Source organism: Eulemur rufifrons, chromosome 8, assembly GCF_041146395.1.
Source record: "Eulemur rufifrons isolate Redbay chromosome 8, OSU_ERuf_1, whole genome shotgun sequence".
Classification (NCBI taxonomy): Eukaryota; Metazoa; Chordata; class Mammalia; order Primates; family Lemuridae; genus Eulemur; species Eulemur rufifrons.
Window position 1 is genome coordinate 66,531,665 of NC_090990.1, and position 143,490 is coordinate 66,675,154.

The 143,490-nt window shown below is 42.7% G+C and overlaps 1 protein-coding gene across 1 annotated transcript; it reads right to left on the reverse strand.

The window, feature by feature from the left end:
* Positions 1–62,254: 62,254 nt before the first annotated feature.
* LPAR3 (lysophosphatidic acid receptor 3) lies at positions 62,255–112,674 on the reverse strand. Its single transcript, XM_069478143.1, has 2 exons — positions 111,939–112,674; positions 62,255–62,583 (listed from the first exon to the last, which is right to left on the reverse strand). Exons 1-2 carry the CDS (start codon positions 112,672–112,674, stop codon positions 62,255–62,257), a joined length of 1,065 nt encoding a protein of 354 aa, XP_069334244.1.
* Positions 112,675–143,490: the final 30,816 nt, after the last annotated feature.

Consider the following 143,490-nt stretch of genomic DNA (forward strand, 5'->3'; position numbering starts at 1 on the left):
GGTTTAGGATCCTGGGGTTCCCTAAGCATGCTTTTCAATTGTCAGGGTATTGTTGCCCTGGGACATTGTTACAAGAACATTATAGTGACTTGTGCATTATTATGATACACAAGGTGATTTAAACAGTAAAAAGGCTTTGGTGAATTAGTAGTTCTTTTGTTTCCTACAGTTTCGCAGCTCTTCTTTTAAAAGTTTTCAGATTCATGGAAAAGCTGTGATTGCTCTTACCCAGATATTTTTCCCCGACTCCAAATCTGTATATCTTACTGCTTTCTAGACACTCTACCCACGAGTTCCACCCTCACCTCGAGTTCAACTTGTTCAAAGTGGAAACTCAACCCCTTTCACTCCCACCTTGCTCTTCCTCTTCCTATATTTTGCACCTGGGTGAAATGCCCTTTTACCCTTTTGGGGATAGAAGCCCCAAATTTGGGGAGTCACCTTCATTCTTTATCTTCTGTCCTGTCTCCTACCACCACTCTTCACATTCATATAACACCAATCACCATCATAACAATAAATTATAGTGGAAATCACTTTTTGAGTGCCTATTACACTGTAGACATTTTAGATATATTATTGCTAACCCTCACAAATCCTGAAAAATTTGTATGATTATCCTCACTTTATGGCCAAAGAGCCTGAGGTTCAGACGCATTACTTCCTCAAGGTTCACCTGCTAGTAGGTGGCAGTTGGGGTCAGGATTTGAACAGATTTGATACAATCTGTCTGATTCTAAAGCATATGCATTTTCTACCACACAGGGCTGCATCCAATAGATCATCAATAATTCTGCCAAATTTTCATCAGTGTTACTAAAATCTGCCCACTTCTCTCCATGCATAGGGGTGTTTGCTACTTTAGTATATGCTTCCATTAGTTCTCACCTGGACCAATGACACAGCCTCCTTGCTGGTCTCCCCACCCCTGGCCTTGCTGTATTCTCTAGTGGTATATTTTAAACTGACTTCCCATAAACACATTCCTGGGTGCCCACCTGAGCCTACTGAATCAGAACCTCCAAGCCTTCACGACAGTCTCAGTAACAAGGGCCCCACTGATTCTCATGATGGGCCAGTTTAGCCAAAGGCAGCTCTAAGAAGGAAATTCTGGCCTCAAAATCTTCAGAGGCTCTTGGCACCCACAGGATATATTGAATACTCCTTAGCCTGACATTGAAGGTCCTTTTATGATTCGGCTACAACTCATCATTTCTAATCATGCTGGCACATAGAAGTCACCCAGCAAATTGATGCATAATATGGTAAGCAGAATAATGAACCCCAGGATGTGCACATCCTCATCCCCAAAAGCTGTGACTATGTGATGTTACATGACAAAAGAGACTTTGCAGATGTGATTGAGGTTATGGACCTTGAGAAAGGGAGATTATCTTGGAGTATTCAGGAGGGCCCAATCTAATCACATGAGTCATTAAAAGCAGAGACCCTTTTCTGTTTGGGGTCAGAGAGACACCATAATGGGAGAAGGGTCAGAGAAAGATAGAATGCAAGAAAGACCTGACCTGTCATAGCTGGTTTTGAAAAAGCAGGAAGGGGCCATGAGCCAAGGAATGCAGTGGCCTCTAGGAGCTGGAAAAGGCAAAGAAACAGATTCTCCCCCAGAGTGTCCAGAAAATAATGGAAAATAACTGGCAGAGCATCCCTGCTAATATCTTGATTTTAGCTCACGTTGGACTTCTGACCCCTAGAACTATAAGATACTAAATTTGTGTTTTATGTGCTAAGTTTACGTAATTTTCTATAGTAGCAATAGAAAGTGAATGCACGGTTTTCTGATGGTGACCTGCCCATCCATATTTCCCACAAGTACCACTTTCTCTACCTGGAGTGCCCTGTCAGGCACTCCACTTGGAAAACTCCTACCCACTCTTCAAAACCCAGCCCAAACGGCTGATTCAGACAGGCATGCATGTAGGTTCCTACCACTCCAATAGTACACAATATTTATTCATGGTAAGTGCTAACATCATCTTGCTTTGTGTCTACTTGTATGTGTACTTACCTACATTCTCCATTCCCCTTAAGGCTAAGCTCTTTTCTTGTTCATTTTGTACTCCCATCCTGGTATAGTGCCTAGCATTTAGTCAGTGCTCAAGAATATTCTCTGGGTGACAACCATTGGACACACTGAAGGAATCGTATTATATAATCACCTCAGGTAAGCCAATCAATGTTGGATTCTACGAATTTTTTATTAGAATATCAGGGTTTTCAATATCAAAGGTAATGATTTCAAAGATGAGTCTCTTTGAGATGGACAGTTTATGTTTACCACTTACACTTAATTACTTTCTTTTGAAATCAGATTATTTTTATTTTCTTTATATGAAAAGTATTTATTTCTATATTTTACTCCAGGCAAAAAAGACAGAAGAAAAAAGTTACCTCAATTAAAATCAAGTCTGTAACCCAATGTCATTATCAAAGTTGAGTTTACACATCTTCCCAGAGTTTGGTTCTCACCGGTGCCCTCACTCCACAGGCACGTGAAGAAGTTGGGGACCTTGCCGGGGCTCCCTCACCACAGGTGAGGCACCCTTGTAGCCGGGAAAGCCCTACCCAGACCTGAGGTAAGAAGTCAGATGCTCCCAGAAGGAACCTGTCTTAGCCTGTCTTCTATTGCCCATAATAAAATACCTGAAACTGGGTAATTTATAAGGAAACAAACTTTACTTAGTCAACCAGATCCAGTCCTGGTTCCACTGCTTTCTAGTTACATGGTCATGAGCAAATTAGTCTCCCCAAGTCTTACATCTTCCTCTATGGAACGAGAGTAAAATCCATGCCCCGTTTTCTTCACAGGATTATTACAAAGACTAAGTGAGATCATGGAAATAAAAGTGCTTTAAGAGGCTGGGAGTGAGGAATATAATGATTCACTCCTGTTCTCCTACCTAATAGAAGAAGCTGTGGGGGTAGGGATTGGGTCAGCTGACCCCTGCTGGGTAGAACGTACAGAAAGTACGTCCTGGGGAAGGTGGCGGCGGCACCCGACCTGGGTAAAGTTTCTGTCGTCCTCATTCCTCATCCCCACCTGGCTTCCTCTGTTTTCTGTTGCTTAGAGCAGAATAACTGAAACTGGGTAATTTATTAAAAAAAAAAAAAAAACAAAAAAAAACCAATTTTTTTTCTTACAGTTCTGAAGGCTGAGAAGTCCGAGGTTGAGGGGCTGCCTCTGGTGAGGGTCTTCTTGCTGGCAGGGACCTTCTGCAGAGTCGCAGGCCTCGTGGGGCATCACGTGGCGAGGTGCTGAGTGTGCTGGCTCAGGTCTCTCTTCCTGTTCTTTGCAGTCCCCAGTGCCACTCTCATGGTAACCCGTTAATCCATTAATCCACCAGTGGATGAATCCATTCGTTAGGGCGGAGCGTGAGGCCCCTCCTCTCATACTGCCACCTGGGGGATTAAATTGCAGCATGAGCTTTGCAGGGGACAGATGTTCAAACCATAGCAGAATCCTATGGTTTTGTCCCACAATCCCTTGTTTGGTCCCACTTACTGTCGAAAGAAGCGCAGGGCCCTGTCCCACACCTGCCTCAGGGCACAGGACAGGCCATAAGGTGCCACAGGGACTTATTTTCTAAGTTACCTGGAGAACTGTTTTTGTTTGTTTCAACGAGTTGCTCGTTTGTCAACCCTGGCTACACATTAGAATCACCTGGAGGGCGATTACATTCTGATGTCACGGAAGAAATTCTTACCCACCGGTGTGATAGGTATTTTTCAAAGCTCCCCAATTGACTCTGATGTGCCGCCAGGGTTGCGGTTGGCACCAGGCCATGTTTTTCACATTTCTATTGGAACAAGAATCACCTGGAGTGAGCCTGAGGCAGGCAGCCTGCAGGAGCCACTGGCCCGCCCCAGACCGCCCCCCTCCCCCCGGATTCTCCTCAGCAGGTCTAGAGCGGAGCCTGGAAGTCTGCCAGGTTAATGTGCAACTCTCCCGAGTCTGGCACAGGTGGGCCCCTGCCTGCCTCCCCCCCTCCCCACCCCAGCCCCGCAGCCTGCCCCAGGGCGCCCTGACCGTACAGGCCAGTCAGTAGTGCCATCTGTAGGCACCTGGCCCCACCCACAGCTGAGAGGCCAGGACAGGGGGAGGAGACCTTGGCTAGGACCCCTAAAACAAAGGCTGAGGTTCCTCACAAGCACCTCTTTGTCTGTACAATGCTGACATGTGACGAGGAGAGGAAAAAGGGTGCGTGTGTGTTCACGGTGCTTACACAGGAAACACCCCTCCTTTGGCCCCAGGTGGCAAAAGTGAAGCAGGTCTTTATGACGTCCTCTGGTCACCACCAAGGCTTGAAATCCCAGTGCTGCTCCAGCCCCACCCTTGCTCCTAGCCACTGGGTCCTGCAATAACTTACCCTAAATTTCAACAGTAGATTTTAAAGGCTGAAACTCAAAGAAGAGTTAAAATGAACCCCCACCACACATTGCAAACATCCAGTTGTTTTAGATTCATCCAGCTTTTGTTCATTCAGTTTTTATTCAACCAGCTTAAATTTTTTAACAGAAATGAGATTTTTGTTTGTTTGTTTTTGTAGAGATGGGGGTCTCACAATGTGGCCCAGGCTGGTTTTAAACTCCTGGTCACGAGTGATCCACCCACCTGGGCCTCCCAAAACAGAAATATTTTGACTTTACTGATGTAAGAATAATGTAAATTTGTGAGTTGGTCACAGTCATGGACAAGGCTGCTGCCAGGCAGGTCAGCTCCGCTCGGTCATTTTCAGAATATTTACACAGGCAATTCTCCCCATTCAAGGACACACAAACATTTCCTTAGGTGAGGCAGGACACAGACCTCCTCGCCTCTCGCACTCACTTTTCCCAGCCACCTGGTTGGATGCAAGATGGTATAGAATGAGTGACTCAGGTCACCTTTCCTGCTGAGACCAGCTTCCGACACACCCAGATGATCCAAACGGAGACTGGAGGCAGTCACACAAGAGTAGGGCACCTCTAGGTTGACTCTGCTCCTGAGAACTCTGGGGATGGTGGACGGATAGCAGTTGGGACAGGCGTCCTCTGTGACCAAGCTCAGTGGCACCAGAGTTTGTTAAGATCCAAGGATTTGAATTAAACTGTTCTTCGACTCTCCTACAGAAAGACTCAGGAGTCTTGGAATAGAGGTGGCCGTGGCTCATGGTGGGGTCACGGTCTTCAAGACACGTTGATACGGCCAGGCATCTGTGGATTTCCCCAGCCCTCTAGCCCTGGACCTGACCCACAGTGAGTGCTTATAACACTGTCCTTGTGGGCCACTCTACCTATAGCTACATGAGGTCACGCCCTTCCCTTCTCCAGAGAAGGCTGCTGAATAGGAGCTACAGCATCAGAACATTATGGCTGGCGTATCAGGAATCAATAACATATCTAGGAAATCTGAAAGCGTAAAGAAGTGACTAATTGTTCATCTGAATACACTTCACCCACTTGTTGGTTGCCACTGCCTGACAACCGCCACCGACAGAGTACAGATGAACCCCGACTCCTTCCCTTCAGATTCTTACTGGCTGCAAGCCGCCTGCAACATGCGGGAGCAATGTCAGGATTACAGGGGGCGGAGGGGCTTGGAGCCATTTCTGCACACACGTGCCCGAGCCTCACCGCGTTCCAAGTTCCCCTGACGTGTTTCAGACAGCATGTAGGCGCTTGTGCTGGTTAATTCTTGACACTGGTTTGGATCTTACGTGAAGGAGGGGCAACTGCTTTGCAGTAGCCGCATATCACCTGCACTGCGGATGCTGTGATATTCAATCACTAAAATGTCTCCATTTGTTTAGGAAAGGTGGAGGCTCATGCTTTTTTCCCAAATGTATTATTCTTCATAATTCCATCCAGTAAAGGAAAAATGTCACGGTGACTTGCTGCATGCTCAGTATGACGTGACCTTACTGAGGCAGAGACCATGCTTTACGGTCACTGGATCCCCATCGCCTAACAAAGTCCTCTGCACTTACTGGGCCCTTGTAAATGTTAATTGAATAAAAGAACAAATCAACTCATGACAAGCTATGCATAACTTGGTTGTATCCAAATTTAATCGTGCTGCCATGGTTTCACAACCTACATCGGGAAGTGAGAATTTGAGGCACGCCCTAAATTCCTCCAATAACGCAAAGGCTTCTGCGAAACATCAGTGAAGAGGAAAATAGTCGTTTATGGAATCCCGCTGAAATCTGTTAGTGGCAAAAGTCACATATTTGCAAACAATTCTAACAAAATGACCTGGAGGCACTTTAAAAGGCTCCAGGGCTTTGTGAGGCTCTGGGTGACTCCTTGGCACAAACCTTTCATGGTACTTTGACTTGTATTTTCCTGCCTGACAGGGCACATTACTCAGAGCGTTGACATAAAGCTTCTGTGGTCAGCCCTGGGAGGACGTGTGCGCACATGTGGAAGATGGAGAATTGAGATTATTTTAGTGCCACTCCACAAAAGACATCTGTTTTTAAAAAATGTTTACGTTTGACACAAAAATATATTCCACTAAATTATGGCATGAATTGACATATTCGTGGGCCTTAGAGAAGATCTAAGTTTAATTTGGAGCTCTCTCCTGAATTTTATGAAAGCTTAGAATTGCCACGGGAGGAGGGTACCAATACTCTGGCAAGGGAGTTTGTCCCCTGGAGCCCCTCTGAGGAGGATGACCCAGCAGGGCTGTCACTGTTCACACATTATGCTTAACTTAAAAGCTTTCTCTGACATGCAATGCACCTTAATTATTTCTATTCTGTTCTATTCCATTTTTTAAAATGCTGGTCACATCTCCTATATTGATAACCTGACCCTCTAATGGACTGTGATCCGTAGCTGGAAGAACACAGCAGTAGAAAAAAGAAGACTGACCTCAGACTAAAGACTCTAACAGGAAGCCACAAAGACTGCTTGGAAGGTTTAGGAATGCTGTGGTCAGATCCACACCCTGAACGTACTCATCAACTGTGGCCCTGCAGTTCGCGGTCTGGGATGCTGGCCTGTCTGGATGCACTGGGGTGGCAAGACCCTGGGCTCGCAGAATGGGGAGTAGCGATAGGACAGGGCTTTGCATTCTTTCTCCTGTAGCACAGTGTACTCTGGGGCAAGCCGCCACTTCTAGCTCTGAGTGGAGGCTCATAGAGCTCTGTCATCCCAGGAGGAAACCTCCCATCCTTTGAGTTGAAACTCAACTGTCACTGTCGTAAAACTTTCCTTGACTCTTACAGTTGAAAGTCTTTCCTTCTTCTCAACCCTTACGGCAGTTAATTTACACCCTGCTTGGTGTACATAACTCTTCTTAAACTGTGAATTAATTATGCTTCAGGCCTATTTCCTTTATTGACTGTAAGTAGCATGAGGACTGTGAAGTCTTATTTTTGATCCCTGTGTCTGGCACGGTGCCTTGCACATATTAGGTGCTCAATCAATATTTGGGGACCAAGAGGCCAGAGAATGTTTTGTCTTATTCAGTCATTCCTTGGTATCCACGGTAAATTAGTTCCAGGACCTCCCTGCAGATACCAAAGTCCACAGTGGCTCAAGTCCCTTATCTAAAATGGCCTGGTATTTGCATATAACGTATGCACATCCTCCTGTACACTGTAAATAATCTCTAGATTACTTATAATACCAAATACAATGTAAATGCTATGTAAATAGTTGTTATACTGTGTTGTATTTTTATTTTTTGGAGACAGACTGTTGCTCTGTCACCATGGTTAGAGTGCAGTGGCACCATCATAGCTCATTGCAACCTCAAACTCCTAGGCTCAAGTGACCCTCCTGCCTCAGCCTCCCAAGATAGCTGGGACTACAGGTGTGCGCCACCATGCCCAGCTAATTTTTCTATTTTTTGTAGAGATGGGGTCTCGCTCTTTCTCAGGCTGGTCCCTAACTCCCAAGCTCAAGCCATCCTCCCGCCTTGGCCTCCCAGAGGGCTAAGATTACAGGCATGAGCCACTGCTCCCAGCCTGTGTTGTATTTTATTTGTATTATTTTTATCATTGTATTTTTTTAAAAAAACTTTTGATCCAAGATTGTTTGAATCCATGGATGTGAAACCCATGGAGGGCCTACTGTACCTGAAAGGTGAAAATTATTTATCTTTGAAAGTGTTACTAAAATTCTGTAGAAGACTCACTTATCCAGCATTGGAATTTCCACACCTTTTACCTTCTTCCTGCCCATCCATCCATCCATCCTTCCATCCATCCATCCTCCCATCCGTCCATCCAGCACTTATTGAGAGTCTACTGTGTTCCTATGCTATCACTGTGGTTACTCAGGTGGGTGAGACAGTCCCTCCTCTGATCCCAGAGGTGAGTGGGGCAAAAGGCAAGTGAGAGGGTAATGACCACATAGGGTGAGAGGTGCCATGAGGAGCGGCAGTGATCTCTCACCACGTATTTTTTGCCTGCTTCTCTCAAACTTTTTAAACTCTTCCCCACCTACAATGGTTTTGTTAAGCTTTATAGCCTACAGTCTGTATTATGAAAAACAATAGCTGCATAAAAATATAAAATTGTTATAATACTGAATGTGCATTTTCAAAATGTTTACATATATCTAAAGCAACAGATGATAAAGTGGGAACAACAATACAGTGTGAAAAACAAACCATTTAAGTTAAATAACCTCACTCTACTGCTTAAACTCTTCATAGGCTTCCCTTTGCTCTAAGAATAAAATCTGGACTGAAGTCTGACGATGGCCTAAAGGTTTCTGCATGATCTGGTCCCTACCAGCTCTGGTCATACCCCTCTTCTCCCACTGTGTGGCAGCCATGTGGGCTTTTTTGTCCCTCTGCTTAGTACACTCTTCCTCTATCCCTTCTGGGAGCACGCTCCTTTTTAATCCTTCACGTCTCAGCCCAAGAACTCATCAGAAGGGTCTACGCAGCCCACTTTGTATAAAGACAGTCACCCTGATCTTTTCCTTCATAGATCTAATCACAACGTGTAATTATTTGTCTACTTGTCTGTCTTGCTAGACTATGAGCTCCACAGACTGTCTGTTCACCAGCCTATCCCCAGAGACTCATATGGGTTCTGGCACATGGTAGACACTATAAATACATTTTTGAATAAATGCATGTGAGGGCGGCTCACAGAAAGAGCATCTCCTTGGGAAGGGAGGACATCTTTCACCAGCCGGGAAAGAGCCCTGCAGAATCCAGCAGCGGAACAACAGCGACACCAAATGGTCAGTCAGCGTCACACACAGCATCTGTTCCTTCCCAGAGATCTCAGGTATTGTGTGGCTGTTCCTGACATTTTAAGGTGGACACTAGTCCGCTAAGCTTGTTTCTTTACTCATCTTCTTAATATAAAAAAATCCAAATACTGCCCTCAAACATTTCCCACCACAGAGCGGGACATTTTAAAGCATGTGGCCGCTAGCTGGACAGCCTTTAGGAGTTGCTACTGTAATTTTCTCTTTTTTGCTAACCTTTTGGAAACCTTACATTTTCAATCTGTATGCTTTGAAAAGGCCTGCTTGCTTCTACTTTGTTTCTCAAGCTTTGCTTTGATTTACTGCATTTAATTTGCTTCACCTTCTAATTTGTTAAATGACATGTTATTAAAATTCCCCAGGGAGCCAGCAGGAATCTGTGCTGCTGAGAGAATACATTCTGGAAGAGTCGATGATTCACAGGCAAGCACCCCCTTGCTAGGTTTTGGAAACCCGTTATGTTATTACTGAGGAGCCGCTATGGAGAGAGTCAGCGTTGGCCTGGGAGCTGCATCAGACAACTCACGTCTTCGGCTAATGCTGAAAAAGCCTGCGCTGTCTTGTCGTTCCCGTCCGTCAGAGCATCATTCTCCGCTGCCGCTGGTCCTCGGTGCGAAGAAAGTGACCCTGATGGCTCATCGCACCTGCTTGTTTTCTTTCATTAGTCATCCCTACAAGACAGGAAAACAGAACGTTCTCGCTCAATTAGAACGACGCCAAAATGCATCCCCGAGGTCTGTCCATCGCTGACGGGAGAAAAATATAAGCTGCAGAAGGTGCCATTAGGCGCCGCCTGCGTCCCAGGACGGGGAAATGAGGGTGATTTAGTGGTGCTACCGACGCAGGCCGGCGTCGCCGCGGTAGGCAAATGGAAGTAAATGGAAGTAAGTGTTGAGTAAAGGAAATGCAGGCAAACAATGGCTACAGAAAGCCTCCTGATATTTATAGAGCTAACCCTGGAGGAAGGCTAGGGCAACATTTCTTTACACGGTGAGAAAAATAGATCCCAGTACTCCCCGAACGTTATTAGACAGCTTTAGGGGCCATCTTGTCCCTCAAATAAAAATGGAGGCAATTTCTCCCTGCAGAGGCCAAAGCCCTGGGGCCTCTTTGTTAATGGCATGTGCTTCTACTCCACACCTCCATTTTGTTTTTAAAAATAATAAATATGCGGCAGTTGTTTTATCTGATGCATGTTTCTTATACAAGAAAAAAAGTCATATAACACAGAACTATACATGAAAAAAAGAAGAGTTCCCTCACCTTACCCTCTTTCTACTCACTTCTCCGTAGGATTTTTTTTTTTTTTAGAGCAATTTGGTATATAGTCATGTGCGTGTGTACTCATACCCATATATAAATATATATGGATGTATTAATATATACATCTGTACACATACACACGTATTTGTGCTATTTCCCAAGTGTAGTTTTTATTGTTCCTTTGCTTTTGGTCCAGTTGGAATCTCAGGCACACACCTCCTTGGTCTGTGCCGTGTTGGCCTGTCCCTGGAATCTGACTGCCCCAACTCCCCTGGCACCCAGTGCTTGCCTCCCTACGCCCCATTCCCCTGCTCCTTGCATGCTGGATTTGTGCATCATGGACATGCACTCTGGATTTTGTGCATGCCTTCCTGCCACCCTCTGGCTTTCTTTAAAAGCACATTTCTTCCCCCCCGCCCCCAGAGTCTCGCTCTTGTGCCCCGCAGCTAGAGTGCAGTGGCATCATCATAGCTCACAGCAACCTCAAACTCCTGGGCTCAAGTGATCCTCCTGTCTCAGCCTCTGGAGTAGCTGGGATTATAGGTCTGTGCCACCGTACCTGGCTAATTTTTTTCTATTTTTAGTAAAGAAGGGGTCTTGCTCTTGCAGAGGTTAGTCTCAAACTCCTGACCTCAAGCAATCCTCCCGCCTCGGCCTCCCAGAGTGCTAGGATCACAGGCGTGAGCCCCCACGCATTTCTGACAGTGACCACACGCCCCCCAGAATCACTTAATCCCGGTAAAGTCCACCCCTTCCTTTATCTCGCCCACCTACCGTCAGTGTCACAGGAGTCCCTGGGGAACTTCAAGGATGTCTCCTTACCTTTAGGTGTGACACAGAATTCCACCTGTGTTTCCTGTATATCTCCCTGTCCCTCAATCAACCTGCGAACTCTTTTTGCCAAGCTTGTTGTTATCTTGCTGCCTGGACACTCACACTTGGCTCTCTCAGCACGAGGGGTTCCCAAATTTGGACAAGTGGGGGACACATCCATCCCCCCCACGCTCACACACACAAAATCTGCTTGGCATTTTGTACTTATTATATGACAATGGCCACTTTGCTTAAGAATAAAATAAGAAAGAAATGAGTCATTATTGGAAAGGTTGTCACAGTAGTTTCAAAATGAAATCATTTTGCTATTTGCTTCTAAGTGGGATTGCAATGTTGGCTTCTAGGTCTGTCTGCCTCCCCTCCCCCCCACGTATCTTTTCACATCCTTCATTTTTACCTATAATTTTTTTTTGCATCGATTGAGAAAGTATTTACTGAGGGCACAGCCCCGCAATAGGCACCGTGAGGGATGTGAAAAAGCCATGGGGCCAACTCTTTTAAAAAGGTGCTAATTGAATTTTTCCCACATAAAACCCCCCATAGCATTTTATTTCCTAACTCTGCTTCTCACAGTCAACTTCATTTGCCCATTTAATGCAATTTGCTCCTCTTGATAAGATTCTATTAAGTGATTATTAAGACATTCTGAGTTACTTCAGCCAAGTACGCCTGTAATCATTACCTGCCTCCTGGGGGTGGTGCGGGTATAATTAGTTAAAGCTCACTGTTACCTCCCAACATGCGGAGCTACAAGATGAGACCACTTCCACACACAGATGCAGGTTTGCTGGGAGTCAGTGTTGGGTCTGCAGGAACAGGCAGAACACTGGAAGTCACCTATCGCTTTGTACATCCATCACATTGTACCCCTGAGGGTTGATTTCCTTTGGTTTCTAAACCACATTATTTAACAATCCTCATCTTAGTGTTAATAAAGCAAACACTAAAAACTTCCACTAAGAGTTGAGATGTGCTGAAGCAAATCAACTTAGCACTACCCTCGAACCTCTTATTCTTTTATTCTTTCAGAAATATTTACGGAACTCTCACTGCACGTGAAGCGCTAGATTGGGATCCAAGGCACAAAGTTGAGAAAGACAGTCATCGCCCTCAAGGGATTTATAATCGATAAACGACACAAATGGTAGTTTACATTTACTCAAAAACCTACCTACCCTGGGTGGGGTGGAGAGCCTCCAAGTGGTTTAAATATTTCACTGATGAAAGTACTCAAATCAAATACCAAAGGCCCCAGGGCTCCTGGAGTCAGTTTTCTCTCTGCGAGCTAGTTTAAGTCCAGGGAAGATTAGAAGCATTTAATTAGGAGAGGGAGGCACACTGCTCCAGTGGGCACCCAGGCAACACTGAGAAGAGGCACAGATAACATCCCTATAATAAGGGATCAGGTAGAAAAACTGAAAAAAGAAATAAGAATTCATGGAGCATTGCAGTGTGGGAACACTTAGTATAAAAAGCAAATAGCTTTACAAACCCCAGTAGCTCCTGAGAGTTCCTTGCATTACGGTGCAGTACAATAATTTATTGTCATAATGACTCAAACACACTAAGAAAAGTTTACAACATGGCTACCAGGCTGGGGAATAGGTAACAGAGAATGATTTCCATCAAAAACTATTTCTAGGCCGGGCGAGGTGGCTCACGCCTGTAATCCTAGCACTCTGGGAGTCCGAGGCCGGTGGATCACTCGAGGTCAGGAGTTCGAGACCAGCCTGAGCAAGAGCAAGACCCTGTCTCTACTAAAAAATAGAAAGAAATGATCTGGACAGATAAAAATATATATATATATATAAAAATTAACCGGGCATGGTGGCGCATGCCTGTAGTCCCAGCTACTTGGGAGGCTGAGGCAGCAGGATTGCTTGAGCCCAGGAGTTTGAGGTTGCTGTGAGCTAGGCTGACGCCACGGCACTCACTCTAGCCCGGGCAATAGAGCGAGACTCTGCATCAAAAAAAAAAAAAAAAAAACCACAACTATTTCTAGAAATTTAAATCGGTTCTTAAGATGATTTAAACCAGTTCTTAAAGTAGTATCTCAGTAATAAGATGCAGTAGGCAAATTCTAGTTCAAATAAAGAAGTGCTTTCTAGCAATTTTAGCTTCCTTTAAATGGATTTGGTGACTTTGAGAGGTGGTGAGTTTCCTATGGCTTAGAGGAATCTAAGCAAAGTATGGACAGCCACCTGTGAGGATGCTGCAGAGGGACTTCAAATGTCCACCTATGGGTCCAATTCAGCCTTTGCACAGCCCGAAAGCCAAGAATGATTTTTATATTTTAAATGTAAATTGTAAAATGTAAAAAAAAGCTTTTCAGTAAGAACAGTTGCTCAATTTTGCCTCTACCCACAAAGCCCAAAATGTCAACTCTCTGGCCCTTTACATAAAGAGTTTGCCAACCTCTGCTGTAAAGAGTTGTTGTTTCCCAACTCTGAGGTTCTAGGATCCGAAGTGCACCTCATTTTCTGAGGAAGCCTTAATCAAAATGACTCCGTAACAAAACTCCTTCACTACCAGAGTAGAAGGTCCCTTGACAAGACACGGACAGTGTCTGGAAATCAACCTGGATCTAGTGTTAGGTGATGCTTGTTGGGATACACAAATACTGGATCTCCTACTTCTCATTCTTACAAATTAAATATTATACTTTCAGATTGTGCTTACTGGCCGGGGAGAAAGACAACTCCATGAGCTTCACTAGGCAAACAGAAGAAACGGCATATTTCAAAGCCACTCAGATCTCCCCTCACATCAGTGCCAAATGGGACATTTCCTGGGGCATCCCACACACAAAGGCCAACAATCTTGGGACCATTCTTAGGGGTTCCACCCAGGAAGGTGGCGGGGGTAAAGGCCACCTTCTCTTGATGGTGGATGCCAGGGCCCGGGACCACCGTGTTATTTTTACCCTGAAAGAGAAACGCCCTTAGGAAAACCTATATTCAAAATTTTCTAATTTTTTTCTCCAAGTCTGGGGGAAGAAAATCTCAGCTTAGAGAAAAGCCATCTCCACCTGTTCTGCCCTTGCTGGGATTAGCATCCCTTGGAAGGCGTCGGTCTCCAGGCATGCTGGGGCCAAGAAGGAAAAGGCTGGTCCTGTGGCCACCACAGGCGTGAGGCGGTGGTTTCAGCAGTGTCAGAGTGATCCCTGGGTCTCTGTGAGAAGGAGAAACAAAGCAGAAGGAAGCCCTGACATAGCCCAGTTAATCTTAGCTTAAGGTAATAAATTCCACTGCTCAAGCCAAGAGAGCAACACTCTTCAGAGGATTTCATAATCTCCAAAGACAAATTTGTGTTTTGAGTTGGTTTTAAAACTGTGTATCTATATGTATGTTTGTGTCCTTCCTAGCATCAGTGTGCCTAGACACAGGCAGGTCACTCTGGGGACAACAGCACGCAGTATGTGACATTAAGAACTACACATTGTAAGTATTTTTTAATTGCTTCAAGGAATTGCACACGCGCGTGCACACGCACACACACACCCCGTCCCAGCCCAGGGCTGTGTGACTTCTGCCCTGCCCCCCGCTCTGCTGTCTGTCACATCACAGGGGCACAGAGCACACTTTACTGCACAAAAAGAGCCAAACTCACGCCACGAGCCCTGCGTGGATTCTCCGTCTTCCATTTCAGAACCCCTGAGTAAAACAAGATGATGGCCATGTCACATTTTACTAAACATTCATTTTGTGACCCAAAGTCACTCCTGAAAACACCATTTTCACCCACTGTGGGTGCTTTCACTGGGACTGTTTTCATAAGCATCTGCGAGAGGCTGGAAATGTCCAAATATTATTTGGAGACACACCGTGGTCGGGAACCTGCAAATAGTTTCCCTTCTGCTTCTCCGCCTCCCTGTCCCCTGCTCTCCCCCGCCTTCTCCTTACACCTCTGCCCTTCACGGACAGTTCACACGCGCAGTATGACAATCTGGATGGGTACGTTTCCTCTGTCGCAGAACCGTGTCCTGTCCCCCAGCCTCTCTCCCCTCCCTCCTTCCGTGGCGCTGTTTCACAATTGGAATTCAGCGCAGAGTGGAAAGAGCTGGCAGTCAGCAGATGGCTGCGGGCAGTACCTTCGCACAGCCGGGTCGTGCACACCTCGGCGGAAAGAACCGGCGAGGCCATATGTCATTGCCGCTGCTGTTGCCAGCAGAAGGGAGGCTTTGTTCTTTTGATGGGTTTGTTTTGAAAGGGGAACATAAATAACACACACCCTCTACTCCTCCCCAGCAGTCTGGGCAGAGCTTGCTAGCAGTCCTCGGGGTGGCTCGGAGTGCCCCAGTTGTTCCCTGAACACGGTTGGGTGTGAGGGCTGGTCTTGGCCACCAGATGGGTTAAGTCTGATGAACTGCCAATAGTAAATAATACTCCTGTTGCTTTTCTCATATTTAATCAGCAAATGAGCTCTTCCCTGAAACAATCACGTTTCCCTATAAAAATTCAGATGTTTGTTTTCACACAACCCATAAAGCTTCATGCAAAGTGGTTTGGAGCAATGGACGCCCCAGCACCCTGAGCAGTGTGTGCTGGCGCAGAAGGGAGGGGAGCAGAGTCAGGACGTCCTCACCGCTCCGGGAAAAGAGGGTCAGAAGGAGGAGCCTCGAGGTGTGTGCTGCCAGCAGCCAGCCTGTTTGTTTCTCCTACAGAAAGCTGCATGCTTCTGCGTCACTCCTTTCCAGCTCTGAGGGGCACCCAAAAGCCTGAGAAGGCAGCACAACCTTGCTCACACCTGATTCGGTCCTACCAGTGTGGAGCACGTCATAAATTCTCAATAATTTCTGTTGGATAACTGAATGAGTGGTTAAATGAACAAGTGCTTCTTGGGTTAAATTCTTGATAGTTTAAAATGTGTTTGGGGAACACATTGTGTGTGTTCGCACACATGCATGCACATGCACACATATATATACCTATACACACACACACACACACACACACACACAGAGGATCTAAAATAATCTGTCCATAGAATGTGCAGCCCCAAGAGTGAACCCTAATGTAGACTATGGACTTTGGGTAATAGCGTCTCAATGTAGGTTCATTGATTATAACAAGGACACCACTCTGGTGGGGGCTGTTGATAATCGGAGAGGCTGCTCAGGGGGTAGGTGGGAAATCTCTGCACCTTCTGCTCAGCTTTGCTATGAACCTCAAACGGCTCTAAAAAATAAAGTATTAATTTAATAAAGTAACATTATCCAAGGTATTAACAGTGTTTAATATTATTCATTGCTGGTCTCTATTTTCTGTTTTTCATGTATTACTTTTATTATTAGAAACAAATTAGCCTCATTTGGAAAAGGAAGCAAAACATGTAACATTTGTCTTAGGAGTCTCAGGGCTGAGGAGTGTGTTAGCAGGAAGGAAAAATAAACCAAACAATATCAAGCATCATCATCATAGGAATTGCAATTTAAACAGAAACTAGAGCGGGTGCCCCGTATGAGGCACTGTTCCGAGTATTTTATGTGCATTAACTTGTGTATCCTTATGACCACACTATTAAATAGGAACTATTATTAACCTTTTTCACAGAAAGAAAACCCATTTATGCAAATGATTTATATTCTTAAACAGTGTGCATAATGTGAAGATGAATAAATGAATACAAAATACAATGTACAACAATTTCTGGTGTACCTCGACAACTGGGCTCTGAGGTACAGCAATGTAAGGAAGTCCACCTGAATGACAGCTCCTGCCTTATTGGGTTTGCAAGGAACAAATAAGCTAAGGAAGTTCCAGGCACTGTCCCTGGCTCTGAGATAAGACTTAATGAATGATAGTTATTCTCTTCAACCATCAGTCCGGTTCCTTCCTGGGATCCTTCTGGGGGTGAATGGTAACATCTCGGGCTACAGCTGCAGCATCTGGAAATACTAGCAACAATGACAAATGACCACTTGTGCGAGCTGAGTGTGGGCCAGCCCCGTGGTAGTTGTTTTATAGCTGTCAGTCTATCCACTAACTTTGCTGGTTGAGTAGTAGGAACCTGTTTCCATCCCATTTGCCGATACACTGATATCAGCTGGGGTCTGTGTAAACACCACGAGACTGCCAAATGCCTTCTAACGCACCACCACCCCCTAAAATTCACGTTCCACGCCACTGTCATGTAAAATGGATTTTAGTTGAAAAATGTTACTTCTTTCAAAGTCAGTAATCTATACAGAGTTGTCACCTCCATTAATTCCACTATTTGCTGAGAGTTCACAGATCGTGCACTCAATGAATAGGCGAGGCAGCTGTGAGTTTTTGTGGAGTATAGCGAGGACTCAGGTTCAGGAGACCGAGTATTAATCCTGATTCTGCCACTCACATAGGGCTTCAGTTTTCCCCACCCTCACACAAAAGAGTTGACTGTTTGTGGTTGCTTCTAGCTAGGACATTTTGTGAGTCTGAGCTAATAAAGCCTTTGGGCAAAAAAGAGGCAGCAAAACTTTCCCTGAGACAGGGGTGTTATATAATGAGTGCACAGTGGGCCCAAACCCCACAGGTTTAGAAGGCCGGTGCTCTGGCATGACAGACAGGCCAGTCTTCATTATCCCTCGGAACAGACTTCTTAGAAGAAGCAAGTGTGGATGGGTTTTGTGAGAATGGAGGAGCAGAGCCTTTCTGTTCTAGCGGAGGGGGTTAGAGAAAGGAGCCTGGGAAAGGTTTTCCTGCTTGGAAAATGTTGAGGTCAGCCCAGCTGGGGCAGAACATGCAGTAGGGGTGCATTTAATAAAAGGAGGAACACCTTACAATTGTTGAATTCAGCAAACTTCTGTGGGGCGCCTGCTGTATGCCAGGCATAGGCTGGTACCGGTGACAGGAGAGCTGGCCCTCGCCCTCAGGGAGTTTGCTGTCTGGTGTTTCGAGTCCCCTGACTTGGGAGAATGGAAGCAGTGGAGGGATCCTCACACTTCCAAAAGAGGCATCTAGAACAACTGAAAGATTACCAACCCAGAAATGAACTCTGAGTTGAATGGCTCTGCATCGTTGGCAGGGAGGAAGAGAGTGAAGGGATTACGTCTTTTCCTTTACGATATTTGATTCCCTTCTCCAGTCTCCCTGTGGTGTTCTCTCCTTTGCACCTGCATGCTGCTGACAGTCCCCGTTCTACAAAGTGGACAGCCTCCCGTCACCCCGCACTGACACATCATTGGCTCTTCATTTGCTGTGGGAAACTCCCAGCACAGCGTTTAAGGCCCCTCACAGAATGACTTCGGCCTATTTTGCAGTCTGATTTCCATCCAGCCGTTTGGAGAGCAAAATGCTTTTGCAAAAGACTGACTATACCTCTTCCCCCACTTGTTTGACTGGGTGCCCACAGTAGGGAAATTTGTTCCTGAAGCTCAAGCCAGGTCCCCCATCTCTGTACAGACAATTTCTAATGAGGTTTTGTTCGAATGCAAGTCAGGCGGCTGCACGGTGTCCAGTGATCAAAGTCAGCTCAGGTTAAACACAGAAACCTCCCGAGTTGAGACTGAAAGCAGGTTTTATTCACTCTGGGTATTTTTTTACTTTCTCCATAGGGTCTGAAAGTGATTATCTTCCCCATCAAGGAACAACCACTGCAAAGGAACGTGACCCGTGTAAAGCCCAAGGGCACACAGGTTTCTCTAACCAGAAACACTCCCTCCTCCTCTAGTGTGACGGGCCACCTGGGATGTCTGCACTGACAAGGGACAGGGGAGGAGACCAGAACAGAGCCTGGATGCCAAACACTCTGCTTTGAAATAATGCTTTTTAAAATCTCCTGCTGGGGAGGAGTCTTGGGGAAATGCTAATGGATGTAATGAACCAAGGCTCCCAGGAAGGGAGAGAGAGCTGTCCCATTGTCTGGATCATTAAAACTAGAGCAAGGAAAGCCCTTTGGAAGAGAAATACAGTGGAGCAAGAGTGTGGCCTAAGAAATGGGCAAGAGCCCTGAAACTGAGGGCCTGGAAGTCAGCCCTTTATCCCTGAAACAAGGGATTTTTTTCTATTTCTAGCACAGAGATGAGAGGTGGATGATTAAGTCCAAACCTGTGTCCCCCGTGTGCCTCAGGAAGGCCTCAGGGAGGTGAGGAAAGTTTGCGCTGTAGGCAGCAGCACAGGGGGAGCAGGGAGAGCCCAGGGCAGCGGGGCTATGTCCTCACCCAGATGCCCACTCTGCCTGTGTCCATGTCCCGGCTGTCTCAGCCTTGTCTGTGGACATTCAGCTGGGCCCCTGGATCCACCTTGGCCCCTGGATGAGTTTTCCATTGCCACTGAACTACCACAGACTGAGTGGCTTAAAACAAAACACATCTATTCTTTTATATTCTGGAGGCCAGAAGTCCAAAATGGGTCTTAGTTGGTTAAAATCAACGTGTGGGTAGGGTCTCATCCCTTCTGGAGGCTAAGGAAGAGTCCATTCCCTTGAGTTTCCCAGCTCCTAGCCGCCACCTGCATTCCCCGGCTCACGGCTCCTCCCATCTTCAAAGCCGATAGTGTAGCACCTTCAGATCTTTCTCGCCTTCCTGTCCCCCTTTTCCCCTTGTAAGAACCTTTATGATTATACTGGGTCCACTTGTATAATCCAGGGTAATCTCCCTATTTTGAAATCCTTAACTTAATCACAGCTGCAAGGCCCCATTTATCATGTAAAGTAACATATTCACAAATTCCAGGGGTTAGGACCTGGACATCTTTGGGGGCCATTATTCTTCCTGTCGCATGCCCCTCCAGTCTCACCTCAGCAGCTAGAGTGTCAGAGTGCCAGGCTGTCCCCGGGCTGAGGCTCAGGGTCAGGGTGAAGGCGAGTCCGACGGGACGGGGGACGGCGGTGCTGGGGTTTCTTTACTCTCCTTCCATCTACTGATCCCACCTGGTTTTTGAGTGCTAACTCCAGGAATAGCCTCCCACTTCTACCACCTTCTGGATGGACAATTCGTCTGGAGCTTGGACCGTCTCTGCCCGTGCCCATGAGTTTGCCTTCCCCGCCCTCCCCCCCCCCGCCCCCGTTATGCTTCAAGTTAGGGCTTGACAGATATGAGAGTTAATAAGCTATTTTCCCCACCCACTCTTCCTCACCCACTTGCTAGAAGCAGCCCTTGAATCACCATGACACAAAGGGCCATACCCTGTTGTAAATTAAAACGCATTTTCCAGTAAAAGCAGTGTTAATAATCATGGAGTGAAATCACTGAAATTGTACTATGTTCAAGGCACATTGTGTGTTAAACAAATTTGTTAGGTGGCTGAGGGCTGCCCTTCTCCTTCAACTGTTATTTCTATGGCAAAAACGCTGTTGAACAGCGGACATTCATCAGCCGGCTCTGTCTGAATGGTAGCTTCCCAGCTACTGTGCTGAATGTACTATTTCACTGCACTGCCTGGCCCACACTCGTGCCTCTGTGATTGCTCTACTAAACTGCTCCCTTCCTAGGGGTTTTATTGTTTCAGTGGTAGCTTCAGTTCCCTCACTATGCTGTAGAGACACTGCACGTGCCTCTTTGCCTTATAGAAAGAATTTACAACATTGGGACCTCAACGTAAGGTTAATGGGAAGAGCAGGGAAGTGCAATTAATGGTCAAGTTGTTAAACTTGATGTAGTCTCATACAGCAAATGAGAAAAGTATCTGGTGGTAAATGAATCTGGGCTCAAGATCAGACTTTCCTGAATTTTAATGATAATTTTTCCATTTCTAACTGTTTAAAACTTGAACAAATAGAAAGCATAACCTCCCCACGCCCCAGCTTCCTTGTCTGTGCAAGGGAGATACTAGTACTGTGGCAGAAACCAATGGCCGCCTACCCAGCAGCCATGCCCAGATCCATCTTCCTGCCTTGAACACAGCAGACACACACTCTTCCATGTGTCTTCTGCTTGGCAGCTGGGAATGGCCGCGCCACCCAGCTCTAGCCAAGGGGCTGGACGTGGAAATCTGCCGGGGAACTTGGGGAACTAGTTTCCTCCATAATAACAAGCACAGGAGGAGATCCCTCTTTCTCTTACCTTTCTCTCTTCCTGTTTTGGATGCTGTCATGTGAGAATGTGATATTTGGGGCCATCATAATCATGTCCCCATGCAGGGAAAGCCAAGAGAAGGTAGAGACACTTAACTCTGCCTAGCTACTCACCTCTTTGTTAGGTGAGAAGGCCAAATGACTCTATGGTTTGGGCCACTGTCAGCTGAGTGTTCCGGTTCTCCCGACTCAGCAGTTCTAAGCAATATAAATTCCTATATAGGGGGTCATCGTAAAGACGAACTGAGTTAGGGTGTGCGAAGCGCCTGGCACAAAGCTATCATTCCATAAATGGTAACCTCTAATTATTATTCTTAATACCTGGGGAAAATAAAGATGACTTGCTTTTTACCTTCCCACTTTTCATTATCACTAGCTCACCAATTTATGCTTGTGTTGGGAAATGAGTTGAAGTCTCATGGGCTCGACTGCATTTGTTAAGCAGTTTATATCCTTACTTGGGGTCCTCGAACATGAGTTCCTCAAGCCCAGAGGCTGTGTCTTGTCAGTGAGCTCCATGCCCGGCAGACACAGTGTCTTCAGTAGGTGTTCTTGGTGGGTGGCTGGGCGGGCAGATGGATGAATGGATGGGACAGACGGACAAGTGAACTAACCCCAGAGCCTTTGCAGAATCCCTTCCTCCCCGGCATCAGGCCTGGTGGTCTCTTGTTTTGTGTAACATACACAAAAAACGAGAAGCAAAATCAGACTTCTGTGGGAAACTGGCACTCCTGACCTTAAAACTCCAACCAATGATATTTTATAGTTCTACCCAGGGAGGTTTCTACCTGAGGAAAGAATACAGTTCAGTGTTCTCCCAGCCCGGCATGAGCCAGCCTGTCTATTGCTTTGATGAAAAGTCTAAATATGCTGTAAGGCTTTTATATAATGTGACTTTTTTTTTTCCCCCAAGAGGAAGGAGATGACTTGCACAAAGGAGTTTTTAGAAAATTGCTTACTGCAAAAAAAGATGATGTTTTTATTATACTATCAGGGCCAAAAAAATTGTTCCCAATGGCCAACTTTTGTTGGGGCTTCTGCTAGACAAGATAATCCAATTTCTGAGAGACTATAGTTGTTCTCTCATTTGCAGAAAAGACTGCTAAATTGGGGAATAGATGTTGAATCAAGGGTTAAGGATCAGTGCAAGATACTCATAGCATGCTTGTTCCTCTCCTGAATAGCCTGATAGTGCTCATCTATGCAAATGAGCCCCTAGATGAGCCCTGGGGTGTGTGTGGGGGGGGCGCAGTTTCAGTCCATTTTCACCGCCAAGGTTTCTTCCTCATGCATAGAAATTTTACAAGTCAAGACAAAGCGATTTCTTCTCATCACCCTTGATGACCAGCACCAATCATCAAAATTTACTCTCGCTCATGTCTTTCCATCCTCCTGCAGGAATTTCTATTGGCTGCTAATGATGGACTGAAAACAATGCGTATTAAGTGTACCACTTGGAGGTAAGTAGTCTAGGTCTGATCTGGTAGCTCTGCAGTGTCATCAGGAACCCAGGTTCCTCCATCTTTCTCTTTTAGCATGTGGTTTCCACTCTCAAGTCTGCCTCATGTTTCAAATATGGCTACAATAACTCCAGCCATGAAGCCTGCCTTCCCTATAGGGAAGGATAGGAAGGGAAAAAAAGAAAGCAAAGGAAGAGAAAAAGATCACATTCCAACTATTTTTCCCTCTTTAAACAGCCTTCCCAGAAGTTCCACTCAGCAACATATATTTATGCTTCATTGGCCAGAAGTTAGTCTATGGGAACTATCTGCAAAGGAAGCTGGGAAACATAATCTTTTTTTGCTGACTATTTTGCCACCATGCATAAAACTGTAGCCCATTATTAAGGAAGTAGGAGAGAATGGATATGGAATAGAAACAACCAGCATATGCCTTGTTCTTTTTTTTTTTCAAAAAGACAGGGCCTCACTCTGTCACCCAGGCTGGACCACAGCTTGGCCATTTGTGGCATTGGTAGTGATGTACTTTAGCCAGACAGACTGAGCAACTCCACCCAAGTAGGCTTTACTTGAACCTTAAACAGAAGCTTATGCCTCAAGGGTAGACTGCTATAAATTTGCCAACACCATCAAAGACACTAATGTAGAGAAAGGCAAAGAACTTGTTAACTGAGCCTTTGCTGTGCCTCATTTAATCCTTCTAACCTACATCTATATGAGGTAAGTGCCATTGTTAATTCCCATTTTATAGATGAGGAGACTAAGAATCAGAGCAGTTAAGAAAGTTGCCCAAAATCACACAGCTGTGAGTGAAATTTAAACTTCGGTGTGTTTTATTCCAAAGCTTTTCCTACTATTCTATATGTTTTAATAAGTTTTAGACTGTTTCTGGAAAATGAGGCTAGGCCCAAACTGGAGCCCACAAGGAGTGGGGTCTGCCCAGAACATACCAGCCCAAGTCCCGTGTGGGTCACTAATTTCAGGGGCTGCTCTTGGCCCTTTGCCAATCTGCAAGATGCAAGTGGGAGGGGTAGTGGAAAGGCCACCATTGGTCTGGTCCACAGCCTTGCTGCTGCCCAACTTCTTTCCCACAGTGGCACACGTAAAGAGTGATCATATTCGTATGGCAAGGGGGTAACAGAGAGGTCCACGTCTTGGCTGGCTCCATGGCCTTTTTTTCTTGCCATCCCCTCTGCCAGGAACACTGATGTCCTTTTTTTCTTTCCCAGAGACCAATCCAGGACCCCACACTGCATTTATTTGTCACATCTCTGAAGTCTCCTCTAATCTGGGACATGCTCAGTCTTTCCAGACCTTGACACTTTTGGAGAGCACTGCTCAGGGATTTTTGTAGAATGCCTCTCCTTTGGGTTTGTCTGATGTTTTCTCATGGTTTGACTGAGGTCACACAGTTTTGGCAGGAATGTAGTAAAAGTGATGTGCCATTCTCAGCCGATTATCGTATCAGAGTACATGATGCCAATACGTCTTATTCCTGGTGGTGTTGACCTCATTCATTTGCTTAAGGTGCTGTCTGCCAGGTTTTCCCACCATAAAGTCATTATTTTTCCCTTCATGGCCGGGCGCGGTGGCTCACGCCTGTAATCCTAGCACTCTGGGAGGCCGAGGCGGGTGGATTGCTCAAGGTCAGGAGTTCGAGACCAGCCTAAGCGAGACCCCGTCTCTACTAAAAATAGAAAGACATTATATGGACAACTAAAAATCTATATAGAAAAAATTAGCCGGGCATAGTGGCGCATGCCTGTAGTCCCAGCTACTCGGGAGGCTGAGGCAGTAGGATCGCTTGAGCCCAGGAGTTTGAGGTTGCTGTGAGCTAGGCTGACGCCACGGCACTCACTCTAGCCTGGGCAACAAAGTGAGACTCTGTCTCAACAAAAAAAATAAAAATAAATAAATAAATAAATAAATATTTTTCCCTTCATAATTAGTAAGTGTCTTAGGGAAGATACTTTGAAAATACATAAATATCCTGTTTCTCTTGAACCTCCTGCCCACTAATTTTTTTAGCACCCATTTGTGGATTTTGCCCATGGAATTCTAAAGGTGATTTTATATGTCCCGCATTCCTCCTTTATTCATTGTAATTCTTCTATAAGGAAGATTTTTCCCTTCTCTCCCATTTATTTATTTATTCAATTATTTATTTATATCAGTATTGACTCATGGATATTTACTTTATTCTATGAATTATAATCTAATACTATGGTTATTTACTTTGCCACTCAAATTGTTCCAGCTCTGGCCTTTGGAAGCTCTTTCAGGTAAGCTCCCATGCCCTTTTGACATGTCATCATCTTTTTGGGGCACTTTCTTACTTTTTGGTATCACCAAAGTCTTCACGCTCATCTTGAATTTTTCCTGTCCTCGTCCTATAATCCACTTTTCCAAAGGAGCCATGGTTCTTTTGTTAGAGAATGGTATTAATATTTAGAAAACAAGATCTGGGCACTGTGTGATATTAGTTATCACCATAAGATAATTTGGAATCAAAATATAATTCCAACTTTAGAATGGGAAGTGTAGAGATTAATAAGGTTACACGATTGCCCAACATTACACAGCTCAGGAGTGGCAGAAAAAATGCTCAAAACAGAGCAGGTTCTGCACTGCGCTCTTAACCTCTCCTCTAGTGTAAATGCCTCATTTACGGTAAATGTGAATTACTATTTGGCAGAAAATGTGCAGATGTACCAGACAAATGTGGTTTCTGGTTGGCAGAATGTCAGATAAAGTAGACTTATATATAAAAACAAACTTGGTATCCAATAACTATTTTTAGATGGATTTTGTCGAATGTATCCTTATTATCCTCAAATATTTCTTGGTCTCTGTGGAATTTTCCTACTGTTCAGTTGCACTTTAATTCCTTTCTGGAACATGGTAGGGCATATATAATAGAACATGGAAAAATGAAATAAAATAAAAATAATGGCAGGTTCACTTTCCCCTGGTCTTTGGATGGAAATTTGATGGTGGAGTCACCCTCCCTTTGTTGCTCTAGTAAACCAAAAATACCAACGCTTAGGGGCATGAGCAACGCGTGTGTGGCAAGCGGTGAGCCAAGGAGTTAGAACCGAGGCCTCCTGGCTGGATCCACCTTCGCGTTTGACCCTCGCGATCTGACCAATTAAAGCTCAGAGCAGGACACCTGCTCTGAGCTTTAATTGGTCAGAATCCAAGACAAACACTTAACACGGGAAAAATGTGGTGGCTTGATGGAATGAGATTGATCCAGAAGTAGGAGACCTGGTTTCTAGTCCTGGCTAGAGCACTAGAGTTTTGTACTTAATCCTTTGTTTACACCAGGCAAGATCTTTCATCGCTCTGAGCTCTGTTTTCCTGGCTTTCAAAGGATACGGTTGGACTAGGTGACCTCTAAGGCCCTATTCTGCTTTGAAACCCTTGGTAGCTTCAAATTCCTTCCCAGATTTCCCTAAGAGGCCCCTTAAGAGGGCCTCGGGCCGGCCGGTCTCATTGGTAGAGCTCTTGCGCCACCTAGCGGCTGACTCAGAGCCCCTTTTCTCCCTAAGACGCCCTCTGCTCACAGGTCCCGCCTCAACTGGAACGAGGGAACAAAGCCATTTCAGCTCTTCCTTTGCGGGACTGCGGCAAGCTGCCAGATCTGGGAGGAACACATGTTTAATTCATGTCCTAGAAATATATGCTGTGTGAACACACTGCCACTTCCTATGGCAAAGGCCTTAGCACGGTGGGCATGTGTTTACAAAGCCAGGCTCCTGATGTCAGGCACACCCAGCGAGGGCCCTGATTAATGCAACCCAGGGGAGATGTTTGGGTTACTCTCCTCGTGCTAATCTGTTACACGCTGGTCCCTAATGCTTTCAGCTGCTCCCCAGTTACCACTCATTAGCCGTGCACGCAGCGCTCCCATCCCCGGCCCCAGGCCCGCCGTCAGAACTCTCCTCCAGACACCAAGGCACAGAGGCAGAAGGGCCCCTCGGTTCTCCTGCCGATCTGGAGGAATCCTTCGCCATATGGAAGGTCGTTCTCGGTTTTTCCTTTCCCTGACATTCCCATCTTCAACAAAAAACACTTCTGACACCTGCCTGACCCTTAGAGTTTCGCATCCTGGTATTTGTCAAATGTCGCTACTGATCCCGGGATCACAGCTGACTACCTGATCCCTTCACTCCCCTCACGTGACTGCTGTTCATCTGGGCCCGGAAGCTCCACGTCTTTTGCCTTTGGTTTCTATGTCCTGGTGAGGCAAGTACAGACAGTATTATGGGTGCCCATTGTACAGGCAAGAAAACCAAGGTTTAAAAACAGGTTAAGTGACTCCCCAGATATCAAAACAGGGAGTGGAGGAATTACAATAAAGCAAACAAAGTCTGACTCCCTTGTTCAATCATGCAGTGTTTGAGAATGTGGTTTTTCTTTTATGGTTTCAATGAAGGTCCATTGGTTCATTAATTTTCACCAGGAACAATATTGAAAACCATTAATTGCCTGTGCTTTAAACAGCAGTGTGGGTTTTTTTCCTTGCTAAGCAAGACAATGGGTGTCAGCCGGTGGAGGGGGCATTGGGCTGGGAAGCAGAGAGCCTGGGCTCTTGTTTAACAAGGCCACCACCCAGCTGGGGCCTCATCTGGGAAGGGAAGAAACAGGACTGAGGTCCCTTCCCTCCCAGAGCTCCATATGTAAAAGGAAGGGGCATTTCTGATTTTGGGTGTGTTTCAGTATCGCTAACCTTGGATCTATCCAAATAAAACAATTAAATAGGGATATCTCTGCCTAGTAAAAAGTATCATTCACCTGGTCAGTCCAGATTGTTCAGGTGGGTTTATTGCTTTATTGCTTTTTAACCTTTTCTCTTTTTTTCTCAGATGACCTGGACTGTTCTTGGTGGAGAATTTCATTCCCAGATGATAAATTCCTTTAGGGCAGGGATGGCACATTGGTTTCATCTTGAGTGCCCTTCACATCAGTGGGCAGCCGCTTTGTGTTAAGGTCTGTGAGGCCACGTTCTAAGGCTCCATGGGAGAGTGATCGCTTAGCCCCGTCTGCTGTGGGCAGGGGCTGGGGAAACGTGGAGGGCTGGGGCTGTGCCTAGGATCACTCTGCAGAGCTGGAGAGGGGCAAGGAGCCCACGCCAGGCTCAAAGCCACAGAGCTGCTGAGTCGCAGAGCAGGGGTCAGAGCCCAGCTGCCTCCCACTCAAGTCTCCCTCATCATTCGGTGTGGTGGGCAAGTAGGTGCTCAGAAGACGGTGTCTGATGGTGGTGATGGTGATGATGATGGTGAAATTGACGGTGCCACGGCAGCAGGCTCTTTGCCTGCTCTCTCAGTAGGTGTATAACCCACAGATTTGTTTTTCCCTGTCCGAGGGACAGAAAGGCTTAACATTTGACAGCAGGTTGACCAGATAACATCAACAAATGCGCTGAATGCTCCTGTCCCTATTGAAATATGCCTTTCTCCTCATGGCCAGTCCCAAGAAGGACTTCTAAAAGGCATGCTGTGCACACCTGACAGGTAGCAAGAGGACAGGAGGGCCCCAGGCCGAAGGTGGGAGGATGGAGGGGATGGGGGCAGGAGGACAATGGGCCCAGCCTCCTTTACTTCACAGCGGGTGTCTGAATGAACAATGGTGGCTCCTGGCCTTTCAAATGGAAAAGGCACATCCCCAGAGAGGCTGGCTGAGGAGGGCTCCCAGATGGACTCGCTGTACTGTGAAGGAACATTCTGTGTCCCCTGGCTGGCAGCGAATGCCCAGCCCATCAGCTTCCCCTGACTGCACACCGAGGGCCCTGATGGCATTCTCACGGGGCACCCCGGAGCTTCTGCCCCAAGCAGATGCCTGCGCTCTGTGTTCCCACAGAGCAAGCTTGCCTGCGGCGGCCCATCCATCTTTCTCTCCTCCATCTGGGAGGCGGGGCGGCCGCCCTGAGCGCCTGCAGGGAGCTCTCTCACCAGGCCTGGGAGGATGCTGCCCAGGTAGAGAAGGCCCTGGAGCCTGAATGCCCCTTTTGTTTGCAATGAAATAAAATCTGCCCTTTTACAAAGCATCCAAGCTGCCAAAATCCCAGGTAGCAGGGGCGTGTTTGACTTGCTGCTAGGCAGGAATTCCTCAAGCTCTGTGGGCTGTAAACCTTCTAAAGGAAAGGCCTGGGCCTGCCTCTTGATGTTGATGGGATTCCTCCCCTAACACACAAACTTTCTTCCTGGGCAGCCAAGTCAGGAGTAGGGAGTCGCAGAGCTGTCAGAGGAGCTCAGGACTCACCTTCCAGCCAGTGCCGCAGGGCAAGGGCTTTCCCTCCTCTCCAGGGCCCCACTTCTCAGCAGGGAGGGAGGCTTGGTTCACACTGGGGCTCACCTGCTCCCACCTTGCTCTTTGAACTTTTGAACTAGCGCAGTAACATCTTCACAGGTCCTGATTCCGATGCACCCAGATGTCTGATAATAAGAGGAACCCAGTTGCTGCTCCTGCTCCAAGGTGTCTGGCCTTTCTCTTGTAAGGTTCTTTCTTTCTTTACCACCATCGCCACACATTCCTGTAGCAAGGAAACCCCAAGAGACAAGAAGTCTGCAGCACATAGGCTGTGTTTATGTCCTCACAAGGATTAGCACCAAGGGGTTATAAACCGAACATAATTTGGGTCCTGAGGGACTTTAAACCACTGTCAAAGGTGAACTTATTATAAACCAGCTGAGACCAGGGACTAAGTTTCTATCTATCTCCAAGGACTCCATGGAGGACCCTGCAAGAGAAGAGAACAGACTCCATGTTTAGGCTAAGCTGAACTCCCACTACTCAAGCCATCCTTGCCTTTGGGATTGGATAAGGTAAGTTTTGCCAGGATTCCTAACCCAAGATGTCATATCAAGTTTCTTTACACACCTGGCCACATTTCATCCATCATGCATTTCTCTGCACATTCTTGATAAGACAGAGGCTATTCCTGTGCATATATACACTCCCTGCCACCCTCAGGAGGAAGGTCCTCAGGTAAGTAAGTGAAGGCTCATGCATTCAACATGCATATATTTAGTGTCTACTAAATAGGACCCTGCCAGGCTCAGGGTCCCCCCTAGGTCCTTAAGGGCCTTCAGATATGAAAAAAGAGTATGAAATGATACAGGTGCTGTGTTAGAAGTACTGGGCTCAGTGGGAGCAGAGTTGGGAGTGGTTATTTGCTCCAGGCGGGGAGAGCTGAACTGGGGGTGCAGGTGGGAGGAGCAGGAAAGCCGCTCAACATCTGGAGTTGTTTTGGGAATGAAAGTTTAAACACAGAGGTCTTACATATACCCTAAGATCCACTTGCCAGGCTTCAGGTTGTCTGCCGGCCCCTTTGGTGGGGACCAGCATCTGGGGGATGGGCTGGGTTCTCCGAGCTCCCAAGGGAGTGGTAGGAGCAGAGATGGTCAGCATGGCTTTCCCACAGTGGGAGCTGTGCATGTGCCAATACAGCTGCCCAGTCGAGGCCATTCCTTCTGGGGCACAACCCTACCCAGGAAACCCCAAATAGAGGCTTTTCTCAATAAGAGCTATGTTTATCTAAGAAACACTCCAAGTTGGAGAGAAAAAAAGAAAAGAAAAGGCAAAGAAGAAACAACTCATACATAGCCAGAGCTCTGAACATCATCCAGGAAATCCTGCTAGGTCTGTGCAGGGAGGCCACAGACCTGTGCTTTTACATGGAATGGCTTAGAAAAGACAGCTCACCGCACACGCGCAGGCCTCCGCCGCCACAGCATCACGACAATTTCCCAAATCCATGATTCGGGTTTTATGGCTCCTAATGAGGCATCCTTTCATGTGCCTTATCCAGTACGGTCACTGGCATAGTTAACAGATATAGCACACATATTAACATGAAAATAATGTCTACATCAGGCAATAATTCATGGCTAAGGACCCAAGGCAGCTTCAACTTGTCTTGCTGATTTCACTGCTCGTACAGATACAGAGAAATGAGACACTAACATGTATTATCACAATTGCTGGGTCACAATAGAGGCCATGCTTTCCTTTCTGCTATTTGTTATTTTATCTTATTTATTTTTACCTTGTGCTCGATTTCTCTCCTCTATGCAGGCATTAGGAAGCCACACACCTGCTTATTGCAACCTCTGAAAGTGCTTGGAATTTCCAATCCTTACATTTTGGAGAAACTCCATGCCCTCTGGAATGGTCCCTAAATCAGTCTCCACTGGAGGCTCCGAGGTGCTTATGGTGCAGCTCCAATTACCCTGTGTCTGCCTCGCCCTCGACCTGGATCTTAATGGAGGGCGTGAGACCAGGAGCCTTGGCGAGGCAGCGCCAGAATGTGCAGCACTCACTGACCCTGGTCACTCTGGCCTTCGCCAGGCAGTAAAGCAGCAGCTGTTTGTCCACATGGCTGCCCCACTTCTATCCACCACGTGCCACCCATGGGGCTGTGACATGCGAAACACAGGCTGCTGCACCTCCACGGCAGCCAGGCAGGGCCAGGAGCAAAACTCACTTTTGCTCTTGCTTATGGAAAATCATGTGATAAGCTATGTGCTGCCACTAAAAAATAATTTCTGAGTTTAAAAGCAGTAAGCTCTCCATGGCTGTGGGTTCGTTTTAAGACATGCTTTTTGTCCTTGAGAAAGTTGCACTGCCTGATAATGCTCCCAGAGGGAGAGCGGGAGGCAGAGCCTGGGACACACACCGGGTGCGGCGCTCCCACATGCAGTCACTTCAGCCTGTAACTTTCCTAGCAAACAAAATTGCTGAGCCTTTTCGGATCCTCTCCAGCCTGGTGCAGTGACCAATTGCACTTTAGGTGCTGTAGGGCCCCCTGGAGCACAGCTCAGCGCCTCAGCGGGTCAGGCCTTCTCGGTCACTACGCTGATGGCTCTGAAAGCCAAGGCTTGTCCCAGATGTGCAATAGCTTCTGTAACCAATGAACTCACACCCTATACAGGGGAGATGCTGTATAGTCACTGTGTTCAGTAAGTCTTTGTCCTGTAGGACAGACACTGTGCTGGGCACCAAGAATCCAGGAGTGACACTTGCTGTCTTCATGGGGCTAAAGTTGTAGTGGAAGGAGGCAGACAATAAACAAACATAGGCATCTATAATACAACCTGTCTAGTGACAGGTGCCCAGAAAAGCACAAAGCAAGGTGGGGGGATGGGTGCTTTCTGAGCAGGTGGTCAGGGATGGTCTCTGAGGAGCTGGCCTCTAGTCGGGGGGGTCCCGACCGGAGAGAGAGAGCCCGGGGACTGCTGGGGTCGCACTTCAGAGGGAGCAGCAGGTGCTCAGGAGAAGGAAGAATCTGGCAAAGAGCTCTATGGACTCCAAAAAACAGCTACCATTTGTTAAGCGCACACTACACATCAAGCACTTTGCACACCTCTTATGCTCCTGACAAACACAGTCTCATGTAATTGTCACAACAGTCCTGTGGCAGATACAACTATCTCCCCATTTTCTAGGTGATAAAACAGAGACTAGAAGACTACCTGCTTTGTCTCAGATCAGAAGTCAGGAAATGGCAGAGCTGAGGCCCGAGCCTGGTCTAGTCTAGGTCCCAAACCCACGTGCCTAACCTCCTCCAGGGTGCGCAGCTGCTCTCTGGGAAAGTGCTCACAGGCCACCGGGCTTCCGTGGGGGAAAGGATTCTTTTGAGGCCCCGTGTTGCCTGAAGATGCTTTGCTCATCATTGTGATTGTTTTCTCTCTCTCTTACTTGGAAACATTGTCCAACCAAAGCTGCTTCTTGGGTGGCTTCCTGAGTCTTTGTGGCTTCACTGTTCTCTGTGGTGAGTGTGGTTGCCACCAGGAGGACCATGAGGACCACTCAAGTCCTCAGCTTTCTTTCAGGGCTTCCTGGAGCTCCCAGAAAGTTGCGCAGCTCCATCAAGAACCTGGCACCTGACACTCACACGTGTGAGGTTGCTTCACTCTTATGCTAGCGCTGAGATGAGAAATGCCATCAGGGTAGCCACCTTCACATATGCTTCATCCGGCAGAACTACAGGGACACGGTGTGCTCCTGTGAGCACAGCAGTTTGAGATCAGTCAGTTTGCAGATTTGCAGAGTTAGACAAAAAACAAAACAAAAACAATAAAACAAAGAAACCAAGCTGCATGATCCTGAGCAAATAAGTCATCAGTCCTCTCTGAGCTTTAGGCTCCTCATCCTAACAGTGGGAACAATCATGCCAACATCTGTCCACTGTTTTAAGCAGTGATGACACACCAGGAAGACGTGCTTCTTATGAGGGTACTCCTTCGTCCCTCCCCAGAGAAGAGGAAACATGAGGTCAAACGCCTGGTGCAGAGCCCAACTCCTGTCTCCTCCATGTGAAATGCTTGCATGCTATAAAACCACCCTGGGATTTATCCTTGCTCCAGCTGTGGTTTTGTGTGTTGACTGTCTGCTGTCCTCAGCCAGCCTACAGAAGGCAAAGTGAGGTCACTAAAGGATGTCTCTGCAGGCAGAAGCAGCACTAGAAGCGCCCTGACTCAGGATGAGTGGGAAACATCTCAGTAAACACACTTTGAACATTCCCATGTCCCTGGCAGCACTACTCACAATAGCTGAGGCATGGAAACCAGTGCCCATCAATGGACGAATGGATAAAGAAATTGTGTTTTTATATATACAATGGAAAGTTATTCAGCCTTAAAAAATGAGATACTGTCATTTGCCACAACATGGATGAAACTGAAGGACTTTGCGCTAAGTAACAGAAGCCAGATACAGAAAGAAACACACTGCATTTTTCTCACTTGATTCTTACTTGTATGTAGAATCTTTAAAAAAAGTCAAATACTTAGAAACAGAGTAGAACAGTGGTGACCAGATGTGGGGAAGGGAAAGAAATGGGGAGAGTTTGTCAAAGGGTACGAAGTTATTTAAGATGGTTAACTCTGGAAATCTAATATACAACAGGAGGACTGCAGTTAATAATATTGTGTTATATACCAAAAATTTGCAAAGGAAGTAGATTTTAGGTGCTCTTACTACAAAAAAAGGAAGTAAATAGAGAAAGTAGGGAAGGTGATGGATATGGTAGTTTGCTGACCTGTCATAATCATTTCACTATATGCATGTATATCAAGATATCTTGTTGTAAATCTTGAATATATTCAATAAAATAAAAAATAAACACATTTGGATTAAAAAAGCAAAACCCAAAGCAACCCAAGATACCAGTGTGTTTCTGGATGGCTGTAGCTGTAATTAAGTGGCTAAGGCCTGGATTCTGAGCCAACCCCTTGGAGTTCAGATTGTAGCTCTGTCACTTGCTGTGTGATCTCCAGTGACTTAACTGGCATCTCTGCAGTTTTATTTCACCCTTTGTAAACTGCGGATAATAATAGTACCTACCCTAGGGTTTTGGGGGGATTTAATAAGTAAACGTGCACACCCCCCCCACACACACACAGATGGAACAGTTCCCAACAAATTAGGCAACATTTAAGTGTTGGCTATTATTATAAGGTAAGGGCCAGGTAAATGCTGGTACATGATACTTGTTTACTAAAAGAAAAAAAGAAAAGAAAAAAGGAAACAAGACATAGCCAAGGATCTACCAGTTAAAACCACCTAATTTAGGGTAAAAAAAAAAAAAAAAAATTCCAGGCTATGAAAAAGACGCTGTCAATAATTATTCAGGCAATACAAAATGTGCCCTGAAATACCAGCACCTCGGCGGAAGACACACGGTGGCTCCTGGTTGGGTGCGGATTAAAGTGCAGCTCCCCCAGCTCTCCGGGCAGAGGAGGAGGAATGTTAAGTGTGTGTGCATTGTCGTTAATTAATTTCTCAAGGGCTGCCAGTAATCAGGAGGCTCATTAATGCGTTTTAGCCTGCCTTTCGTTCAGAGAAGGAGCAGTGAATGTAAATGCGGTGCTCTTAGAAACCTTAACAACCGTTCAGTGCTGTAGTGGGAGGGGAGAACCCGTGGTATGCCTCTAAGGAAAAGAAACAACCCACAAGGGCTTCTTTAATCACATGAAAGGGGAACAATTCTAACTCAACAGCAGCAGAGGCTCCCTGTGGCTTTTCAAAATATTATCATTTGGACCCGGTTGTTCCTCTGGCCCTTTACGATGCTTAAAGACGCCACGCTCCATCCATATTTATATTGCTCCCAGCAGGGAGCCTAATCCTGAAGGGCAAATTCCTGTGGCCAGGGCTTGGCAGGGCCGTTCCAGCGGGGGCTGCCCTGAGCCCGGGATGTGCGCGCAGAAAAGGCTGCGCAGAGAGGTCCCCGAAGGCACCCCCTGCCGGAGCTTGGCTGCAGGGCCAGGTTGGCGGCGTGGGGGGAGGAGGCAGTGGCTTCTCTATTTCTTCAAGGCCAACCTAGGGTTTCCAGAGCTCTCCCTCAGGCTACTCTTGACCTCCCCTGAGGAGGTGCTTGAGGTCACATGTTTCAGAGGACTCCTTTCATAGACAAGGATCAATTCCGCCCCCCACCCCCACCACTCCCGTTAAATGTACAGAAAGCCTTAGAACAGCGCCTCACATGCAGTAAGTGCTCTGTACCTGTTTATTATTTTCATGGTGATTGTGGCCGTTAACCACTGGCAGTGGCTTCAGGACTTGGCGGGTGGGGCTATCCCTCCAGTTCCCCACACTGGGCTTCCTGACAATAGTCACTCCGCAATCCATCACACGACGAGCCAGGGCATCTTGGACTGTGACTCAAATCTCCATCCTTCCTGTGTCCCCATCCTTGTCTTTGGTCCACGTGGGTCAGTAACACCAGCTCTCACTCTTACCCTCCCCCCAGGGCGGGAGGGAGGGGCCGGGCCCAGGTCCCCTCCCATCCCCCAGAGTGGGATATGCCGCCGCCCAGCAGGGAGACGAGCGCACAGAGAGCAGAGCTTCTCCTGGACAGAAAAGGGATGCCCAGTAATCCCTGCCATGCTCCTCCTCCCCAGGGAACAAACACTGAGTCATTCAACACATGTACGGCTCCACTTTGCCCCACCCCACCTCTCCCAGGGGCCCTCAGATACACAACCCTCTCCTGTGACCCCAACCAACCAAACTTTCCTCTTAAGTTTAGCTCAACAAACATCTATTGAACACCTACGTCTTAGTCTGTGTTACTGTAAAGGAATGCCTGAGGCGGGGAAATTTATAAAGCAAAGAGGTTTCTTTCGCTCACAGTTCTGCAGGCTGTACGAGAAGCCTGGCGCCGGCATCTGCTTCTGGCCAGGGCCTCTGGCTGCTTTCACACACCGCGGAAGGCGAGTGGAGCCATGAGCAGAGGTCACGTGGCAAGAGAGGGAGCAGGAGAGAGAGAGGAGGGAGGCTCTTTATAATAAGCAGTGCTTATGGGAAATAATAGAGTGAGAAATCACTTATTACACCGAGGACAGCACCAAGCCAAGCCATTCATGAGGCATCTGCCCCCATAATCCACACACTTTCCATTAGGCCCACCTCCAACATGGGGGATCAAATTTCAACATGCGATTTGGAAGGGGCAGACATCCGAACTATATCAACCTGCTATGTGCCAAGCCCTATGCCAGTATTGGAGATACAGAATAAGACGTGTCTCTACTCTTAAGGAGCAGTCTACGGAGTTAGTCACACCCAGAAATACAGTTCTAATAAAAGGGAGCACAGAGGAGGGCACCTGTGGCAACCTAGGCTTCCTGGAAAGGCTGGGACCTGAGGTTCGTCTTAAAGGACAGCCTGGCAGGTTCCCAGGTACTGGAGAGTGGGTGGGAAGGGGACAGGGTGGCACATGCCGCCAAGGAGAGCTCAGTGCTTGGCACCTCACAGATGCCCAGCACACCCACTGAGCCGACTGCTGGACAGGGTGGCAGGTGGTCAGGCTACCGGAGTGTGGATGCTGGGCCATGGTGGGAGAAGTGGCTGACGACAGGCTGAACCCACGAGGGCCCTGAGTGCCAGGCCCTTGTCTTATAAGACCTTTCCTACAAGAGTTAAAGCAAAGGGGTGACAGTGTCAGTTTTACATCTTCTTTGCTCATTTTTCCACTCCCTGGAGGAAGCCTCCTGAGAACTCTGAAGATTGGACTTCAAAAATCACAGTTTTATGTTACTAGTATCTCCTTGGAATACTGGGAATATACTACAGCTATATTATAACCAAGTTGCTCCTTTACTAAACAAATTTGATGACTAGATATCAAATCTTGAGATACTTGGTAGAATGTTTATAGGGTGAAATTTTCCAACTTTACCTTAGTTCCTAACCTGTAAATAGAGCTTTTGAATTCTACTGAAATGCTTTCTTCTCCATGAATCTTTCCTATAACAAGGGTTTGTTCCCATCTCCTGTCCTCAGTCATGAACACTCCTCTGCACATTGGAGTACACAGTCTTATTTGTGGGCCAATATCACAGTATTACAGCCTGGATTGACTTCCAAAATGCAATAGGCAACATGTTACAGCATAGAAAAGAATCTTATTTCCAGGCTTGGCCACAAATTGGGCCAAGGCTGAAATTCAAAGGAGTGGTGTTTATTGTATTGTCTAGTATTAAACTTGAATCATGCCTTACTCTTTAAGATTTTTTGCTACATTTTAATGATTTTCCTGAAGATTAAATGAAATAATGAGTAAAGTACTTAAACATGTTCTACCTATAGTAAGCTCCTAATAATGTTACCCATGTTCATTATGATTAACAGGATAGTTCTGCTGAAGATTCAAGTCATTTATACATCTGGAGACAGAAATTTATCTACTGTGAGAAATGAGTTTGGTGGTTTTTTGTGTCGACTGATTTGGTCTTATTACTTTGGTGTTCTCTCATGTTTTTGCGTTTATGTCCTGGCCCCGTAGTTAGACTCTTAGGATTTTGAGGCAGGGGTCTTGTTAGATTTGTGTTTTTATATGGTACACAGAATCTAGCACCATTCCTTGCAAGTAATAGGTGCTCAGTAAATATATCTAGATTGACTCGATGCTAGGGCTCTATAAATGGGTATTAAAATGTTAATCACCACAGTACTTGGCAAGTGATTATCTGCCCCACAGTTCTTTTCTTCACCACTCCTTTCCACTTCAGGAAAATGAGCAGGATGAGGGCTCGTGGGTGGGTAATGAGGCCAGAGGACTATAGACTCTGCCTGACCGGCTCGCACGCCTGCTATCACTGTGTCTCTCCTCCTCACACTGCGCACTGGCCCAGCAAAGCCATGACCTCCTCTGACCTCCAGGCTCAAGGGAGCCAGATGCAGCAGCAGTTACCCAGGCTGTTTATTGTGCTAAGGTGCACAGGACTCCTCCAAAGTTCAGGAGAAGCACTGGCGAGGCAGCCCCTTTCTGAGGTATCACCTGCAACAAGTTAGGGCAGACTAAGTTGGCTCCAGCCTCTCTTTCAAATAACAGGCCGTTCAGTCCTGGGGAGAGAAATGAATCAGCAACCCCAGGGCCATTCCAACGGCTCAGACAGCTGCCAGCTGGACAGCCCATTTCAAACAACCAATTAGTATGAGCATCACAAGCTGATTTGAGCAAATCCAGGCACCTCTCTCTGCAGGTACGAGACGGGCACGCATGTCTGCGAGGAAAATGAAGTTGTTTCACCTCTCGTGGCATTGTTCCACTCCACGGAACAAGCTTTATTTATCTCAAAACTTGGTTTCCTTTGACTCGCTGGATGAAATATGTGAAGTTATTGAAATCATCTGCTCAGGGAAATGAATCCGAGCACAGTGAAAGACGTTTTGCTGCTTTTTCAAAGCACATCAGTCAGCCTGTCATATAAGCAAAACAGAATTTTGCTACAAGGTAAAGACAGTAATTATTTCAATTAGCAATTGAATTAGATGTAGAAGGTAATGAGGAATAAAGATGCTGAACCAAGTCCAATGATTCACTACATATGCTTCTCCTCCCTGGTCTAGCTAAGATAGCAATAAACAGAGTGAATTCAGCTGTGGGATGTTAGCTTTTCCCCCAGATGGGCTGAGTCACAATTCATCATTCATTAACTGATGACCCCTCATCGGCACGACACAGACAAGAGATGCTAACAGTATTCAGTCCAACACCACCCTCCGTGTACAGTGACCCTGATGGAAAATGGAAAACTACCAAATTCTATGATAATTAGAGAAACAATAAAGATATTTTCAGCTCCATTGCTGAAATAAATAAGGAAATTTGAAGGACCTAGGGGATTTTTATTCAGCATCTTCTTAGACCATTCTTTTGATTTTACATGTATGTTTCTGGAACAGGAGGAAGGAAGAGATGGGGAGAGAGTGTGGGAGGAAGGGCCCCCTTGTTCTGAGAAGACTTTGACCAAATTGGGCTAATACGGTAGAAAAACTGACGCAGCTGATAGTCTCTTTTGCACATTTAGCACATCTGAAGTTTCTGCTTTGATTAGCGTCTCTCCATGTTATCTGAAAAGTCTATCACTAAAGCAAAAACTGACAGTACTTCAAGGAGTAATTGACAAATCCGTGATCAGAGTGGGAGCTTTAGCACAACTTTCTTAGTAATTGGTAGATCAAACAGCCAAAAAATTCAGTAAAGTTATGAAGATTTGAACAACATGATTAACAAATTTGATAGGACTTAGCTAGAGCACTGCACCCAACCATTGAAGAACATACATTCTTTTTAAAATTACATATTACCATTACAAAAACAAATAATGAATTAGGGCACAAAGCCAACATCAAATCTTGACAAGTTTCAAAGAATCAAGTTAGAAACCAGTGAAAATTATAATTTAGAATCCCCATACATTTTGAAATTTAAAAACACATTGCTTAAAAATCCACAGAAACAGCTGCTGGGTGGTGGCCAGGGGCTGGGAGGAGAAGGGAATGAGAAATGACCGTGTTTAATGGGTGCAGGGTTTTCTTTTAGGGTGACAAAAATGTGTTGGACCTAGATAGAGGTGGTTATGGCAGAACATTGTGAATGCACTAAATGTCACCAAATTGTACGTTTTAATATGGTTAGCTACATGCTATGTAAATTTCACCTCACAAGTGCTCATAGCTCTATTTAAATCCTAATGTGTGGATACATGGGTGTGTATAGTTTGTGAAACTTTCTCAAGCTATACACTCGTGTGCACTTTTCTGCATTTTTTATGTATATGTTTACATTTTCTATATTATATAATAAAGAGTTTAAAAAATTTTCAAAAACATATTACTTAACTCATGGATCCAAAAAAAATCATACTGTAAAATATAAAAAACTAAGAACTGCGTGACTACTCTCAAAATTTGCTGTCTGCCGTGCATTCATTCAGACCAAGGGATGTGCAGGTGGGAAATCAGTGGTGGCAGAAGATGGCAGTGGGGTCTCTGGAGTATAACGCAAAGATTTATAGCGTTAAATGTTTATGTGGAAAAAAACATGACTTAAAACAAATTAATAAACTAAGCATCAAACATAAGAAGGTAGAAAAACAACAGAATATTCCAAAAGAAGGTAAAAAGATGAAAGTAGCCTCAAATTAGAGAAAGAGATACAGGAAGGACAGTCAGCAAAGCTGAAAACTGACTCTTTGAAGAGACTAACTTCTGGAAAGATCGAATAAGGAAATTTAAAATATATAAAAAGAAAGAAGACACAAATAATATTAGGAATTAAAAAAAGGGAATACAAAATGATCAAAAAGATAATAGAAACAGAAGATGGAAAACCTTTATAAAAAAAACCTAATAAAGCCAAAAAAATTGAAAATGTGCATTAAATGGACAAATTTCGAGAAAAAATTACCAAAATTGACCAAAAAAGAAATAGAAAGCCTGCATCAGCAGCAGTAAAAATCTTCCCACAAAAGAAATCCTAGGCTTAGAGAGTTTTATCTGTGAGTTTTACAAGACATTTCAATTATAGCCTCAGATTATACCAGTGCATTAAATAACAAGATTCATGGGATGTGATTACAAAATTTATTGCCGTTTTGTCTCCTGTTTAAATCTTCTTGGTGAAGGCAATCCTCTTCTTGCCATTGGATGAAAATTCAGCCAAGCCCCTTCACTTTTATGGCTATCATTGAATAATAGAAATAACTGTATTTACTTTTAGATACAAACTCAGACTCAAATTAGTAATTTACAATGTCCAGTCCAGGCTTACAATTAAAAAATTAGGACTTCACTCTACCTTCTCTTCTCCCAACTGGGGGTTTGGCAGGCTAACCACCGTTTTGGGGGAAAGGAAATGGAATCAGAGTCTTCTCTTTTTCTCTCTCACCTTCTCAATCACCCCTCCCCTATACTAGTCCAGGGACAGAAAAACAAACCAGTTATTTGAGAAAGAATTTAACATAAAGAATTACTAACTAAAGGTAAAGCTCTTGGCCAGGTAACTGAAGAAAAGGTATCAAACAATTTCAGGAAGCAGCTACTATCCCCAGGGCTGAGGGAATAAAAGGAAGAGAGTGGAATTCTTAAAACCTAAAAGCTTAGACAAGAGCTCCTGCTGAGTCAACACTCTGACCCTGAGGAGGAGGCGACACTGGTGCTAGTGTCTCAGCTCACAGGAGCTGCCTGGGAGGCTGGGGCTCTGAAGAATAGTCACCTAGTTACTATGGCCAGCACATAGTAACGTCTCAGGATGAGGGAGCGGTGAGACGAGTCTGGTCCTGGAAGTTTTGTAGAAACTGCAAACTGGATCAGCTGCTGCTAGGGAAGGAACTACCACGACACAGTGAGGATGGTGAGGACGCAGTGCTGGGGTGACACCCACTGAAACCATGAGCAGACGGGAAGTCCACAGGGAGCAACTGGGGGGAGCATGTCCCTTCTGCTCCTCCAGCCTTCCAGCATCCCTCTAGCCCCCGACTGGCAGAGCCCAGCAGGGAACAGCTCTGGCCCTAGCATCACAAAGCAGAGAATGAAAGGGTGGACTTGGAGCTGAAAGACAATAAGTTAGTAACTGACACATCCCCCATCCACTCATTGCTGTTTGTGATCCTCTCCTGGTTTGGGAGATGGGGAGGGAAGCAGAGCAGAAAGTCCTTACTTAACTGGTACTGTTAGAAGAGTGCTTTGCTCTCTCTGGGACCCCCAGGTAATGGGGCTGATTCTCTCTCATGGAGTGCTTTCATGTGTACTTTGGAGAACCTATTTTCTTACCCCATCACTGTGGATTTCCTTTGATCTGAATGAATGCACTATATTCTGGAAGTTGTTTATTCATCACCCCTTAATGCCAAGGAAAGCAGTATCCACTGCCAGCTTCCCCTGTAATGAAACCTTTTCACCTCCCCAACTAACCTGACTCTAGTTGCGGTAATCTAGGATGACTCAATGCCCAGCTCTTTTGTGCATACCTAGCAGTGTATGAGCCAAGGGAACTACATGCATTCTTTGTCCAGGCAAATGTGGGGACTACAAGTTGATTCAAGCCCAGCAGCACCTTTCTTCCAATCCATCAGCAAACCAGCTGGCCAACGCCTTTCTTGCCTTCTGTGTTCTAGGTGGGAGCCAGACACAAGTCCACTGGACCTGCCTAGCTGCAGAGGACACACACAGAGCTCTCCAAGGGGAACTACTGAATCCCTTCTTGGCTGGCTCAATTCATACCAGAAATGTTTTCCGAAGAAATCCTCTTGAAAAATCTCCATTAAACTCCACTCTCTCTAGCCATTGACATGCTTGAGAGGGTGAGGAGTTGTTAGTGTCAAGGAACGGATTCCTGGATATTTCCTTTGACAAGGCGATCTTGGTCTAGCATCTCACTTTGAATCTTGGTGCTTTGATTGAAATTTAATCTAATATCCTTTTACACCAATCTTAAAGTCTGCCCATTCATCCTAAGAGTAGTATAACATTGATCCTAAAATCGAATAAAACAATACCAGAAAGGATAATTATAGGCCAAAGAAGCAGGGTATGAAAAAGATAATCCATCATACTAAGTTGGGTTTATCCCAGGAATGAAAAGTTAATACTATAAAATTAATTAATGCAATTCCTTACATTAACAGATTAGAAAAAGAAGACCATTCGATCATGTCAACAGATGGAGAAAAAGTATTTGAGATAAAGTAACCTAATTTATGATAGAAAATTATAATTAACAAGGCAACTTTTTTTTAACAGGATAAAGGCCAAAACCAAAAACTTATGGCACATATCATTCTTAATGGTAAAACTTACAAGTATCCCCTTTAAAATCAGAAACAAGTTGAAGATGCCCAATATTATCATTCTATTCAACATTATTTTAATGATTCTCATCAGTGAAATTCAAAAAGGAAAATAAAAGCGTATACAAATTGGAAAGAAGGGCATAAAATAGTCACCATTAGCAAATGATATGAAAATGATACGATTGCCTATGAAGAGTACTCAAAAGAATCTATAGTCAAATTATTAGAATTAACAAGCGAGTTTAGCAAGGTAGTTGAATATTCAAAAACCAACTCCATTTCCCTACAGCAGCCCCCCAAATTATAGTAGTATAATTTTTAAAAGATATCATTATAATAGGAATAAAACTATAATAAAATAAGGACAAGGCCTTTGTGGAGAAAAAATTTACCGAAAACCATTAAAGAAGATCTGAACTAATGGAGAGATATACCACGTTCATAGAGAGACTCAATTTCATAAATATGCCAACTCTCCCGAAATACAATGCAAGTCAATATCTCAGTAGTTTCTTGTGGACCTTTTTAATCTGTTTCTAAAATTTATATGGAAGAGGAAAAGTCCACCAATAATCAAGATACTCTTGAGGAATAAGAACAACGTAGGGGGGTGTGTGTGTGTGTGTGTGTGTGTGAAGGTAGGGGTTGCTCTGCAATTTGGGGTAAATCTATGTAAATCGTGATAAATCTTTGTAAATGTGACAATGTGGTATTGAAACAGGGATAGGCAAATAGACCAAAGGAAAGAATAGTGAGCCTAAAAATGGACCCATGAATACATGAAGACTGATCCACCAGCATTGCAGAGCAGTTGGGATGTGCGTGTGGGAAAATGGGGTAAAGGGCATGGCAGAGAATGAATTATTCAATAAATAGTGTGGGAACAAGAGTTTATTTTATTTTATTTTATTTTATTTTTTTTGAGACAGAGTCTCACTCTGTTGCCCGGGCTAGAGTGAGTGCCGTGGCATCAGCTTAGCTCACAGCAACCTCAAACTCCTGGGCTCCAGCAATCCTCCTGCCTCAGCCTCCCAAGTAGCTGGGATTACAGGCATGCGCCACCATGCCTGGCTAATTTTTTGTATATATATATTTTAGTTGTCCATATAATTTCTTTCTATTTTTAGTAGAGACAGGGTCTCACTCTTGCTCAGGCTGGAACAAGAGTTTATTGATACTGAAATAAAATGATATCGGATTCCTCCCTCACACCATGTGTAAAAAAATCACAGGTGAAATAAAGACTTAAATGTAAAAGGAAAGACTTTAAAAATTTTATATGTCAATATAGAAGAATATTTTTAGAACTTTGAGTAAGAAAGTATTTTCTGAACAAGACCCAGAACATAAAAACCACAAAGGAAAATATTGATAAATTAGAGAAATTCAAATTATAAATTTCTTTTTATCAAAAGATACCATATAGAAAGTGAAAAGACAGGTAAAAATTGGCAAGGCATATTTCTCTGCTTATAATTAACAAAATATCAGTATGCAGAATCCATGAAGAATTCCTAAAAATCAGCAAGAAAAATACAAACAGCCCAATAGTAATGGCCAACAGAAATGAAAAGGCTGTTCACAAAAGAGAAAACATAAACGGCCAACTGATATACAAAATGTAGCTTAATTTTATTAGTAATCAAGAAAAAACAAAATAAAATCACAATTAGAGGTACTTTTACACCCATCAGATTGTATACAAATTTAAAGTCTGACAATATTAAGTGTTGGCAAGGCTGCAGATACAATGGGATCTCCTAAATACTGATAATGGGTGATACATTCACTTTGGGAAACAGTTTGACATGATCTAGTATAGTTGAGACTGCATGTCTGCTATGAATCCCAGGAATATGCCTCAGGAAAACATGAGTTTGCACGTGAGTACTAAGTGACAAGTTTGAGGCAGCAGTGTTTGTATTAATGACAAACCGAATACAACCCAAATGTTCACCAATAGGAGAATGGACAAATCGTGATTATTCACAAAACAGCTGTAGCAGTGAAAATGAACCAACTACATCATTAAATATCAGATGGAGAATGTTGAGAGGTAAATGCATGAAATATATTTAATAAGTTAGGAAAACAAGCAAAGAAAGCAATATTTTGTTTATTGACACATGTAAATGTGGTAAAACTATCAACAAGAGCAAAGGGATGATAAAGCCAACTTTGAAGCTAAGAGTTATCTGTCAGGGAGGGGTCAGGGACCTGTGACTGACTGGGGTCTCCAGGGCAGTAGTGGTATCAGATAAAATACAGGGGACCCAGGCAACTTTGAATTAAAACAATGAATACATTTGTTAGTATAAGTATGTCCCAGATAGTGCATGACACTTACTTATACTAAATAATTACTCATTGTTCACCTGAAATTCAAAGTTAATTGGGTGCTCTTTTTCACTGTGGTGGTGTTTTTTTGTTTATTTTTGGCTAAATCTGGCAACTCTACTTGGAGAGAGCCTCAATGATATTTATAATGTTCTATTTTTTAAGTTTGGTGGTAGGTTCATGGCTGCTCCTTATATTATTTTATTTAAAAAGAAAACTTTAACGCAAGTATCATTGTTTATATTAATAATTCCACTTGGTGGATCCAAAGCTTTTGCTAAAAAAATAAGCAGTGGCTACAAGTGGGGCTGGGGTGTTAGGAGCTGGTCCTCCCTGGCCACCTGGGGATATGTCAAGTTGCTTTAGCTGGGCTTTCTTATCGCTCTCTCTGTGGTGCGTTGGTGATTACCTCATTCCACGCCACAACTCAGCAGCTGCTATTGGAAGGGCTGGGCCGATAGCCCACCATCTCCTTTCACGATGTCTGCAAGTGTAGGGTGAGTGTTATGCAATGTGGGATCCACTTTAGGCTCATGTTTCAAGCCATAATAGATTTTTTTAACCATCAAAAGCCCCTCCTATCTCCCCAACTCACATCCCTCAAAGAAAACATCAGAAAAGAGAACACAAAGAACACCCAGATGAAAGAGGCAATTGGTTGCAAAATCACTTGCTCAGTCCCATGGGAAGGAACTTACTGAAGGGAGAAAAGCCTTTTGATAAACTTACCCTACAAAGACTCAAGACCTAAAGACTCTTCTTGAAGCCAGCACCTAAGCAAGGGGGAAAGACTGCAAAGAACACTAAGGACCCACAAACAAGAGCAGGACATTCCAGCATAGCGCAAACAGCCAGGGGGAGGAAGGGAGCTGCTCAGAACACAGAAGAGGTTCAGACCGTCTGTCATTAAGGTTGCCCCGGGAGCGTGAGCAGGTCTGTTTAACTCACTGCTGTATCCCCAGTGCTTAACCCAGTGACTGGCATAGAATTGTCCTTCATAAATCTCTGTAGGTGAAATGCATCAAGGTGTAATGAATGAAAGAGGGAGCAAAGGAGTATGAAATGTTATTATCAGATCCTTTAAAAGGTAGAATTAAAAAGTCACATCAGAATCTGCTGATTATCTTACATATTTCCTTGTGTATTGGCATGTAAACTGTTTATTGTTCTTAACACAAAGTGTGGGTCTATAAAGCCCTGAATTAAAAGAACCTCTGGGTGAAGCCCACATATCTATTCCAATCAAGAACCTGGTACCCAGAGTAGGCAGAATCAAAGAAGCAGACCCTACCAGATGCCACCTTAACTAGGCCTGCTTTTGCCTGGGTTTGCTTAGTCACTGGTAGTACTGTTTTATATGTACACCTTTGGTCCCTCTGGCAGACCTTGAGAAACTCCTGACACTTTTCCTTTTGACATGAGGTACTGATGTGCTGCCCTTCTGCATCATCCTTGCATTTCATCATTGATTCAATACACATTTATAAAGCATGGGGCTTTATAAAGGTACTGTGCTAAGCCCTGGAGGTTTAGAGGTAGCATTTAGTGAGCGTTTACTAAAGGTCAGGCACCACTTAAGGCCACTCTAAATTAAATTAAATTAAATTAAAATCTGAGGATTTTCCAAATTACCACGGGAACATAGTGTATGTTCCCGTACACCTGAGATGCTGTTCCTAAGCACCTGTGTTAGTTATCTTTTGCTGCATAACAACATTACCACCCAAATTAGCAGCTTAATACAACACACATTTATTTTCTCACAATTTCAAGGGGTCAGGCATCCAGGCATGTTTAGCTGGGTCCCGTGCATCAGGGTCTCATCTGCAAGTTGCAATCCAGGTGTCAGGCAGCGCTGGGTTCTCATTCCTTGGCTTGACTGGGGAAGGATCACCTCCCAGCTCATGTACTTGCTGACAGCTTTCAGCTCCGTGTGGGCTGTCGGACCAGGGGCCTCCATTTCTTCCGGGCTGTCAGCTGTTGGCTGTCCTCGACGCCTGGTCACATTGCCCCTCAGTGCTCACAGCACGGCAGCCTGCTTCTTTACTGCCAGCAACGGAAAGGGTCTCCTAGGAAGACGGGCACTGCTGTCTTACATATTATATTCCAGAATGGACATCCTATCACCTTGGCCATATTCTATTAGCTGAAATAAAGTCACAGGTCTGGCCACACTCAGGAGAAAAAAGGCCTGGCCGATTGGCCAACTTGGAACTAAATAGAGATTTTCAGACCAGCAGCCGAACCAATGATGATACACACAGCAATGAATGGAACCAAAGTCCTAAACCCAGAAATAGTTACCGCTTCACAAAAATCTGCTGTGGTCTTCTCTGTGGAGGTAGAGTTGTTTCCTCAAATTAAACAAAAGAAACAGAAAATCGAATGCTTGTCTGGACGCCACACTCGCCACACTGACTTGGGGAGGGGAAGCGGGGATGGGCAGACGTCAAGCTTTGGTGGAAGGAATTCACATTATCTGTTTGGTCAGGAGAAGCCTTGGACCTGATGTTCCTCCACGTGCCGAGGAACACTTAGACTCAGAACAGAGCACTCACCGGCGAAGTTCATGGCCTTCTGCTGTTCTAGCCACAGCACGGGTCACCCTCACACTGCCCCAACACTGCTTCCCTTCCCCCGACTGCCTCTCCTGCTCCCGTTCCTGAAAGATGGAACAATTAAAAGTTTCTTTTATGTTGCTTCTATTAAATGCGAGCTTTTTGGTGCCCTTGAGGGGTTTTGAGGGCAGTAAAAACTACTCAGAGGTCAATGTTGCTTTTAGAAGTTAATATTCAGTTTATTAAAGTTACAGATTAAGAAATCAATATTTTTCCGAAAGCTTTTAAGTTTTGTACCAAATCTTATTGTTCCTTGTATATGGTATATAGCCTGTCATATTTTTAAAAACTGTGTTAAGGCCCTTTGAATAATATGTGCTCCTATTTGTAAGCTTAGCTAATTTAACAACTTCAAGCATTTTAAATTGAATTGATAAATCAATGTATTCTATATCTTTTTAAAAATTACTTCAAATCTTTTTAATGTGGAACTGATAGAACATATAAATTACTTCAGTGTTTTGATTAACCTAATATAACTTTCCTGAGTACTTAAATAACACAGAACACCAATAAGTCAAACTCTCAAATAAGGCTAAGCATACTTCTTTTAACTATTTCAATACTGTATATAAACTTAGTAAAATTATAACTTAAAAATCTAAATCAATTATTCACACATTATAAATTGGAATTTAAAAGGTGTTAATTCTAATATTAGGCCAGATTGTCTTAATCATTACAAGCACATAAGATACCAGATATGTGCTTCTCTCTCACACAAAATATTAATATGCAATAGATTAATTTCCTTAAAAGCATCCATACTTAAATCTAAATCAGCCTGGGGGTGAGTGGTGCTTACCCACTGTACTGTGTTCCTTTTCTAGGGCCCTGTGACAAATCAACACAAAGTGGGAGGCTTAAAACAACAGAAATTTATTCTCTCACAGTTCTAGAGGCCAGGGGTCTTCATCAAAGTGTCAGCAGTGCCACACTCCCTCTGGAATCGCTAGAGGAAAATTTTTCCCTACCTCTGCCAACTTTTGGTGGCTGTCCACATTCCTAGGCTTGTGGCCACATCACTCCAATCTCTGCCTCCATCTTCACATCACATCCTCTGTGTGTCTCCTCTTCTGTCTCTTATAAGGACAGTTTTTATTGGATCTAGGGCCCAGTGAAGTATTCCAGGATAATCTTACTTTAGGATTCTTAACTTTATTATATCTGCAAAGATCCTTTTTCCAAATAAGGTAACATGAACAAGTTCCAGGGATTTGGACATGGACATATCTTTTTAGGGGCCACCATTTAACCCACGACGCACACAAAACAGCTGTCATTCCAGTGAGTCATGGTGACGCCCAGAGGTAGTGGCTAGGACACTGCCTGCCTTCTTGGCAGCAGCTGGGACATGTTCTATTTACAGCAGCACTATCAATATTCTTCACATGAGGTTGTCTCCCATGGCCTGAAGTTCACATTCCACTTTACCGAATTTCTCTATCTCCTCACAGAAGTCTGCACCTCCCCCTCCCACCTACCCCCACTACTGTGCACTTCACCTGATTAGGTTTTGCGTTTATTACTACTGAACATATACAAATATATTTTCTAGTTTTCTCTAAAGACATTTGAACCGGACAGAATTCTGCATTCTTTTCACATCCTTCAATCTGTTAGGGTCACTGATTCTTAGGGTTATTTAAATGGTATCCAATTGATTTCTGGCATCTCTCTTATGGTTTTGCCTGACTAGTTGGTCACACTTCTGAAGTCTTTCCACGGCCACTTTCAAACATTTGGGTAGGGATTCTCTCAAGCTTTGGACAAACTGCTGAAAAAGGAATTTCAAAGAACAAATTCTGACACTAGGTCTTTGCTTAAAGGAGGTAGAACTGTAGAATGATTAAGAAACTCCCTCTCACTCTGTGTGTGTGTGTGTGTGTGTGTGTTTGTATACATACATACACACACACATCTTCAGTCATTAAATACAAAATGTCCTATTTTGAATCAAAAGTATAGTTTATTATACCTCAAACAAGAAACAGTGCAATTAATCAAAGTATGTGCCTGAACTATCAACACTGTTTTGCCATCTTAATGGTAGCTTGTTTATGCCAGCAGCGAAGTAGCCTGGAGAGCGAGTGGCAATGAAATCACAAAAGGTGTTTTCCACAGCTTGTTGAGAATTGAATAGTTTTCCTTGCAAGAAGTGGTCCAAAGCCTGGAAGAATTGGTAGTCAGTTGGTGCAAGGTCTAGTGAATATGGTGGATGACAGAGAGTTTCCCAGTCCAGCCTCTGAAGTTTGAGCAGCATTGTTTGTGCGACATGTGGTCAAGCCATTGCCTTGCAAGAGGATTGGCCTGTCTCTATTGACCAATCTCAGCTGCTTAATTGCAAGCATTCTCATCAGTTCATCCAATTAGTTGCAATAGACATCTGCTGTAATCGATTGACCAGGTTTCATGAAGCTATAGTGGATAGTATCAGCACTGGACCACCAAACAGACACCATTAGCTAAAAAATTGATGAACATCCGGTTTTGGACTGTGTTTTGGCACTTCATCGTTATCCAACCATTGTGCCGAATGCTTGCAATTGTTAAAAAGAATCCATTTTTCATCACACATAACAATACGGCATAGAAATGGTTTCTCTTCTGATGCGCATTTAATTCATGCAAGACTGACCCATCTATTCAGCTTCTTTACCTTGCCCATTTGCTTCAAATGGTCCAATATTGTTGGAATGGTCACGTCAAACCTTGCTGCTAATTCACGCGTAGGTTGAGATGGATTTGCTTCCACTACAGCTTTCAGCTCATCATTATCCACCTTTGTCTCAGGTCACCCACATGGCTCATTTTCAAGATTAAAATCACCAGAATGGAACTTTTCAAACCATTGATTTACTGTGTGTCCATTAACCACATCCTTCCCAAACACTTCATTGATATTTAGAGCTGTCTAGACTGCATTGGTTCCATGACCAAACTCATATTCGAAAATAACATGAATTTTTGACTTATCTATGCTTTCACAAAAATTGCTCTAAAAACTTTTTTGAAACATAATCACAAGCCAAACCATGCATTTGAAAGACTGAGGATGTACCTTCACAATAAAAAAAAAAAAAAAAAAAGTGTAGCGGGGTGCAGTTGCTCACGCTTGTAATCCTAGCACTCTGGGAGGCCGAGATGGGAGGATTGCTCGAGGTCAGGAGTTCGAGACCAGCCTGAGCAAGAGTGAGATTCCGTCTCTACTAAAAATAGAAAGAAATGATTTAGACATCTAAAAAATATATATATAGAAAAAATTAGCCGGACATGATGGCATATGCCTGTAGTCCCTGATACTCGGGAGGCTGAGGCAGGAGGATCGCTTGAGCCCAGGAGTTTGAGGTTGCTGTGAGCTAGGCTGATGCCATGGCACTCTAGCCCAGGCAACACAGCGAGACTCTGTCTCAAAAAAAAAAAAAAAAAAAGTGTCAAAGTGAAATGTCAGAGATATCACCTGTCAAACTTATCACTTAAGGAAATTGGACATTACATACTTAATAACCTAATATATATATATTTATATACACACACACATATAATATATGCACACACATATGCTGTGTGGTGTGTGTGTGTGTATATATGTATATATGCTGTGTGGCTTGGGAAAATCACTTAACCTTTCTGAGCTAGTGTACTCCTGTCTACAAAATGGTGGTAAAATTGTTCTAAGTTACTTCATAGGGTTGTGAGAATTAAAAGAAATGGTGCACATAGAGTGATTCCCACAGTGCCCCACTTATAACAAGCACACAGAAAGCATCAGTGATTAGAATGCTAGAATTTATGTTCCTATCAGTTGCTCAGAAGAGTGTTCCTATGCTCCCTTAGGGACTATATAAACACAGATTTGATAGAAAGAAACCATTCAGTATTGTGCACTTTAAAATATGGTGAGAGGATTGATCTCATGTTAAGTGTTCTTACCATAAACACACATACATACACACATACAAAAGAAGACAAGGAAATATTTGGAGGTGTTGGATATGTTTAGTATTTAGATTGTGGTGATGGTATCTTGGGTGTATGCATCTATCTAAACTCATCAAAATGTATACATTAAATATGTGCATTTTTGTATCTAAATTATATCTCAACAAAGTTTAAAAAAACAAATTCAGTAGATGGAATATTCCTTAAAAGGAAGTTTCCTCCTGTATATCATACACTCATTTATTTTTATTTATATCCAAATATTTATAGGACACCTACTATCTGCCAAGCACTGTTCCAAGTGCTTGGGGTAGATCACTGAACAAAACAGGCAACAATTCTTGCCTTGATGTTCTGGAGTGGGGGAGCATTTTAGGAGATGATAATTACTATGAAAAAAAAATGGAGCAAGGGAAGAGGGAAGGTCAGAGCCAGGAGAGGGGTGGTTTGCAACTTAGATAGGATGGTGGGGGAAGGTCTCTTGGAGAAGGAGACATTTGATTACAGACTTGAAGGCAGTGCGGGAGTGGCCATATGCAGATACATGGGGAGACAGCGTTGCAGGCAGAGGAACCAACAGTGCAAAGGCAGGGATGCTCCTAAGGATTCATAAATCCTTTATTAAAAGGATTTGTTCTGTAAACTTTGGATTCAGTCAAAAGGCCACACTCAAGGATCCAGAAGCCATATGTGGCCCCAAGGCCGAAGGTTCCCAACCCCTTACTGGAAGAACCTTAATCACTAGCGTAAGTGCTTTCTGAGCCCAGCGTCCATTTTATTTCCCTCGGTATCTTTCTCAGTGCTCCATACACTGTGTGGCCCATGGTAGGTGAGTATAAAATTTGCTCTATGATTGATTGAATAGTACATTCTGCAGCAATGAATTACTTAAACTAAAAAGACTTTCTTGGATAGAAACAAACTCAGATAAGCCTAACAATTATGCTTAGAAGTTGCCTTTTATGTTGAATATTTTGCAGACTTTTTGATTAGGTCATTTGTACTCCATTTTTTCCCCCCATAACATAAAAACTCAAAAGTAAATGCCTTCTACATAAGTACAGGCAAGACATTTTCCATCTTATTTGAACCATATATATTTCCCAAAGGAATAATTAGGCAGAGAGAGGAGAGACATAGCTTTCTAATCACCAGTACTATTGAGGACAGATGCTAATTTATTTTCCATATACCCCAATTTTTTTTGCTACCATTTCAGGAATTATGATTTTCTATATTATCAAAGTAAAAGAAAATCTCTGTGAGAAAGCAAGCAAAACAAAGTCATCACTGAGCATATCACACAGGTATACATGACAAGCTGTACCCACTGGCCACAGGGACATAAAATAGAGTTATTCTGCAAACCAATCAAAAGGGCCATTTCTATGAGCATCCAACCTATTAGATGCATAATCAACAGTCTACCTAGGGCCTCTTTGTATGGGGGAAGTGGGGGACATAAAGATTTATTTTGTCAGCATGTTGTAGTTTTTCATATGATTCTTAGCTGTCTCTAGAATTTTTTTTTCAGCACTCAGACAGACAGCTATAAAATTGATTGGCTTGAAAGCCAAATAAAATAAAACACAGTAGCCTACTTTGTCATTTAATACTAGCTATTTATTATGAGCAGTGCTGTGTTGGGATATCGACCCTGAGATTAAAGCTGGGGAAATATAGATTCTGAGATTCTGCGGACACATAAAGTTCCCAAGCCATGGTGACAGATGATAATGAGCTTATACTCAGAGGCCATCTTTTATCTCTGTGGAGCCCAGTAGCTATCATTTTTTAAAAATAATGAATTGTATAAACAATACATGGAACATTCGCTTAGCAGTTCTGCAATGCGGCTTCCTTGGGCCCAAGTATATTTTCAGCTGCCTAGTTTTGTGGCTGTTGAGGACAGACACTCTCCCAATTCATTTATTTGTTGGTTGGTTGGCTGGATCATTCATTCTTTCGTTTATTTCAACCTACCTGGCATTAGGAGGCATGCTTCTCCCTGACTACTCTTTGCATTCATCATGTTCTTTCCTGCCTCTAAGCCTTTTTTTCTCTAGCTGGGAAGCCCTCTTGTACCTCCAAAATCAAAAGTCTACTTACTTCTCCTTTAACATACAGCTCGAGTCTCACATCTTTCACAAAATCATAAGCAAAAATTTCAGAGTAAATTGTTTCAAATCCTGGCTAACTTATTAGCTGTGAAGCTATGGACAATTCACCAATTTACTCTAAGTAGAGGTTAAAATTCTTATCTCCAAGGGTTGTTTCAACACCAAGCACATAAAGTACTTAACACAATTCCTAACCCATAGTAGGTACTTAATTAATGTTATTTCCCCCTGTTTGGCTCCTGTTCTCTGCATTACGATAGCAGTTAAATTTATAGTCCGCACTTAGGTAATTAAACATACACTGAATTTTCCATAGCTGGATTTCCTGGATTTCAGGCTCCTCGGGGCATCTTCTCTTCTTTAATTCATGGTTCTTAACTCTGGCTGCACTTGACAATCACTTTGGATGTACCCACAGCTGGGCCCAAGCCCCAGAGATTCTGACTTAACTGGTGGAACCCAGACATTGCCTGACAACACAATTCAACTCTCTGTCTACACTAGGACTAGAGCAGGCAGCTAGAGGGGCTGGAGAGAAACACATGACCTTTCTGAATGGTTGCACCTTAAATCTACATCCTCCAGCCTCACTGGGAGGCCTTGGTCTGGCAACCCTACAAAGTCCCCTGGTCTACTCGCTGCCCCGCTCCTCTGGACAGTGATTTCTCACCTTCTGTCTCAAACTCCTCCTGCCTTATCATCACTCTCTGCTAATGACTGGGGTGCTCACTCACTAATAAGGTAGGAGAAAAAAGTGAACCCCCCCATCACCACATCTTCCCAGCATGAATAACCTGTCTTCCTCCCTCTTACAATGGATGGAAAGTCCCTGCTTTGGTTAAAGACCAGACACCTCCACCTGTGTACACCTGGAGCCCAATCCTTCTGGCAACTGTCACCTCTCCTCTGAGTTATCACTTATTCCATCTGGGTACTTCCCATACTGGACCATTCCCACTAGGAACTAATGTGCTATAGTAATTCCCGCCTCAAAATAAATCTCTCCCTTGACCTCCTGTGCCCTTCCAGCTACTGCCCCATATCCGATCCCTCATCAGCAAAAAACAAACACACAGCAAAAATTCAAAACTAGCCTGTACTCACTATCTCGAATCCTCTCCTCTCGTTCTCCCTTGAACTCTTTACAATCGGCCTTTCATCCCTTCTACTCCACTGAAACAGCTTTGTCAAGGTCGCCAAAAACCTCCAAGGCCAAATCAACAGTCAAATTTCAAGCCTCAACTTGCAGTATTTGACACTGTTCACTCCCAGGTCTCCACCAAGCTCTGGTTCTCTTCCTACACCACTGGCTTCTCCTCATTTCTCTGACCTCAAACATTGGAAATCCTTAGGGCTCAGTTCTCAGACCCCTTATTTTCTCTATCTACACTCACCGTCCAAATGATTTTTGTCTAACCTCATGACTTTATAGACCCTCCAGATACTGGTGACTCCAAGATTAATATCTACTATCCAGACCTCTTCCCTGAGCTCCAGATCCGTTTATCTCACTCCTTTCTTGAAATCTCCACCTGGTGTGTCTCTGTGACATCAAATGTTACACATCTAAAATGGAATTCCTGATTCCTACCTACCCCATATCTGCTCTCCTACCGTTTTCTCTATCTCAGTGAAAAGCAATTCCATTTTTGGAGTAGTTCAAACCAACACCCTTGAAGTCATCCTTAAAACACATCTCTTGATACCATATCCAATACATCAGCAAATTCTACATGATACATGTTTTTCAATATTATTAATTATTCATACTTATAATTTTAAATTGCTAATAGAATTCCATGAACAATAACTTATACATACACAGTGCCCAGCACTGCTCTAATCATTTTACATAAAACTTAATCACCACAAAAACCCTTTGAGATAGGTGTTGTTGCTATCCCCATTTTGCAGGTGAAAAACCAAGGCATAGAGGAACTTGCCCAAAGTCACATAGCTAGTAAGTAAAAGAGCTAAGATATAAATTTAAGCAATTTGGTTCCAGAGTCCACGAGCTTGACAGAAGTACTTTACATTTATCCTGTGCTTGAAAAGATTGTTTAGAAGTTTCCAGTTGCTCTAAGTCACGTTGTTTTAACCACCTTTGTATACAAAGTCTGTCCCTAATTTAGAATAATTTCTTTAGCATACATTCTCAGAAGCTGAATTACTCAAAAAACACAAACATTCTTAAACCTTAAAATAGATTCAACCTATTATTAGTAACCACTGGCTCTTCGAAATCTGAATTTATATACAGTTATTGGGAAGCTAATTTTCCCTGAACAGAGAAGATTTAAAGGAGAACGTAGGGAAATCTGGTCCTTGATTTAGTCACTGTGTATCTTAAACACTCATTCAATCTTGTGGTCATTATTTTCCTCATTTGCAAAATCCAGATAATCCCTAAATTACAACTTCCTTACAAGATACATTAATCAGGCCCACATTTCTATCAAAAGAAAAAATGTTAGTGTTATTTTCCCCCAAACAAACCACAAACTCTGAAACTTAGATCCCTTACTGCTCCTCTCTAAAAACGGACTGAGCCATTGCATCTTTTACGGTCACAGCAACACTGAATCTGACTTTTAAGTGACTTTGCACATCCAGATTTTACATTTACCTTTGTTCATTCATTATTGTTCCAAGAAGCTATTCTACGCACCATTTGGAAAGCTGAAGAAAGGATTATATGGTGATACATTTGCCGTGGTTGTATAGCAACTGTGACCATACGTATTCTAGTTCTCATGCTCTAATCTCAACTTTCATGTCACAGATTTGGATGACGAATAGCTAATAATAAGTGAACTATGCTTTTATGTTCTTTTTGGTTTTATTTCCATTCAGCCTTCAGAAGATCCCTGTATTACAATGTGGAATTCCTATATTATACGTATTAGTACTCTATTTTTTAGAGAATTTTCACCCCTTACTCTAGAACTGTTATAGTATCTTCTTCCCTCAGTCAAGAAAAACTAATTTAACTGGTATCTTTGAAAGGGCAAAGTTCCAGAAGCCAAGAAGAGCCCTCTCCCTTTCCTTTTTTCCTTTCTCTAGGTGCTGGCTCGTCTGTTGACAGTCAGTTCCATGTGCTCTCCCCTGTATCTGAAAGGCTGGAAGCCTGGGAACTACATATCTCAGCTTAGAGACCGCCAGTGCCAGACAATCGTGGGAGGTGAAGAGCGCAGAAGGAAGCAGGAGCCATACTCTTCCTCTAGCAGCAGATTTGAGATTTGAGATTTTGCAGTGGCCTCTGGTGTCCTTCCACAGGTCGTCTGCCTTAGGAGGCAGTTTCCGGAAGTCCCTGACCTATGGGGCGGTAATTCCCTAAAAACTAGCTGCAAACCTGAGAGCTAACTATTGGCTTCCCTTTGCTCCCTCCAGCCTTTCCAACTGTTTTATAAGCATCAAATTGCCTGTTTTAAATACCTTCATGATTCACGTACCCAGAATGGTTTCTGTTTTTCTGACTGAAGACTGAGTGATATGTTCCATCTCCTAGATTTGCATAAACCTGTGGTCAGCCATTCAGCTAAGCAAAACAGAAATCAAACAAAGACATCTAGTTTAGATTATCAGTATCAGATCCCCCACCCATAAAATGTAAAATGTTTTAAACTCAAAAAGTAGCCTGTTTATATGATTTCTTTTTCTTGCTCAGGTCTTGGAGAGTTCTATATCAAGAATCATACTACAGAGGCGAGATCTAAAAAATACACCAATATCACCAGTGTTCCAGTGGAATACCTTGAGGATGGCTACAGTGATACCTTCGTGTCCACCCTTAATATTTTCAGCTCCCTTTTGCTTTAGTTTCCTTATTTGTGTATATGTTTGATTTATGATTTTGTTCATATAAGTGCAGGCGCTTTTATTTTGGGGGGAGGGGGGTGCTTTCCCAGAACCTAGGAAATGTTCAAAAGACGTAGGTTACGTTTAAGTAAAATAAAGGTATAGTTTTCTATTTGCCTTGGTGGAGTAAACAGCAGCTTACAACTTTCAAATGTAAGTTTACTCTTAGCAAATATAAGCAGATCATCAAGCCTCTTAGTTTCTCCATATGGGTTATGAGTTCCATTTTATACTAGAAATCCTTTCTCCCCTATATTGATGATGGATTTATGATGACATGTTTCACACCTGCCTAAAACTCATAGATTTTAGATTGTCTCCCTGGTTGATTCTTATGCACATTAAAGCTTAAGAACCACTGCAAAAATGAAAACAGAGCTTCTTTGCTTTGAAATCCCTATGCAAGGAATAAGCTGCAAAGAATCCAAAGACTTGGGGCTCTTTCCAGGATTCTCATCTAAGAGATGATGCATAGGATCAGAATTTTGGAGCTGGAAAGGTCCTTACAGATCATTTAATTTAAACCTCTCATTTAAGAGATCAGCAATCATTATCTAGAGTTTCATAGACAGTTTAGAGCAGAACAGAAATCAGAAGCCAGGTATTTTGAATTTCAATCCAGTGCTTTCTTTAACATGGTCATCATATACATTTGTGTGAGTGGTGAACTGCCCAATACTACATGTGCCAGTCACCTGTGGACAGGCATATATACTAGCATAGTTTTCTAGCAGATAGCAGTAAAGTTTTTCCAATGGATGCAAAAATGTTTTGAGGAAGAGATACCATTTTCTAATACACACAAAGCTGTAACATGGACTTGTGGCAGGAAGCCTCTCCCTTTTTTCTTCAATATACCTTATTATTAATGTACAATGTACAGGCTCTCAAAAACAAGTATAGTACAGGTGCATTTTATGAAAATTTGAATTGTTCAAAGTTGAAGTTGCTAATATAGATAAATATGATAAAGTTTTGCTTCATAAAATTGCAACTCTCTAAAAAGTTACCAAGAACTGCAAATTCCAAGTCTGGCTGGCCCAGTGAACTGCAAACTGTGTTCATGGATTGTCATACAGAGGTGCTAGATCACATAGTATGACATGACCTACACTTTTATTGATGTGCACTAGAACATACACATGTGATTTCAGTGACTGTTGTGCTATTGTTTGCACTATAAAACTTTAACTCACAAGTTATAGGTGATATAACACTCTGAACCCTCAAAAACTGCCATCAATAGCTTACCATCTGTTAATTTAAGAGAGAACACACTCTAAAAAGCATTGAAAAGAATGGTGTGAAGATAAAATATAGCATTAGGGCAAAACACACACACACACACACACACACACACACACAGAGCAACAGCATCTCCCATCTAATATTTACTTCTCTGTGAAAACTAGTCTAAATTATGAGTATTTTAAATTATGTGGTGTGTTTAGGAGAGCATTCTTCACACGAAATGCAACTTCCCTTACTTTAAAATTTTTTCATGTCTCTACATGATTCTAACTCCAACTTCTATGCCTGAAAGACAATGTGTCAAACTGGAAGGAGACCTTGGGGGGTCCAATTTAACATCACATTTAGTGGTCCACAAAGGGGATGTACTTCTTTCTCTGTTAAGCCTCCTTCCTACAAGTCAGATCTGTTTTTGCACGTTTTTAATTCTTTTTAGTACACAGTGAAATGCATCATGATGTAGGTTATTTTTCCTCTGGGCTTGACCAGGGCTCGAGTCTCTAAGTCACCTTCATGGATATCTTCACAGGGTTTACCTTCATTATGCCTATGCAACTAATTAAAAAAGAGAGCCAAGTAATCTTATTGTCCCCCCCTTCAGAATGATTAGAGGATTAATGAACTAATAAGCACAAAACACTTTCAACCTCATGTTTCAACAAACCCGGAGCATGGCATACCTGTGGTCTATGTGGGGCGACACCTGCAGATGAAGAGAGCTGCACCGTGCGCCACCGGATGCTCTGGCTGCTGACTCCGCTGGTCCTTGGTCCTGGACCATCCAACCATGGGCCGAGCACGTGCTCCACCTGTCAGTGAAGCTGGGGCACCAAAATTTCTGAATTTTGATTTTTTAGTATTTATAAAAAGCATCTAAGTGCTGATTATAAGGGAAAATTAGAACTTTGTCAGAGAGTTACATTTATTTTATGGTTTAGTATTGTTTTTATTTGGAATTACACAAATGGGGCCAGGGTGCCATGATGATTTCCATGCTTATGGCTTGTAAAGGTTCACAAACTGGCTCCAAGTCTGCTACCCACTTGAAAAATAAATTCACCAAAAAGTTTCAACAACTTGTTTCCCAGAAGTTCTTCTTTCCAAGCAGGCTGTCTTCATGAAGGACTAAAGTCTCTTACCAGTACAGATTTATCAGAACACCTTGGACAGTGCTATGAACCTAGGAAGAAAATGAAATCTCATTTAGCATGGGAGTAGCCCATGCTTTGATTCAAAATTTGATAAGGTCTTTGATTCAAGGTCTCAGTATCAGCTTGGGATCCTAGAATCTAAAGAGAAAAAGTATTTCTTCTTCTTTTTTTTTTTTTCCAGTTAAGGGCTAGGTTTGTTCAGTGACCTCCGTGACCCCTGGCACTTGTGATTTCTAAATATACATGACTTCTCTACTCTTGCACCCTCACTGAGATATGTGTATGCATTAAAAACAAAAGCTATATATTTCTACCCTGAGTTTCCACACTTTGGACGCCCTCCAGACAGCATTCAGAATATGGCACTCTGCTACAGGGTACTAAAAATGTTTCTTTCCTCAAAATAAAACCTTTAAAGATCCCTTAGTAGCTATTTGGGGACTGGAATTCAATTTCAATTCTCTACCCTTTGGGCAGCTGTAGATTCAAAATGCTTACATAAAACATTGAGAGTGTGTACTTCATGGCAAATTTGATTTTTCTTCTGCAATAGAAATGTGTGCTATAGTTACCACAAACTATATTTTTACTTAGAAAATACACAAAGCAATAATGCACCTCAACAAGAGAGAACAGATCTTTTTAAATTTTATTTTATCGGTAGCTTTGCTATAAGCTTCAGACAGACCCACTTACTACACAGAGCTTGTGAAAGCTACACTTTCAAATCATAATACTCTCTATTTTAGGCTATTATATCTAAAAGCATGACTTCTCAAATCCTTTTATTATAAGTAGTTTTTGCACATAAATGTTACATCACAATAGCAAAAAAAAATGTAAACTTTTGCAAACTACATAAATACTATATCTGCCTTGAAGTTATTTTTATTTTAAATCAGAATATACTCTAAATGCTTTCCATAGAAAACTTTGGTCAGTCGCCTATGTGTATAAAACATTATTTTTCTTTCTTACTGACTTGCCCTCCATGTTGCCAACTTAGGTCTTTGAAGGAGAAAAATTCAAAATAAAACCCAGATCAAGATTCAGTTCACAAGTAAGACAAGTACCAGCAGTATATTGATAACCTTGGGCAAAAGGAGATGTGAAATTATTCCACACACTGAATCCGACAAGCCACCAGTGGTACGGAGGTAACTGAAAATAAGGAGTCAAGCTCATATTCGATTCTAAGGGAAGGCATCGGCCTGCTTGTCAGTATGCCTCCTACTCTGCTGTATGAAAATGTCTATTTTCAAGTGAACACCTCTTTCTCTATTCTTTTAGAGCACAACAGGTCATTTCTACAGCTATAGTCCTAGGCTGCAAAGTCTAGGTGGCCAGTGACTTTACTTCACCATTGGTATCCTTAGAGTCTTTAAATACAAAATTCAATTGTATAAATATACACATGCATATACACACACATGTGCATGCTTAAAGGATCACATATCACGGCCTTTTTCACTTCAAACAAGGTTTTGAATGTTTACCTTTTTTGTTGTTATTTTTTTTAAGTCTTTTTCCTCAGAATGTTCTTTCAGTTACAAAGTAAGTTTAATCTGGAGCCCTTTCTGATTTATTCTTAGATTCCTGTTGAACACCTAGCTACTGGCCATAGTTTCTTGGAGGAAAAACATACCACTGCTGAAGCACTTCTAAAAATTTTAAATGCATGCAGAAAAGAACTACATAGGCTTTCCAAGCAGCTACATAAGGTGGCTCAAGTAACGTCATTAATTATTTATTTTGGCCTAAGCCCTTTTAACGACATCCTTTTGAAACACAGAGAATGGCTCCGAGATGGGGGCCAGCCCCAAAGGCGCCCGGGCTGGCGGGCTCTGCGCAGTCCCCAGCACAGCAAGCGGGAACCCACTGCGCAGTCTCCTCCCTTTCCATGCATTTCCTCTAAATGCATCGTGTCCTCTCTTGACTGCCCATGCTTTTAAACTATGAAAAATTAAACCGAAAAAATCTAGCAGTGATTAACTCAGACCTCAAATAACACTGTGCATGGGCTTTGCTAGAGACAGGTAGCCATCCCTTCTTAACAGCTCCTTCCCCAGAGGAGGCCTGGCCGGGCGGAGAGGCGTCGGCGGCTCAGGAACTGCTTTTGTTGCAGACCGTGCCTTGGCTAATACTATCTTCCGTGTACTGGCTGCCCGTGTCGCTCCTGCTGAGCACCGTGGAGGGGACACGGGACGGGCGCCTCTCCGGGTTCTTCTCCCGAGAGAGGCAGCAGATCATCTTTTTCATGGTGCTGTACATGTCCTCGTCCTTGTACGAGTAGATGATGGGGTTCATGACGGAGTTGAGCAGCGCCAGCAGCAGGAACCACTGCTTCACGTGCTGCACGCCACAGCGCGTGCAGTTCAGGCCGTCGAGGAGCAGAACCACCAGGCCCGGGGTCCAGCACACCACGAACGCCCCTGGAGGAGAGAAGGGAAAGAAAGTGAGCTCAGACCTCAGGCTGCTTACTCAGCTCTTTGCCGCCCAGCCTTCCGGCAGTGCTGTCAAGGGACCATACGCATTTGTTTTAACAACTGCAACGCAAACTTACACCCTTCATCTGGGCGTCTGAGACCGGGGCTTGTTAGAGACAAACAGCTGGGAACCTCCTGGACTATCACCCACGGTCTATTTCACCTTCTTATCTGCTTACCCAGGTCTCGCGATCAGGAGGAGCTGAGACATATATCTTAATTAGCTTACATAAAATCCCTGTATAGTTAGAAAGTGGTAGAGCTGGAATTTGAGTACAGCAACCAAAGGGACTTGGACATAAGGAGACCGCTCATTCCTGATGGTGAGACTAATGCAGGGCGCACTGACAGTTTGCCTTGGAGCTCACAGGCTCTTGGGTCCTGGGCGAGGCCTCCTAAATGCTGCATCTCATCACCCGTGCCCTGACTGTGACTTGTGTCTACTGCTTGCTCCTCATGCCAGACAGAAATGCCCTGGCAGAGAAAACAACCTCAAACCTAGTGATCAGTCTCAGAAAGAGGAACTAGGGCTCCATGGAAAAGGTGCTTCTAGCAAGTTCACGACCCTACATAGCACTAGGAAATGGTTTTGGATGTCCCAATCACCTGGGATTAGAGAGAGCAGCAGCTGCTTCAGCAAATGTACGGATGTACAAATGTCCGTACATGTGGTGATATATTTTCATGGGGCACAAGAAAAGAAGCAGTGCGCATGCGTGATCTGTCAGTTCTCTGAACCACACTAGGAGGCTGCTGCAATAATTATCCACATTTGACAGATGAGAAAACTGAGGCCCAATTCCAGGGGAACATGTGGGGAGGCGTCTCTGACTCCAGGCCTTACATTTAACCCTACGTTGTGCTGTTCTCTAAAGCAGATTTTCTATTAACAAATGCTTTCTTGAAAGTAAGACACACTGCGTGTATGGCATTCTGACCTAGTTGGTTTAACTAAGTCACTTGCTCAAAAATTTTATTTTTCATAAATCCACATTGATGCTTAGTAAGCACTATATTCTTTTTGACATCTTCACAGGCCATCTGCTTAATCATCTGCTTTAGATTTAGATGTTTTTGGTCAGAAATAAATCTTTCATGATGAGTTAGTTGGAAATGTGCTTTTTAGACTCTGCAATTGAACATGAACAGTAGTTTCTTTGGAATCTCTAGCTATTGGATCATACTTCTCTCATCTCTAGACTTCAGGATATTTTTCTTCTAAAATATGAGACATAGGTTCAATATCCTCCTACTTAGTTATCGTAACTGCAGATAACAGTAACATCTGACCTTTATACAGTGCTCACTCTGAGCCAGGCAATGATGTAAACGCTTTCCTTGATTAACTTACAGGACCACACTATACGGTTAACATTATTATTATTCCCAGGAAACTGAGGCACAAGAGAAGTTAAGTAATGTGCCTATGACCAAATAGCTTTTAAGAGACACCTAATTTTGAACACAAGCAGTCTTTCCTCATAGGCTGTGCTCTTGGCCACTATGTGACCCGCCTCTGTAGTGTGATATGGTTGCTTTCTCCCAGCGTCCTTATATCTCAATGTACTCGCTTATCCATCCAGTAAATACTCATTTCAAGTTTACAATGTGCTGAGAACTGTACTAGACAGTGAATGAGGTGAGGACCATCAGGGAGCTAAAATACTAGCAGAGGAGACAGAATAAACAAGCAAATCTATAAACCATATCACCAACTGGTTACTCTTACTGGTTAGAATTAGTGCTGGACAGTATTTCTCTTGTTGCTTCAACTTCCTTCTGAGAGATACAATACTAAGCAAGGCAAATCAAGGATTACAGAGATATGTTATAAGGTAGGGAAGCACCATGAGCTCTGGGACCAGACAGGCATGTGTGTGCAGCTCCTCACCTTGTGAGCTACCCAAATTAGGCAAAGTATGTCACTTCTCTGAGCCTCCAATCCCTGCTTTATAACATCAAGATAATAAACCCAACTCTGTGGGGTGCTTGTGAGGATCAGAGGTGATGGAAAGTGGTGCCCAGTGCTGTGCTGGGGTCACTAGGCAGTAGCTACCATGAGAAGTATGATGTTTTCCCCAAAATTAGATGTCTAGGAGATAGCAGGAAGGTTTAATTCTCTAGTCCATAAGTACAGCTCACCAATGGCTCCCTTTTTGGTCCATCTTGTATTATTTTTGGTCTGGCTGACATATGTGAATAAAGAACTGGACTTGGATTTGAGAGATCAGAGATTCAGGTCCTAACTCTTCACTTCTGAACCACTCTGGGCTTTGGCTTCCTCAGCTGTAAATTGAGGACTTTAGGGTAGGTCTAAGTTTTTCAAACTGTGGGTCAGAACCCCTTAGTTGATGTGCAATCAACTTAATGAGCTAAGACCAGTTTTTTGTTTTAAATGAAAGAAGAGAATGCAATAGCTCAGAGTGCATTACATAGATTAGGTGAAGTATTGTTTCACGAAAGTTTTGTTTCAGTTTTATAAACTATGTTTACGTGTACATTGGTTATGAAGTAAAGTATATTTCTTACTGTTGGGCTTGGTCAAAAAGTTTGGAAAACACTAGTTTAGATAATCCTTAAGGCCCCATCAGCTCTGGTGGCCTGTATTTCCCATAACTGTAACACTTTTGTTCTCTTTGCTTCCCAAGAGAGGGTTACTATGTTGTCAAGAAAGAAGAAATGAAACCAGCCAGATAGCAAAAGCTGTACCTACAAAACTTTCTGTATGAAATTCCGTCATTCCAAAGAAATCTCAGTGGGAGTGTTCCAAGGTCCTTGTGGTAATGGGAAGGAGGGAAAAACACTGACTATAATTTGTTAAACACACAAGTTGAAATTTAATAGAGTCTATAACTTCCAAACCAATGGAAAAATGGAACTAAAGGAAAGGAAAAAAAAATCTCAGTACAAAAGAAAGCAGAGTGAAAACAGTGAAACACAGACAAAATGGGACAAATAAAAAACAAAATAAGATGCCGGAAATGAATCCAAACATATCGATAACCAATGTCAATGTAAAATTGTGGTATAGTTTTAAGAAATAGGCGAATCTAAACAACATGATGTCTAACATTACATCCATATATGGTAAAACCATGAGATAAAGCAAAAAGATGATTAACATAAAATTGATGACTGGTTATCTCTACAGGAGAGAGGCCACCTGGGTGGCACCAGGAGGTTCTAAAGATATTGGTAATGTTCTATGAAATTGGGTGGCAAGTACACAGTATTCTCATTTTTTATTCTTTTATGTGTTAGTCTTTAAGGTCTACATATATTTTATACAGTTTTGTTTGAATGATATAGAATACACCCCCCCCACAAACACATCAAAAAAGGATAAAAGTAAATTGTCAATTTTTTCCTAAAACTCCATTCCCATTTTTTCACATGTGATTTTTTTTTTCCCCAGCATGAAACTCTGGCTTGAATTAATCAGGTGACCTAAACACTCTAAACAAATCTTCAAATTGATGCTCTGTTTTTCATAATATGGTAATTCATATATATTTTCCCTTTGCATTGAGTTATATAAAATAATCATTCAGTTAAAACTTGACAAACTTTTTATTGAGCAATGATTATGTGTCAAATTCAGTTCTAAGCATTTTATATGAATTAATCCACTTAATCTACATTACACCCTTGGAAATAGGTCCTAATACTACCCTCATTTTAAACCTGAGACCACTGAGGCAAAGAGAAGTTAGGTGAAATGTTCAAAGGCACACAACTGGTAAGTAGCAGGGCCAGGATTTGAACCCAGGCAGCCTGACACCAAAAGCCGTGCTCTTGTCCTTATGCTAGGCCACTTAGCCATGGGGCACAAGCATCTTACTACTAAAGTGAGTAGAGAGAGAGGGAGAGGGTGCTTCTGGACTTTAAAGTGCCCTCTATAATATGTCATATCTGACAATGAAGCTGCATTTATCACAAGTCATTCTTTGGTTTGCAAATAGAAGAATTTTCTGGCAAGACAAGGAAAAAAGGGAGGGGGAAGGGAAGGAAAGAGAGGAAAAGAGAGGAAAGGAAGGAGACAAAGCAGAGTAGGAAGGAAGTGAGGGAGAGAGGATGGGAGGAAGGAGGGATGGATGGAAGGGAGAAATCCAACAAAAATGTTGGCTGGCCATGGGGTAAGAAGAGAAATAAAAAATCTTCTGCCCTTATCTTTATACTGTTTCCAATGAACAAAAAAAAAGCGAGTGTTCTTTAACAGAACACACCAGGCTGCTAACCTGGACGCGGGAGCTTCAGAGACGTTGCCTTGAGCAGATGATCACACTCCCTGGCAGTGACCCTGGGCAACACGCCATTCCGAGACTCCTCTGCCTGGAGGCCAAGCCCTGGCTCCACACACACACCTCCGAATGGACGCACGGCTTATCTAACAGCTCATTCTTTGGGGGTTTGTCCCGTATGTCAGCACTTAGCTATAAGCACCCTCCCCTCCAAAAAATACAAACAAAAAAACCTTAAAAGGTGAAGAAAATGTCAGGAATGGTTTTGGCCCTGGGAATCCGTAATCTTGGAGACTTCTTAGAGAATGTGGAGATGTCAGAAACACATAAATGGGCAACTTCACTAATTCTTACAAGTGAGGGAGAGGGCGTGTGTGTGACAGATCCTGGAAAATATATGTTAGTAAATCCTCTATCAATTTTCAATAAATTCTAGAAGTGAAAATTAGAAGAAGTGTCTTGAGTATTTAGCCTCAGTGCTCAGACTATGACGGCTCGGAACCAGCAGGGTTCAAAAATGAGTTCATGCCAAGCCCAGATCACTTTTCTTTTTTTTTTTTTTTAAATCAGGCATTAACAAATAGGAGTGGGTCTAGAGGTGTGCATCTGGGAACCAGAGGAAGGAATTAAGTATGTTTCTCCCAGAGAAAAGGCTAAGGAAAGACACGATGTGTTGTTAGTTCTCTCCCAAAACCTGAAGGGCCCTCACGTAGAGAGGAAGCACAGACTTATCCTGGCCCATTCCAGAGGGTCACTCAAAACAAATGGAAAAGTACAAAGAGGCAGAATTTGGATGTAATATTTCTTTTTAAGTAAATAAATGTATTTAAGAGAGGAATCTTTTGTTCAACAGGCAGCGAGACTCCCTTGACCAGGGTATTTCCTTTGCCCGGATCACCCTGAGATGTACAAAGGGAAGGGACTTTTCTGAAATGAAAGATAGGGCTAAGTGGCTTCTGAACTCTTTTCCAAATAGAAATTGCTAAATTCTGTGAAACTATGAGTTTCAACTCCCCATAAAATTCAAACAAATTTGACTTGGCTCTCAGACACAGTTATAAGACGATACGGTTAAAAGCTTATAAAGATGAATTCTCTAAGCTGGTGGTTCTCAAACTTGGCTGGCCATCCACATAATGCAGATTCCCTGGAATCACATCAGACCCACGGTCGGAATCTCTAGAACGGGACGTAGGAATCTGTAGGACTAGAAAGTTTCTGGGGTGATTATGATGCATAACCAGTTTTGTAAACCATTTCTCTACACTAACCCAAAATGCTTTAATCAATCTGGCCTCATCGGCAAAATTGTAGACGTTATATAAACATAGCAAAAAGCTGTGAAAAGGAGAGAAGGGGCAGAATTCTTTAAAATGAGAAAATAAGCATCTCTAGGGACCAATAGCTACACCTTGTCTTTGGAAAAATGTTTGAACAGCAACACATAAATAAATATACAAACACCAGCAGTGAGACTAGTCTACAGGCAAGGCATACGCAGTCCTCTGGGCCTCTGCTGGCTCTTTGATTCACCCCACCAGGAATGCCTTCCCACCTCCTCATCTAAGGCCTCCTTTTTTTTTTCCCTAAGCTTAGCTCCTGTTCCACCTCCTCCACTGGAACTCTCCCATCTCTCCAACCCACAGTGACCATTCCCTGCTCTCCACTCCTGTGGCACTTTCCACCTACAGCATTCATGTGGCACTGCGCCCATTACCTGCTCAATTCCACTCAATCATTTCCTGAGAGCTCTGGGCCAGGCAGTGTGCTCAGGGCTTTTCATGTACTTCCCATTTAAAACTCACAGCCTGACAAGGTTGTTACTCTTATTATTATCCTAGTCTGACATACAACAAATTTAAGATTTAGAGTCGTTCCAGAGTTTCTCCTAGGTTCACAAGCCAAAAAATAGAAAAGTCATAATTTGAACCCAGGCCTGACTGTCCCATGCAAACTCTTGAGCATTGTGCTACACTGGAGTTAGTCTTTTAATACATATGTCCTGTCTCTCAGGTGTGTTATAAGCTCTCTAGGCAAGCAGGCTGTGCTTCATACCTATTTGTATGCTTAGAACTTAGTATGGTGCCCCACATTCAGTAACAAAGGATATGAGTCAGGTCAATGTCACTGGGTTATTAAGAGCCAACACTGGGCTAGGTACTGTATTAGCTGCAGCATCTGCTGATGTGAACGGTGTACAATCTGCCCTTCAGGGGTGGACAGGAACAGAACTGGACCTGATGACTCTAACTACTGTCCAAGAAGGTCTCAGTTGAAGGGCATGAATGACTGTGCCCAGGTGAGAAACAGCATGATGCATTTGAGGAATTTCAAATAGTTCAGAATGGTTTAACCCAGGTGGGTGATTGAGGAAATAAGATAAAGTCCAAGAGGTGAACATGGGCCAGACCCAGAAGGGCTGTGTATGTAATACTCAAGAGTTTGGATTTATTGTGTAGATCAGACACTAGTAAGCCTTTTTCAAACATGAGTTCATCCAGGGAATTAAGTCTGAATGCCCTTAGGCATTCACTGCACGTAATGAATTAACTTCTCTCCCAAGCATCTAGAATGATATGAGTTATGTACCATCCTTGAGAGGATTAAGAAAATATTTCTGCATTCCATGGTTCATAAAGGAACCCCATTGAAAAAGGCTAGATCAAAGGTTTTTCAGACTCAGTAGCAACTCAGTGAGTTGTGAAATCAATTTAGTGGGTTGCAACCAGCAATTTTTTAAAAAAATGAAATAGAACAGAAAATATCAGATGCTTCAAGTATAGTAAGGTATGTTTCATGAAAACTGTTTCAATTACACACAAAAACGTGTGTGTACTGGGCCGTGACACAGGATGTACACCATTTCTTACTGTGGGTCCTGATTTAAAAAGAAAAAAAAAATTTGAAATCCACTTCTACAGATTAGCGGTTTTCAAACCTTTTTTTTTTTTTTCTTTACATAGAGAAATACTTTTCCCAAAGGAAATCTCTTGCTAAATTTCATAATCAGAGCTGCTCTGACTAAAGAAAGAGACAGAGGGAGGGGTGTTGATTAAGCCTGTGTAGTAGGATTTTCTCTTGTCTTCATACTACAGATGCCCCCTCCGCCTCCCCCCCCACACTGAGGAACCCTTGGCAAACCCACTGACCACAGTTTAAAAACTACTGCTATAAACTGGGTGCTGTGGCTCATGCCTGTAATCCCAGCTACTCAGAGGCTGAGATGGGAGGATTGCTTAAGCCCAGGAGTCCAAGACCAGCTGAGCAACATAGCAAGACCTCATCTCTTAAAAAAAAAAAAGAAAAAAGAAAAACAAAAAAATTAGCTGGGCATGGTGGCATATGCCTGTAGTCCCAGCTACTCGGGAGGCCGAGGTGGAATAATCCCTTGAGCCCAGGAGTTCAAGGCTGCAGTGAAGCTATGATCATACCACTGCACTCCAGCCTGGGTGACAGAATGAGTCCCCATTGCTAAAAAACCCAAAAACAAACCAAACCCCGCCCCACCTACTGCTATAGAAGGGTAGTTCTTTGAAGATTTCTAATCAGGGGTGTGGATAAATCTTAAATTTTGGAGCAAAGCTTTATCTGAGTGCTCAGGACAGACTAGAGGTATATGTGAAACTGGAAGTCTGCTCCCAGCTGCCTCAGAGTCACCTGAGCTACCTGCTTAAAATTCAGATTTCTTAAAAACCCCGTCTTGCTGAATGAGAAACTGAGGAAGGTACGATTGGGCACCTCCACTGTTAGCTCCCTTGGGAAGTGCTTTAGCATGGTAAAGTCAGAGAACCGCAGGCCTGCGTAGGGTGAGTCAGCTGAAGACTGGCTAAAATCCAGGAGAAAATGATCAGGATCTGAACAGGCAGTGGCGGTGGAGACGGAGAGAAATACATGGTCAGAGGGCCAGTGAGGAAGGAACTGTGTGAATACTTGGATCTGGGAAGTGAGGGGAGGAAAAGAATCCTGGGTGAGGGTGGCATGTGGCTGTGATAACCAAGAGGGGACACGAGGATGGGTGGAGGTGGGAGACAGGTGCAGAACCGGGAGACAGCTGTACAGTTCGAGGCATCGGGCACTATAGGATCTGTGGCTACTCCACTTGGAGACATGTAGAGGCAGCCAGAAGTGTGGGTCAGAACTCTGAGAGCTCCAAATTGAAATGTTGACATGGGAGTCATCAACAGTAGGTGGTAGCTAAAGCCATATGTCCTTCCATTAATAAATATTTACTAAGCAATCACCTACCATGTGTTAGCTACTGAGAGTGTATGTCTTCATGATGATGAAGTTTGGAGAACAAACCTATTTCCTTCTATTGCCAAGTGATAGGTCAGTTATATTGATAAGAAGCAGTGATTTTTTTTTTACCTTAATGATGTTCTGTGTTCTTTCAGTACCTGTTTAAGAGACTCACTAATAGTCCAATTAGACTATAAATAAGCTTTCCTCTAGCAATTAAATAAACTTGTTTGAGTGCTGTACTCAAAAATCAATAACATGAGTTCAATGTTAATATTTAAAGTATAGTGAATAGTATACTAGAATATTCAATTACAGTACTGAGATGATATCTTAATGACTGCAATTTAAGGTAATCAGAAACATCAAATTAAAGAACATGTAACACTTTGGAAGGTACAATTACAAATGAAAATATTGGTGACAAATGAAATAAAAGATCTTTCAAAGTCCCTAGTCAACATTATTGTTTAGATAATCTATAGCCACTCCCCACCCCAATTTGGGAGTTTACAAAACATCTCAAACGATACCCTGGTTAATATCTCATCTCCACATTATAGGAAATAAGAGAGAAGAACAACATTCCATCTGGAGAAGCAGTCCTCGCTGGGATGTATTTAAGACAGTTCAGCATTCCTGGGGTTTTGGTGACATAAGATCTCAAGTTACATGAAGCTTGTTCTTTAGGACACAAACTTTTCTGTTCCTTCTAGTTAGACTTGTAGCCATATTTTCATCTGTTTAAAAATTCACACATGTAATTAACAAAAAAAATCTTGACATGTGAAGGGCACACAAATAAAACATCTGTAATGATAAAAACAATCATTCACACAGAATAGTCTCACTTTGGCACATGGACTACTAATTTCATCAAAGAGGAGGATGTATTTTAAATCTGTTCCCTCTGTTATTCTTTGTTTTTAGTCCAGGAAAAAGCAGCAGGGCACAAGCAATAATACGAACCTAGTAAGCCACAGGGCTGTCTGATTTACTAAAAAAGAAAATTACAACTCTGCATAAAAATCAGGTTGTGGACCTCATCCTAGGAAAGTGCTCTTCTTATTTGAAAAGAAATTTTAAAAGTAAAATTTCAACGTACATATCTATTTTTGGTAAGCAACGTTATAATGTGTAAGTCACACATTAATAGAATATTCAAGTGAAAATGCCATTATGACATTAGAGAATTTGTTCAACAATTTAAAAATAACACTTCCAGATGTGATGTGCAGTCAAGTTCATATTCACTTGCCCACAGCGTTTTGGAAGTCCAATAATTCAGAAAATAGATTGTCACATATGTGAAAGGAATGAAAATATATACCTTTAGAAAATCTGACTTATTTTTACTGCAGAAAACAAAACACTGAGATGATGAACAGTTAAACATTCCACAAATGATTCATTTAACACTATTGTTACTACTATTGGATCTTCTGACTCGATAACAGCTGGTTTTAGATACTTATTTTAAATTTGTGGCAAACTTTGGAAAACTGAAAATCTTGGTGCCAAGGGGTTATGAGATGAAATTTAGAGCAGAGGCATACCAGCCAGAACCACTGCCGTAGACCTAATTCTAGTGTTTAACTCTGGGCAACAGCTGGAAGTCATAAACTGGATAAGTAAGAAAACACTATCTCTACCTCCAGATTCTACTTTAAGCATTATATGTATTGACCAACAATACCTCAGTACCTCACTATTATATCAAGGGCTCTGGCAGCAAAGGAAAGGTGTGAGGTCGGTTGTATGTACTGGCAGAGTAGCTGCCATTTGCCTGGTATAATCTTAAAGACTGACAGATCCCAACTAGCCTTCCAAGGATCTGAAATTCTTCCCACTGACGATGCTCCTTTAGATCAGGAAGGCCTCTGCTGTACTTTATCTAGAAATGCTACCATATTAAGCTGTAGGCATGTAATATTTTATCACATAAACTGCCATTAATGTAGAACAGGGCCCTGGGGGAATGCAAAAAAGATAACTTTGATGGGGTTGAAAATTTTTGAAAGGACTACAGCATGGGACACTGCACAGGAAAGTTGATCTGCATAGGACACAAGATTCTGGACATCCAGATGGCAAAAAATACCATTCTGAGCTCAGAGGAAGGGAACAGGAAGTAGCAGGCATTGAGGGAGTGGGTTGAAAGCACTCTGACTTACAGAGAGATGGGCCTGGAAGAAGTACAGCGTGGTCTATAGCTCAGCAATGACAAAGTCCTGACATAGGCTATCACTTCCCATCCTACACCCATGGCCACTATTGTTAATCAACCAAGCACTATTTGCTTCTGAGCCCAGATATGACCTAGTAGAATCCTTTGCAGCACAAGGCCCCAAGCAGCCTCTAGCAATCAAATAGAATTTGTCCTTGAGATGAAACTCACTTACTATCCCTGTTACAGTCAAAAGAGCATAGGCTTGAAATCAAGCAGACCCTGAGTTGAAATCCTGGTTATGACCAAGGGCAAACCAGTTCACCTCCCCAGGCCTCATTTTCTCAGGTATGGAATGAGCATGATGACACGACCCAACAGGATTTTTGTGAAAATTAAATGAGATAATATGTGGAGAGTTCCCAACACAGGAAACACTCAGAAAGTGCTGGTGGTTCTGGCTGCCCAGACAGTGATGTTTACTTCCCTTGCTGTTTATAAGCAGACGTGGGAGAGTGCTTCAGTTGCTGCTATGTGACAACACGTGTGTGCACACATGCACGTGCACACACATTGATTACACTCCGCCCTGTTCTGTGTGCATTTGGCTGCCCTGCTAGACTGACATCCTCAGGGGAGATCTCTTTCGTGTCTATTTAATTTGGGACACCCAGTGCTTAGCCAAGTGCCACACACCTAGTAGGTGCTTAATAAATGCTTGTTACATGAAGGAGCAAGGAATCCAGACCCTAGACTCCAGTATGATTTTTAAAAGGTTATTCTATTTCTCTGCTCCCAGTTTCTTCACCCATATATTAATGGGGCTTCCCTGTAAAGTTCCTTCTGGCTCTTATATTTGATGATTGTGGGTTTCTGTCATAACTTCCTTTAGTCACAAAGTCCAAGTAACAGAGGGGAAAGGCAAAAATGGACGCTCTGCATGGTGACACATGAGAAAATTGTGCAGTCAAATTGAAGATGTCTGTCACATGCTTCCAACAGAAACTGGTGTCTTGATGGAGTACCCAGAATGCTCTCTGAAATTCACTATTTATTCAACTAACATACAATGAGCACTTGTTAAGTGTCGCACACTGTGCTCATCCCCAGGAATAGCAAGATAAGGAGACAGTGGAGTAAATGATGCCGCGCAGGGTATACGTGAGATGATGCAAGGAAATGCTGCCTAATGGTCCCACGAGAGTTAGAATCCATGTTCTCTGGAGGTTCACCAAGAATTGTGTTTCTGAATGAACAGCAATGTTAAGAACACCTATGGCCGTGCATTATGCATAAGGGTGATGCAAAGGAGACCACTGAATTGCTGCTCTTCCCCCCAGGACTGTCCTTTTTCTCTCTGCTCTGCTACCCCAGTCACAAGTCTATGATCCCCACGCTATGTTTATAAGCTCCCTCTGTTTAAAAATACACCATTAAACAAAATGAGGTTTTCTAACTCAAACAGAAAAAGGTCCAGGAGGCAGAGCCTGGCCTGTCTTGGTCAAGAGTGAAGTGGGCAAGTCCTCAGAATCCCAATTCTCCCTTACTGTGGGTATTCAGAAATATTTGATAACGAGTAAAGGAATATATGAATGAAAAATATTCAAAAGTTACAAAGCAATCAGACTAAGTACTAATAGAACCCTATGGGCTACTTAAATGATGTGAAAACCAGCATATAGATGTGCACTGTAGTACTCCAGAAAATGTCATTCACAGAGAATATGATGATAATGGTGCCCCCTGGAGTTGTGCAATGTGATGACCCTGCTAGTAGTAACATCACTACTTCATGGCTCAATAGTTATTTATATATACAAATAAACTATATATAATAACATGTAATATATATTATAGCTCAGTGGTGCTCAATAGCTACATCTAAAAAATGATAGATGTGATTTTTATAGTCTGAAGAATATTTACTAATTCATTTCTCCATGCTAATATTTATCACTTTTGATGAAATCTTTATCAGAAAAATTCAACAAGAACTGTAGCTAAGTTTTAGGTCAGAAACATTCTGTGAATACTGTGGTTTTGGAGATTCTTTCTCTTTTCTAGCTGAGGTTTTCTTTGAATGGCTGGAAGCACTTGGTCTTTTAAAAATTTAAGATTAGAAAACCTCTCAGAAATCTAGAAATTTTATTAAAAATTGGAGGAATTTTATGAAAAAGCTAGAGTTAAATTTGGGTTGCATCAATGAAGGTTTGGCCAAATAAATTATTATTCATCCAGTGACATACTATGTAGCTATTGAAAACAATAATAATATTGATATGAAAGATGCTCATAATATATTTTTTACCCAAAAACACAGGTTACAAAACACTATATACAGTATGATTCCATCACTAAACTGATTAATAAGTTAAGCATGCATTTGTACATGCCATGTGCTTAGAAAAGATCTCCAAAAATCCTAGCAGATATAATCTCTAGGCAGTATGATCAAAAGGATTTTTACCTTCTTCTTTACATCTTTTATTGTTGCCTCAATTTTTTGCCATGAGCATGTCTTTGTTTTAAATAATACACCCTCACTAAAACCATTTCTGTTTCCATTCTGGGAACAAATACATTTGCATGCACTAGATTTCTATGACAAGACACACTGTAAGATTGATCCCACAAGTTGAGAAACTAGAAGGTCATGACTGCCTCTCCCAGTGAATTTTTTATTGGCAGTTTCACTTCATTTTATCTATAGTTTATTAAACAGGAACATGCACAGCAAGAGTATGAGGGAGTCATTAAATGGTAAAACCATGCCATAACCCTCAAAGTGTAACCAATAAAAACCAATTGTGTAAAATGAAAAGTTTGTTATTTCAATATTAGCTTAAAATTTTTTCTCATACTTGTACATTAAGTCACGAAAAGTACAAAGGTAAAGACACGGAAACATACTGTGCTGTACAGTGAGCCAGAAGGTTCCAAATGATCACATCCTCCTCCCCCCAAGAGCACAACTATGACTGGTCCCCATCTGAAGATGGGGCAAGGGGAGATAGAAGCCACCACAGATTATGGGCATTGTGGGGGTGGAGTTGTTATATTCCTGCATTTACCTATTATTAGAGGATGAAGGGCCACATAAGCCCATCTTCCAGATAATTGAAGCTTAAAAATCTTTTACATAGGCCGGGTGAGGTGGCTCATGCCTATAATCCTAGCACTCTGGGAAGCTGAGGAGGGAAGATCCCTTGCGTTCAGGAGTTCAAGACCAGCCTGGGCAACAGCGAGACCCCATTTCTACTAAAAATAGAAAAATTAGCTGGGCGTGGTGGCACGCACCTGTACTCCCAGCTAGTCGAGAGGCTGAGGCAGGAGGATAGCTTAAACCCAGGAGTTTGAGGTTGCAGTGAGCTATGATGATGCCACTGCATTCTAGCTGGGGTGACGAGGGAGACCTTGTCTCAAAAAAAAAAAAAAAAAAAAATCTTTTAAATAGAAGCATTCCCTTCCTTCCTTGACAAGTGGAGCCTACCACATCAGCACTGTCACCCCCAGAGTGGGTGATATCACTGGACAGCTGCCCTTCGCTTGTCCACTAGTGATGGACCCACAGCCAGCAGTCCCGGTTCCCCTAACAAGCCCTGCTGCCCACCCCGTCCAGTGTGCTGCTTCTAACATACTGTGTGGGCTTAGAGTGCAAGTAACCACGTCTCGTAATAACCACAATTGAATAAAGTCAATCAGGAATAATGCACATTGAAAGGCTTTGAGACAACTATTTGTGCCCAGAGGACATTTTCCAGCTCTTCTGGGTGTACGAACCAGGAGATTGTTTTATAGATTAAATAAATTCAGGGACACCAAGAAAACACAATTCGTATCTACATGGGCTAATTTTAGGAATTCATTCTCTCTCATGAAAGATGGAAAACTAACTCAGCACCGTTATGACTATTTAAAATCAAAACAAGAAACGGCTAGACCAAAAAAGGAGAAAAAAAGTTTATTCAGCAAGTAGTTCATAGCTCAGTTACAAAGTTTCACCTGAGATCTGGACGCTGACGCTAAGACACAGGGAAGCACATCCGTCTCTTTTGTTTCCATTCCAACCACTCACAAGGAAAGCAGACTCATAGCATAGGACACACACAGACGCAAAGACGTTCTGCTGGGAGTACACCCTGCTAATTCTTAAATGGCCAGCTTCTCCAAGAACTCAGTTTTCTTTTTTTATGCCTTCTGCTGCCAAGAGGAAAAAAAGTCCAGATGAAAAACATCTATAGTTTTAACTGGGCAGGGGTATGATTCAGAGCACCATTCATATTCTTCCACTTGGTACTTCTGATCATATCTAACTTTTCCCTAAACTAATTGGTATTAGTATTTACCACAATTTGCTTCAAAGGAATGTAATGTAACACCATCTTTGTTTTCTAAAGACGTTTTAAAAAAGTTTGCATTGTAATATACAAAGCAATGCTAGCAAGACTGCACTGCTCAATCCCAATAATATGGCAATAATTACTGATTAACCTTTTAACTGGCACTACGTTAATGCCAAAGGGGCAAACGTGGACTTGTTGTTTTCCTCTCCTTGTTCCTCAGCTCCTTAGCTGTCCCCCTTCCCTCCATGGCCTATTCTTCTCACATGTTCTCCTTTATTCACTTTTCCTCATATTCTGCAAATATCCTTTTTGTGATACCAACCTCTCCTAACTTGGTAACCCCTTTAAACTAAAACAGCACTCACTTGATTCCATTGTTCAGATCAGCAATCGAATGGGTACAACATGGCTGTCCAAGGACTTCATGCATCATCCAACAAATATTTATGGAGCTTCTACAAGAAGCCAACATTAGTGTTAATTGCTCAGGATGCAGGTAAACAAGGTAGACACGAGCTCTCTCCCAGTTCCTGACTTCCTCGGCTCCTTCTCATCGTTTAGGTCTCAGCTCCAAGTGCAGCTCTTTGGAGAGGATTTCCTTTGTGCCATATAAAGTAGCACCCAGCCCGGCCATTCCCTAAAATATCATTCTGCTTGATTTCCTTGCATCCCTCCCTGCAGTTATTTTGTTGATTAGTTGATGGATTGATTTATTAATTGCCATCACCGCAGTTGGAAAATAAACTTGAGAATAGGGACTGCCCATTTGATTTACCTACGGGCACCTTCCATGGATACGATGCCATCTAGTTGCTCTCTGGAGTTTCTGATTCCATGAGTCTGGAATGAGGCCCAAGAATCTGAATGTTTAACAAATGCCCCAAGGGATTCTCATGCTCAGGTGAATGGGGGAAGTGCTAGATTTTATATAAACCCAGATCTTTAACTCATCTGCCAATCCAAAAGTTTCACGACCGTATCTGCTTCCATCCCATAGGGAGAATGGTTTCATGGGGATCCTTCTGCAGGAAAGGAAAGGATCTTTATGCAAATGTGCTCTGGAAGCTTGTGTGAAATGTAATTTGGCAACGATGAATGGCACTGGGCCTCTAGGAACTTCTAAAACATCATATAAGTCAGGCTTATGCTAAAGAAAAAGAAAATTATTGGTAAGGCACAATGTGGTTAATAATTGACTGTAATGAACAAACTATGCAACCAGAAAAAGTAAAAAAAAATCATTTGGAAATGTTTTCTTAGGTTGTACTGAGCAAACTTTCAAAGTTTGATAGAAGGAATATAGGGAACAGGTGGTATAAGTAGAGAGTAAGGATGAAAGCAGAAAGAAGTCAAGTAAGGTAGAGGACATAAATAGAATATGAGTAAAGATAACAATGAAAGGAAAGTAAGAAGACACAGGGCGAGCAGTCCAGGTGATGCCATCAAGGTATCCCATAAGAGCCTGGGAATGAGAGAAGAAATGTTGCTGTTTGAGTTAAGCCCTAAACCAAAGTCACCATACAGAGATTTTATAGTCCCCAGACCTGCAAAACCTTCACTGAAATCTGACTGAAGCCAGTAACATCTTAGGAGAAAGAAAATCACTGGAGCCAGGGATGTCTGGAAGGACCCATGCAATTCCCAGGGAGAAAAGTTCTTAGTCAAGGTCAGTGTCTCTGCTGTTCTGATTCCGTTCAAAAGGCAACCTCTGATTGTAACCGGACTTGCTGGGTATTGAGTACCTGAACCCCTTGATAATTATATTTCCTCTGTCCAAATAAGTACATCCACATTCTAGTTGATTAGGCGCGCGCGCTCTCTCTCTCTCTCTCTCTCTCTCTCTTCCCAGAGAAAGAGAAGGGGGAAGGAAAGAGGCAAATTAGTTCTGATGCACCATTCTTTGTTCATGTTCTTCCCTCTGCCACCATTAGTGCCAGGGATCTCCTTATTCTTTGAAGGCCAGCTCATTTGTCACCTCTTCTGTGAAGCTTTCCTCAGTCACTCTCCCCTAGGCTGAGTCAAATGTTCCCCGTTCCACAGCACTCTCTGCACACTGTTGTCAAATAAGACACCATTAGTGGAGTATCCCTCTATCTGGCCAGCCAGGCTGAGAGCACCCCAAGGGCACCAACACTGCCATGTGCACCTTGGATTCCTGACACCTGATCAGACTGGACGCTTAGTAGCTGCTCACTTTTCAGAGAGGCAGGAAAGGAAAGCTGAAATGTCACAAAGAGGAAACACAGAAGTAACACAATGGAAAATTAAATGCGCTCCCTGCCAGGTTTTCACATTAAATGACTCACTCCAATCTACTGTTTTCAGACAGAACGTTTCTCAAGCAACCGACCCTGATCACTTTTCAGGGCTCCAAGATAAGTGCAAGGCTACAGCACTGCAGGAGACTTGGCTCAATAGCCAATTCTGTTCTAAGCTTTGCAAGTTGTTAGACTGAATTCAAAATACACTCTGTCATATGCACACCAATATATGTGACTCATAAGTCACTCATAAAAGCCTATTTCACCTATATATAGTCGATTACTTTACAGGTAATTTCAGACTTGGAGCAATTTAATTTGTAGCAGTATTCTTCATTGATTTATTCTTAGCCCGTTATACCCTTTTTACCTTTCCTAATATTCAGAAGAACTTCCAACAGTCTCCTCCCAAACTGTGAGCCTCACCTTACATAAGGCCCTACCAATTCCTGCAAGGGGCAGGAGAGGTGTGTCTCTGGTCCTTTCGGTTATTTTTTCAAGACCTCTCATTCCTTTCCACCACTCTAGATACCTCTTCTACCTCTGTATTTGAAAATAAGCTAAATTAAATCTTAAAACATATAATTGATTACTCTCTTTACCCTGTATAATACATATACATACACACACATACAAATGCACACTTTAAATATACACACTTGCTTTATGTTATATACAAATATATAATTCAGAGTTGATTATTGGTAAAAATTCCCATTAGAGAGATATTAAACATTTCAGGCCCTTGGGTGGGAACAGAGTTCCCTATTAAGACATTGTTTCTACTGAAAATTAGATTGAACTTAGTTTCTCTCCGTTTATTCTGGAAAGCATACAGCAAGCTCAGCAAGCTCAAATACGAGGACCACCTATGCTCACAGAGCTGTGCTGCTAAAACATCACATGGGAAAGGTCGATCGCGGTTCCAGTCTGTCTTGCCAATCATAAATAGGCCTCCTCCCATCTAAGAACACTGATACAAAATTCTAATGTGCTTTTTCTCTTGTTTCTTCCCGTAAGTATCAACACATTAATGAATCACAGGTTGGGGTCATTAAAGAAGATGTAATGAAGACAGGGCTTGAGAGGTTCACGAAGGAAATGCAGGAATTGAATTATTAGGAGGAAAGAATACTCTCAATCTGCCTCCCCACCCCCAGCCAAACACATGACATATAAATATACCAAACGCTCTTGAGATCAGGCACTATACTTCAGCGCTGTAATAACAAGCTGGGACAACTCCCAACGCATGTGTCATTCAAAGAACTGTAAACCAAAGGAACTGTTATCACAGATGCCTGGGAAGCCAGGGGCTCCCCCTCTAATTTTGAATGGTTTATTATAATCTAGAACAGAAGAGTCTGAGGCTCTTCTTACATGTTTTTCCATATTTGAGTAAATCAAACACATTTAAACCACATTGCATCACAGTTTGAAAGACTCCTCTGTTTAAAAAGTTACTTTATTCTAGTAATCAAATGAGATTAGTAAGTCACAATGTGTAAACAACAATAAATATTTTGTAAATTGTAAATCAGTGAAGAAGAAACTTTTAAATCACGTAAAGACAGACACTGAGCAAGATCACAGTTTACAGGAGTCTTTCTTTGAATTAGAGATTGGCTACCTTGTTCTGGGATACGGGGAAATCAAACACCCTAAGTCCAACACAGGGAGTCTGGCATACGATCTCACTTACATGGTAAAACTAAAGATACCATGATACTCGAATAACAAAAAGCTCATCTTCTTGTCCCTTAAGCTTCCTCTCTCCTCCCCTAGGAAAAACAGTGAAACTTCCTCTTTCAACATACTCTTTTTTATTTTCTTGAAGCAAATGTGTTTATTATTGTGTACAATGACTAATTTGGTATTTTACCTAATGATACAGATATGCTGAAGGCTTTACTAGTTAGGTAAACTTCGGTAATACCTCCTAAGCCTTGTTTGCTCCTCTGTAACACCGAGACAATAAATCCCCTCCTGCAGTTGGTGAAGGCTGAGTGAGAGAATGGACATAACACATCTAGTATTGGGTCATCATCATGATCATATTAGCTCTCATTATTATCCAGGAAAGGCCTCTTGTGGTCTGACATTAAAACAGCATTAGTCAGAGTGACGATAGGGCACACTGATTTAACAGCATGGCCTCTAGACCCAGACTGCTGGGTTCAAATCCCAGATTGACCACTTCTTTGTGGGTAACCTTGGGCAATGTTTATTTAACCTATTAGCCTACCTGCACCTCAGTTACCTTACCTGTCGTGCAGGGATAATAAGAATACACACCTGCTGGGGTGGTCGTAAGGGCTAAATGACTCATTATATATAAAGCACCCAGAATAGTGTGTGGTGTAGAGCAAGGCTCTGTGTGTTGGCCATTCCTGCTGCTGATGCTGCTCTCCAGTTTTAAAGATGATCAGACTCAAACTCAAGAGTTTGGGAAGAGTTGGAAAAAATACTTAGAAATCAGAGCTACCTGAGATGCAGAAACTAGCTATTGGTTTTAAAAAATAGATTTAGTCATTTAGAACATAGCTGTCCAGGTGGAACCAAGTGAAAAAGAGCTGAGTGGCAGAAGTGGTATGCTGAGACCTATCTGTTCAGCACGCCTCTATTACAGCACTAGCCATGCTGCAAATATTTTATTTTCATGTCCATTTTCTCAACCAGATCATATGTATCTCAAGGATACTATATATAGCCCATTTAATTTCATATTCCCAGTTTTTAGCATAGTACCTATCACAAAGCAGGCACTTAATCAATATTTATTAATGAGTAAGTGATCAAATTAGTTAATAAATGAATGGTCTGAAGATACATGTAGATATTTGCCCAAGTACAAGAAGACCTTTGAATTCTAACAGTAGTAGACTTTGGCCCTTGGGTAACCAGGTAGAAGCCAATAGCAAATGAGAAGATAGATGAATAGGAGTGATGTTCCTGTAACCTGGAACCTCAATTTTATAGTTCCTATGGGTCTATATTTACAGAACAGAGGTTTTATTATAAATGATCTGCTTGCTTGGCAATTCTAATTAGTCCAGCCAGAGCAAACATATTTCATGGGGCCTTTGGCAAGATTGTTTTGATTTATGCAGATGATTCATACAAGTGCAATTAAAATATTTAATGTTTGTGCCCAGTTCAAATGAGATCAAGTCATCTTCCCATACTTACAAAAAATCTTACCAATAAATCTCACAATTTTTTTTTTTTGTAGAATCACAAACCCTGAGACTTCTAAGAATTCTTACAGGTTGTCAGTCTGTCCTCCCACGCTATGAAAGAATCCCCTAAATAAAATGAGATTGCAGAGTCCTTGAACATTGCAGTCCCCAATCCCCAGGCTGCCAACCAGTACCAATTCATGGTCTGTTAGCCATTAGGAACCAGGCTGCACAGCAGGAGGTGAGTGGTGGCCTGGAAGTGAAGCTTCATCTGTATTTACAGGCGCTCCCCATTGTTCACATCACCACATAAGCTCGGCCTCCTGTCAGATCAGCAGCAGCATTAGATTCTCATAGGAGCGGGAACCCTACTGCAAACCGTGCACGCAAGGGATCTAGGTTGCCGGCTCCTTATGAGAATCTAATGCCTGATGATCTGAGGTGGAGCTGAGGCGGTGATGCTAGCGCTGGGGAGTGGTTGCAAATACAGATTATCATTAGCAGAGAGGCTTGACTGCACAATAAATGTAATGTGCTTGAGTCATCCTCAAATCACACCCCCCACCCCAACCCTGGTCCATGGAAAAATTGTCTTCCATGAAACTGGTCCATGGTGCCAAAAAGTTTGGGGACCACTGCTCTAACATCTACCTTAGCACCTCCAACAAGGAGAACTTCACTCCACTCCACTAGGCTGCCAGGTCCATTGAAGAATAGCTCTAATTCATAGCAAAGCCTTCCGATAAAGAGTTAAAATATCCTTTCTGTAATTTCTCCCCCTTGGTCCTAGTTTTAACTTCAAAACATTTGAAATAAATTTCCTTTTCCAGGTAAAAATTCTTAACATGTTTTAAGAGAACTATTATATCCCCATTTCTTTTCTTTGGTGACACTTCCCCAATTCTTTCATCTGTTCTGGATCCTCGAAACTCTAGTTACCCTCCTATAGGTGCTGACTGCACTGACTAAATTCCTCTGAAAATGCAATGCTCAGAACTGGCCTTAAAGTCCACTATGGTCTACTTGTGCTCAGAGAAAGCAGAATAATTTCTTCCCCAACATTGGATTCTACACATTTGATTAACATTCCTACAATTGCACTTTCCCTTTTGGACAACCACTTGGGCATGATATCCTCCACACCACAGCAGTTCTGGTTAACAGAAACTCTTAGGTCTTTTGTTTTCCCTAAACATACATTATTAAGGAGGTCTTCCTCATCTTTGTGTTTGTGTAGTTGCAATGTGCAAGCACGTGTGTGTGTGTGTGTGTGTTTTCATGAAACTTAATGACCATATCTATGTTTTAAAAATGCATTTCTTGCCTATTGTAGCATATCATTCTACCATGTTGATGGTTATTTGAATCTGGAACCTCCAACCTAACATGTTAACTATACTTCCCATATATTTTATAGCCACTCACATGCCATTTTTTAAATATCTTCTATAAGACCAATATTGCTATTTAGCTGAGGAAATATAGATTAAGTGCAGAGTTCTCTGGCACTCCTTGAGATTCTTGCTAGGTTGACCTTAATCCTGTCTCTAATTACCAACCTTCAGATGTAATTGTTTAGTTATTGATGAATCTTCTGATTGTTCTAGCACACAGTTGTTCTTGATCACCAGAATATAATGTCCAGTCATCAAAGGCCATCTGAATATCTACATATGATATAACTTATATAGCATTCTCTTTACCTAACTAGCAATATTATCACAAAATGTAAATTAAGTTAACTTGTTTAATTTATATGGTGTCTTATGACACTACTTCATATTTTTTTACTCAAAAACCCATTGAAGAGAAAATATTCACACCTATATATTCAATAAAGGGCTAATAACCAGAATCTACAAAGAATTCAAGCAAATCAGCAAGAAAAAAACAACCCCATTAAAAAGTAGGCAAAAGACATGAACAGAAGCTTTTCAAAAGAAGATAGATAAATGGCCAATAAACATAAAAAAATACTCAACATCATCAATGCTCAGGGAAATGCAAATTGAAACTACAATGAGATATCACCTTACCACAACTTTTATTAAAAAGTTTGAAGACAATATTTGCTGGTATGGATGCAGAGAGAAAGGAATGCTTACACACTGTTGGTAGGGCTGCAAATTATTACAACCTCTATGGAAAACAAGTATGGAGATTCCATAAAGAACTAAAGTAGACCTACCATTTGATCTAGAAATCCCACTACTGGGTATTTATCCAAATGAAAAGAAGTCATTTTATCAAAAAGACACACATGAATATTTATTACAGCACAATTCACAATTGCAAAGATGTGGAATCAACCCAAGTGTCCATCAGTATATGAGTAGATTAACAAAATATGGTATATGTTACTATGGAATGCTAAACCACCATGGAAAAAGATGAATTAAGGCCTTTTCCAACAAAAGGCCTTAATAGATAGATGGATAGAACTGGAGACCATTATCCTAAGTATCTACAGAATGGAAAAATAAACACCACATGTACTTGTTATGAAATTGGAACTAACTGATGAGCATACATGTGCACAGAAACTCAGTAAAACTCAGTGGAAATCAAGCAGGGGGGAGGGAGGAAGAGGAGACAGGTGAAAAGTTACCTAACAGGTATAATGAACACTATCTGGGTGATGGACACACTTATAACCCTGATTCAAGCAAAACAAAAATCGATACATGTAATCAAAAATATATCATTTTTAATCAACTATAATAACTTATTTTTTATTTAATTTAGGAAATTAAAAGCCCCATAGTCTTTTTTAAATTTAATTAGTATATTGTAATTGTACATATTAATGGGGTATAAGTTGATGTTTTGATACATATATATGTTGTATAATGATCAAATCAGGGTAGTTAGTATATCCAAAAGCCGTATATTCTTCAGGAAAAATAATTCTATCACTAAAACACCTTATCACTTTAATTTTTAAAAATATACTTGATATGAATACAACATTTTATTTATTAAAAGAAATATAGAAGGCTGAGTGCAGTGGCTCATGCCTATCAATCCTCGCACTTTGGGAAGCTGAGGTGGGAGGATTACTTGAGGCTAAGAGTTTGAGACCAGCTTCAGCAATATGGGGAGACCCTGTCTCTACAAATAGAAAAATTAGCCAGGCATGCACACACCTGTAATCCCAGTTACTCAGGAAGCTGGGACAGGAGGATCCTTGAGCCCAAGAGTTAGAGGCTGAAGTGAGCTATGAGGATGCCACTATACTTTCTCCCAGGCAATAGAGTGAGACCCTGTCTCAATTAAAAAAAAAAAAAAATAGAAAGTTCTCTGAGGCTGATCCCACATAGGCAGCAGATACACTTCCCTGCAGATTCTGAGATAGTCTGGGGCCAACGAGAAGAATTTGGGGTCCTTTCCCATTCTAGAAAAAAACAAGGTGACATCAACTCTATGATAGAGTCACCAGAGGAATATATAAAATGCCAAACTTGGACAGAAGTTTCTCATTATAAAATATGGAAATATGGTCCATTAGTAACATCTTTTTTACATATGTTGTTACACATTCACACATAAATAATATTCATATGAGTTTGTTATCACTGAAAAGGAGGGCTGAAATACTAATGGTGGCAATGGGACAGGGAAAAAGAAGTGTAGTAAGTCTGGAAGAGTTTGTGCAGACTGTAATCAAACTTCACTTTCCTTTATATACCACTTCTTATCTGGCCCATGTAAAATCAAAGGGGATATGGTTTCTACCTCTGAGTAGAAACTTATATTCTCATTTGCACAAAAGTAGGATGAAAAGAATGTTATTTTCAGTTGGAAGAAAAATGATGCAATTCAGAAATGGTATCCTTAGAATATAACATATTTAGTCCTATGATATCTGATTATGAAATGTCCTGAGAAGGTTGAACTAGATGGCCTCTAGAGTCCCTACTGGTATAATACCATGTGATTTAAAAATCTTCTTAGAACACCAGAGCTCTGCAAAACACAGATCTAGCATGTACTGGGGCATACAGACCATCAGGCCAGGTCCTGGATATACACCTGTACTTACCTCCCACCAGGGCAGGCCCTAAAGGCCAGGGGACAAACAGGGGATCCTTGGGGCAAAAGGTATCTGAGGGTGAGGATCACTGTTGACAACAGCCCTGTGCCAACAGTTTGGTCGTTAGCCTCTATGCATGAACACTAAAAAAATCTGTGCCAGACAGGATGGACACCAGGATTCATGGTGGATCCTTTCATAGCTCACCCTCTTACATGGTGTACTCCACCATCTTCTCATGGTCCTGTTACGGTGATTACAGAATCTGCACTCTTACATATAGGTTACATGCCTTGAGTTACAGTGAACAGTATCACTGCCCATCCAGCTGTCCAGGCCAGAAACATGGGTGTCATTGATTATTCCCTCTTCCATCCCCAACATGTGAACAATCACTAAGTATCATTGACTCTGTCTCCTTAATATCTCTCTAATCCATTTATTTTTTTTCCAACCGCCCATCTCTCTGACAGTGGTTACATCAGACCACTATCATCTCTAGTCTGAATTAATTTAATAGCCCTCCAAATGGCCTTCTTGTCCTCAGTCTTACCCCCTCTAATTCACTCTCCATAATGTGGGCAATGATCTTTATATGAGGCAAGTCTGACAGAGCTACCTCCTTTCTTAAAAGTCTTCTGGATACAGCCCAAAGTCCACAGCCTGACAGGCAGGTCTTTGTGACTTCTCACCGACTGACCCGCCAGCCTCCTTGCTCCCCTGACCGACCTCTCTTTTGATCCCTTGTTCCCATCTTCTCCGTCACCTACAGAGCCCTGAACTGGCCATGCTGTCTTGCATTTCGGGTCTCTGTCCCTGCAGCTCCCTCTGCCTTCACGTTCTTTCCAGGTGCTCACTCCAGTCCCTCACACAACTCCACAGCTTTCAGCACTTCGTTCAGTAAAAACAGCAGCTTACACTTATTGTACGGGGTTCCGGTCAAAACATTTTTACACATTCAGCCATTTGATCCTCACATCAACCTGTTGCAGTAGGTATTATCATGGTCCCCTTTCATAGATGAAGACACCAACACAGCTTAGATATCACTTGGTCTGGAAAGTGATAACTAAAAGTGATATTTGCCTGATCTCTCAAAGCTAGGTTATTACCTCTTCTATGTGCTCCCAGAGCTTCCTGTGTTCATTATAAAAATTATTGAAAATTATAATTATGTTTTCATAATGATCTGTTTTCCCAATTTTTTGCACCACATACTATAGGTCCTTAAGGGAAAAGACATGTCTGATTTTTGGTGGCCTCCTACATAAAGCTCAGTAAATGTTTGCTGAATTAATAAATGATGACCAGGCTCTGCAGTATGTTATAAGGGGTCAGGTGCACACCCTAGGACCAATTGTGTTCAAATATCAGCTCTTGTAATTACTAACCAGGTGATCTTGAGCAAGTTATTTAACTTCTCTGCCCAGAATAGGGATAATGATAATACATATTTCATGTAAGAATCAAATAAGTAAATATCTGCAGAGTGTTTAGATGAGCTCCTGGAACATACTAAAGACAATATAAATGTTTGTTATTAGTAGTAGTAGTGTTCATGAAGGGAAAAAAAAGCACTTGTAAAACTGAATGACTATCATTAGCTCAATTTTACAGGCAAGAGGAACTGACAAAGAGAAAGTGACAATCCTCAAATATATGTTGGCCCTAGAATTAAGCATCATCACCCAAAGATTTGTTATAAAACATCCAATACCTAGCTTAAGGATTTCTTACAAAATACCCTATCATTAGACCTTTAAAACAACAACAACACAAGAACAGCAGATGGACGAATAGACTCCTAACAAACTCTAAAGAGGAAACTACACGGGAGCATCATTCAGAGAACACCACTTACTTATGCAGAAGATAAACCCCTATACGTGAGGACCACACTTATATGAAAGTGACAAGGAAACGTCTCCTCAGATTTCTGAGAATGTTTAAGACCAAAGAAATTCCATTTTATGAGGAAACTTTTCTGAACAATTTACTCACTGACAGTGAAATATTACATATTGCATCCTCAGATTTCAACAAGGGATTTCATTGCATACTCTTCAAAGCGAAGCAGATGTCTCATTAAAATAATAATTTTGTTTAAGAAAAGATACAACCAAAGGAATCAACGGTGTGCCAAGATTTTCTGGAGTAACTAAGTATTGCATCCCTTGTCAGGGACAGTCTTTTGCTCAAAGATTATTGGAATGGAGACCCCATTTCCTGAAAACAGTGGCTGGTTTTTACCAAAGAAGACACAGAAATACAGAAATGTCTTATTCAGAGTAGACCTGCTGAGCAATCCAAAGCCTTGTTCCTCATGTCTGGGACACACTTAAATGCTCCCTGGAATGTCCTTGTGAAGAAACAGCTACCAGAACTTTTACTATGAATGGTAACCAGTCCCTCAGTTCTCCAGTTATCCTGCCTTGGGCAATGAAAGTAAGTATTCACTGAGGTTCATACTCTTTCTTTCTAGATCACAGGTCAAAAATGAATTCCTGAAACTCCTTGTCCCATTTTTGTGATATATATTGAATTCTACTTAAAATAATAGCACAATCATGAAAATCTTTATTTACCTGAGAGGTTTGCAGGGACAACCAATGGCTCCTTATGACAAATAAGGTGTGTTTTATTCATTAATTATTCAAAATATTTTGAAACAACAAAACCCCATTACAACTAAAAATCTGGAGAGTCCTTGGGTTTTACTGTAGTGGAGTTTGCCCTATAGAGGAAAGTATAAATGAATGAAGTTCCCATGAGATTCTAGGAAAATTCTCAATGACTCCTCTGTCAGTCTCCAAGTTTCTACATCTACAGTTTCAGGTCATTCAATGTGTACAGCTTCAGGTTTTGAGACTGAGATTAAAACTGACACCTACAAGTCAAAGATCCCCCTTTCTATGGTAATTGCTTCTACCCACACACCCTCTCAATTATTCAATCTCTCTCATGCACAGGAACACAAACACGCATCCTCCGTTCACATGGTTACACAGGTGAGGCTCCTGACAAACCCGATCTCACTCCTGACCAATATTGGTTGCTCTGAAGCACCTGCCCCAGACTGGATCAGTCAAAATCCCCTCCTTAAACTCCAGCTTCTTAAAAGGCCAGACTTAAATGGTCTAAGGGTTGGCACCTGACTCCAGGCTGGATCAGCTGAGTCCCTTCCCAAAGAATTTGTAAATGGAAGAAAGAGACCTTGATACATACGTACATTTAGGGGCTACTGGCTGCCGTGTTTTGCACAATATAAGCAGAAGAAGCAGGAAAATAAAAGTTTTCAGAGGAAGAATAAAATAAACATGTGACAAGAAACTCAGATGAGAAGTGAACAGAAAGAATTTCCTGGACAACACAGGGTTTTCCAAGCCCTGGTTCCAGGCTTCCCTGAGGCATGGTAATCTCCACACCCTTGAGCTGTATGATACACTCCTTTTTCACTCTCCTTTTTCACTTAAACTGACATGGGTTAGCTTGTAGGAACAAGCTTCATTTCTGTTTTTGCAATCAAAAGGATAGTTGATACATAAATGGAACCCTACATTTAAGAATAGGGCCAGAAACTGAAATATATAGTTTCTTCCAGATACATCATAATCACCACTATCAGATCAATCATTTGCTATAATTTTAGAGTCCCAAACAAAAGAATTTCAGTCACTGGTCAAAAGCCAAAAAGTTCCCAGAGAGTTTGACCAAAACTCATAATGAATGGTTACAAAAGTGATTTTAATGGTGTAAATGAACTAGCAGAAATGATTCTCCTTACATTTCCTGTAGCTTCATAAGCTACAGGTTTAAAGACGTGGTTTAAAAGACATGCACTTAAGCAGATTAATTTTCATTTTGATAAAATGAAAAGTATTAGTGCAAATTATAAACCTCATCAGCCTGCTTATTCATACCACTCTTAAAAAACTGTCCTTTAAAAAAATTCATCCATTAAAGTACTTATTAGTAAGCACATTTTTTCTTTACGTAGGTAAATGTGGATAGACTTGGGAGTTCCTTTTAAAAGAAAGAGATACTAACAACAGCCCTATGTTTGAATTTCAAGTTCAAGATCACATTTGGCATGGATTTCAAAGTCTTCCAGGGGTGTTGTTTTGTTCGCAAGGAGGTTTTTCTTGTTTGAACCCTCTTGCATAAGACTCTCGGAGGATAGCAAAGGAAAAAAAAGATTCCCTACATGTTCAGACATGGAGGAATCAGAGAGCAGGAAATGAAAACCACCCAACAAGCAATGCTTCGGTCTCTATAAGGTTTCTATCAAAGCAATGTCATGCTTTCCTTGAAACATGAGGTATAAAATGATGGGACCAAGCGCTGAAGAGAAAGTGAGCTCCCACCTTGATCCTCACAATGCTAAAAATCATGTCTCGGGTGGGTGACAGGGCTGAGCTGCAAGTCTAGTGCCCACGGAGGCTCTGGCCTGCGGGAAAGTCTAACTCCTGTCCTCATCCTCATACTTAATACTGCCTTTTTTCTTTCACCCTGTCCTCTTTTGCCCTCCACACAGTTACCCTTCACCTCCTGCTGCTGCTCTCAGCCAATGCTGGAGTCCCTGAGTGGGGGTGGTGACCCGTCCTTAGACACCAGAGTAACTTCCCAGGCCTGGTAAGTGGAAACTTCTCTCTGTGACCCCCTTCCAACAAACTTGGTTTTCAATGGTGATTTTTTTTCTCTCCAGAGGTATTAAAACATAATTAATAATGAATCGGGTTCTTACGAGGCAAAGAAGCAGGAAGAAGCGAGGTGGGTCTGTTTTGCACTTGTATAAATTTCAACATAGGCAGTCTCGTGCTAGGCTGTGTGAAACGCCACGGCAGACACTTGCTGATGGATTTTGATGGGTAAAATCCTACCATACTAATAGCATCACTCTTTTAAAGAGACCTAAGCAGTTCACAAGTTCATTCATCTGAACATAGCATTCTATAAAGAAAGTAAGTAGCCCAATTATCCTCCCCGGAAAATCAAAAGTCAGCACAGCCTTGGGGCTATTTCTGGAACCTGCTAAGCTGGCTCCTTTCTCAGGCCTTTTGCACTTGCTGTGGCTGCCTAGGTGGATTCTCCACCCCTCACCCATGGTCATTGGGTCAGTCTGCCCTGGATCTGGGTTTCTATTCAAGCATCACATCAGCAGAGAAACCTTCCAGGACCATCAGTCTGAAGTAGCCTCCTGACCCCTGGCTTGCTACCCTTATCCCTCTCCCTGCTTTGTTTTCCTATCAGAAGTCCTAACAGTACTTGCCATTATATTCTAACTTATTTGTTGATGGTTTACCCACACTAGGATGCAAGCTCTCGAAGGCAGGGACTCTGTCTTGCTTATCACTCTATTCCTAGGGTCTAAAGAGGGCCTGGCCCACTGCAGACCTCAGCAAATGTTAGCTGAAGGAATGGATAGGAATGGAAGCCAAATAGCTCAATGTCTGACTTAACATGTGCTCAACTCCCTGTCAGCTTTAATTTACCCCTCTGTGCTTCCTGCCCTTGGTTTTACTGACAGGGGCTGACAGACGGGTAGCTCTTGTCCTTTCAAATGTCTTATGCTGCAGAAGAAATGCTTCCTTTAGAAGTATGTGAATTATAAAAACCTGATTTGATGGAAAGCATAAGGAGAAAGATTTACTGCACTGTTCGTGAGAGTATAGACTGATGTGATGCATTGGAGGACAATTTAGAAATATCTTAACAAAATTTAAACAGGCATTTTCTTGACCTATTAGTTCTCGAATAATACAGTTCATAAAAATAGTCCCAGGAATGCCTGGAGATGTATATACAAGGATTCTCATTGCAGCATTATTTTAAAGGTGAAAAATTAGAAATAGCTCATAAAATATCAACAATTCAACATGGAATACCACGTAATCTTATAGAGCCACTGAAGAGAATTAGATATGTATGTTTATAGTGACATGAAAAAATATTCATATGTTGTCAAGTGAAAAAAGCAAGCTGGAGAACTATTATCAATACTAAGAACACAATTCTGTACAAAAATCATTACCATGTTTGTGAGTAGTGTATACACACACACACTCTTATTATTTGCAGGGAAAATGTCTACAAGACGGTGTATCACGCTGTTAACAGTGGTTCTAAAATCTCTAAAGAGATTTAGAGGAGGACTTCTACTTTCTAAATCATAAATTTTGTAATGTGTACATGTTAGCAACAAGCAAATTATATTCATAATAACAAAAATAATAAAGACTTTAAACTTCATTTAAATTCTGGAACCACAGCACTTTAATATTTATAAAACTATTTAAATTCTGAGCTCTAGGCCTAACACTTAGATTAACAAAGTCTGTCACCTTTCCAGGCATAAAACGAGGCCAGGAATGCTTGCCCTGATTATCACTCAGGGTTATCGGGTGGCCACATCAAATTCATGGGAAGAACATTGAAAAACACTTTAAAACCACTAAGTAAATTCCAGGAGGCCATTATGTCTATTGTTTAAGTTTCTTGTTACAGGTAATGAATTATACCTGTATTTCATTGATTCCTAAGAATACACTCTAGGAGGAATTTGTGTTATAACTTTTACAGATGAGGTAACTGGGTATAGAGAAATTAAATTTCTTCCTTGGAAAGCAGAACTAGAATCAAAGGCTCGGACTTTAAACTCTTGTTTCATCTCCTACTCTACTTAGAGAGCAGGTAGGTAAAAAGGCCCTGTAAACTATAAATCCATTCAACATGAAAGGGAGTAGGAGTATAGTCAGGAACAGTAATAAGCACCCTTTAAACTGTAAAATAAGATAAAACTGCAATGAAAAAACTATATGTTTCTTATCCTGCAAAGTGTGTTGACCCATCATTATCATAACCAATTAACCCTTTAACTTATGTTCAGATTATATGCTTTTATGGGCCTAAACCAGAAACCAGAACAGTTTAGGAAAACTTCCTCAGAAGAAATATTCAAGATTTTTCAAAAAGAAGTAAAGAAAATATAGGCTATGATAAAATAAACATACTTTTACTTGAAGAGAAAATCAGACTTTTAGAACAACATAGCAGCAGTAAATTCACCAAGCTGTGAAAAGAATACTTTATCCACTTGGAAGTTTCTGAAAGTTTGCTTGCTACAGGAACACTACTGTTACGTACAGACAAGGTATACAAGCACAGGGACAGGACAGCATATTCTACCAGTTCCACGCAGCCACAAACCTAAATTATTACTCTTACCAAAGCTTCAAATAAGCGGGTGCATTTCTAAATAAGGTGGGTGGGCTCTGATTCCTTCAGCTTCAAACAAGCAAATTTTAGTCCAGTATCACAAAGTTCTATCCATTTCTCAGCACCACACATCCAGTAAGATGATAAACAAATTCAAGATAGTAAGTTTATTGATCATAACATACTGTCAAAAAGACTTCCCGGATAAATGTTCCTAAGTGTTAAAAAAAAAAAAAAAAAGCATTTTAAAGATGTTTCAGCTATATAACGCGACAGTAGAGAACTACCAATCACATTGCCTCAATTAAGGTTAGAAACGCTCTGCCTAATTTGCATTTCCTTGAAAGTCCCAATCCCATTAGAGAGTCTCAAAACATAATATTGCAGAACCCCGTACAATTTTTATTTTCATGATGCTATGGCGACAGGCTCCCATGTCCAATTCAGACACCCCGGTGACATGCTGCTGGCAACCAGCCATCAGGTTAATTCTTCCAAGTCCCTTCTCCCCTCTCATTTATAGCTCCTTTATATTTCTCTGCTTTTCTTTATGACTTTTCCACATGAATCCTTCTCTAAAATATTTTTGGGCAAAACTTCATTCCATGCTTCCTCAAGAGTGCAATAATATTGGAAGCACAGTTTGCAGGTCACTGTAAGAGGTCAGTGAGAAGTCCCCTGGTGTTAATAGCTTGAGTAATATTGTTTTCTCCTTCAGACCACACCATTAAATTGTTTTCATTACCCACAAAGGGATTATTTGTGTCACAGCAAATGAGATCTCATACAAATTCAAACTGGCTAATTTCAACCTGCCAAAATAGTTTATTCCTAACAACTAGAAGAACAAGACAATGACAAAAATTTGTAATGTCTTTTTATGATATACAAGCACAAGAGAAGAAAAGCATTTTTAAAATGAGTCCTACCAAATTATGCAGCTACAAGGCGTTATCTGGAAATTTCGGAGGGCCTATCCTGTAGTTCATTCTCCTAGAGATGGGGGTTGGGGGCATTTTCCAAAGGTTTTAAATTGTATTTTATGTTCCCTAGGAATGTCACATTCCGCTTTGGGTTTCACTGACCTTCTTCCATTTCTAAACTGTCATTTTCTTTGTTCTTTTAGTCATTTCAACTTAAAACTCCAAAGCTGGATTCATCCTTTTGCTATTCCCCTCATGTTCCATATGTTGCCGCCTCCTGAGGCTTCAATCATCTTAATGTCTTTTAAATCCATTCTTCCTCTCTCATGCCTTCACAGTTACTCGTGTGTGTGAGTGTGTGTGTGTGTGTGCGTGTGTGTGTAGGGGAGGGAGAGCTCGTGCATATATGAGACACGCTGCCCTGGTGATATGGATACAAAGTGCCACACCCCCTCCTGAAACCACGTTTCTATAAAGAATTGTGTGCATCCTGTTTTGGCAACCCTCCAAACTCAAGAGCTTGGAGCCCATCAGAGCCCATGAGAGCCCATCTGCAGGCCCAGGCAGCAAGTCCATGTTGGTCCAGGAGGAATCTGAGGATCCCCCAGTGGTCAACTGTGCCTGCTGCCTAGGACCTGGGGCTCTACTTCATATCCCAGCCTCACTAATTAGGGTCTCCAGGGTGACCTGACTGGTATTCCAGGTCTGCTGACGCTGGAGCTTTCCCTGACTCCTTCCAGAGAATGTACCCGCCCACCCCAATCCCCAGCCTGGCCCACATCAATGGCCAGGCCCCATTCCCTGCTGCCAGGCCTCCTTGGCCCTGACTTCCAACTACCCACCCCACTGTGGACTTAAGCACCTGGTTGTTGGAGGGAGTAGCATCTGTTGTCCCCGACTCCCCTGCCTGGATCCCAGCCCTTCCTTGGTGGCTCCCGGGCACTGTTCCAGGGTCTTTGCTATTGTGGGAACGGCACAGTTTTGCCCCATCATGTAGGAGCTGCCACTTTACATCGGTCAGTCTGCGGCACTCCCTCAACACCACCTTAAACAGTAGGCACAGGCCTTTGTGAGTCTGCCCAGACCCAGCCGGTTCCTTTTCCCCACTGAATCATCCGACAAGCCCGGCCACAGCCTGCCAGCCAGCCCAGCCTCCCACCCGCCGCAGAGCTCAGACAGTGGCTGCTGGAAGGGACAGTGCTGTCCATTTCTATATGGTCAGCCTCCACCTGCACTACTTCCTTTACTGCAGATGCAGGTCCTGCCATCACTGTGCGACCCTGGGCTGGAGTGTTAGAGAAGCTCCCCCAAAGCGGCCCCCTCAGATCTCCCTGCATCCATTTCTTCACCCTGAGAGAAGCCCAGAGAGCTCTCCAGGAAACTCAACAGGGGCCCAGAGATGCTAGAGAACCTTGTCTCCTGTGGGGAAATGAATGCTGTGATCCAACCCTTCATGCTCATCTTATGAAGGGCTGTTTCAGCCCACTACCCCCACTGATATATATGGTACATATATTAGTGTGTCCAGGAAGTTTATAAAGGACCTTAAGAAAATGAGGCTCTTACTAGAGCCCTAGGCTGCCCTCTTCTCTGTTATGCAAGGCTGCGACCAGCTGACGAGCCCCACAGCCCTGGCTCGCCTGTGCTCTCTGACCCCCCAGGACCTAGCTGAGCCCGTCTCTAAATGGTGCAAGATGCCCACTCTCTCCTGAGGCCCCTTGAGCTGCCTGTAAGCCCCCAGGTCCCCAGAGTCTAGCCCTAGGGGCTCAGTAGGTGCTGCAGAGTCGGGTCTCAGTGAAGCCCTCAGTTAGAAACCCCATCCTCCCTGCCACATCCTGATGGCCACGGCCTCCGCACCCCATGATCGCTAGATCCCCAGGCTGAGCCCAACCCTCCCTTTACGCCTGGGCCTGGCTTTCCCATCCAGCAGTGAACTTTCCTATGTTATCTCATTCCTGAGCTTAAGGGAACCCAAGAAAGCCTTCACTGTAAGAGCTCCCAGAATGTCTCTGCTGAGCCCTGAGGCTGGCCACTCTCCCATCCAAATGACAGAAGTCCAGAGTCCAGTGGTTGGCTCTTGGCATAGTCCCTGTGGGCCACATTCAGAGGGACTCCCTGAGTCAGGAGGCCCTGCATGATCCCTCACCATGCAGAGGCCAGTGCAGAAGAATCAGGAGGCCTGAAGAGTCTCCAAGCTCAGATGGATCCCACCCTTCCTGAACTGTACGCTGCCTTAAAGCAGAGGAATAATATTTCCTTTCCAAGTTAAAAGAAATGGAGAAAAGTGCAGTTATCACCCTATAAATTAGCATTAACCTCTTTTAGGACCACCTACATGGCCTTCTGAAGGTCCGTTCCAGGCAACTGAAAAGACACTGTTTTAGTTCTAAGCTGCACACAGATTCAATTAGAGCCTGTGGAACAACCTGAGTCCTCTGTGTCACCTCGGCATCTTCAGTGTTTCCCCCAGCTCCAGCAGAATACCCTGAGCTCCACTCTCAGACAGCATTCACAGGTCTGTCATGTGTTCTGGGGTCACAGCAGGACATCCAAGCTGTCACTCAGATCCTAGGAACTTTGCTACGTGTTTGTGGCATCTGGGCCTTCAGAAATAAACTCAGTACAGCGTCTCTGGAGCCCAGAGCCTTTGACAGAACATTAGGCCTAACTGTGAGAAGCCCTAGGACCAAGGAGCCTGGAACATACTGACCGTCCAAGGGAGGAATTACTCAAGTTGTATGAAAAGTCCTGACCTTTGGTCTCCGGCCCATCTGTGGGGTTCCTGAGTGAACTCAGTCATGAGGAGGGCTGTTCTGGATACAACACTTACATCATAAGCCTTGTCTTGGACCCAGATAGGCAGGCTCAGAACAGATACAGAGCAGGGACAGACTGGCGAGTCCAGTTCCGAAAGCTCAGGAATGTAGAAACCCTAAGGGGAGTCTCTGGGATCACCAGTCGCTAAGATAACTTGAAGGAGTTCTCTGCCACACAGTACCCATGGTACCTCCTGTCAGTGCCCAAGGCTAGTGATAAGGAAAAAGATACTAGCTCTAGAGAAGACAAGGAAGCTTCTAAGAAAATACTTGTGGTAATCAAGGAGATTATTCACGTGACAATGCACAAAGTACAACTCACAGTCCTGGGGGAGCTAACTGAATGAGACCTGAGTCTCCCAAAGTGCCCTGGTTCATAGCCAGGCTGGTCCTGGGCTAGTTAAAGCCAACAGGTTGAACCCAGCAGCCAGTGCCCGCCTCGAGGGCACATGTGGTCACTCAGGGTCCAGGCTCAGGGGCCTGTGCTCGGTTTAAGCTTTGCTGTCTTGAAATCTTCAATGATCTTATCTTTGAACTTGTTTTTTGTAAAGGCACCAAAGGAGCACGAGGGTGAGCAGAGGAGATGGGTGGAAGACAGGAAAGAGCTTCATGTTTTACTATAGTACCCTTAGGGATACTTTTTCCCTGCCTTTTGAACAAGGGACCCGAAAATTACCTAGCAGGCCTGTCGGCAGCCCTGACATAACTCCTGCCCCAGTGAGTTACAAGTTAAAGACTAATCATCATCAGGGACTCTGGAGATCCCCGGACCTCTGGTCCCAACCCCACCAAAGAAATCTCCTTTCCTGCCTTAGGGTCACTCACAAAAGTCAATTCCAGTCCCAGGCTAACTAGGTGTCCTCATCAGACTCCCATGGCTCAAAGTTGACCACTGGTGAGAATGAGGACACAGGCAGCCTGTGTTCCAGGAAGCAAATCGTGTCATGATGTCACAGAGTTAGTAAGAAGGGTGCTGAGTGACACAGAGCCAGTCCCTGTGGCTCTGACCAGCACTGCACTGAGGCTGAGGCAGCGGCTCCAGGCAGACCGCTCTGTGTGGAGGGCCCGCTGGCTTCACTGCCTGTCTGCCTCTCCCACCCCAGCGACCTGCTGAGGCCTGGGTCCAGCACTGTGAGGAGAGCACAGGCCCAGGCAAGCTTTCCCACACCTACCTGCAGGTACGACCTGGGGCAGGTTTCCATCTCTCTGAGCTGCTTCTCCTCATATTTAAAATGGCAGCAGCAGTACCTGCCTTACAGAGGTTTTATGAAAATTAAGCAGAGTGTACATGAAATGCTTGGCACAAAATGGTACTCAACTAAATAAAATCCTTTTTTTTCCTCCACAGGGTTGTTATTAGCAATGAGTTGTTATTAGAAATGAGACAATTTTATATAAAAATGCCTGACAATTGAAGGTGCTTCATAAATGTCCATTCTCTTCTACGTTCTCCTTCCTTGTCCCTCTTACCTTTGTTCTTGTGACCAACCTTTCATTAACCCTCAGTCCCCACCCCAGGACCCGGCCAAGGGAGTGGATTTTTTCGTTCATTATATAAACTCATTGAGTGCTGAGTCCCTACTGTGTGCCAGGCACCGTGGAAGTGAAAACAGACAGACACAGTCCTGTCCTTGATCGGCTCACAGTCTGGTAGGAGACACAGGCACTTAGCAAATAAATTATAATAAAACAGGTTAAATACTCTTATGCATATAAATAGTATGCTATACAAGCACTGGATCATTAACTCTGCCTGCCTAGGGGAGTCAGAGAAAATGTCATAGGGAAGGAAGACTCTTGAGCCGGATCTTAAAAGATGGGTAGGAATTTGCCATGCTATAAAAAACTGAGAGGGGCAGCGAGCAGTCCCTGGAAACATGCAGGGTGTGAGAACTTGGCACGGCGGAGGCGGGGGCTGTGTGGGAGGGGACCACTGGAAAAAGGAGGCTAGGGCAGAACTGGGAAAGGGGCCTTCTAATCCCAGCTAAGGAATCTGGGATTTGTCCAGTATGCAAGAGGAGATAAGAAAAGAGCAGAGTTAACCGTGCTTTTAAGGAAAATGCCTCAGCTGGTGGTGCGGAGGAAGGCCTGGGTCTGGAAGAGCCTGGAGAAGGAAATCCCGACAGAGACAACCACAGCTTGGTCTGAGGGTGTGCAGAAGGGTCTGAGACACCACAGAAGTAGATTTGGTGACTAATTAAATCTGGTGACTAATTGGTTATAGATGGTGAGAGATAGCGCTCCCCGGCCTTCTGGCTCAGAAGCAAAGCAGATAGAATATCCACTGCAGAGACCCCATGGAACAGGTGGAGCAGGTGTATGGAGGCCGCGGAAGTTTGTGATGCCTGCAGGACATCCAGGTGTGTGCGCAACAGGCAGCTGGAAATGGGGATTTGGATCTCATGTGAGAGGCTAAGGATGGAGATGTTGCTTTGGGAGGCATTCACATAGAGGGGTTCCTTCAAGCCACAGGAGTAAGATCACCTGAAGAGAACTTGGTGAGCCCCAGGAGAAGGAACAAAGGGCATTTCAGGATCATCAGAAACAGAAAAGACAGGACAAGAGACAGAGAAGGGACAGGAGGAAGACACCATCAGAGGGGAGCATGAGGGTGTAGGCAGATCACCATACTTGGCAACTAGGAAGATAATGGTGGCTTAATCAAGCAGTCTTACCAGAATGGTAGGGGAAGAAGCTAGCTTACTACGGTTTGAGGTATTAAGAAAATAGGATAACCAAGTATATAAAAAATCTGGTAATGAGGGAAGGAGAGAGATGGAGCAGTCGTTTGAAGGGGAGGTAAGGTCAGAGGTTATATTTTTAATGGTCCAGCACACAGGAGAGGGAGAATCAGGACAAGAGTAGGCTCCTGGCTGGAAGCGACCGGCCCCAGCGGAAGGCTAGAAGGCCAGGATGGGGCCTTCACAGGTGGACTGAGGTGGTGAACGGGGAGAAATGGGGGAGTTCGTGCCAGAGGAAGGAAGCAAGGCCTGGGAGGTCAGCTGGGACATGACAGAGGTCAAAGCTCTGAGGCCTTCAGGAAAGTGGTAAAGTTTGATTAGGTCCAATCTTGTTCTCGCCTGATCCTGCCTCTGGATTTTAGCTACTAGGATGGATCCCCGCTTCCTGCTTTTTTTGATCTCTGCCCCCCACCAGATTTGTACAGGGTCATGCTCTGCTGGCCTGCTCCTAGCTCCCCTGCACCTCCTGGCTGGCCCCCCCAGCTGCTGCTCCCTCCCAGCACAGACTCACCACGCAGACGTACCTTCCACAGTGTCCACCACGATGGGCCAGTTCTTCCCCTCTGGGCATCTGAGCTGCCCACCATGCCCGGAGCCTTGGGCCTCTCCCCGCAGTCAACTGAGTAATCTCTCCCTCTCCATCCCACCTCTCATCGTTCTAAAACTCCGCTTTGCATTTCACAACTCCCACCTTGCTCCCAACCCATCAATGCCCTCAAGATCCCACAAGGGCTCTTCACTGCCAGGCACAGGAGTTTAAGTGTGGGCTGGAGACTGGCCACAGACCTATTCGACTTGGCCTGTGTAGTCTTTTAACAAAAATGGAATTCTGAATGTCTTCACATAGGGCACGATCTGTCCAGTTAGCCCCAGGCACCACCCCTCCCTGCTGATTACACCCATCCCAGGCCCAACTCACATACCCATGTTATCTGCCTGGTCCCTGCTAGATATTTGACAATATAGTCCACACAATCTTCAAATCCAAGGCCTTCCTTCCATTCTCTGGCTCCAGTATGCCTCTCAAACCAGACTGTCATCAACATCCAAACCCCTTATTCCAGAAATCAGTCCACCTGGTCCCCCATTCCCATGACAGCCCTGGCACGGCCTCCCTAGATACGTGTGTGCCTGTCTCCTGCACCCTTTCCTCCCATCTTCAGTGCCTTGCTCTTGCCTCTCACCTGTTACACTGAGGTCGGCTTGCACCCTACCTCTCGGAGGAGGCCTCCGTGGACCATCCAAATTCACAACATTTCTTGCATGGACCCCCTCATTTGACCCTTGTGTATATTTCTTTGTTCCTTTAGTTATCTTTTTTGGGTAAGCTTCTCATTTCCTCAGATATGCCCAGAAATAGGGTTCCCTATAAGTCATACATATGAAAAGCCACATAGAAGAGATCTGCCTCTGTATAATCTGTATCTCATGGGACACGATTGTTGACTCCTAAACCTTGGTTATCTCCTGACAACCACAGGACACTACAGCGGGCACAGTTCACAGTGCCTCAGGTGGAGGCCAGGTCTCATAGTTGGTATACTGCCTAAAACCCAGTAGGTGGTCAATAAATGGTTATGATGAGAAAATACAAAAAGCAGAAATCTCTTCTTGTTCAGAAAACATAAAGAATAAAATAGGCTCACTGTTGGGTGGTGAACTCTATGACCTGATGAAAACAAACAGATAACCCTTGTTGTGCATCACTGTCAGTGAGGCATCCAAGCACAGGGATGTTTCACCAAGGCAAGAAGATGGGACCCGAAGCAGGAAGTAGGAAGTCCAGAGCTCTGACCACTGCACCAGCAATAATTTACAGGGGGACTTGGTAAAACCTCTCAACAGATATTGATTCTTCAAAGTTATGGGATCTTTGCTTCGCATACTCCACAGAGCTAGCAATAGCCATCTGGTGGCAAGGGAGAGCAGGTGGCTGTGCTGGAGGGACAACTGTCAGTGTAGGAGGAAAGGGCTACTTGCCTGTGCACCAGCCAATACCTCCTGGTTCTCCTGCCCTATAACTCAGCTTCTATTCTGATCCCTAGGTCTGTGGCAGGGCATGATTCCAGCAAACACCCTTGACTCCCGGTCCCCACCCAAGCTGTTTGTCTTAGCCACACACTGAATGCAGCAGTCCCCAGTTGAAATTTTCAAAGTATAAACAATGTTAGCATGGAATTTGATAAAGTTCCACCCCAGGTCAGCACACACCAGACCACTCCAGGTGCTAAATCAGCCTAGTGGCGTGACGCCTGAGTCACAGACCATAACCGCGTTCTCCTCAGGCAGAAATCAAGGCCCTACGAGAGGGCATTACTGAGCTCTGGAACTCTAGCCCTTCCAGGATCCTGGCTGTTGGTGGCAGCTTGGATGTAGCTGGGTAATGGAACTTCTCCCCAAACCTTCTTCTCAAAGAGGTCAGATTTGAGAGGTGTTTCTGTACCTTGCACTCAGAAAATATTCAATAATTGTTTGTCACAGCCAAAAAGGAAGGTTTCAGGTTTCTAGAAAGAAGAAAAGCCAAACAAAAGTTCTGAAGAAGGGAGTGTGAAAGGGGAATAAAAGAAGCCCTGTGCACTTGGTGCAATAGAACTGAAGGGGTCTGTGGGGGAAATGGAAGAAGGAAAAGGCAGAGCAGTGGTTACGCTGGAAACAGGACAATGATTTGCAAAAATGGCTTTGAATGGGCTACAAAAGGGAGGTCTCTGAAACAGGGAGGTGGGGAAAAGAAGCAAAGAACCAAGAGCCAGACTTATGATGACAAACGGCCACACATGGCAGAGGCAGAAGAAAGAAGACTCCTAAAAGTGTTCTGGTGGAAGAGGTGTCAAGGTGGTGACTGAAAAGGTGGGGTGAGTGGCATGCAACAGGGGTTTTCTTTTTTACCTTGAAGCTGACTTCCAACACCAGACATTGAGTCTTCTCAATGCTCCCGTCCCCCTCAGAACAGGAAGGGATGTGTTAAGAGCATTGTTGGGGCAGCAGCTGAGAGGGAACTGCATTTTCACACTTGCTCATTGACAGCCTCTCCTAGAAGCAAATGCCTCCCTCCCACAGGCCCTGCTGCAATGTCAGGAAGCACACAGGACAATCACCTGCAACAAAGGTGCTCCTGTGACTAGCTGTTTCAAGACAAAAGTACAAACACCTCTGGACTCAATGTACTAAGTATTAGTGCCTGGATGGCTTGACTCTGAAAAGAATTAGTCTGATATGACTCTCTGCACAGCAACAAGAGGGCCCCTCGTGCCAACAATCTGTTCATTTCACTCAGCATTTCTTAAGGCAAACCTTTAACTTTTTTTTTTTTTTTAACAGATATTTGATTACTAAGGCATGCAAGGCAGTAAACATTGAAAGCAGGCTTCTGTGCTGCAGAAGCAACTACAAGGCCACAAAAGCTGAAAACAAATGTTTCTGAATTCCCAGCAACTCTGGTTAGCTTCTCTTGCCTCCTGGTTTCAAAGCGTGTGCGTGTGCGTGTATGTGTGTGTACGTGTACATACACACACACACACACACGTGCACTTTATTTTTCTTTCTTCTTATCTCTCTCTCTTTTTAAATGGAAGAAGGACAGTTTATTGATGAAGCCCATGAACTATATCAAAAGGCCTGTGTTCTGACCCTGATTCTTTTCAAACACAGGGCAAATTTCCCAATCCTACCAAACGTGATCATAGCAATTGACTAACAAGGCCCCCTGGTAGGAATTGTTAGCAAGAAGGGGACAGTTTCTCAGGAGGAACGTCCTATAATATAGATCTACACACAAGATGTTGGTGCTGTATTACAGGACTCTTATGAAGCTAATGCTTGGTGGTCAGGGTCTTGCTTATAATGTTTTATTCATAAATGTTGCAAAAGTTAAATGAATTATTAATGCAAAGATCATCTGTCAGAGACAGGAATCGTTAACAGAATTTCACAGGGGAGAGGGTGGTGTACAGGGACTGGCAATGCAAGCACAGAGCTTTTCAGTTCTGTGGTGACCACGTGTTCAGATCGTCCTGGGTCTCCAGTAACAGAGCTGGTACCATTTGCCAGCCGTCGGGCAGCCTCTGCAAAGCACACCCAGTCTACTTCCTCTTGCTACTTGTCCACATTACAAAATCTGCCATCACCGTGGCACCAACAGTAGTCCTCTAGTCCCCGTCTGCAGGGAAGTTGGTGACATTACCAGGATAAAAGGGCACTGCTTGAATACAGGGCAAGGCTCTTCAGAGTCAAACTAAAGCCTAAAAAGAGTAGGTAATATTTACTCAGTGCTTACTACATACCAAACACTGTGCTAGTGGCTTTATGTTCATTATCTCATTGAATCCTCAAAACCTCACCAAGCATTATCACCATCTTACAGATGGGAAAACTCAGTCACAGAGAGGTTAGGTAAATTGCTCAGGGTCACACCACTTGGAAGTGGCAAAGCTGGGATTTAAATCCAGTTCCTGCTCTGACCCCAAGGCCCCTACTCTTGCCAGCTACTTTAATAAGCATAAAGTTTGACGAGTACAGAGCTGTCATTCTCTGGGAGATGCTGTCGTAATGGTCACTACTGTGTTGTAAAATCTTTAGAACAGATCAAAAGTGAGCTAAATGTTGAGAGAGCATATGACTGCAGAAATAAAATTAAACTTGATAAAAATCAAAGGAGATACAAGTTAAAAACCTAATGACTTGGGTCCACGTCGTTCTCGCCCCATCACTTAGGAGCAGCCATTCACTGACTGTGGAGAGTGCAGTCTAGAGCCAATCTGCTTGGGTTCAAATCTCAGCTCTGCTACTAATGTTGAGCAAGACACTGAATCTCTCTGGGCCTCAGTTTCCTCATCTGGTAGTAATAATAGAACCTCTCTCAAGGCTGTCATAAACACTAAACGAAATAAGACATGTAAATTGCTCAGAACCATATATAACCCATAGTGAACACTATTAATATTTTTACCAGTATGCGTCTTTGGGCAAGATGCTTAAGTCCACCTAAATTTCCTTGTCTGTAAAACAGATCTATGTACAGTTGTTAAGAGGGTTAAGTGAAATAAAATTCTAAAAGCATGGAACACACCGATCTCATCACAGGCAGCATTCAAGAAATGCTCATTTCTTTTCTCCTTCCCAAGACAGTACTATCACTTAACCTTCAGAGACCTCAGTATCTCATATTATAAAATGAGATACCCACCCATTCCCCTGCCATTGTCTACCTCACAGGCAGATCCCAGCCAAAGCCTATCAAAGGCCAAACTGGAAGTGGGGAAACCTGGGTTCTACTTTTGGCTCCAGCTATTGAAAAGCCACTTAACTTCCCTAAACCTCAATTTCCTCATTATAATATTCATAATATTATAATCTCAACAAGTGTGTGCCAGATAGGATACTCCATATATATGCAAAGGTACATAAATGAGGTACAATGCCTGACTTCAAAGTGTGCACACCCTAGTTCAAAATAAAGGCATATAAACAATTAAGTGCTTTGATCGAGGTATGGACAAGATTGAGAGGTGGCCCCAAGGAGAAATAATCAGATTTACCCAGGTAGAGCAAAGAAAGATTCAGGGGAGACAGCCCCTCGGGTTGGGTATAACAAGAGGAATGGGAGTTTCCCAGGCAGAATGAGGGGGAAGTACCCCAACATGTGCAAAGGCTTAGAGAGACAAAATGTAGAAGTGTAAATAATTCATTATAGCTTGAGTACAGGAGGTATCTAGGAGAGGGGCAGGAAAATAGGATGATAATATCTTCCCTACTTACTCTGCAGGAGTTCCATGAGAACAACATATTAAAACACTGAAAAAGACACAGTACTACAGAAACATCGTGCATGGATATTATTAGTGTTCTAGCAAGGCTCTTTATGGCACTTAATTTTCATTCATTTCCTCCCAGCATGGGTATTGCTAGAAACTCCAGGTATTGTTTCTTCACTTAGCACCACTCTGCCTCCTTCCTCTCTCCTCTAAGAGAAGGAAAAGGATAATTTAGCAGCAATCTAAGTGGAGAGGAGGAAGGAAGAAGTGAGAAGAAAAACATCGAGCTCCTTGTTTCAACTACCACAAACTCTTTCAAAGATGCTTAACAGATAATGTTTCACATTTTAAAAGAGTTTGGTCCTTCCTGGTCAGAAAAGAAACCTTGACCCTAAGATCACAGCTTTTCAAACATTCTTGACCATAACCCATGATAATTATCATTTTATAGCACAATCCAGTACATACACACACATACACATACAGAGAAAGGTTATGAAACAATACTTATTAAATGCAATGTACTCTGAAATATTCTCCTTTTTTATTTTATGTCATTTTTTAAAAGTGTTGGTTACAATCTCACTAGTGGGTCACAACTCACAGTTTGAAAAACATCACCCAAAAGAAAGGAAGGTTCGTGGAAGACTTCAAAAGTATGGTTTGCAAATCCCTCTACCCTTTCTTTTCTTTTGTATTTTAAGACATTGCAAAATAGAAGAAAGTCCAGCCCATTTTCTGGGAAACAACAAAATGTCTGTGTGCATAGTTCACCTGGTGTGTTGTTTGACAATAAATGAGAGGTTTCCACGTGGGGTTTCTTGTGTGTTTGGTTGCTGTAGCTGACTAGGCTTGTTGACAAGTAGGAGTTCAAAACTCTCTTAGGCAGGGCCCTGGTACCCTGTGGAAAGCCGGATCATATGTCTCAAGTGTCTTTTCAATGAGAACAATCAATGAGAAACTTCTTTCACGTAAAGGGCCCCATCACACATCATAACCCAGAAGTGAACAAGCATTCTGCCTCAGGGCTGCTGGGATGGGGACATGATGCCTAGGTGCCTTTCCAATCATGCACACATTTAAAACTCACACCACCATCACCACCACCACTACCCTCCAGGACAGAGTCTGCTCCCCATTCAGCTCTGTGTGCTTCTGTGTTCAACCAAAATCCTAAAGCTGGATAGGAGCATAAAGAGCATCTGGTCTACCTCTCTCCTTCCAAAGAGGACAGCCAACTAAACTTCCCCGGCTCACAGCTGAGCTACTTTCCACTGTACCACAAGTATCTGTGCTCCACAGGGCCTTCTTTGCGGCACTGCACGAGCTTTAGATGTTTCTACCATCACGCTTCTGAGTGTGTTGTTTCTCCTCCTTAGAATGTCTTTTCCTCTTGCCCATACAAATCCCACCTGTCCTTCCAGATTACATCCCAGCCCTCTAAGAAGCCTTCCCCAAACTACAGCCCCTGTCCCTCCTTTCCTTCTCCTCTGAGATGAGCTTAAGCTCACTGAATTCATGCAACCATTTGTCTCTTAGATGCTGTTTAATAGACAGTTAATATATATTTATTGACTGGCTTTCTAATATTTAAAAGCAGAGGGTAAGAAACTTTAGGGCTTAATCTTAAATGATGTTTTCCTACAAGGCATGTATCAAAAAGAGTAAATAAGAAAGGTTTAGCATTTTATCGTGAAAATATTTAGATCATGTAATTATTAAAGAAGTGAGTGTCTCCGCATACTCAGAACCATTGACTACGATGATAGTAGATGCCAGCACTCTTGATTTTTCTAATATACTATCATTTGGGAGGTGCTTGTTTTAGGCTACTGAATTCTTACACTTATTAAATAGAGCAACTGGGGGCTTTTTCCCTGGGAAGATACTGGATCCTGCAGTAGGTGATCTCACGGAAAGCTCTGACGCAGTCGGAATGCACAGAACTCTACTGGCTGCTGCCTCTCAAGATTCTCTCCCCCTGGGAGAACATCCCATAATACAGATCTACGCATAAGATGTTGGTGCTATATTACAGGACTCTCTCTTCACACACACACACACACACACACACACTTCTCTCTTCTTTTTCATTCCTACCTTTGGTTACCTGCTGTTATAATAGGATCACTGAACTTTATAACTTGGAAAGAGCTTAAAGATGACCTATTCCACCTCAGCTGAGGACATTGAACCAAGAATAGGTGAGCTAATGTGTTTCAGCTCATCCTTGTAGAAAATGAAAGAGTTGGGGTTAAAACCCAAATCTCCTGTTATCCAGAGAAATCAGGAGCTAGAAGTCATAAAAACCTTACCCCACCTAGATTTTCAGTTTCATTTCCCCCACCCCTGAACTTCCCGTCTTCACCAGATCCCTCTGTCTCACCGCAGAGGAACTTCCCTGGGTTCTAGACACCAAACTGTCTTCCTTCTATTAACCAATTCCTCAATGTTGTCTCATCTCAATCCCACTACTTCTCTTATCCTGCTTGGACTTTCATTGTTTATTCCGGTTTTTCCTTTACTTAACATCACATCTGCCAAAACCACAGAGCTCCTTTACCTGAAACCCCTTCAGGACTGTCCTAGACAAAACAACATACAAAACTGAAGCTAGCGACCGTGGCTGTCTCACAAAGAGTCCCGTTCTCTCTACCTGGGATTACAAAAGCCTTTTCTATCTCATGCGTACTATAAATGATATGAGGAAAAAGAAAGTTTTCTCTTTAAGCAAGCAGGTAATTTCTTATGACACATAGCCAAGCCAATGATTCTGCCTACAAGTTAAGCAGGCAAAGTGGCCCAGCCCATTGTCACGACCTACCAACACCAAACGTCGCTCTTTGCCAAAAACATCAATATCCTCTCTATCCTTTCGAGAGTGGAAATATTGATTAATGTGAACCCTTCCTTTCTCATTCTTGTCCATTTTCTTGTCAAACTGCTAAGCGAAGAATGAGGTGGTCAGAACAGAAGACAGGACAAATAAAAGACCAGTACAAAATCCAAATAAATCAAAAGTAGCTGGGGCCGGGTGAGGTGGCTCACGCCTGTAATCCTAGCACTCTGGGAGGCCGAGGCGGGTGGATCGTTTGAGCTCAGGAGTTCGAGACCAGCCTGAGCAAGAGCGAGACTTCGTCTCTACTAAAAATAGAAAGAAATTATATGAACAGCTAAAAATATATAGAAAAAATTAGCTGGACATGGTGGCACATGCCTCTAATCCCAGCTACTCAGGAGGCTGAGGCAGTAGGATCGCTTGAGCCCAGGAGTTTGAGGTTGCTGTGAGCTAGGCTAACGCCACGGCACGCTAGCCTGGGCAACAGAGCGAGACTCCATCTCAGGGGGGGGGCGGGCAGTAACTGCAGAATGTTATGTTAAACACGTGGACTCTGGAGGCCGGCTGCAGAGTCTTGGTTAAAAGCTGTGTGACTTTGGGTGCGTTTCTTAAACTCCCTGCTACGTTTCTTTATCTGGTAAGTGGGGGTAATAGTAGTTCTTCCCCCACAGGGCTGCCGTGAGGATTAAGTAAGTTAATATTTGTGAAAACACTTGGGACAATGCTTTGCATAAATAAGCACTACATAGATATTTGTTAAACCTTCGGCTTGAATTTTTTTAAATAATCATACTGTGTATCTGCTGACCTCCAAATCCTACTAGCAGTTTCAAGACCTAGAGACCAGATGATGGTGCCAAGCCACACAACATGTACTCTGCATCCTCTAATAAGAATTGTTTCCAGGAATTAACCCCATAATCCCTTCTCACTGGGACTCAGCAGGAACGCACTCCTGGACCTCTCTCAGAAATGGTGCCCACTGCCGCAGCCACATACATGGTGAGAAACAGCCTCTCTGCCTCAGAAGGGCTATGAAGGCACAAAAGTTCTTGTTTGCCCACATGTCACCAATTCTACCTGTAACCCAGAACTGGAACTGGGGGGCAATAGGTCCCCTACCACAGAGAAAATAAAACAAAGGGAAAAATCTACCGTGCCACGTGTGTCTTCTTGGTACAGGGCTCATGGTGCAAAGCAAACTCCTCAGACCTGTCCAAACTCACTGTCCTAAAGCCTCTCCTCCCTTTCTTTCTAAATTTTACTCCAATCAGACTCTCAGCTACACCAGATTTGATCTTCTCAAGGATCAGCCAAAAGCCACCACTTTGGTAAACCCAGTAGGACCTGGTCTCACTCTACCTGTCAGCAGCATTAACACTGCTAATACCCCCTCTCCTTTACTGCTCTCTTCTCTTGGCTTCTGGGCCCCCACAGCCTCCTGGCTTTTCCGGCTCCTCCTTCTGGGGCTCCTTTGCTGGCTGCTCCTGGCCTTCCCCACCTCCTTACACTGGAGCACCCTGGGGCTCGTTCCTTGGTTCTCCTCTCATGTACACTCATGTTTGCTTTCCCGGGGAGCTCAAGGCATCTTGTGGTTTAAAATACCAATTCTTTCCCCCAATGACTCTCAAATGCGTACCTCCAGCCCAGACCTAAATCCTGAATTCCTAATTCAAACATCCACCTGCCTACTCAATAGGATCGGCACTTCACCTGGATGTCTAATAGCATCCTAAATGTAGTTTGTTCAAAACCAAACTCCTAAACTTCCCCCCAAACCTTCTCCTCATTTGTCTTCTCCACCTCTCCCCCTCCTCTTCTCCCCTGCCCCTATACTGTACCCATCAGCAAATCCTTTAAAAAATATCCAGAATCTGACTGTCACCATCAACTGCCCTCTGGCTGCTATTATCTCTCCCAAGTACTGAAATACCCTCTTAAACGATTTTCCTGCTTTTGCCATTGCTTCACTACAGCAAAGAACAACCGGAGAGACACCATTAAGTCCAATCACACCACTTCCTTGTTCAAAACCTTCCCATAGCTTCTCGTCTCACTTAGAAAAGCCAAAGTCCTTGTCAGCATGTGGTCCACGCCCACCCCATCGGCTCTCTGGCCTCATCTCCACTCGCCCACACTGGCCCCCTTGCTGGCCAGGGCTCGTGCTCACTGCATCTTACACCCACAGCACCCTTCTCCGGACACCCACACAGTTCGCGCCCCCACCACCTTCACGTCTCTGCTCTGAAGTCACCTTCTGGGTGTCCCTCACAATGCTTTTTAAAATTGCAAACTATGCCTGCTTAGCACTCCTTCTCTCCCTTCCCTGATTCTTCCACCTAAGACTCATCTATTCTAAATTTTACTTATTTTGTTTACCCCCATTAAAATACTTATTTTTGTCTTCCCCTATTAGGTTCAGGTGGGTGGAGATTTATGTTCGTTCTTGTTCACTGCTGCATTCCTACTGCCTAGTAAGTGCCTGGTACACAGTAGGTGCTCAGTAGAGATTTGCCAAATGAATGGGACCAATGGCTCACTTGGTTCCTCTTACCTAAGACAGTCATCACCGTCTTCATTAGCTTCATGGGTGCCCTCCGGCGGCTGATGGACCCGCTTGTATGTGGAGACAAGACATTGGTTTTCCTCTTGACATACATGTAGATTCGCAGGTACACCACAACCATGATGAAGAAGGCCACGAGGTTGGACACAGCCCAGAAAATGAGGTAACTCCTGCTGTAAATGGGGGCCAGGGAAGAGCAGGCAGAGATGTTGCAGAGGCAATTCCAGCCCAGCGTGGGGACTGCCCCCATAAAGATGGCAATGGCCCAGATAAGCAAAATGAGCAACGTCACCCTCTTTTTGGTCAGGTTGCTGTGGACCCGCATCCTCATGATTGACATGTGCCTCTCCACGGCAATAACCAGCAAATTGGTCAAGGAGGCAGTCAAGCTAGTGTCCAGAAGTCCCTGGCGGAGAAACCAGCGGTTGACAGTCAAAGTTTTTGAAACTGGACCAGTGTTAAACATCAGGTATACATAGGCAATTCCAGCAAAGAAATCTGCAGCAGCTAAGTTAGCCAACAAGTAGTAGAAGGGGAAGTGAAACTTTCTGTTTTTGATCACTGCTGCGATGACTAGAGAATTAGAAAAAAAAATAAACAGGCAGAAAAACGTGCCAACGCACAAAACAATCACAAGCTTCGTTCCTGTCCACTCATCGGCAGTGTCAGTGTTGCTCCTATTATAAAAAAAGTCCATCTGCTTATCATAGTAACATTCATTCATTGTGGAGAAGAACTGAACATCCTAGAAAGAAATTTAAAGAAGAGACAAATATCACTCTTTGTACAATCAGTCACTAAACCACCAATTGCCATTGCTAAGCCTCTTGTTCCGGCTAACTCCTATTAATCCTTCAGGTTTCCGTGTGAATGCCTTTTGCTCCAGGACACTAGCCTCTGACCTCCTACCACACCATGTAGCTCACATTTTAATTGTTTATTTCCCAGGTTGCGAGCTCAGTGTAGAAGGATGTGTGTCTATTTTGTTCACCATCATAACCCCAGGATCCAGCTGCCCTGTCTGCCTCATGACAGGTGATTGCTAAATGGCTGACTGAATGAATGAATGATCGTGGAGCCATCAACAGGCCAAATGTGCTGAGCCTTGCAAATCCACTCTGCACTGGTAATAATTACCACACAGTATGTTAATTCTTTCTTCTGGTTTCCAATTCATTTCTTATTTATGGGTTGTGTCCAATTAATCAAGGGCAGGTTGGTAATTCCAGGCATATTCTTGCCAAGATAATGGAGGTCAAATTACTCTTCATAGAACCAAATGGCTTCCCCAAGAGATCAGTTTTCCACCACTTCTGATTCCACTTCTGATCCTCCTTTTGCCACCTTTTGGTTTCAAGCTACAATTACAATGTTCACTTATTAAGCATGTGGTATGGGGATGGAGACTTTGGTCTTAATACTCTTTCTTTACCTTTTTTGTTCACTTCTTCCTTACAGTCTCCTAATCGAAACTGTACCAACTTGTTTATTGGATTCTCCAGCACTCTTCACCATGGCAGATGGTGGAGGATCAGGCCTCCATGGGCAACACTGAGATTTGGAGTTTGGGCAGATAACACCCAATGTGGATGTTGGAACATAACTACCATTCGAGGGCAAGTCCTTGGGATACATGTCTGAAAGTAGACTCCAAACTGGGGTATCAGGCAGACAGGGAAGACACTAACCCTCTCAATAAAAGATCTCTTGCACCCCAAAAGTGAGGGTTCTGGCCAAGGAAGGGCTGGTCGGGGGCTCCAAGGATGCCCATCCGTCTGTGTTTGGTGGGGAAAACCAAGTATTCTGCCTCACAGTGGTCTGGCGCCACAAAGGGCCCTATCAAAGAAGGTGGAGTTAGGGCCAGGTCCTCTAGGTAGGATGATTGTGGTCTCCCTCATAAAGAATGAGGCTACGGCCGGGCGCGGTGGCTCACGCCTGTAATCCTAGCACTCTGGGAGGCCGAGGCGGGTGGATCGCTCGAGGTCAGGAGTTCGAGACCAGCCTGAGCAAGAGTGAGACCCCGTCTCTACTAAAAATAGAAAGAAATTATATGGACAACTAAAATATATATATACAAAAAATTAGCCGGGCATGGTGGCGCATGCCTGTAGTCCCAGCTACTCGGGAGGCTGAGGCAGTAGGATCGCTTAAGCCCAGGAGTTTGAGGTTGCTGTGAGCTAGACTGACGCCACGGCACTCACTCTAGCCCGGGCAACAGAGTGAGACTCTGTCTCAAAAAAAAAAAAAAAAGAATGAGGCTACAACTTATTCCCTGGAGAACCAGAGATCTGGTAGGCCCAGGAGCTGAGCAGTGGGAATGAAGTGGCTCTAATAGCAAAAGCTATTTAAAAGACTTTAAAGTTCCTGCAAATTCTGAAATCTAATCCTATGTCCAGAATCAGGATAAGCAAACCAGATAACAATTTTAAGTAGTACAAAATAGAAATGTACCTCAATCTTCTTTTTAATTTATATTTAATGGTATAATGGTACTTTTAAATGAATTAGATATTGTATCTCTGCCGTAGCAAATGGGATGTAAATGTCATTTCATATGATTAAAATAAACAAACTAGGAATAGTCTCATAGTCTCAAGAGAAAAATGGTTCCAATGCCTTTCAATTACAAGGAAGGAAAACTTAATTTTACTAAGGTCAAAACAAAAATTACTCTCTTTGGAAGACATTCACTAATATTTAACTGTAAATATCAAATAACTTCATACGACCAGGCCATTGTATCATATATCTATACCCTATCATAATAATTTTCCCAAATTAAAAATATAGATAGTACGGTAATTTTAATAACTTTGTAATATTCCATTATATGAATTTACCACACTTAATTAATCCTAAATGTTGGACATTAAGGTTGTTTCCAGCATTTCACTTCTGTAAACAAGGCTACATTCTTGTGCACTAATCTTTACACACTTGGCCAATTATTTTTTTAGGAATAATCCATAGATTTCAAATTGAGGTAAAGGATATAAATTTATTTAAAGGTTTCTGATACATTTTCTTGTCAAACCTCGCTTGAGAGAGATTGTATTTTTAATCCCACCAGCAGCATATGAGAGATAAACAGAAGGTACTAATCTAGTAAAATTCAGTTTAAATATCCAAAGAGAAAACACAGCTTTCAACCATGTTGAAAGTATACAGAAACTCAAGACAAACAATCCAAGAACCACTTGCTATGGTCTGAATGTTTGTGTTCCTCCAAAATTCATATTGAAACCAAATCCCCACAGTGGTGGTATTAACAGGTGGGGCCTTTGGGAAGTGAATGGGATTAGTGCCCTTATAAAAGAGGCCTAAGGGAACTTGTGAGCCCCACAACATAAGGACACGCATTTGCCCCCTTCTGCCATGTGAGGACACAACAATAAGGTGCCATCTTAGAAGCAGAGATCAGGCCCCCACCAGACACCAAATCTACTGGTGCTTTAATCTTGAACTTCCCAGCCTCCAGAACTGTGGGCAATAAATTTCTGTCATTTATAAATTACCTAGTCTAAGGCATTTTTGTTATATCAGCAGGAACAGACTAAGACACCACATGAGAAATTTTAATAATATATTTATTATCTGCCCTTTCACTAAAAATAATTTATGTGTTTTATTCTGTTACATGCTCTAGATATCTAAAAGAAACATATTTCTAATTTAAAATTTATATTATCCCTGACAAATTTATTAGAAATATCAAGATTAATATTGCACAAAGACATCAGAATTAAGACAATACAAAGAAAATACTGTTAAAATTTTCCTAACTTTCTTTTGAAAGGGATCTTAAAATTTTAGTTTTGGTTCTTAACATGTGTTTGAATTTGTAATTATATCATGCAATAAAACCTCAATGATTTTTACTTCAAAAATCTTCAAATTCAACTTTCCCCCACAAAAACCAAAATGGCACATTCTTAGACATGTTATAGCAAAAATTGTCCTAAGACTGCAACACAGTTTTGTCTTACAAAGTTCAGATATCACAGAAGAACTATAATTAGCCAGAACTTCCTCTAAGTAGTCCCCTAACTCCTGGCCCCAGATTCTACTTTGGGGAGAAACAGTCAAGGAAGACAAAAATGTTTATATAGAACATTGGAAAGAAAAAAAAAAAAGGAAAAAATCCATGGAATATTATGCAGAAAATGAAAATAATGTTCACTATGAAGTTGTGATAATATAAGAAAAAGCCCATGTCATTGTTTTAATACAAATTATATACATACAAATATACATACACAAATATATGTATGTAAAAGGTATAGAAAAAGATAAGAAAAAACTCCCAAAATGTAAATAGCTAATTAAGGATGGTAGAACTGTGGGTCATTTTTTAAAAAAATCTTTCCAGCTTTTTCTATATCCCACGTTTCTGTTATAAATAAATAAATAGACTTTTAAGCACTATTTTACAAATTCTTTCTTAGGAGCACACATTCTACCTAATGTATTCTACCCTTTCTTCTACAGCTATAGCTCTGAAAAATCAAAATTAATGTTCAAAGGAAAAGCCTCAAATATTCACATACCTACAGCTTTACTTGCTGAAACCTGACCGTATCAGGACATAATATAACTTTCACCAGTTCACTTAGAAACATTTCCTATCACCATCACCTCAGAGTTCCAAAAATGAGTAACTCGAAGTTTTATGAATTAGTACTTTTGATTTTTTTCTCCTCTGCCATATGCTACCAAGCTTGTTGGCAGTCCCCAGTACATATTAACTAGAGATCATCATCTTTTCTAAGCTAGAAATTACCAAAAACTTTAGCAAGTTTATAACAAATGACTTCTCTTGACCTCCCTTAAACCTTAAAACATGATTCTGTGATTTTCAACAAATTAGCAAATTACTTCAAGTCCTAGCTTAAACGTCTCCTCCACAGAGATACTTTTCCAGCGAACTCGAAGTAGCCCTGCAGCTGCCGTTCTCAGAGAGCCCCGTTTTAACTTTGTCAGAGCTACCCAGCAGCGCATTTGTCACCCAGCGTTTTCTTTTGTGTTTGTGCATTTATTTTCTCTCTCCCACTCAGACTGTTCCACTCCAGCACAGCAGGGACCTTGCCCATTTTGCATACTTCTGCACCATCAGCATTTGTTGAATGAATGAATGAATCTCTATGCTACACTACCTTTTCTCCCTCTAAAATAAAAAGGTTCAGTTAAGGGCCTATGGTGACTTATATGTCAACCACTAAATATGACAATTAGAGAGCTCCATCACTCAGTAATTATGTATTCTCAGGTAAGTTACGTATATCATCTCCACCTTATTATTACTATATTTAATTACTAGTATTTGAGTGCTTACTCTGTGCTGCTCTAAGCATTTTACATGGATTATTCCACTTAATTCTCCCAAGAAAGATATAGGTACTACTATTACACCCATTTTGCAAATGAGAAAACTGAAGCACCCTTGCCTAAGGACACACAGCTAGGAAGTGGGAGACCCTGGATTCTATTCAGGCAGCCTTGCTCCATAGCTTGCATGCTTATCTACAGGCTATGCTTTCTCTCCACAGACACATGAAACACCAGACAGAACCAAGAACTACAGTTATACTTACAATAACTATAGAATTGCCAAAATAGAATGAGCAGATCAAAATCACACTCCGACTGCCCCATACTATAAAAAATTGGGGAGATTCTGAATAGCCTTTGGTCTTATTTTTTTCTTAAATAGTCCTGAGAAGGGTAGACAAGGCACTTTTCTGAAAATATGTTTTCATTATGGTAAGTAGGACACAATGTGGTCAATTTCAGGACCAGGTTAACGTTGCTAAACTTTACTTCTGCCAAATCACAAGCTGTTGTTTGTTTGTTTGTTTTTATACTAAAGGCTTAGAGGGTTTGATAGTTCTGACCCAGAAACAAAAGATGCTAAACTTTGGAGCAATTACCACAACTTCAAACTTCAGTAATTGAAGACTTCATAAAATGATGGTTTAGAAAGTCTATATGTGGAATCCAAATGAAAACTTCACAAGCAAAGCTTTCATTTAGACTCTCCCAAACTTGCTTCTCTAAAAAAAAAAAAAAGTCCAGCCAGCCCAGAATGTGGAAACAATTATGAAAATTAAGACATTTGAAAACCATTCAAGCAGCTTTTATTTCTAGCTACATCTTATGAGACAAGTTGCTGCCTGGCCTTTTAGGTGGATTTCAGTAACATTCCTCTTCCTCCTAGGAAGAAACATGGTGCATCGAAGACAAGGTCGGTTGATGCCAGGTGTATTTTCTTTCTCTACAGTTCACAAATGTAGAAGAGTCCTCTCCTCCCTGAAACCCCATCCAGATGGGAGTTAGTTGGATGCTATGTTAGGCGGTACCCTAGCTACCAATCCTGCATATGCAATCAAGCTTGTTCACAGAATTCTTTTTAATAATTCATGTTAATGGAAAAATTGGGATAGCATGGAAGATTTAAATTCACATATAATCCCTGAGGTTCATTTTAGCCATTAGTGTCAAGGCCTTTGCACTTGCTGTTCCCTCTGCCCAGAAGCCCTTTCCCCCAGGTACCCACAGCGCTCACTTCTCTACCTCATTCCTGCTCACAAGTCCCTTCCTCAGAGATGCCTTCCCTGCCATTTTCTAAAGAGCACCCTAGTCCTCTGCTGCACTTAAGCTATTTACCTTGCTTTATTTTTCTTTATAGCATTTCTCACTACCTGACACTGTCTAGTTGGGGCTGTGGTCTGTCTCCCCAACTAGAAGGCCTGTGCTTAGGAAGAACACAGGGACTCTGGGTTGTTGGTGCATCCCCAGTGCCTGTGACAATGCCCAGCACACAGCAGATATCAGTAAATGCTTGTTACATGTAGAATCAAATGGAAGTATCCTTCTGCGCTCACACTCACATGCCCCTAACCTTTTAACCACATGGAGCATTATCACTTTATTCTTCATATATTCTCTAATTCAGGTCTCGTAACTCTTTTATTTCTTTTAACAAAACTTCAAAAGAGAGGGGGACCTAATGGCCAAAGTTAGAACAATTTGAGCAACAAAATAAATAAAGTAGTAGGGATTATAACCCAAAGTATAAAATAAATATCCAAGAGTCCATACTGATCAAAAAAACCTAACTAAATAAAATAATAATGGGAAAGAAGAGACAATTCTCCTGGGCAGAAGAATCCCAAATAAATCACATAGATGCTCCACCCTAAAGGAGGAGGAGCATAACTGCCCATTTCTTGTGTGTGGGCTGCACATAGTGACTTCCTTCCACAGAGTACAATATTGACGTGGGGTGGGCAGGGACTTTTCAGTGGAGAAACTTGACAAACACTCCTTCAGCTGGATGATCAAGGTCAACATCAACAATGATGAGCCACGTTGCTAGTCTGTAATCCTGATATGACTACACTTTACTCTGTGGTCTTCCACCCCCAAACCCATAACCCCAGGCTAATCATGAGAAAAACATCAGACGAATCCGAATTGGGGAACATTCTACAAAATTCCTGTCCAGTACTTCTCAATACTATCAACATCATCACAAAGGAAAATCTGAGAAACTGTCACAGCCAAGAGGAGCCTAAGGAGACACAACAATTGAGTATAATGTGTATCTAGATGGGACCCTGGAACACAAAAAGGACACTGGCTACACACTTAGGAAAGCTGAATAAAGTACGGACTTTACTTACATCCATATCAGTTCATTAATTATAACAAATCTACCACATTAATGTAACATTTAATAATAGGGGATTCCATGTAAGGGAAGGGGTATAATACAGGAACTGTCTATACTAACTGTTCAATTTTTCTGTAAATATAAAACTATTCTATAAAAAATATTAAACTGACTTTAAATAGTGGATGATGTTATTTACTATACTGAAGAAATTTTAAAATAAATAAAGCCTCTGTGTTTCCTAAGCAGTTACTTTACTCTTTGCTATGGTAAAATAAACAGAGGAGTAGCAATTTGCTCAAGATTAAACTCAAAGGAATATCATCTGTAATAGAGTATCCATAAGCCTCTGATATTCTTGGATAAAGCTAATATGTTTACCGTACGGGTGCTTGTTAGGGGTGGAGCTATTAAAATTCTCCTTCCCTATTTTAACACTCTAGATGATTTCTCTTGAGAAAGCTACGCCCTCAGCTGCTAAAGTTTGCTTACTCTGTTTCCTAAGAATGAATCTTAAACTCCATCGTCTAAAATTGTTCTGATCTAGATCCTCTGTTCTTCACATAGCCACAAAGTCTCCACTATACCCCCTCCAGTGAAGATCCCAAGGGGCAGCCACACAGAGGAGAGGCAGCCCGCGCTGGGTGTGCTTGACAAAATACCTAACACAAACGTGAAGCTTAAGCTCTCAAGTCATCCTCAGCTCAAAGACGGTGACACAGGGGGAAACTACAGCCTGAGTTTAGCTGAATAAACAGGTAATTGTGTCCATGCAAGTTTATGAATATGAACCCTTTAGGCAGGGAGGACAGCCCGTGGCACGTCAGGGCGTTCACCTACTGCTCTCTCTCCCCCAACAAATGCGATTTATAGAAGGTCATGTATATACACACAGCTTCTACCCGAGGACTTGTTTAATAAACAACTATAATCAAAGATATTGTTCCCCAGATGTTCCTGATGACTGAAGACTGTCTCAAAGCCCTTGATTAAACAGGAAAGCAAATGTGAAAACATGCAGAACCAAACTAAAGAGGTGACACATAGATTTAAGGTGACCAACAAATTCCCTGACTTAGTTTTATCAAAACATAATGTAAATCTTTAATTGTTTTTGCTGTATCTATTTTAAAATTTTAATCTAAGTTATCTAACTCATTAGGTTACTAAGATGTCAGACATGTTTTGTCCTTTGACTCTCATAAAAGATGCTAATCACAATGCTTAAAACTAGTATTTATACATAACTCTATATGTTCTATTACATAGCAAATAATCCTTAGACCATCGTGTAATCACATTTCAGTAACTTTACTGTTGAATTAAGACTGTCAGAATTTAAAGTGTGGACTTTCACAGCTAAAAGAGATATTCTTCTTGCACAAATAACTTTGTCATCGATAAACATATATTTTGAGAAATTTCAAAGTGCTTGCTTACACCAAATGACTTCTATGGTTTGAATGTATCCCCCAAAGTTCACGTGTTGGAAACTTAATCCCCAATGCAGCAGTGTTAAGGGGGTGGGAGCTTTAACAAGTGGATTGATGGATTAATGATGTTATCACGAGAGTGGATTAGTTATTGCAGGAATGAGTTCCTGATAAAAAAGACGAGTTTGGCCAGATTTGCTCTCTCTGTCTTGCATGCTCACTTCCACCTTCCGCCCTCCTGTCCTTCTACCATGGGATGATCCTGGCCAGATGCCAGTGCCATGCTCTTGGACTTCCCAGCCTCCAAAACTGTGAGAGATAAATTTCTTTTCTTTATAAATTACTCAGTCTGTGGTATTCTGTTATGACAGGGGGAAAAAATGGACTATGGCAATTTCCCAAGAGAAGAAAATTCTATTTCTTTATATTGTAAAATTCACAACAAAGTTTTCATCCAAACTGTTTTGTCCTAATCCACCCATGGTACTGTGTCCCCTTGCTCCTCCACTTTGTGGCCTGTCTTCTGCCTCTAGTCCTAAGGAGGCTATTTAAGAGTCTCTTGTTCTACATGGTTTGTTCCAAATAATCCTGTTACCAGAGACAGGTCAGTAGTGATTTGCAGTGACACCTTCTTGCTTCCGGAGATCATACCCGCCCAGGTTAGTGCCTGCCTGAGTCCTCACACGCCATATAGAAAGGAAAATAATATTTTAAAAGCATGTGGCTGTAGTGAGAAATAGTTCTTCTAATCAAGGCTTCAGAGATCCTCATGGAGAGCACTGTTACTGCTACACAAACAAGTCAGAAGGGCTCCTGCAGGTATTCCAATGCTTTGGAGGAAGGATTCAAGGATTCACCACTGAAGTGGTGGGCGGCGGTCATAACTCTCCACATCCTGCCTGCCTTCCTCTTCTACCCCGTGTCTGTCTGGTAGTAAACATGGCCAGGTCATGTAAATGGAAATAAAAGGCATTTGAATGCTGTGCCTGGTCCCATTGGTTGCCCCACCAGCTCCCCTCCCTAGCCTTCTCCACTTGCTCTGTATTTTGCAGGGCTGGCCCTCGGGGACTTCTGCCTTGCTCTCTAGCTTCCACCACTGAGGGGTACAGCAAGAGATGGGAAGGAAGGAAAGAGGTGAGGTCGGGATACTGGTTTCTCCTGCTCCCTTCCCTCAGGGTTGCTGTGGACTGGCTGGGTGAGCCACCCTCAGGCAGCCCTCCTCATACAGGTAGTCTCCCCTTTCCCTCCCCTTCACTTTTAGGTTGAGGGGTGTTAGCTGTTCTTGCTGTTTCTAGCCCAAGGACACTGCACCATATGGTTTCTGTGAACTCTCCTTTACTCTACAGATAGTATCCCCAGACTCCAATTACTAGTTTGACGTTATCACCTCCTTCCTGTGGAACTCTATAGATGTCTTCAAAAGGATACTGTAACACAATAAAAACTGTTATTTGAGATGTTATATATGTTATGGATTTTTCTTAAATATTTTCAAATTATCTAGTACACATAACATTTCCTGGTTATAAATATAACAGCTCTCAGAGAAGGACAGAGGAATGACTCATAATCTTAAGGGCATGGATCAACACCACAATTCTTTTGATGCCCTGAATGTCCCCTCACACATAACAAAACCCTAGTAAATTTCTCTGCACATAGCGATTCAATAAATGAGTGATCTACTCATGGTTATAGGAGTTATATAACACAAAGATGACAGCTCTGGATTCCAATAGATCCCTGCATACTCAAGTCTACCTCACAAACGTCCTTCAAAGTAATCCAGGATCAGTTCCAACTCTATCTGTATTCCTGGCCTTGTATACCATGGAAAGTATATGATATGGACTTAAGTGTTAATTCTAAGGAATAGCCAGGTTTGAAGTTAGACATTGCAGAGGAGAAAGCAGATTTTTCTTACAATGCCTGGAGCAGGGCAAGGAGTAGGGTGATGACAACCTGAGTCCAGGGGCACTGCAGTCCCACACAAGGCAAAAGCAGTGCAGATGTGGCTACGAGAGCATCATCTTGATGTGCATCATTGGTCCATCTCCACAGTGGCATTTCCAGTGACTGGGCATTTCCAGTGGAGATGCTGGACAGGTGTTGCTCTCACAAAAGGTCAGCTGCCTGTAGCCTTGGTGGAACTACTATAATGGCAGATGATCTTTAGAGCCTGGGGACATGAACCAGACATAGTCCCTCAGTAGAGAAAGAAGTTTGGGGGCTCAGAGCACTGAGGGGGTGCTCAGGATAAGCTCTTCCTAGTCTACCAACAGCCTCATCTTATTGGAACATTCTTAACCTCTGCTCTTTCACCTGTTCCTTCCAATCTGAATGCAAACATTCTTGGGGAAGATCAGAGGAAATCCTCAACTTTGGAACCTTTGTTATCTATACAAACTGGAACTTTCATACATGTGTTACAGTAGGAGACAGGGCTGAGACCAGATACAGGGGCTTGCAGAGTAGGTGCAGGTGTTAAAATAAACAACCCTCAGGCAGAAGCTAACTGGGGTGGTGGTGAAGGGAGGCTGATAACCACAGGCAAGAACTGGCTTCAACAGGCTTGTTAGCTGTCTCTGTCACCTTACATGAACTTTGGCTAATTATAATATCATTTACATTGTGGTTTTAAAATTTCTCCACCCTTAAAATCACCACGACAGTTCTGCAACAACCATATAAAGTACGAAAATGGGAGGGAACCTAATTCTAGGAATTACTATCTAATTCTTAATAAAAGCCACCCCTTCACCTTGAATATTCCTCCCCTCAACTAGTAAGATTTCAAAAGACCAAAAACCACTTTCTCCCAGTGCAGCTGCTCTTTTCGAGCCTGCCCACTCTCTTACTCTTGAGAGAGTGTACTTTCACTTTCAATCTGTCACTAAAAAGCTGCTCGCTTGGCTTACATGGTGTGTCCTGAAATTTTTTTCTCCTCATGATCACCAAGAACCTGGAAAAACCTCTACTTGGATGCTGCTAACACACGTATACATTGATTCTCCTAACGTGGCTTTTTATTTATTAGATTCAGACTCTCATTTTGCCACTGGTGGGGTTAGGGGGAGGAAATCTCCTGATATTTCACTGTCTAAGCATTCTCTGCCCATGTGTCAGCCTTTACCACCAGACCATGACTTCTTCAGGGTGAGAACAGTTTCTTACTCATGTTTGTGCACCCAATGCCCAGTCTAGTGGCATGTAGTAGATGCACAAATGATGTTTAATTGATGTGTTAGTTAGTTGGTTACTTTCAGTTAGTTGGCTGGAAGTAGAGGATATGGAAACCTGATCACATTGTGTTGAATAATGCTTGGGTGATACAGTAGTAGAAAGAAAGCATAGACTATTCTTTAAGAAAAATTGGCTGAGAAATACTTGGACCTCTCCTATGGCATGCAACGTACTTTTATTAAATATTTATTTGCCTTAATCTTAATTCTAAACTTGTTGGGAGCACAGTTGTATTCTTCTGTCTCCCTGATTTTTAAACCACAAATACAGAATCTAGCTTGTAATAGACAAAATTAAAAAAAAAAATGTGTTCAATTTGATTGAATAATTCTCAAATCTTCTTTTTCCAGTCTCTCTCTCTCTCTCTCTCTCTCTCTATATATATTGGTTTTACTGTGGAAGTTGACAATAGTTACTCCCTTCCTGAAACTCCCCTCCTGCTACCTCTGTTTCTCAACTTTCCTGGTTCTTTTACCACTGTCCTCAGCATTCCTATGTTTTGTTCTTCCATAAAAGTGCACACAGTCCTACAACTTGGTTCTTAGCCCTCTCTTCTTTTCCCTTTAAATTATTTTCCACCAAAACACTATTGCTTATTTTCTCTACGTGAATTACCCCCAAATAAATTACCACAAGCCCTGACACATTCGTGCCTTCTCTCTCATGCTAAGCTCCCACTTGCATGTCAGACACATATGTATGGTCTCTGGAACTCTCAGCCTCCCTCAGATCAGCTATTGGAGATGATGGGGCCACAATAAAGAATAAAGTTTCAAATTTAAACACCAAGTTTTTGACATAGAGAGGTAAAATAATGATGATGACTTCAGGCCCCACTAGTTGTTTGTATTACAGCATTAGCAAGTTGGCAGGGTGGTTTCAAATAGGAGAGCTTCTGTCCAACCTACATGGGCCAGGACCTTTTGTTCTCCCTCTCTCTGGTGTTTTGCTTGAGCTCAGAGGAGACTGTTAGAGCCACCTTCCCTGATGCCCCATTGGGTCCTGACTACTACAGTGCTCCCTGCCTTTGGATCTGCTCCTGACCAAGCCCTCTGGACACAGCCTTGCGAATTCTAACTCAGCTCCAAACCTGGGTAACTTTCCCTGGAGAATGGTCCTCAGCCTCTTCTCATTTGAATTTCCCATTGTTAACCTTACCACAAGACTGGTCCTGACCCTCAGGCTGCAGTAAAGAACCAGCAGGACCCCAGACTCCATTCTAAGGAGTACTATTCTGTGTGGTATGACACGGAGCTCACAGCTGTTCTAACTCATTTGCCCATAATTATATATTACCCTGTGACTTCTCTTGTAATTATATATTGCCCTGTGACTTCTCTTATTCCTCTGTATTTTTACTTAGCTTTATGTTCTGTAGCATAGACTGCTAAAGGGTGTTTTCCTTTTCTTACAGAGTAACAGACTTGTAGCTGGGCACCTGGAGGCTCCATTTTCCAGCCTCCTTGCAGCGAGGGGGGCTGTGTGACTAAGTTCTTGCCAATGGAACGGGAGCATAAACGAAGCGCGCTACTGCCAGGTCAGTGCTAAAACTTTGTGGGTGCACTCCTACATTCCTTATTCCTACCTGTAAGTTGGAACAAAAACAGGCCTGTGATCCACACTGAACATTCAGTCCAAGTAGTTTATGAACTGCTGTAGCTCCCATCCGCAAGAAAATAAGTACAGAAATTGAGAATCAACATTGTAGAAAAGTTTATAGCAATTTGACATTTCTGTGAGATACGAGTGCATGATCAGTGGATTTGTCTCTGAACAGAGTATGCACCAGAAGTATTGGTTTTTGACAAAAATAAAGAAAACCTGTCTTTCACCACAGACAGTTGAGAAGCACTACCCTCGTGGATGGCAGAAAAACAAGATGAAATCACTTGCCCCCCACGGATGCCTGAAACAACGCAGGGAGGCAACAGTGGAAAAGGGGAAGAGGAACCCGCCGAGCCTGAACCACTCACCTCAGGACCGTTAACATGAGAGAAAAATAAACTTCTGTTTTCTCAAGTCACTGTCTTTTGGGACCTCTGACTAAGAAGCCTATAGCTCTAGGTGAAGGAGTTGGAAATAACCAGAACATGAGCCTATGTTGGCTGCTTCTGACAGCTTTTAGCAAGGAATTGCAAGAAAGAGACAAGCTCAGGCAGGAATTGTTTGTAAGCCTGTACGCCAAGGTGGAAAGGGATGGCAGTGTCCAGAAACTGAGGGCCTTGGAGGATCAGAAACGTTAACTGCTCCTGTAACCCCAAAGAGCAGAAAACAGTATTACCACTCACAGCCTTCCCCAAAGGCCTCTCCGTAAGATGTTGCGGGGAAACAAAGGAAGGCAGAACTGCAGCCACGATCAGAGCAAGGGTGCATCTTCCTACCCAAGTCCGCGTTTCAGAGGACTTCAAAGTCAACGCAACTGAAGAGAGAAAGAGAGAGAAGGGCCAAGCACAGAAGCTGGGAAGTAGGCATGCTTAAGAACTTGATGCAGAATGGAATTTGGATGTGGTAACTGGCGTGTGGAACTGACTAGAAGCAAACAGACCAGAGCCTACAAAGATGTTAAGGAATTGTATTGCCAGGGAAGCCACAGCTTGGCCTGGAGAGGCCTATGTTCATTCTCTACCAAGGAGCACACACATTCCAATACCCACTTCAGATATGGCCACAGAGGGTAAAGAACAAGGAAGGACTTCCCTGAGGACAAAGCCAGGGCCTCTGGGAGGCCCCTCCCAGAAAGCAGAAGCAAGGACCAACCACAGAACTTAGTGCACTGCCAGGCCAGGGAGGTCTTAGCAATTCCTGCCCAGCAGGGCTTCTTTGTTTTTAGGCACCTGTAACTACTGCATATTTCCGATTCTTCTGAATGGGAGTTTTTATTGTGGTTTTCTTGTTTCTACTCTTGCATTGCATAGTGGGGATTTATCAGCCATAACTGAAAGGAAAGGACATTTTAGTGTGAATATTTAGGAAAAAAGTTTAGAGAAGGGAGAGAAAAACCTATGGAGTTCTGGGGTAACCTACACCCTTCAGAAAAAGCATGGCAGGCTGTGACACACAATAGAGGCAAGACGCTGAGGGGAGGGCAGGGGAGCTTCGGCATCAGCTGGACCTGGGTCGGATGTAGGCTTGTCACTCTCTGCAGTGGCTCTCACCTGGCACACCGCTGATCTGGCCAGAACCTGTTCCTTCTTCTCTAAAAATGGCATAATAACTATGACAGCTATACAGGATTGTTGAAATGATTAAATGAAAGCAACACTTCTAAACTGCTTAGCAAGATGCTTAGTGCAAGGAATTACTCAATAAATGGTAGATAGTACTTCCCAAGAAGGTTAGATGACTCAAAATTTCTAAAAAATTCAGTGAAACATACAACTGGCATTCTGGGAGATTCACTGTTCATGCTCTAACCCTTCAATTTAACATGGAAGGATGACATTATTTTAACTACATCAAAATAACTATAGTCCAGGAAAGAATTTCCCCTGCCTTAATATGGGCTCGGTGCCACAGTGACTGAGCTTAAGACACTGCCACTTCTCCCCCACTGCTGCTTGAAACAAAGCAGGGAGGCAAGAGTGGAAAGGGGGAAGAGGAAGGAGAGGAGAGGGAACATAGTGCAACAGAAGAAACGGGATTCAGATTCTGGGTTCAGACACTAGCAGATAAGCATGTGAGTAGAGTGGTTAAAGGGCATGGCCCTCACAGCTGGTATCACACTCAATGGTGAAAAACTGAAAGCTTTTCCTCCAAGATGAGGAACATGGCAAGGATGCGCACTCTTGTCACTTCTATGCAACATAGTACTGGAAGTCCCAGGCAGAGCAATTAGGCAAGAAAAAGAAATAAAAGCATCCAGATTGGAGAGGAGGAAGTTATCTTTGCTAGCAAATGACACGATCTTACATGTAGAAATCACCAAAGACTCCACACAAAAAATCTATTAGAACTAATAAACTAATTCAGTGAAGTTGCAGGATACAAAATGCACATACAAAAATCAGATGCATTTCTACGCACTAACAATGAACAATCCAAAAATGGAAATTAAGAAAACAATTACACTTACAATAGCATCAAAAAGAACAAAACTCTGAGAAATAAACTTAACCAAGGAGACAAAAGACTTGTACACAGAAAACTATAAAACACTCATAAAAGAAATTTAAAAAGACAGAAATAAATGGAAATATATCTCATGTTAATGGATCAGAAAACTTAATATTGTTAAAATATCCATACTTCCCAAAGTGATCTACAGATTCGATGCAAGCTCTATCAAAATTTCAATGGCATTTTTTATATAAATAGGAAAAGCAATCCCAAAATTCATATGTAACCACAAAGGACCCTGAATAGCCAAAAGAATCATGAGAAAGAAGAACCAAAGCTGGAGGCCTCACATTTGCTGGTTTCAAAATATGTTATAAGGCTACAGTAATTAAAACAGTATGATACTGGCATAAAGACAGACATACAGACCAATCGAACAAAACAGAGCCCAGAAATAAACCCATGCATGTATGATCAACTGATCTTCAACAAGAGTTCCAAGAATACACAGTGGAGAAGACAGTCTCTTCAACAATTGGTGTTGGGAAAATTGGATATTGACCTGCAAAAGAGCATGGCCTCTGGACCTAGTCAGCCTGAGTTTAAAGCCTTGTTTACCAACAAGTTAGTTAAATTCTCTGTGCCTTGATTTCCTCATCTATAAAATGGGGGGTAATCATGGTAAGTTCTTCCTAAGGTTGTTGGAAGATTTGAATAAGATGCTTAGAATCACCCCTGACATAGAGTCCTAATTTAATTACAGTTATTTAAATGGGACCTAAGAAATTGAGCCTCAGTTTTCTTTGTTATAAAAGGGAGACAAGATCTAACCTGTGAGATTACTGGGATAAAGTGAGTAACACAGCAAATGTAAAGCCCCTCAGTCCACTCCTGAGTCCAGAGGAGTCAGACGAAGTCTGGTAAGCTTCAGGGTGAGCCCATTCCCAGGAGGTGGGGGAAAAGAGGTCCCCAACAGAGATTACTGAGGAGGGGAGTCCAAAGGAGGGATCCCCTCCCTCAGAATGGGTGGTTTGCTACAACAAGCCCAAAGCCAAGGCCTTTTCTCCTCTACCACCCTGTTCAGAGTCACTAGCTGGTATTTTTCACTACCATGGAAAACATTTAGTCCTGGATGGATATGTTTAATCAGGGAAGAGGGGCTTAGCCAGCTGGGTTGAAAACCTGATGTTTAACATTCTAACTATACTGTACTTCCTCTAGACCTGCGGTCCCCAACCCCCAGGCCGTGGCCTGGTACTGGTCCATGACACGTTAGGAACCGGGCCATGCATCACTCTGTGCTCTGTGCTCCCCCCACCCCCTTCCTATCTGTGGAAAAAATGTCTTCCATAAAACTGGTCCCTGGTGCCAAAACAGTTGGGGACCACTGCAACCACTCCATCAGGATCTTAGAATCAAAATACATTCACCGATATACCACTGGAAAAAATTCAAATTGAGTTCACATCTCTTTCCCCATTTGATCCCATGGTGAGATGGGCAGTGTAGCATTCTCCATTTCACAAAGAAGAAAACTAAAAATGGGAGATTGATTCACTCTGACCTGCTCTCACCCTTCTGGCCCAGGGCTCTTTTCAACACACTGACCATTGGAGCCTCCTTTTGGCAGCAAATTTTCCTCCCCTGCCTCTCCCACCCCACCCCAAGAAATGAAAGAAGCATAATTGTTCTTCATAATGACATTAATGCCCTTTGCAAACATTTACTGATTCTAGAAGAAATATAATCTGATTGTGGTCAATGTCAATAAAAACTTGTAAGTGCATCTTTCCTTAGAATTGTTGACAAGAGTATGGGGGAAAATTCCATATACTCAAATGAAAATATCAGAATAAAACTCTAATTACATGATATAAAAAAGCAATGATTAGTCAGTTTGCCTTTTTCAGAGAAAGCTTAGAAGAGAAGAAACTTGGTTTACATCTACCCTGTTGAATGATGTAAATTAACACCTTTCCCTAAGGCATTTTACTTTCCCTGTTAACAAAATAGAGTGTATCAGTTGAAACAGGCCACAGACTTCATTATCTGACTATAAGAAACTAGGGTAGGAATGAACTGAGAAAGCCTAGTAATAACCTGGTGGCAATCTATTGAAATTTAACCTTGCTGTCTGTCATTCTTTTTCATTTCCCTCTGTTGGATGTTCATGGAATTTGCATATGTGGAGAGTAGCCTACTTGTAACAGACAAGTTCCACTGATACTGTTATAGCAGATTCTGCCCAACCACTGATTCTTCTCATCTCTGTCCAGTTAACATGTCCTCACTATTCACGATACACAAGACAAAGACAACGATGCACAAAGACAGGTGTAAAGATGTAAAAGGCCCTTAGGAAGCTCATAATCTAGAGTAGCCAGCTCTAGTCATCTCCTCCTCTGTGATTTATTGACGTTCTCCCAATAGACTCTACACCTGATCCCTTGCTTTGGTCTTCAATAACTATTACAGTCACTGCCAATGGCTTTGAGCCTTAACTTTGGATTTCTAGCTCTCCTTGGGAAGTGAATGCCTCTGACTGGCCCCACTGTAGCATGGTCTGAATTCCTACAGAGGATGGGCTTTGGGACAGCCTGGCTTAAAGGGAGACCAGGGGCTTGCCTTAAAGTTTCATTTACAAAGCAAGTACACTGCTTTCATTCAGACTGCATATTTGCTTGGATGGCCTTTGGGCAAACCGTCGGGTTTATGGAGGGGCTAGTATGCCCTCTAACCCAGCCCTGTCACTTCCAAGCCATCCCTAGATAACACCCATGAATCTGCACATGCCTGAGTCAAGGCCAGCTAGTAGAAGCTCCATCCTAATGTCCCAGAGAACAATGAAGACATGGGACTAGGTGATGAGTAATTAGGGGGGCTGATTAACATCCTTAAGAAGGAGTGGAGCAGGCTGTACTGGGTGTGTTGCCTTCCAGAGTGACACTCAGTCTCTGGCATAGCCTGAGATGTATGAATGATTCACAGCTAAGGAGGGAAGACAAGCTTCATAGGAGCAGGGTAGTTCCAGGGGTCATGGACAAGGGAAGAGTTCAAGATGAGAGGCAGGTGGGACAGGAGGCTAGAGGTCAGGCACTGCAGAGGCCAGGCAAGGAAGGGAAGAGAGAACAGGAACACAGAGGGGGACACAGGCCTGGGGGTGATGAAGAACAGGTGGTACAACCCAGGATGTTAGGACCTTCCCCTCAGTCGGTACCACTCTTGTGGCTTGTCAGGTCAGGCAGAGAGCAATAAACATCTTTCAGACTGAATTAAATAATTAGCTTAATTGCATTAGAGGGAGCAATGCCTTGAGTGAGTTTAGGGCTTTGCAGAGTGAAACTCAGAGAGCCAAGTTAGCAAGGTGGCTCAGGGGAGTGAGGATGGTGTGGGTGCACTCAATTCAACATGCGATGATTGCCTTCACCACTCTCCTACTGACCTACAGGTGGGCGGCTAGCTCTTTGTTTTTGTCCACCAAGAACTGAGATGAGCAGACAGTATGGGAAATTCTAAGAGGGAATTAAAGCTTCTGTGGAACTTGGGCCTGTGCGTTTGCTCATGCAGTGCTAGGCAGTCTCAGTCCTGAAATGTATCTCTCTCTTGTATTCCCCACAGAAAACTTTCTCAACTTTTGGTACAATTTCCTTCTTGAAGTATAGTATGACATCAGATGTCTGGAGAGAGGGATGTGGAGAGGGTACAGCAATACCCACTTAGCACTCAAAACACCCAGAGATCCTACTACCCCCAAATAGTCAGTGCCAAAGTGAGCCTGCTTGGGATGGCCCACATCTGGATGCCCGGCCTCTTTAATTCCAACATTTATATGGTCTTTGACAGGGTACAAAGCTCTTCCACATACATAACCTAATGGGATCCATCAACAACCCATGCAGATAGGTAGAAAAGGAACTACTATCTCCATTGTGTAAATGAGAAAACCGACTCAAGGATAACAAGTAATATATTCAAGGTCACAAGAATTCACAAAAGTGGGGCTGGGATTAGAACCCAGAGCCCTGTACTCCAAGTGCCTCTAGCCCATCATTTGCATTTGCAAAAGCACACACTCTCAGTGCAGACAGCTCCCATCCTCGTCACACCTCTCTCATCCATGGCAGGACTAAGCTCCAGGAGATTCCTCCACATACATATAGAATCCAGGATGAAGGACCAAGGATCACCAAGGCTAGAAAGGAGGAGGCTCAGTACTGCGGGAGGAACAATGAAGGGAGGGGTGAAAGGCTCATGGCCAGGAAAGAGGAAAGCAAGTAAGAAAAGTGTGCATAACATCTCTGAGGCACCTACGACTTGGAAATTCGTCTTTGCACTCTTCCAGGAACACTATACATTTGCATCAGTGTTTACAGAAATGTCAATACTTTAATGTTTACATGGAAGAAAAGAAAGCAACCAGCATTTAAGGAGTACTTCCTGTATATCAGAAACTGTGCTAAGTGCTTTCTCTTTTAATCTTGGGAGATGGATATAACCTTCATTTTTACAGATGAGGAAAGCCTGGACTGGAATAAAAAGTTGGTGTGACTGGAAAACCTTGCTCTTCCCTTTATACCACATTAATAATGCCTTGGGCCTAGTATGCCATTTGGAAGCTTGCAATCAGACTTAAACATTCTGTTGGGTATAATCACAGACCAGAAAGTATTTGAACTAATGTATACTCCAAGGAGAATGGCTAATGGGTAATTTGAGTTATCATAATTCCCATTTGAGTTATAGTGATTCCCCTTGCCCCAGCCCAAAGAAATAAGAGGTTGGGCTTGAGTTATGGTGAACTGCTGCTCCTCAGCAGGAAGCCGGGGAATGTGGAGGAGAGGCAGCTAGCCTCAGGCATGTATGTACAGCTGCCTCAGGGAGTGTGTGCCTCAGTTGCTGCCTGCTGCAATGCTGTGTGTGCATTTGTTTCTCTGTGCATGTGTGTTTTTGGAAAATGAGATAGAGAATTAACCTGTTATAGTATCTCAAATGGGTTCTGATGAACATACATGAAAAAGAATAGCATATTTTAATGTTTTCATTTCAGTCTTCATTTATAGAAAACGTATACAGACTTGTTCTATCAAACATCTTGTAAAATTGCCAGCTACCTAAAATATATCTGATCTGATATATAGAGAGTGGTAGTTGATGTACGTATTTTCCAGATTTACAAAGGTAGAGTGTCACTTAAATCAAAGCTAGAAGTTTTGAATTCTAAAGGAAAAAAAAAAAAAAAGGAAACAAGAAAAATTTGCCAAAATGATCTCTTTTCCTAGTTACACGGTAGTGACAATCATTGTAAGTGCTGTCCAGATGGTTAGATGTCCAGGTCCCTATATGGTAATAGGTCCATACAGTCTCGAGTCTGGAAGCTTATCTTAAGTATGCAACACAGGGTTTGCTTGCTGGTCTTTTTAAAATGGTCCAGTTTGTTTAGACAAACATGGTGTTAAAAGAGCCAAGGATGTGTGTTTCTAACTGTATCACTTCTGCGTCCCCCCAAAAAAGGAAAATTCTATTAACTACACTCAGACCACCATAAAATTGGATCCAATGTCTCATAAGAAGGTTTAGCAACTATGATAGTTCACTGGAAAACCCAACAACTATACTTAGCTACACAAAAACCCTTGCATTAATGAAATGCTATGCAGTGCATAGAATAATCACCTACTTGTAAAGAAAGGATTGTCCGTGACCAACTTTTACTTTATTCTCCGACCTATAAAAAGTATGAACTGTGAGAAGTTGAGCGGCCCTTTACTTCTAAAGTGACATGCCAAGACCAGGTAACACTTACTCTAGGCAGCAAAAGAGTGAGGAGGGAGAAGAGTGTTGTAACGACAATAACAAATCAGGAAGGGCAAATTTAGTGGAAATTACTCAGGTAAAAATTGACCTACAAATGCTTTTGAGGGCTGTTCTAATGATTACCTTAATAAGACTAAATTGTTTCCAATATTCACAGTCACTTCTCAAATTACATGCTTGAGAAATTTCTAAGCGATTTTGGGAGTTGCAACTTGCTGCCGGAAAGCAATAAAGTAACACTGCTACAGAACACAGCACTTTTGTCTGCCAGTGGTGAGGGGGGGTCCCAGGAACTTTTCAGTACCTAGCGCAACCCCGATTGTGTTACTAGTTAGCTAATAACTTTTCCCCAATCTTTACATGCCTGCGCAGGTTCAAGCTGTTCCCCAACGGACACATCATTGCACCGGGTGTAACTGGAGGCTGGAAATGTTATACCCCTTGGCTCCACGGGAGAAGCCCAGTTGCCTAATCTCCATAGACGGCAGCAAGACCGAGTTTGGGAAACAGCACCTGTGCAAAGGCAGAGCGCAGCCTGCGCCGCGCTCGCCGCGCCCCTGCGCTCTGCCCACCAGCCCACTGCAGAGCCGGAGGCAAGGCTGATTTTGCATCTGTATTGTTTTTTGCTCCTAGGGGGAAAAAAAGCGGGGAAAGGGCGAGATCCGCCATACACCCGCCCTAAGAGTCCTGTCCCAGGAGCGTGGAGTGGGTCTGGAGCCCAGGCTGCAAGCAAGCCAGGCAGGCAACCCTGCAAAGCCGCGGGCTGGGCCCGGCGGAGGCCCCTGCGCCCTGGTCTCCCCACGCGCGCCCCGGCCGGCCGTGGCTCCGGGAACCCTCCCGCGCCCGGCACCTCACTCACCGCTCACGCTTGCCCGCGCCGCCGAGCCCGGGAGCCGGGGCCCCTGCCGCTGCCGCATGCCCTCGGGGCCGAGCGCGACGGGGCGGCCGGGCGCCGGGCTCCGGCTGGGCGCCGAGGAGCAGCGGAGGACGCGGCGCGCGGTGGCAGAGCGCCTCCTCTCCAGCGGCGGATGAGACGCGCCCGGAGCCGGAGAAAAGTTTGGCGGGGCGAGAGAGGGGGCGGAGGTCCCGCGTCCCCGCCCTGCCCCGCCCGGTCCCGCCCTACCCGGCGCGTGCACCGTTCCCACGGGAGGGCGCCCCACACCGGCCGGGCCAGGATGTGCGCGCAGAGGGCCCGCGGGAGCCCAGGGAGGCCAGCTCTGCTGCAGATGCCCTCCTGCCTGCGACTCGTCCCCCAGAGGGTGGCCTGCCCGGGGGGAGAGGGCACCCACTAAAGGACCGCTAGCACCCACAGTCCTGACAGAGCCATACCTTGGAGCTCCGTATTAGGTGCAGTCCCTCTGTCCCTCTCGCCTCAGAGATTTGTTTGAAGTGGCTGCGGGAAGTGCAGCCCACACCCACCGCCAGTGGTAGGCAGGCTCACTGCCAGGCCCAGACCTAAGGCTCCAAAACTGGAACCCGAAAGCTACTGGAGGGTGCAGGCAGCCCCTCCTAGGCACCTTTTTATTGCAACAGAGAACAAAAAATCTTTAAGGTTCTTGTAAGAGTCTTGTTGGCTGCCCAGGGTAAATAGTCCTAGATACTTTGTTTTTCAAATCTGAAATATAAAGCCTCCACTGACCCACCTTTGGTAAAGAAGAAAGATGCAAAGTAAAACAGATGCCAGGAAAGCGTTGTTGTTCTCTCTGAATTCTGCAAGGCAATAATAACAAGGTCATAGAACTGCTCAAAGTTGGTCTTTCCTGGTGACTTCACAAGAAGGAAATACCGTGAAGTGAAAAGTCCTTCTCACTCAGGCTTCAAATCCTAAGAGTGGACCGGAGAATTGCAGCAGAATTGGTCAATATACTGCAAAGAGCAAACCGGAACATCCCGGAGGCGCTTAAGGGAATGTCAAAAAGGTACAAAGCACATCAGTTGAAAAAACAAATGGAAAGAAAAATGGGAAGAACTCAAGGAAAGCCCAAGGAGTTTTATTAATGTCTCATTGAAAAGTGCTGCAGAATTCAAGATATTTTAGAAATACATACTGGATATGGAAGTACTGGAACATACTGGCAGTTATGAAGAGACTTCCCTGATTCTTAGAACAATAGTGTTTAAAAATGCAGAATTCAATATTTTATACCTCAACAAAATGAAAAGTATTTAAATGTGAGTTAAATTTTTTCCCGGATATTTGTTAAGGAATGTAACATGTAGAGGTTTTCTTTTACTTCAAACTTTTTCTATTTAAAAAAGAATTTTAAATTGTCTCCTGTAATATTGCTGTACTAAGGTCACTCTTTAAAAAGTTTAATGCTTGTTCAGATGTCATCAGTAAAAAAGATACCATTAACAAAATAAATGTTAATTTATGTGATTAAAATAAATCCTGAGAGTGATGTACCCAGAATTCCTCCTGTGGCCCTTTGTGGTTCATTCATTCATTCATTCATTCTTTGTGCATTCAAAATGAATATCGGGCCCTTCTGCGTGCCAACTAGCAACCACAGCCTATGAAATGACCGGCAGTCTGCCCTCTACCATCAAAGAGACTCTGCTCTCTCTTAAGCCAATGTTTTAATGTTATATTCCTTATGCAATGGATCTTATCCCATAGACCATGACAGCCTAGTGTGCCTCAAACCTTCACAGGGATGTGGCTAAATTTTGATCAGCATGTGCGAATTATTATTGCTTCATTTGGGTGTTCAGAAAATTATTGTGGTGTCTTGTAGATGCAGTGGGTAGAGAGGGGTATAACTTGCAAAGCTAGTGTTAAAGAAAGATCATATGTTTACCAAAACAAGCAGAAACTTTGCCTGTGATAAAGAGACTAGGTCAGGAGAATAAACAGCTCAAATCAAGTACCACAGTGTCAGAGAGCAACCTGGTGAACACAAAAATTCTCAACCACCAGCACTCAGTGAACACTTGACTCAACAAATGTGTAGTACGTTGAGCAAGCAAGTTGTAGGCTGGTCTGGGAACTGTAAACACCATTTAGAGCCTTCTTTTGCTGGGAAATCTGTTTCCAAACAACTCCAGCTCCAAACAACTTACTAACAAAAGCACTTTGGAAATATGTTTTGTTGTAACTGGGGAACTTCCTGAACTTGAGCATTGCAAAGGCAAACGGATTCTGTGGGGAACCCCTGACCACCTTTAACACACAAATCCCTTAAAAAAAAAAAAAAAAAAAAAAAAAAGGAGAAGAGTTGTGTGGAGAACTGTGTTGCAAAAGGAAAAATACATTGTAGCTAGACGGTTTTTTAACAAATATGGGTCATATGTGAGGAGAAGGCAAGAAAGTGATACAGAAAAACAGATTTGTGGGGAAGGAACAACAATAAAGACCCACCGGCAGGAGCAGGGAAGAAAAGACAAGAGGCAAGGGACAGCTAAAAGGAAAGATATGACCCCCAAATGCTAGTTTTTAGAAGGTAGCTCAGGGATTATCCACCAGAATCTTCTATAAGTTCTTTTCAGTCTGTGATGTCTTACTTCTCTCTCAAAATGGTTTTATTAGTAAAATCAAATTAAAATTAACATCAAAAATGGCAAGCATGAAGCTTGAGGATATACTTTGTCTTAGAGATCTCTGGCTGGAAAGTCATTCAAAACTTTTTCAGCAAACATTTGCTGAACTGCTTCCTATACATAAATGTTGTGTTTTGTGTTCCTGGGGACACAATGAGTTAGAACATTGTTTCTATAATATAAGGAGGGGAAGGGCACTTCACAGTGCTTGATGCGCGGAATTGTGATGGCTGAAGGAACAACTGTGGCCGTGGAGACCCTGTGTCAGCCAGCATTTATGGGGAAGGACATGAATGCTGCAAGATAAATAAATAATAAACAAATAAAATTTAAAACTGCCTGCCTCCTGCCACAGTGAGAAACAATGTGGGACTCACAAGACTCTTTTCTGTCTAGATTTATGGAAAGAGGCCATGTGCATCTGTCCCCAGCTGAGCTTGGACCTACGATCATATGGACAGGAATTCACAGATTTTGCTTTCCTTAACTTTGGGAAGTATCTGAACTGAATCTGTTGAATTTTGCTCATCTATACTAATTAGTGATGAGGATGCCAACACCAGGTGAATACCGTGAGAAAGCGGAAGGGTAGTTGTAAAAGTGATAGATTAAGTTGTGCCTGAAATAACAGCTAGCTAGAAGGTTCTGAGAAAAGACTGAGCTAACAGTTAACTCCATAGAAACCACAGAAATGTAGAGACAGTGTGGCCCTGTGGAGTATCTCTCAACAACAGTATGTAAGTAACTTCAAGTCAAAGTCATGGAAATAGTCCATAAATACCAAAAAAATCAAAAATCAAAATTAATATAAGTTCATTTAGATTGAGCAAACCATATCTCATATGAAGTGTAAAAGAACTTTACATATGAAAAAGTAAAAATACTTCTTAGATATTTATCCTATGACTACTTCTGCATATTTTTGGAGTTCAGAAAAGAATGATCAGTTTTGAAAATAAGGCATGAAGGAAATCTTGCTTTGACAGGTATGAAAAACATAATAAAACCATAATAACTAAGGTGGGCTGTGCACTGGTTTGTCCAGGACAATCCAGGTTTATACCTGTCACCTAGGCGTAACTGACTTACAAAAGTATCTAGTTTGGTTGCTAAATTATATGGTCACCTTAATTAGCAATTAAAACAATATTCCACTAAAGCAAGAATAGAGAGCCAAAGCATTAGACCAGCATTGCTATCCCATGTACAGAAGCTAGTAAATATAAAAGTGTTTGTATTTGAAGAAGTTGGCATCTTAAGTCAGCAGGAAAGGGAATGCTTAGTGAGTGACACTGGTACAAGTCATTGACTTTTGGGGAAAAAATAAGGTTAGATGCTTATCAAAGTAATTTGCATAGACATTAAAGAGTCAGTTTGTTAAAAAGGAGAAAAAGTGGATCAGGCAACAATTAGAAGATAATAAAGATTAATATTTATTTGATTTCAGGTTTGGGGAGAACTTTTTAAAACATAAGAGCAAGGGAAGAAATCACAGAAAAATATTAATTAACTTGATCACATGCAAATAGATATTTCTGCACATAAAAATAATCCCATAAATTTAAATAAAAATCAAACTAAAAACTAGGAAAGAAAACTATTGCAAGATATAATAGATGAAAGATTGACGGCTTTCCTACATCACTTATTGAAACGCATGTAGAGAACTCTTCATAGTTAAAGGAGTAATGTCAAAACAGGAAAATAAGCCAAGAATAGGAGCAATTGGCTAAAGAAGAAACATGAATGACAAAAATTTATGAAAATAAATCTCAACTGGTCTAATAATGAAAGAAGTATAAATTGAGATGCCGCTTGTCACCTATCAAATTGGCAAAGGGTTTTGATTAGAGATTCCCACTGCTGACTAAGGTTTAAGGGAAATGAGTAACTTCATGTGGGAGTACAAATTGGTAAAACTTCTTTGGTGGGCAATTTGCAGAATAACATAGTTTATTCATTCTCAGAAGTATTTCTTTAATATCTCTAAATTAAGAATGTGTTTTGTGGTCATTGTTAGCCAGGCAACAGTTGAGGCTTAGCTGTCATTGCCAGACCATGTGCACCAGATTTAAAGAATGGATGTCAGTAGTTGGAAGAAAATCCTGGAGCAAAGAGAAAAGCATATTTTTTAAAGGCAGCATCACAATGCTTTTTATGGCACTCTGATCACATACCATGTGGAGTCGTAAAATGACTCTGACTCAGAAGAATGAGGAAGTTTAGGGGTGAATATTTTCACCAGAGTTTTTTGCTTCTCCTTTATGGATATACAAACATAAAACATAAACTAATAATTTTATGTTTAAATAAGTTTAGAAAATTCTTTCAGTACTTATTAATATAAAAGAAAAGGTATAAGTAGCAAGAGAGTATTATATTTAATTGGCATTATTTTCCTTCTTAGTGTTAAATAAAATAATAATGGTGCATCTTATAATTTATGAGTTCTTAGATATGATGAATTGTGATATATCAAGAATCCTAACAATGGTCATACCATTTAACCCAGTAACTTCACATCTAGAAAGTTATCCTAAAGACACCATTGGAGGCACACAAAGATTTTTATATAAATATAAACATTTCAGTATTATATATACAATTGAAATGTTAAAAAGTCTAAACTAATAGTCCAATAGAAATTTGATCAAATAAATTATTGTACCTTCACAGGATTGAATATTATTCTACTGTACTAAACCTGTTTCAAAAAATATATAATAACATAGGAATAAATTCATCACTTCAAATTAAGTTTTTATAAAAAGCAGAATGCAAAACTATATAATCAAATCTGTTTCCTTTTTTAAAAAAGTGAGTATTTGAAGGAAAAAATACTGCAAATAAATACCCATATTGTTAACTATAGTTATTTTGGGGAGATGGGAGTATGTGTATTTTTAATTTTTTGTATATTTTTCCATGTTTTCAAAATTTCCTGCAATGAACATGTATAACCCAAATTTTTAAAACATAATATTTTTAGTGGTGAATTCTGATAAGTAAATAGTCATGCCTTTTCAAACAAATAATTATAAAGAAAAATGTATACAGCCAAATGGAAATTTGTGGGTTTGTTAAATTTAAATGGTCCAAGAAACCAGAATCTAAGTTGAGCTTCCTGTTTTATTCATTTTCTGCTTCACTGTAATTTCATTTGGATTCGCTTGAGTATTAATTTAGCATACCTGTGAGCTTGGCTAGTGCAATACCATGAGCAAACATTATGATTCTCAAATGAAAGATTCCAAGCAGAAAATAGAAAGCTAGCATTGTAAATCCTTTACAAATCCTTTACAATGAGCCTTGGAGATTATGGGATGGGAGACGATAAGCCACCACCACCAAGGTAAGCATATTTTAGAGTCACTCAGGACAATTCCCTAAAGCTGCAGCCCACGCACCTCTGTTTTAGCAGCCACGTCACCTACTTTCCAACTGTGATGAAATTCTACTTGGAGACAACAACTGAGGTTTTCTTTTACTACCTTAGCCCACTGAGACAAGTGCTATTGTTTCTGAGAATATTTATCAAGGAAGGACACAAAACAACAAAACAAACAAACAAAATCAACAAATCTTTCTTTTTTTAAAATAAAAATAAAAAACCAGAAAGACCAAAAGAAATCAGTTCTCAACTCCTAAGTTCCTAAATAGGTTTTCTGAAACTCAAAGCAGAAAAAAAAATCTTAAACACCAGGGTTTATGATTTGCAAAAGAATGGTTCTTTGGAGCTTCAGAGGGCTCAATAGGGAAAGAAGCTAAACATAAACTTTTTGTCCATAAACAGTCAATTAGAAGAGAACAAAGGGAGAACCAGACCCCCCTCCCTGAAGAACAGATAGGGTTTCCTGACCTGGGAGGAGAATTTGAGTTGGAGCAGAAACAACACTGAAAGTCACAGGCATGGGGTTTCTGTCACCTCTTCACTCACTCCTCAGGCTGTTATTAGAGACACTTGAATCTTCCCTTAACTTTAAGAACCCAGAAATAATGTGATAGGTTACATTATTATTTAAAAATATAAGCTGCTCCTTTCCAGAGGAGAATTAAACTTCTCTGCCCCATTAATGTCAGGCTTATCCATTGACTTGCTTTGGCCATTAAAATGTGAGCTTTGCTAGTCAGCATGAAGTTCACTTTATTGTTTTTCCTCTACCCTGATCCTGGGGTAGCAATATCAGCAATGGAGCAGTATCAGCTCCATCGGGCTGGATCCAGGAGTGAAGAGGGCACGGAGCAGCACCATGGCTAGCCCAGGAAGGCCAGGTGAATGAGAAATAAGGCTTTGTCCTTGTAAGCCCCAGAGATTGGGGGCAGGTGGGGGCTGGGGAGGGGCATTTGTTGGCACAGTATAGCCTCCTAGCCTATCCTGACTAATGCAAATAGAGTACTGTGCCCTGCTATGCACCTGAGACTTGGGCAGGAAATATTAATGCATGCATGCTTTGTGCCATTGTGCTACGGGAACAGCAGTGTTCAAGTGGTGACATGGCATAGGCAGACACAGGAGGGACAGAGTCCACAGTTCTCCCTGGCTCCAGAGTGATGCAGAACAGCACTAAAGTCAGCTCTCTGCTGGTAAATACCCAAAGGGAATTGTCGCCAGTGGACGTAGCAGGGACAGAGGCCAGCGTCCAGAGATTGGGAGGGAGAATCACCCTCAAAAGAATGTAGTGGGCCGGGTGTTCATTACGCACCTCTCCACCCCAACACCTGAACCCTACAGAGTCCCTTCAGAACTCAGATGCCACAACAGGGGGAAAATGGGAGGGGCAGAAACCTAAGTAAAAACTTAAAATGACCAAGACTACTGAATTTTCTTGAGTTTACCTGGAAAGTGATAAGATTAAATTCTCTGTCAGTGATAGAAATGGGGGTTCAATATAGAATTTAGATCCACTTTTACAAAAATAGTTACACATTTGCCTGCCTAAGTTTGCAGGCTGAGAAATGTGTACACACTACACCAAGATACTTTAAGAGAGCGTCATCGAGGTTGCACATGTTCAACAACTGTGGAATGCCGAGGGTCCACTCAGGCAATGATAAAACCAGGTGTGGACAATGATAACAGCTTATATAATAGCTTAACTTTTCCCAAACCTGATGCTTAAGCTATGCTTAAATGTTGGCTTGGCCTGAAGCAGCCAACAAGAACCTGCTACTAGCAACACTTTCAGCTGCACAAATATTTATTCCAGTAAACCTGAAAAAGAAAAAGGAAATAGTTGTAAATAAATCCTCCTAGAATTTTCTGCATGCTTTGCACTAAACTTTTTTCCTTGTTTTGCAAAAGAAAGCTGTAATATGACACTAAAACTCTCATCTCCGGGATTGATTTTTTCAGTTGGGTTTGATGGACACTGGCCAAATTCATATTTAATATTTTTTGTATATTTGAATACTAACACAGTAGACAAGGACATGAAAGTACTATAAAAACAACCTGGGCTGTTACCTTTAGACCATTTCCAATAGAGGATTGATTCATTTAAAATGGATGGAAGATCAAGAGCTAAGAAGTTTTCAGTCTTTAATGTCATAAAGTTTAAAAATAAAATAGGATTCTGTAATATTATGAAAGAAGCACTTTGTAATAATTACATTACATAATTTTATACTCAGTTTTGCAATCATTAATAATTTTTTACTTACCAAGAAAACACAGCATGATAAATTATCTTACTATAATAGATTTTCTAACAGGCTCAAATATTATTTCCCTTTATATTAGTTGGACGTCACTTACTTTGATTATGTTGTGTTGTGATAGCAC

Bases quoted from the DNA above. Each gene is read 5' to 3' on its own strand.
- LPAR3 (XM_069478143.1), bottom strand. From the start codon at position 112,674: ATGAATGAATGTTACTATGATAAGCAGATGGACTTTTTTTATAATAGG. The intron at 62,584-111,938 runs GTAAGAGGAACC...TCTCTCCTCCAG, and splicing joins GACGGTGATGACTGTCTTAG to GGGCGTTCGTGGTGTGCTGG.